Source organism: Argiope bruennichi, chromosome 8 (assembly GCF_947563725.1).
Source record: "Argiope bruennichi chromosome 8, qqArgBrue1.1, whole genome shotgun sequence".
NCBI classification, from domain to species: domain Eukaryota; kingdom Metazoa; phylum Arthropoda; class Arachnida; order Araneae; family Araneidae; genus Argiope; species Argiope bruennichi.
Window position 1 is genome coordinate 11,764,532 of NC_079158.1, and position 144,179 is coordinate 11,908,710.

The 144,179-nt window shown below is 30.1% G+C and overlaps 2 protein-coding genes and 1 long non-coding RNA gene across 4 annotated transcripts; 2 read left to right on the forward strand and 1 right to left on the reverse strand.

Annotated features, from left to right (window-relative positions):
- The first annotated feature begins 7,129 nt into the window (after positions 1–7,129).
- LOC129981720 (uncharacterized) lies at positions 7,130–8,765 on the forward strand. Its single transcript, XR_008785352.1, has 2 exons — positions 7,130–7,186; positions 7,941–8,765. It is a non-coding gene; the product is annotated as an uncharacterized LOC129981720 (long non-coding RNA).
- Positions 8,766–17,033: 8,268 nt separating this feature from the next.
- LOC129981256 (lipoyltransferase 1, mitochondrial-like) lies at positions 17,034–21,712 on the forward strand. The gene is made up of 4 exons (XM_056092024.1): positions 17,034–17,690; positions 19,039–19,150; positions 19,255–19,379; positions 21,277–21,712. The coding sequence occupies exons 1-4, from the start codon at positions 17,175–17,177 to the stop codon at positions 21,670–21,672; spliced, it is 1,149 nt and encodes a 382-aa protein (XP_055947999.1). The 5' UTR covers positions 17,034–17,174; the 3' UTR covers positions 21,673–21,712.
- A 2,327-nt stretch (positions 21,713–24,039) lies between these two features.
- Positions 24,040–114,449, reverse strand: LOC129981541 (uncharacterized). 2 transcript variants are annotated; one of them, XM_056092412.1, is made up of 3 exons: positions 114,351–114,449; positions 89,496–89,578; positions 24,040–31,858 (listed from the first exon to the last, which is right to left on the reverse strand). In XM_056092412.1, the coding sequence occupies exon 3, from the start codon at positions 31,727–31,729 to the stop codon at positions 29,042–29,044; it is 2,688 nt and encodes an 895-aa protein (XP_055948387.1). In that variant the 5' UTR covers positions 31,730–31,858; positions 89,496–89,578; positions 114,351–114,449; the 3' UTR covers positions 24,040–29,041. The 2 variants fall into 2 exon arrangements, with proteins under 2 accessions (XP_055948387.1, XP_055948388.1); XM_056092413.1 differs by lacking the exons at positions 89,496–89,578; positions 114,351–114,449 and adding an exon at positions 61,277–61,405.
- Between the last annotated feature and the right edge of the window lie 29,730 nt (positions 114,450–144,179).

Sequence of the window (144,179 nt, forward strand, 5' to 3'; positions counted from 1 at the left end):
AGTGAAGGGTTTTTTTTAATCAATTAATTTTAATAAACATTATTTTGATATTTTTCTCTTTTTTCTTTAGCATTTTAATCATCAAAATAAAATTGCTTAAATGTAGTTTCTCAAAGAAAGCTTATTTGCAGAAAAGTATTTCTTAGATAGCGCAGTAACCGATGCTTTTATGAGCATAAAAAAAGAAAAATAGATACTTATGACAGTTCTGTAATTGATTTTTCCACTTCCATCTACTTATCTATCTCTGCTGCTTTTGAAAGGCTACCCCAATTTGCTTACGGCAACAAAACCACCGGGTGGTGGTAAGCAGATGCGCTCTTATCTAGTATCATATGTGCTAAAGTTGTAGGATTAACGGAATTTAGTTACATTTTAGAGAAAACTTGGTAAACAGTTAGAAAAGCTGTAGGGAATGCATATTTCTCATTCTTATAATGCGAGTGATTGATGGATAATGATTCTTTTTTATGGGATAATCAACATTTTTCCCACGCGAAACTTGATAATTACACTTTAACCCATGCCTGGAGATGGGAAAATTCAGTGAACTCATGATCTAATTTCCTTCAAACAAATGCCTTCATTTTATAAAGGCAAATGAATAAATTTTTATTGAATTAAAAAAAGACAAATTAAGGAATAATTAAACAGACAGTTATTTGTTTACACAAATGATATAACAAAGTATTTGACATTCGCATTGGTCTGTGAATATCCATTTTGAACGGATGATTTTTAAGTAAAGTTGATTAAACTGAATCTATTTTTCCCTTGTAACATATAAATATTACAAACACTTGATAAAGAATATTGGAATTATTATTACGATTTATTTCTTATTTAATACTTTTTTATCGGTGTATTTTAGTCAGTTTTTGAGTTCGCTGTTTTGAGCTGCATTTTAATATAGTTAATGTTTTGATAGCAATAATGGACAAAACCATTTTTTATACAACCATGTCGAATGAGTTTTATTTCAATATATAGTATGTATAAATATATATATATAGAGAGAGAGAGAGAGATAAATTAAAATGATAGTTGTAAATTTTGATAAATTGCCTAAAAGTACACATTTTTATCCTCTAAATCACGTTTGCTAAATGTTAAGCAGTCTGTCTTGTAACTCATGTTAACATATAGATAAACACATTAATAATTATATTATTCTTCAGTAAGACTGAAATTACGAACGGGTATCAGCATCTTACTCTAACGTTATTCTGTTGATTTAATATTCATTAAAAAGGACCGAGAAGAGCTATTTGGAAGACAGCATATAGCAAAATTTTTATTATTTTTATTAATCTGCTTAATGATGAAGATTTTTAACCAAAAAATTTTTATAGCATGAGTTTTATATTTTCCCCTTTCTTGTTTGGTATTGTATTCATCAAAGAAAGAAATCGCTTAAAAGTAGCTTCTCAAATAAAGGCAATCGTTTGCAAAAATAAATTCAAGTTAAAATATCGATTTTTATTTATTATTTTTTTTATTGGGCTCGATTTTTCATTCGGTTGACATGTCTAATTTTTCTGAAAAGGATGTTGCATTATTTACAAAAATTTTAACATGATTAAATTTATAGAATGGATGTTGTCTCTGAATTAAGTTAGAACATTTATAAGGCAAAAACATATTCCAGATTTCTGAAGGCTAGACCGTTCGACCGAAAGTTGGTTCGTAATTTGAATAATAAATGTTCACTAAGAAAAGTTTTTAAAATTGCAAATAGGTTTTTTTCTTTAAAAATTTATTGACGTTTTAACCCTTCGTCTCAATAACTTCGGAGCGTATTGTTGCATAGAAGTCATTCTTATGCTATTTTAAAATTCAAAATATTAATTATTCAGTGATATCAATTTTATTTCTGTGTAATTTTTTTTCATATTTTAATTAAATATTTGAAAATATTTTAAAGAATATTTTATAATAATACTTTCTAGTACCTTTGTTACAGGGTTGGTCTTAGAAAACGCGAGGCCCAATCTGAAACTATTTTCTATAATACTTATTTCTAGACAATTTTTACCAGTTATATAAAATAACTTTTGTAAAAAAAAAAAAAAAAAAAAAAAAAAAAAAAAAAAAACACTTTTTAAAAGATATTCTAATTAGTAAATTAAAAGTAGATTAAAAAAATTTTAATTGATTTTTTAAAATTTTTTAAACTATTGTTACTATTCCCCTTTGGCAACTAGCTGGTTTGCCTAGAATTAACATTTGCTTTTCAATTAAATATTTTATGTAACTTGCTCTCTTAATAGATTCTTAAGCAAAATGTTTTTAAGCTTCAAATTTTTATAAACATATCACCGATACTATTATAGAAGCCTTTCCTTATTCTGTTCGTTCTTCGATGCCTTTCTCTAATTTTCTATGAGCTCCCGTAAAATGTGAACTTGAAATTGAAGCCGGAATTGATAAAACTTCAATAAATACATTTTTTAAAAACCAAACACGTCTTTAAAAAATATATGAGTTCAGAATTAATATCTAATTTGTATTACAGAATATTTACATATTTTATAAATTAAATAAAAATATAATTCAATAATATTTTCTTTGGCCTCGTCATAAAATTTTATTTTTAATTTTGCTTTCTAAAAGATTTAAATGACGTAATATTTTATTTTATTTCAATTAAAAAAGTACTTCTGTAAACGATTATGAAGTCTAAATTTTATACGATCCTTCAGACCTAGGAATCCTATTCAGTAAAATAATCTTGACCATCTAACGTTTCCATCTTTGCGGCAAATCTGACCGAGTTATAAAGCCTTGAATATCCTTATTTTAGGACAATCAAAAATGTAATTATTTTAGATTGATCAATCTTGGAGAAACTCAGGGCACTGATTTTGTATCTTCGAGGCAGTCAATGGAGTTCCGCGTTTTTATAAAACAGTGACATTCAAATTGTCATAATTCACTCAGTTTTGGTTACAAAAGGGCGAACTTTTTTTTATATAATATAACAAAATATACATAGAAAAATTATTAAAAGCATGCCTTATATTTAAGTCAACTCAACATGGGAAAATAAACCAAACCTTCATATCTTGGTCATATCAGTGGGAAAAGGCTAAGATGAGGTATTAGGAGCAACAATGTAAATGGTTTCAGTTTCTCTTCAGTAATAAAATACAATGTTGTAAAATAAACTTAAAAACTTTTTAAAAAATAAAAAAAAATTATATGGCAAAAAAATTTTTATCATTAAAAAGATAATGTTTTGAATTTTAAGATGCTATACAAATTGTTTTTCTGCTATAATATTTTCAGAAATTATTGCAAAAACACCAAAATTTCACAAATTTTAATTAACTGAAAATTCAAAAAATCCCACCGAAATTTCAAATTTCCGCACTGAATATATGTGCAAAATTTGGTTGTTATAGATCAAATGATTTTCCCTGTACAGTACCAATACAAACACACACAAATTTATCTTTATAATTAGTGCAGATTATATGCATTGTGTAATTTAAAAATAAATTGTTTTTTTTCCTCATATTCAGTACCGGATGACACTACTCATGTGAAATTAAAAATTAAGTATATTGACAAGTTAATTTCTAGCAAAATTATGTATAGTCATAGAGAATACAAACGTGTAGTGCAATTTTGAACTGTGTCACTTGAGAGGGTGAATAAAAATTCCATAACAAAACTTCATCTTTACAAACATGAAATGCATTATCTACTAATAATAAAGCGCATTATTAGTAGAGCGATCTTTACTAATAATAAAGATGAATATGTGTTTGCGCGTCTGTATATCTGGGTGTTGACGCTCTATTAATCAAACCGTAAGACATATAGCTACCAAACTTAGTACGCACTTACTATGTTGGACGGATAAAATGTGCACTTCGGAGCAATTTTTTAAAATTTCATTTAGAATTTTAATTAATTAAAAATTAAGCAAGTTCTTGATATTTTTTCCCCTCGATAACTTTCGAAAATATTACAGTATTAATGTTATTTTTATATATTCAGAAATTTTTTTTTCAATGATTGTAATTTTTTGCAGTATAAATATTTTTTTCATATTTAATCAATTTTCTAAAAATATTTTAGGCACATTTTCCAGCAAAAATCTTAAGAATTTTGAGCAAATATTAAGCGTATCAAGAATAATTATACAAAAGCATAAGAATTCTTGATGAACACCAAAGTTATTATTAAATTTGCGAAAAAATGTTCAGTTTTCGTTTTACTGTGCGAATTATTATTCTGTCCTTTAAAAAAATTATGATTGGCAAAGCTGATCTCAGGAAAGTAAGCAATATAATTATCTAATTCTGCAAAAAAAAAAAAAAAAAAAAAAAAAAAAAAAAAAAAAATCTGAAAAATTTACATTTAAAATATTTTTAATATGAAGAAAAATGCCAATTTTTGTTTTGCCCTAGGTTAGAAATTAGATTGTATTGTTAAAAGACTAAAAATATTAAAGTGCATCCACGATGGTTAGTGGCGTTGGCAGAAAATAAGGTAAATGCATAGTAAAATGAATAGAATCATAGAAGTCTTCTAATACAATATTTATTATAGACTATCTATCAAAATTTGAAGCTTATAAATAGTTTGCTAAAGAAGCTATTAAGACCCAGTTACTTAAAGTATTTAATTGAAAATTTTAGCGGCCATTAACTTTGGCTAGCCAGTTGGTCGGTGATTAGTATTAAATAAAATGTTGCTATAGATATAACTCAGCAATAGAATGGAAATCACAAATAGAAATTAACGCTAAATAGAAAATGATTAAAACGTGTTTTTCACACGGATTAATAAACCAAACATACTCGTAAATTTATATATACTTTAAAGCATATCCTTTAATTTTTAATTCATGAATGCACATAAGCTAGCCAACAAATGGACAAAAATTTGTATACTATTTGTAATAAGTAAATAGGTCACTATACTATTTATTTCAGTGACTTAACAAAGATTTATGAAAATTCTTTATTTGGTACAAAAAGAAAATTGAAATGCAAGAACATTGTCAGAAATAAATAATTTTTAGGACTAATAAATAATTTTTAGGAATAATTGAAAATTCATAGATCATTATTGTCGTTTATTATTAGGGAGCAATTTTTCTTGTTTTTATTTCCTTTTGCGAACTTTTTATATAAATCCGAAATCCAGCTGATTTCAGATCCAATCGATATAACTGCCCAACAATTTAAGCGTCCTTGCTGAATTAATGATCGTAAGTTTGTTTTATAATTCATGATTTAATGATCGTAAGTATGTTTTATAATTAATGATTTAATGATCGTAATTAATTTCAAGTTGGAAAACTTTCTTTCTACAAATGCTAAAGAAACTGAAACTGTCAAGAGAATCCGTAGATGAATATATAAATTTGAAATGCGTCTTATCTGTTATCACAAGCCAGAAATTCAAAATGTTCATGGTTTTTTTTTAAATTTTTAATTTTATTTTATTTCCAAATGCATTCTTCAATTTCCTCACAAAGCATTCAACTATCATATTTTCATTCAAAAAAGAAATCGGAATGGGATTTTTTCCCCTTCTGCAAATTATTTCACGGAAAAAAACTATATTATTCCAAATGTTCCCATTAATGACATATGGATAAATGCGTCTTGTTAAAATGGTGATTAATAAAGAAAAATGTTGATAGAATATCCATAACTACTATAATGAAAAAAAGTTTTAAAAATTTAAAAAAAAATACTTATTTTTGTGAGCATTTGAGCTCACAAAAGTTAAAATAAAATTCTTAAAAATAACCCTTCAGGATTACAAGAGAATTCGAATTAAGAACAAATATCTTGTTTTTGAATAAAGTCAGTGCAGAATTCAGATCAGAATAATAATATCATATCAGAATCAGAATTCAGTGCAGAATAATAATATCATATCAGAATAATAATTTCATAAATTCACATTTCCTAGTTAAAAGGCTTTTATTTAAAAATTCCTTTATTCAAATTTTATAGAAAACACCACTTTTATAATGAACCAGAAATCAATGCATAAAATGCTAATTATTTTTTAAAGAAGAAATGCCTTGAAATTTTTATTTTCTGCTCATGAAAAGTTTCGCCACAGATCCATTAGTAAATAGCATGTTAAGTGGACAAGAAGTTAATTTTCGTTGCTGAAGAGTTTTAACTTTCCGAATTCTTCTAAATTATAAATTCTAAAAAAAGATAGAAATAATGATAGACAAAAAACTGGTAACAATGATGGGGGGGAAAAAAAAAGCTGATACAAAATTAGTAGTAACATTGAAAACGGCTTTGAGCTTTTTTTTTTTTTCAACAGTAAAATATATATTGTTGCAAAATACGTTTAAAATATATTTCAAAAAATTTATTAAATATTGTAAGAAAAATTGTACGATAAACAAATTTGGTATCATTAAAAAGATATTATATATATATATATATAAATTTTATAATGCTATAAAAACTATTTTTCTACTGTAAACTTTTAAAAAGTTATCCTGAATAAAGACCAATATTTCACTTAATTTTTAATTAATTAAAAAATTTTTTAATCACTCTGAAAAACACATTTTTACCCACCGAACTAAATATTTGCCAAATTTGATTGATACATGTCAAAAAGGCTGGTTTGTAAAGTCAGCACATGTACAGACAGTCAGAAGCTTTTTCCTTATGTTTAAGTATCAAAATTTAGTTAAAATACCAATACTTTTTCTCACTAAACATTCTTGCCAGCAGGCTTATGTGGTTTTAGCAAAGACTAATCACTCCCTAGCCCCTTTTTTCAATGAGCTAAGACTGATTTATTGGACGTTTGACTCGTACGGAAATGTCTGGTCCCAACCCAAGCAGCAAGAGAAGTCGCTAAACGATTGGCCAAGCATCGCAGCCATCTGATATACGCCGCCCGTATTTTGCCAATGTCACCTTTGCATTGGCGCGATATCGGATTTTGACCATATTTTTTTCTGTCGCCTCTGAAGATCGCTTTTTCATCGGGGCGAACTCCTACGGCGACTTAGTGAAAAAGACCGGCTCAAAGCAATCGGCCCATAGTCGCCTCGATGTCGGGAAAGTTGCTTTTCCTAGGTGGCGCTATGCGAACATATTTTAGAAATTTCCCATGAATCACCTGGCGTGTATTGGATTTTGAAATTCAACCAGCAACGCATACTGTCATTTCAAGAAACTTGGTAAGTGTAAAGTTTTTATTATTATATATTTGTAAATAATATATTATTTATTCTAAATAGTGAATAAAAAAGATTATTTTTGTTGAAGCCGTTCGAACTCGTTGCTTAACATGGAGTTGCACGTGATATTATTAGCGTTAGGCGTAAGCTACGATTATCATTTCTTTTCTTGTTTGTATTCTTTTCAAGTGATTTTATTTCCTATCTTTTTTTTGTGTGTGTGTCTGTTCTTAAATTATTGCAGATATTTTTCCATTTCATTTACAATGCCTTTCCTTTTGTTAACAACAATTTCAAATGAAAAAAGTTTTAAAAAAAATATTAAATTACGTTCTTATGTTTTGGTTTTGCAATAACATTTGTGTTATTATTTTTATTTCGACATAAAGCTAAAAAAATAGATTAGCAGAATAAATTTATTGTAAATTTCAAAAAAAAAATCTTTAAAACTTGCAATTATGTAGTCATATTTGAATACTCTTATGTGAATAGTTTATAATTATTTCACCTTTCATAAAATAGTAACATAAATTTTACACCCATTAGTTTATATTATTTTTCTCTATTGTCCTAAACATTATTATATTTGCCTATATAGTTTTATCAGATTGAAAACATTATCAAGCTTATGAAGTTCTATATATCTATTTTACTCCTTAATTACATATCTCCAATTGTCAACAAATATTTTATTTGTACTTTTAAAAGAAGTGAAAGCTCAATCATTATTCTAATTAAGGAATATGTTTTTTAGGTTCATCGAATCTGCAAAAAGAAGAGTGAACTTGAAGAAAAGTATCTGTCTAATTCTTTATATGTATTACCAGCAAAATATGAAATCCAGTATTCTATAGAATGCCCAAGCATTGTATATAATGCCTAAAACAAGCCAGTAATGTATGAAACAATTTGTATTTCATACATTTTCAAAGCATTCTATAGAATGCCAAATGACAACCTGGCAAAGTATGAAATACATCTCTCATTCAATGAAATAAAAATGTTGTGCAACCTTTGTTTCAAAACTGAAAATGCAATTAAAGATAAAATAAATTTTAAAATTGATCTATAAATATAAACAAAAAAAAATTTCTCAATATTTTTTTGGAAACTACTGTGCAAGTTTCTATTCCTGACTTCAAGAAAGAGCAAACTATTGGAAGTTATAATTAATGTGACGGAGTATGGTTTCTACCTACTTGGAACATCAGAAGGAAATTTAAAACAATTATATGTCCCAATTCACTTTATATCCTAAGAACTTGTTTAGAATTGAAGATATTCCAAATCAGAAAATTTCTCTCTGGTCAGTTGCAATTACTCAGAGCAGTGGAAGCAATCAAGGATTTATCAGATGTATGTGTTTAAGTGCCAAAATATGTAATGTTTTTTCGTGAAAAATGTAGTAAAACTTCAAAATGTTGCAATGTGATAGGCTTGAATGACAAGTAGGTAAATTTTAATTTCTGATTTTTTTATCTGAAAACTTATTTGCCTTAATTAGAAAGGCATAAATTTTGTTTTGTACAAATTTTATTTTTCTATATAATTTGAATAAATTTTTTTAATGGCAACCTCATTATTTTTTCAGACTGACAATTCAAGTGATTTTAATTCTATTTAGTTTAGTTAATTTTCCTTTTCATTTACAATTTTTCTATGAAAGAAGTTTAATAAAGTATTAAATAACATTTTTATATTTTGGTATTGAAATAACATTTGTGTAATTATTTTTATTTTGACATGAGGCTAAAAAAAAGTTTAGCAGAATGTATTTATTTTAAACTTCAAAAAAAAAAAAAAAAAAAAAACTTTAAAACTTGAGATTATGCAGGCACTTTTGAGTTCTCTTATATGAATAGTTTCAAAGTATTTCGCATTTCATATAACAGTAACATAAATTTTACTCCCATTAGTTTGAGTTTTTTTTTTTTTTTTTTTTTCTTTATTATCCTAAACATTATTATAAAGTTTGCTTACACAGTCCAGTATCAGAACAAAAATATTATGCTTATGAAGTTCTATAAGACTTTTGCTTGTTAATTACTCATGTCCACTTGTCAACAAATATTTTATTTGTACTTTTAAATGAAGCGAAATCTCAATTACTATTATAATTGTTTTCTAGGTTCAGCAAAAAGGAAAAATGAAATGTATAAATAAATGTATAATTTTTTATATGTAGCTGAAGATTCAGTTATACATATATAGAATATTTATATAAATGTGTGTGGATTTTTAGAAATTTCAAACTCTTCAAGTATTACATAATAAATAAAGTTTAAATAAATTTTTTATAAATTACTTTGTGTCAATATTATTTATTCTTCTAAATTATAAGTCATAGTTTCAGGATTTTGCTTGGGTATATAAGTCATTACAGAAAATTCAGTAAAAAATTTCAAGTAAATTATTATTTTACTTTGTATTTCTAAAATATTATTTAATGAAGGTCTTTGTAAATAAATTGTTTTGCATAGTTGTTTTTCTTTTCTCCTAAAAATAAAGAGGGGAAAATAATAATTAAAAAAATATTTGTCTAAAGAAATTTTGTATAATTGAAAGTAGTGTTTACATTTTTAGGTATGGAGTTTTTGTAAAATATTCAGAGTTAATCATAGATCAAATTTGGTTCTTGTGCCATGAAACAAAACCAAACTAATCATAGATTTTTAAAAAAATTAGAAATTTGAAGTAAATTGTTAATTTGTGCTTGTAAAATGTTATCAATTGGACATTAGCTAACACTAACATTTGTAATAAGGTATAAAATTTCTACACCATAAAGTAACTTTGTAAGTTAATAATAATAAAGTAACTTTGTAAGTTAATAATAAGATTTCGTATAAGTAAAAGAAGTGTTGTATTTTTGTGCATAGAATTTTTGTGAAACATATTTTTCAAATATTCAGAGTTAATCATAGATCAAATTTGGTTATTTTGCCACAAATCTAAACCTCACTAAACATAAATTATGAAAATATTAGAAATTTGAAGTAAGTTATTAAATAAGAAGTAAGTTTGTGCTTGTAAATTGTTGTTTATTGAATATTAGCTAACACTAACATTTATAATGAGGTTTAAAATTAATGCAATATGAAGTAACTCTGTAAATTAATAGTAAATAAAATTTCCTATAATGGGAAGAAGTGTTCCATGTTTGGGTATGGAATTTTTGTGAAATATTCAGTGTTAATCATTAATTAAATTTGGTTCTTGTGCTACAAAACCAAACAACTAAATATAGATCAAGAAAATATTAGAAATTTGAAGTAAATTATTAATTTGTGCTTGTAAAATGTTGTATGTTGGACATCAACCGACACTAACATTTATAATGTGTAAAATTTCTACAACTTGAAGAAACTTTACATGTTAATAGTAAATATAAGGAATTTTGTAGAATTGAAAGAAGTGCTGCATTTCTGTGTATGGAATTTTTGAGAAATATTCAGTGTTAATCAAAGATCAAATTTAATTCTTGTGCCATAAAACCAAACTAATCATAGATAATAAAAAAAATATTAGAAATTTGAAGTAAATTATTATTTTGTGCTTGTAAAATGTTATCTATTGGACATTAGCTAACACTAAAATTTATAATGAGGTATAAAATTTCTTCATGAAGTAATTTTGTAAAATCAATAGTAAATAGAATCAGTAAAATTGAAAGAAGCGTTACATTTTTGTATATGGAATTTTTATGAAACATATTTGTGAAATATTCGGGGTTTCACATTGATCAAATTTTGTTATTTTGCTACGAATCTAAACCTCACTAAACATAAATTATGAAAATATTAGAAATTTGAAGTAACTTATTAATTTGTGCTTGTAAAATATTTTCTATTGAAGAAACATATAATAGGAATTATATAATTTAGTGTTTGAAACTATTTTTAACCAATGCATTAAATTTTAGGGTGTTAAAATAGGAATTTGTGTTTTATTCATTATTCTTTAGGAATTATTTGTTTATTGCTCACATTAAGCAATATAAAAGTGTGTATAGTAAAAAAAAATATATATATATTTTTTTTTAATAGGAATTATATATTTTTCTGTTTCAAATTTTTATAAAATAGCTTTTAAAAACAAATGATATAGTCAATATATATAATACATCTACTTTTAAATTTCTAATATCAGTTAAAATCATACTGATTAATTATATAATTGAAACTATGATTATGTTAACATTTCTTCCCATGCATTAAACAATGAAAATAAATAGGAAATATCAATGAAGGAAATAAATCTTATATGTAGATAGATGTTCAGGGGATCAAATTTAAAATTATTTCAGATAATTTTAACATTTATTTTTTTTTTAAAGAACAGTAAAAAAATGTCATTTAAACATTTTATAGGGTAAAATTGTGGTAAAATCTATGCTATAATAATAGTTAAAAAAAAGTTGGAAGAATTGTTAGAATGACATTTTCCATGAATTTTTATCGAAAACAAGTATTTTATGGGATTTTAAATTTATCAAAATAAATAACAAACACTATTATTAATAGGTAAAAAAGAAAAGTAAACTATTCAAAATATCTCGTATTTTCAGGCTTTTGACAAAATTTTGAAAGTATGATAGTTTTAAATATTATGACACTAGTTTCTAAAGTTTGAGAAAATTGAATAACCATTAAACTAATATTTCAATTTGACACCAGCAAGTGTTCAGAAATAAATTGCCTATTGATTGGCATTTGGTTACCCATTGCTAAAATACATGGGGAAATGATTGGTATTGGGTCGCCCATTGCTAAAACACATGGGGAAATGATTGGTATTGGGTCGCCGATTGTTAAAACACATGGGGAAATGATTGGTATTGGGTCGCCGATTGTTAAAACACATCGGGAAATGATTGGTATTGGGTCGCCGATTGTTAAAACACATCGGGAAATGATTGGTATTGGGTCACCGATTGTTAAAACACATCGGGAAATGATTGGTATTGGGTCGCCGATTGTTAAAACACATCGGGAAATGATTGGTATTGGGTCGCCCATTGATAAAACAGGTCGCGAAATGCTTGGTATAACGTCGCCCGTGATAATAACAAGTCGCCAAAGGATCGGCAAATTCGTCGAAAACAAGTCGGGGCGACCATCGCGCGGCGTACCGCCGGGGGACATGACCAATGTCGGGGCGAGATCGCCTCCGATCTCGCCCCAATCTCGCTCGTTCCGTGGGGCGATGCTTGGCCAATGGTTGGCCAACGATCTTTTGCTGCTTGGGAATACCCTTCTCGTGCCCCCCCCCCTTTTTCCCCTACTAAATAGACAAACTAGATGTAAATTTTATGTTATGAACATACAATACCCTTCGTAAAAAGACTACTAGGATTCTTTTATGTTTGTTAAGGTCCATGGCAAGGCGGAAGAAAAATTAACCCTGTATGCAGGAAATAAGAAAGAGACCTTATGAACGTCACCCAATTGGAAGCAATCGACTAAAGACCGATCCTGCTTAATTCTTGGTCTTATACTCAAGAATGTGTTTGATATTGTCGATATTAAACACCATTTTTATTTACTTTATTGCTGTTGTAATTAAGGGAAAAGAATAATATAAAGATAGATTAAAATGAAACCTAAAATACTATTATACTACAATATTTCGAATTAAAGGTTCGGATCACCTTAATATTTATTTTTTGTATAATTTGTGTGATAAATTTGAAAAGAGAATATAAGCAGTCTATAGAAAATATAAGGATCTTTTTGATCTGCCGTCAAAGACATTTTTTTCCTTAATCTGTTCTCTCCTAGCAGATAACAAGTGGTCAAGATCAATTACATGATGTCATTGATACCGGGTAAGATTAATGTATTAATCATTGGAAGGAGTAATAGGATTTAATTGAACAAAATTAAAACACAGTGCCTGAAAATTTGCCATTGTAGGATATCCTCTTTCCGAAAACTAAGAGAACTGCTCCACTTCGGGCTCCTTCATGGTTTTTTTATTTTTTCATTTTTCCTGATGGGTTTTCCAATATCCTTCTATTGATAGCGTTTGAAAAAAGTCATAACAATAGTTTTTGGTGCAAATTTAATTGAATTTTTTATTTCTTAAGATTTGAAGTCTGATTGGAAGAATTTGCTTGATAAAAACAAATATCATAAATCCCATAATGGGTTTGAAGGGGTTTATACATTCCAGCTTATTTTCATCAAATAATCTACAAACAAGTGCATAACATTTTCAGAGAATAAATGTAGATTATTCAAAGAATAGTAGTTGATTAGGAAAGATATGTAAAAATTTATAGAACAATTAAAGGTCCATGCTACACATTTAACATTAATATAACAATATAGGCGCATACCCGGTAGCTGAACATAAATGCTAAATAGAGAATCAGTCAATAAATTAATTTTGGATTTTAAGAGGAGTCGGTGCATAACTAAACAGGTATTCCATGTATGACATGGCTAGAGCCGAAGAAGAAACATGAGCTCTAATGTTAGCTAACTATTTAATAAATGATATAAGTAATGGTATAAGTAGACCCAATGATATAAGTAGACTGTTTTGTTTCACATTGAAAACACATTTACATTATAAGGATGATTATTGTTAGATGTATACTTTGGAAACGAAATCGAAATAATTAGGGATGTACCAGCTGCTTTCGGTGACCAGCTGGTCTGTCCATCATACATTTAGTATTACTTTAATTATGTCAATTAAAGTATTTGCAATAAATTTAATTTTTGTTAAATTAATGTATGAATTGCAAAAAAATAACAAGTTATATATAGTTGTAAATTATAAAATATACTGTTTATGAGAATTTTTTTGAGAATTTTTTTTAATACTTAATTTTAGTTTAATTCTTCTTTAATTCTTAGTTTTTTATGAGAATTACTGTTTAAGCAAACTATAATATATAAATAATTAACATAACCTTCGAAAAGAATTATCTTGCAGTTGATAGAAGACTTATTTAATGATTGAGCTAAGAAGTAAATATATTAAAACTAATAGAAAGTTAATTTTTAAAATTGCTTTTTATTAAATGATAGAAAAAAGCCATAAAAAGCTGGTCAAATAAAAAAATCAACTGTATTTTATTAGGGGAAAAAAATGATGCTCCAGTTATACCTAATTTCTAATTTTATGTTAACCTAAAATAAATGAAATAAAATAAATAAAAAATAAATAATAGAAATGAAAATAATAAAGTAGATTTGAATCTTCATCCAAAATATTATAGAAAGCCAAGATTGTAGATTTTAATTGTTTAGTTTTATATTATCTTTAAAAAATTAAAATGACAATAATATGCGCATAAAATTGTATTGAATATCACTGCAATGTGCTCATGTAGAAGTATAGTTTACTAAACCAATGAAAAATATTTTTGAAAAATATGTTTAAAAGTATTTTGAAAAATACTAAGATCAAAGAAGAAAAATATTAAATGGAATTTAAAAAAAAAAAGATAATTTAAAATCTAATTTTTTAAAAATTTAAAATGTTTTTGGTCAGCGATATATTTCGAATTTATAAAGAAAATGCTGGAATTTTGTTAATTTTTTATTAAAATTTTAATTTAATTTTTGAAACAAGATTTCTTAATATTGTTATCTAAGAAATAACTAATTGCCAACCAAATTTGGAAGCTCAAAGTCCAACAACCTGCCTCGAAAGATGCAATTTATTGATAGCATGCCACCCTTTAAATTTTATTACAGGGTGTTTATAAAGTCCCGGACCCATTTTGATGTTTAATAACTCATAAAATAATAAAGATATAAACACACTTATGACATTTATTGATGGAATAACTCATATATTTTCCTTTTCAGGTTTGAATATTTTTACTTTTGTAAATATCGTCTGCGAGTGTGGTTAATTTCAGATAATTTCATTTTCCAGTATAAATATCTGTACTTTTCTAAATATTGTCTGCTTATTAATTGCATTTTTCTCTCTTTTGTTTTTGTCAACTATTGCAATGTTATGTTTACTTTTGATGTGTTTGTTCTATGTAGTACTTTTGTATGTGATGTTTTATTCGAGCGGATATTAAGGAGAATGCATACACCACAAGAGAAAGCACAGATTTTATGGTGGTTCATAGAAATGAAATCGATAGTGCAAGCACAGAGAAATTTCAGAAGAATTTACCAAAAAGATCCTCCATCCAAAAACAGCACCTTGCGGTGGAAAAAGAATTTTCTAGAAATTGGAAGTATCGAAGATAAGAAACGTTCCAGACGTCCTTGCACAAGTGATTTTGATGTTGAGCGTGTCAGAGAGACATTTTTACACAATCCTAGAATATCTGTGAGATCAGCGGTAACAGAATTGGATATGCCAATTTCGACGGTGTACAAGGTTATTAAGAAAAAATTAAGACTGCATGCATACAAAGTTCAAATTGTTCAAGTTTTGGAACCGAACGATAGACCTAGGAGGATGGCCTTTGCAACAGATATGCTAAGGAGGATAGAAGATGCTGCTGATTTTCTGAAGAGCATAATGTTCTCCGATGAAGCATCCTTTCATGTTTCTGGCATTGTTAATCGCCATAAAGTGCGCAAATGGCTCTGTGGATGCCGACATGCTTGTCGCTACCTGGCGTGAAATTGACTATCGACTTGATATTCACCGTGCGACGAAGGGGGCACACGTGGAAGTTCATTGACAAGGGTCATGAAACTTTTTGAGTCTATTTAACCATTTATGTTATTAATTTAAATCTATCTTTATTATTTTATGAGTTATTAAACATCAAAATGGGTCCGGGACTTTATAAAAACCCTGTATATTAAAAGTATGAATAATTTTATCTCATATTTTTTAACAAAGAAAAATCGTTCAGCTTTGATTGAAAAATGAAAATGATTTGTCTTTCATTTACGATATTGCTGCAAATCCAAATTTAAAAATTTGTTAAAATAAAGAATATCATAAGATTTTATACTTAAAAAGATATATATATAAATATACTTTTATTTTAAAGATGAATTAAAATCTTTTTTTTAATTTGGAAATATTTTCGAAAGTTATTGCAGAAAAACTTCAAACTTTTTCGCTGTTTTTAAATAATAAAAATTAAAAAATTGCTCTACCAAACATTACACTTTCCTACCCTCCAAAACATATTTATTCTTCTCTGCGTACACACACGCACGTTCTCTTTTATTAGAAAAAAAATTTGCATATAGTAAAAAATTTATATATATATATATATATATATATATATATATTATATGGAGAGTCCTTGCAGTCAAATGTTATTTCGAATCGCAATAACATAAAAGCATTTATTTATTCAAATTTCGCATGAAAATATTTCTATTATTTTCGACTGTTGGAGATGTTTTCTTTCAAATGAAAAATAATTATACAATAATAAAATAAATAAAAAATAATAAATAAATACATTTATATTTTCAATAAGTTATTTAATAAATGATAATTTTTAACAAATGACTTAAAAAAATTCTTAATAAATAAATACATTTTAATAATAATAAAGAATTTATTTACATCAAAATCAATTTAAAATAAAAAATAAATATCAGATGAATTTCTGAAAGAGTGTAAAAGAAACGAGTAAAGTTTCAGAAAGAGTAAAAGAAACGAAACAGTTTGACGATTCCAAGTTTTGGCGGAATAAAATAAAAAACAAAATCGCGTAATAGGAAATAAAAAAGATTGGCATAATTCGCCACAAATGCGCTTATTTGCCAAATCTTATAACCCCTATTATAGCTAATCCTGCAATTGGGATAGTTCTTGTTAGCGCCTATAGATGGCTGTAGACTGCTGGCGCCGTCTACAGGCACTAATTGGAACCTAGTTTGATCCTCCAATACGTCCTCCTGTTAACTCTACCCCGCTTATAGTGCATTTCTGTTGCACATTTACTATATAAATATACATAATACAGAAACTCCAAAAAATAAGGAATAGTTAGATATAAGTCGGTATCAAGTTCGAATTAAATATAGCAATCACAATGCAATTTTTTAAGATACCTAAATTTCAAATCATAAGTTTTTTTCGATGCTTTTCCGCAACATCATTAAAAATGGAAATTACAAATTTTAGAAAGAATCCATTGAGCATTGAAGGCCATAATTCTATAATAATATCACAATCTTATGATATTTTTCAAAATCTAGCACTAGAAAACTGGTTGTATACAAGTTGCGATTTTTCTACTTCAAATATTTCTGTCCTTTTAATGTGGTTTAATGAGCCATCTGTTGTAATTGGGCGACATCAGAATCCATGGATTGAATGTGCTGTCAAATTTTGTGAAACTAACGGAATCAACATAGCTCGTAGAAACAGTGGCGGAGGAACTGTATATCATGACTTGGGAAATTTGAATCTTTCGTTTCTAACATCTCGAAAAGATTATAATAGAAAAAGAAATTTAGAACTTGTATGTAATTCTATAAACAAAAGATGGTGTATAAACTTAAATATTTCAAAGCGGCATGATATTTTATATAATGATCAGTACAAAGTATCCTTTTAATAAAAATATATTCACAGTATCAATATGCTTTTTTAATAATATTTGCTTTGCATTAGATAATATTGTTTTTTTTTTTTTTTTTTTTAGTAATGGATTACTTAAATTGTCAGCCACACAAATTGTATACAGTATAAACTCTCTGCTGCTAGAAAGAGACCAATGAGGGAAATAAATTTTAAAAAGCTGTTATAAAGTATTATATATTAACTTTTTATTCTAATTTGCTGAGTTAATTTTTAAAGGTTCTATTTTACATTATTATTCACAACGCAAAGATAAAATGTATCTTTGTGTAATATTTTGCATTTTGAGAGCAATGGCATAGTGATAATAAACAGCATTAGGAGACGAGTACTCTTTTTCCTTTTTGGATTTTTCATCCCAAAAATGAATTTAATTTGCTCTTTTCATATTCCTATACTCAGATATCTATCCCTTTCTATATCACAGTTAGCATATTTTCTAAAATTAAAATATTTAGTCTCTGACTTAAGACTATTAATTATCACTTTTAAATGCAGAATTATAGAAGTAATCTGTTAATAGTTTCGTCTTTTTTTTTCACTTGAGTAATATATATATATGTATTTACATATTTGAGTATTTGGTTACATGCAGATATTTTTTAGTTTAAAAAAAGAACAGGAAATGTGTTCAAACAATTGTCTATGCTTTGTTGTTATGCGTTTCCTTATTTTTATTAAAGCAAAAGTATATAATTGAGAAAAGATATACTCAGATTTAGTTCTGTTATTTTTTATATCTGAGTTAAACTCTAATCAGTGTCATTTAACTTAGAAATTATTCAAAAATGGATTTTTACAGTGTTGTGGGTTGGATTTATAACTGATATCATTACATAAATATTTTGTATACAAAATTATAAAAATATATATTTTTCTAAAACTAACAAAGATTTAATCTTGCCTTTAATAGTCTTATTTTTTGCTTTGTATCTTTTGAGTGCTGATGAAATAAATTACCACTATGATAAATAAAGAACAAAGTGTTTGTGAAAGATATCAATGACCTTCACTTGTCATTGACTATATATAAATAATTATTCCAGTTAGCAGATTAAAATGCTTCAACATTAGTTCTAAGCTTTTAGTTATTATATCTGCATAACTCAGTTTATTTCTCTCCATGTTAAGTTGAGATGCATGTCAGAAGTTTGTTCAGAGGATGATCCATTTGAAATTTAAAATTCTAATAACCATCTTCAATAGTCCATTACTGGTTACAAATTTGATTTATCTGGTCAACTCAAATTAATAGTAATATTTCTAAATATTGGTTATATAGTTGTTTGACTTTTTTCTTAATAATTTTATATGTATCAGGAACTGCATCAAAATTAGGAAGAAAAAATGCCTATCATCACTGCACTGTTCTTGTGGATGTTGATGAAGCTAAACTGCATCAAGCATTACACCGAAAGCTAGAAAGTTATTTCTATTTTACTTTTTCCAATAGTATTATTATTGAAATAAATTTAAACTTCATAACAAAGAATTAATTTTCTAAAGCAACTTTTTAAAATTTTAGGAAGGTATAGAGAGCAAAGCTACTTCCAGTATTCGAGCTGAAGTCATTAATTTGAAATCCTTGTGCTCTGATATTGACACTGCAAAAGTAATAGAAGCTATTACTAGCTACTACAAACAAGTTTATGAGGTACATAATTTACATTTACATTATTACAAAAATATGTATTTTTGTATGAAAAAGAAAAAATGATTTTCATGCAAGTGCCATAAATAATTTTGGCAATGACACCTGCATGAAAATTGCTTATAGCCTTTGACATTGTTTGACTTATCTGTGTGAAAATAGTTGAGAAAAATAGTTAATTTTTCAACAAACAAATTGTGTAATTTTCCAAGAAATTACTACTTTACAATTAAAATTTTCATAGAAAAATACCTTTTAGTAAAGTAATTACGAATGATAAATTTATTTAATATTAATTATGTATTTTCCGTTAAAAAAGTACAAAAGTAAAGTTGTATGTACAGAAAGCATGTCCTTGAAAAGGGCAAAATCTACTATATTAATGAAATAAATTTTGTGCTGTTGTTTTTGAGTTAATACAGTAGTTGAGTATAGAAGCTCAAGGGTATGTGAATTGAGAATACAAATTCAATTGAATTTGTATAAATCTATTTTAAATATTGGTTTTAGTGTAGATTTGAGTGCCCCTTCGATTGGTGACAAATTTCAGCGATGAAGCACTACTTCTAGTTTCCATAATGTTTTGTTTTCATTGATGTTACTGTTGGTTTACTGACCAAAAAACCCCTGGACGTCAATCTTGGCATAATCCTGGACGTCAAGGGGCACCCTATTGTAAACTTTTACTTTTTTTAATGTTTTCTGTTCAACATTATTTTAAACATTTTATAAACTGAGTGCAGAGCATTGTATGTTAGGTGAAATATTCTTGGAAAAAATAATGCCAGGTCAGTAGTAATAGTAATCTAAATGTATGGTTTGTCATTATAGTAAAAGCTTAAGTAGGAAAATATGCTTTGATGTTGTTTTTTTTTAAGTTTTGATTCATCAATTATCATATATATTTTTCCAGATGAAAACTTTAAATTTATTTGTTTTGATATTAAAAAAATTTTGTAAGTTTTATTTCCCATTATTTTTTTATTTAGTTTTGATGTGTTTTTAACACTAAAAGTCATTTTATTATACAATTATATAACAGAAATCAGTTATATTAGATTGAATTAAATGTAAAACTGTTAATATCACTATTTATTTTTTATTGCAGATGATCTGCTCTTTGTGCCTGTTATTTAATAATGAAATTGCATTTATATTTATCTCTACCAGAACCATTATTTTTGTAAATTTTTCAATGCCATTAAAAAATTTGAATAATTTATTTTTATGTGTAATTTCTACTATGCAAGAATACAATATTTTTTATAAGAAATTAATATTAATTAGGTAGAAAAAATTGGAAGTATAAAAATATTATTTTAGCTTTAGATCCAGTATCTGAATACTGTGTTATAAAAGAATTTAAAAGCCAATAATGTTAACCAACTGCATCCATATTTCAGTGTATAAAATAAAATTGGAACTTATTGTGAAGTTCGGGAAATTTTAAACAGCTATGTAGAACAGTTCTGCTTCCATTATTATATTAAATACATATTAGTTGCATTAATCCTACATTATAATTATTTAAAAATAATGAAAATAAGTCATTTTTGCAACAACTTATAAGCTTTTCTTGAAAGTGAGATAGTTGGAGCAAAAAATGCAATTTTGATATAAATTTAAAGATTTATTGGTACAGTATTTTAAAATTAATTATTGCTACAGTTAATAAATCTATTGTGAAATATACTAGAATTAGTAAAATCTTTTTAAAAAAAAAGAAAGAAAGAAAATTGTGCTGATGAGTGCAGTTTTCAAAAGTCTGATGCTAGATGGTTCCAGATTGCATAAATGCACTCATATTAATCTTGCAAAATAATTTATATGAAATACTAACTTAAATTCATATCATTTAAGGATTATAAATTTTATTAACATGGAGATTTTTTTTTCCTAGGTACAAGATGACCATGTCTTTTATATCAACCCAAATGAAAATGTCTTTCCAGGAATAAATCAAATCCAAGAAGAATTGAAGAGTTGGGACTGGTGTTTTGGACACACTCCAAGATTTACTATAACCAAATCATTTCAAATAAAGGCAAAGAATCCTGTTGTCAATGTGGAAATCCTAATGAGCATAAATAAAGGCAAAATTGAGAACATTTCTCTAGATCCACAAATCCTTAAAAGTGAAAGTTATAATACATTAAAACAATGCATTATCAATAATCCTTTTTCAATTCTGATTGATAATTCGCTTACTGCATGGATGCACCATAGTGACGATAAAATGGTTTGCCAAATTGTTAAACACAATATATTACAGATGATTTTAGGTGTGTTAAGGTAACACTCATAAATATCTACTCTATTGAAATAATTGATTGAATTAAAATACTTGTGTAATAAATGTGTTAACTTTAATAAAATTGATTTTATGTTATATTTTGGTTCCATCATCTTATTCCAATACTCAAATCACCAGTTGAGTTAAATGTTTGGAAATTGATTTATTTTTTTTAAATATCATGTTTAAAAAAATCAGTTATTATCACTGTTGTAAATTAAATATATATATTAACCAAATCATTAGGTATGTTTAACTTTTTATACAGTTTTATAAAAAATATTTTATAGGACATAAAATATAGCAATTACTTGTGAAATGCTGATTGAGTTTCCAATAAAGTCTTGATGACCTCCTTTTTCTTTTCCTAGTTTCCAAAACCAAATATTTTAATAATTTTATCTCTGTGTCGAAAGTTTTAAGTAGCAAATTTTTACATACTGAAATAAAAAATTTTTAACTGTGGGGCACATTCTGCAGAGCTTTTTTAAATATCTTACACATATAAAAAAATAATATTTTAATACCATTTAAATTATATTTAATTATAAAAATTGAACATTGTTTAATTATATAGCAATAATTTTAGGTATAATAATATAAAACTTGGAAAAAGTAATTAATTAGAAATATTGTTAGAATAGTGTTCCAAAATTTTAAAGATATTTTATTTTAATTTGTATATGTTCTAACATATAGTTCTTGTGCTTTAAATGAAAATGTCTTAAAAAAAAGATATTGAGCCCTCTACATAGTTGCCTATTTCACCTATTTATTAATGTGTTCCTCCATGCAGCTACTTAAAATTAAACATCGACATAGTACAAAATACAATATTCATAAAATTCAGATACATTTGAAGGAAAAACAAAAAGTCCTTTCACAAATAAAAAAAATTGTATTCTGCTTTATTTCATAATAACCAGTTTTCTTTCAATCAAGCATTAGTTGCAAATAAACATATTTTTTTCCTACATAAAAAAAAATTATCGCATCCTTTTCCATCATTTATTTCACAAAATTGTGAACGCATTTCTTGATCAGAGTTCAATTAAACTTTGGAATCTTGCTTTTGTATTTAAAAATCAATGTACTGACAGCAAGAGGGAAAAAATCCTCTTTATGAATGCATAATAAGCAAGAAAATTTAATTTATACTTTTCTTTTGTGCAAAATGAAAATTTGCTTCATTTGAAAACTAGTAGTATAAATAGCTAAATAATTTAAAAACTGCTGTTGGCTGGAAGATCTAATTTCAAATGCAGTAGAAAGTACAAACCAACTCCAAAAGTGGAATTAGAATCTGCAAAAATATAAGTGCAAAAATAATGAATAAGAAATCAAAGATTAGTGTGAAAGCGATATTTGTGTTTATGAGCTGTCAGATGCTAACATTATCATCTTCTCCACTTTAACAGTGAAAATCATACCATACTAAGTATTTCTCTCACTATTTCGTAGAAATTTTGCTGGTTTATTATATCCTTTACTGATCAAGGAGAAATTCGACCATGTTTAAGTCCACACCAATTATCTATTGAGGATCATGAAATTTTACAGATTGTGTCAAATGTAAAGTGTAGGATATGTAAGCAAATATAGCTTCACACAATTAGCTAATAGTAATATTGAGAGGATAAAAGAAAAAGCAACAATTTATACACCAGCACAAATTCAATCAATTGTGTAGTGGAATATATTTATAATTTGGTCATATTGGATCTCAAAAAATAGAGAAAATCTGTTTTCACATTTGAGACGACCAAACCAAATGTAGTTTGTAATCAGCTAATGAAAAAAAAAAAAATTATAAATTGTTAAATCTCAGGAGGCCACAGCTATAAACTAAATTATAACACATCAGACGAGTTTTTTTTATTACTTTTACATTGGCTGCTGATTTAAACTAGAGCAACTATAGTATATCAAATCATTTTAAAAAATAGTATAATTTAAATGTTTTTAATGCTCTTTGTTGAGAGTATATTCATGATTTCTATGTTTTGAAATCTGCTGCAATCATACACAGAAGAGTATTAATCAGAGACAACTATAATTTTATTGATTTTTGAAGATAAAACGAATCAAATTTAACGAAATTTGCATTGAAAATTTTCCATAAACTTTATGTTGAAAGATATTGCCTTTCTTTCCACATCGATGACTGTATTATACAGTTTTTAAGCATTTATTTTCATTATAAAATATATTTGTATCTTATATTTATTCTATTTATATCTTATATTTCTTCTTATATCTGTATCATATTATAATGTTTTGTAATTTTTGTTTGCAAAATGTTCCATAATGAAGAGTAGAAAAAAGAAAAGAGAACAATCTTCTTGTAGCAAATTTATTGAAACTACATCTTTGATTCTGGGCAATTTCTTTTAAAATTTATCTTACATTATACACATTTAACATCAAAACATTCATAGGAAGCAAATACACTTTCTTCGCATCATTTTTGCCTCTTTTAAGTTGCATTTTGACAAAAATTGAATATTTTTATATAATGTATAAAATCAAAACTTAATTACAAATTTCTTGAATTGTTGCACTTAGGAATCTCTGGATGTAACTTTTTTTTCTGTTTTGTATATGCAGAATAAATGACAAAATATTAAAAATGAAATTACATCAACAAATTGCACGCTCATCACATAACTTCATTTTAAGAATAATGAATGAAAAAAAAAATTACCGGGATTATTATAAACTTTAAAAACTAGAAGACTTTTGTGAGCATTTTTTTTTTTTTTTACTCAGTCATCCACATTTTCTCTCTTGCATTTCTTTTCCCATACTTTTTTTAGACTTCTTTAAAAATATTTTTTCTTATTCTAATATTTTCTTTTTATTTAAAGATTATAATTATTAGATTTCTTATTTAAATATTATTATTATTATTATTATAAATTGATATTTTATTCATACTTTTTTTTCTCTTATTTTTTCTACTTGTTCTTAACTTTTCGTTCTTCAATACTTTTCCTTTCCCTATTACTTTTAACTTTATTTTCAATTTTCTTGCTGTCTTCCAATAAGCAACTGTTAGTGAAATTTGCACTTAAATTATTTTATTTAAATATATCCGATAATTCTATCAGGAATTTGAATAATTTGTAAAAATTGTACTTCAGAAACTGTTGAATGTCAGCATTTACTATTTACAAAAAATGAAGTGAAGCATTTAAATAAAACTTGAGAGAGCATTTGTTTCTTCTCGAATCATTGACATCACTTTGTTACTTTTGAAAGTTATTATTTTATTTTATAAAGAATATAGTTCTTAGACATTGATTTAAAGTATTGTTTGGATTTTTCTTTAAAAAGTATGGCAAAAATGATGCAAAACCATAAGATGTAGCAAATAACCCGTTTTACATATAACATAAATCTTTTATAAATTATTTACAATTTTCTGATTTTACCAAAGCAAATCTAGACTGTTAATATCTCGCAAAGTTTCTTGCTATGAAACACAAACGTATTTCTACATACATGTATAAAAATGAGGCAATTCTTTCATACAACTAATATTTCGGAAATTTTAGATGTGTTCAGAAATCAGCTTTTAGATGACATTCAAATTGTATGCAGTAAATTTACCGGTAAAAAATCCAGATTACTACCTAAATATCTACAGCGTCTACTAATACAGCGTACCTAAATATCTTGTTCTGATTAATAAATAACCCAAAGGATTTGCTTCGTTTTAATTCATTTAATGTCTTTTTATTGCAATCTTAACCCTCTAACGTAGAACCGTTTTTCGTTACGAATAGGTACATATAACAAATACCTATAGGTACATGCCTATCTATTCGCCAGCAAGCACATTCAAATGTTTTTAAGAAGAAAATATTTTTATAATATACTTTTTCAAACGATATTAATTTAGATTTTATTTTTCTTACCTCCATCGTTTTTACTTACCTATTCTGATAGAAAAGGTTTTGTTATATTCTTTCCGACCAAAGATATAAAGTTGCTTTGTTTTATTCTGCAAAGTTTTTGAGATTTGTTTAAAGTCAAGATCAGTCATTTGAAGTGCTCCTGAACCTGGCTTAAATCAATTTGTATCAACGTAGCCTATGGTTACTACTAGCGGAGACATAATTCTAAAGCCGATCGACACCAGAATGTTAATTTTAAAACATGTGTAAAGTAAAACCCGTCCACGAATCCTTTCTTACACAACGATGATCCTTCTCAAACGCCAATTTTTTTTAATGTGGAATTTTCGAACCACAGCCAGAACGGTAAAATTATTTCAATGAATGGTCACTCGAACTCCACCACGCCGCAGGGATTGTCAAGATTTTAATGGCTTATAAAAACAATACATTTTGCAGAAATTTTCTGCCAAGATAAATATTTTAAAATTCTTTCGCTCAATATATGTACAAATTATTTTATTGAGTGCATTTATTTTTTTAAAAATTAATTTTTGTGCCTTTCGAGCGCTTATTTGCACTGAAAGCTCCCGATATGGATTGCAAACATCAGCAGTTGAAACTTTCTGCTCAACAGATATTGGGAAAATTAAAGATATTTTTGCCATTCCTCAAAAATTATGATGAATCAATTAGAAAACTCTATAGGTTTGCTTTTCCAGTTTAAAAAACTCGATTGACAAATATGTCACCGAAGGGGGGAAAAACCCTGAAAGATACATTCAAAGCAAACAAGCAATTATACTGAAATTTCTTTCTCATATATATCCTCGAAATCTGTACATTTTATAATCAAGTCTTAAAATTCGTTAACAAAAGTGCTGAACCTGATCTTGTCCTTTAAAGCGGCTTATTTTTGATTGGGAAGCAAGAGTGGTTTCATTGAATTCGCATTCTGAACAAATGATTGGATCATTTAAAGTGCGACATTAGAATATGTACGTTTGTCAAAGTTAGTTTCGATTTCTGAACACATCCGTTTGGAGAATTTCTTATGGATATGAATATTCAAACACTTGTAGACACAAAAAAAAAAAAATATATATATATACAGTAATATGGTAATGACTAACTTGAAAATAACAGTCAACAAGATGGAAGTTGATCTCCAGGTTGGGTTTAGTTTAAATCTTTTTAGGCACGTCCCTGAGAACCCTACGAGATCAACTCTCTGTTTGGCATTCCATAACACTGCGAACTACAATAAATTTCTTAACTGCGATTTAAAAGAATTCTCATGCTCTGCAAGAAGCTTAATTGCTTGTCTTCATTATATTTACAGATATCATTGTATCTTTTGGGATATTTAAAGAAATTCTATTATATGAAGCATTAATTATAACGGAATATTTAAAGAACCTCCTTAAAAATATTCTGTTCATATCTTTTGTCCAAATATTTTAGAATAAAATATGCAAGAAAAATTTAAAATGATTTTTTGTACACAGTGGAAAAAAGGCTTTTCCTAATTTTAAAAGAAATGCTATCGATCATTTGAATAGCAATTATGCGTACATTGCAGAGCTTTATAACTTCGTATATTACAAAAACCCGTATATTTAGAATAATGTGCACTTTTAAAAACAGGAACTTTATGAAGTTACAGACCATACGATATTATACATATTGCAGGTAAAAACAATTGGCACCAACACAAATTAAAGCTCTTAAGTTGACAGATTTATTTAAGTCACATAAAAAAAAAATGAAAAGTAGGAACTTTGAAAAACATGAAACATTGAAACGACAGTAACAATAAATGTACCTTCAATTTCTCAAAGGTAGTATGTTCTTATTCGGAAATAATTTTCCAAATTTCAACTTACACACATTGATATTTGTTCTTAGGATTTTTATGTAACAATATTCTTTTTCATTGAATATTGTCTATTTAAAATGGATGCAATATTTTATAGCATTGCTCGTTAAATAGAATTTAAATTTCGTAAAATAGTTTTAATTGCATACTTTTTGAAACTTCAACTTCAAAACTGAAGTTTAAAATTATAAAATGAAGCTGCAAATGATTTAAGTCAGTAAAAGTAGGAACTCGTTAATTGGCTGAAATAAAATCATTTGAAAACAGCTTCCTGTAAAATAAATATTGACACTTAAATCAAAAATCGCTGAATTTTTACTTATTTAATTTTATACGAATTTACTGGATCTCACTTTTGAATCGTTGTTGGTTTGATGTTGGACAATGGAATAATTGGCCTGTTAAATTAATGTCATTTGTCATTTTAATATCATTTGTTTTCCTAGAAATTGTGTACTTTTCTGACAATACAAAGCAATTCTCTAATTCATTGATTGAAATTTAAACATGCATATATCAAATATTCCAATTTTTATCAATTTGAAAATATTTTTTCCTTATTCTCATCCGAAATGTTTCTTTGTATTTTGGATTATAACACATATTTATGATAATAAATATAAAATGTTTTAAGCATTAAACAAATATCAGAAAGTCAAAAGAAGCTAAATGAGCATGCTAAACTCCTACAGGATTTATTTTTTAAAAGAAAATATTAAAATTATGTTAAAACAAATATTTCATTTTAGTAAAATTTTTCAAACCAATAAATTTTAGCTAAGCTTTTAATGCACGTTGTAATAAATAATTCATGTCGTTAATGAAATACATTTTATAGATATAATTGATATGCAGTTATCAACTGATGAATTGCAATTTTAAATTATGTTGGTTCAGAAAAATAAGTGACTAGACACCTCGCAATTTTTTTTCTTCAAATTAATAAACTTACTGTACTTACAAATAGTATATTAAAAAATCCAACAAAAAAGTAAATAATAGGTAAAAATAACGGCGGTAAGAATTTTGATTTTTAAACACACAATAATCTTCAATAAAAACTTACATTGCTTAGTCAAAGAAATAATATTCATCGACTAGTATTATTTTTACATTTCTTTGTCTGTAGGAACTTAAATAAGATTTCCCAATCTGTAAATCGATTTTCATTTTTAAAAAAAAGCTACATTTCTCCAATAATGTTTGTGTGAAACACTAATCTTTCAAATAAATAAGATGTTCGATTGAGAGTATTGACAGCATCCATAAGAAAGTCGTTCTTTCTGTCATTGATTGTGAAAGTAGTACAACAGTTTGTAACTAATATCAGTTGATTTTCCTACATCAAGTACCACACACATTTTAAATGAGAAAAGAATTCTTCGGGAGGAGGGAAATGCACATTTTGATATCTAACAAATGAATTTCAGAATCTCCTTGTCCGCAATACTTTCTTCCATGAAAAAATACAGTTTATTTTTTGAGTCCTTATTACACAAGACGAATCTTATCACAACATAGATATGTTTCCGAATAAATTAAGTGTTGAAAAGGGAACATGAGACACGAACAGGAACTTCATTCTTTGATTGTTTTACGATTCACATTCTTCTATGGCGTTGATGCAGTTCCCATTGATACGAGAACCTGAAATAATGTGCGAGTTGAAACGAACTTTATCGTCGCACCTCAATCCGCACTTGGCGCAAGTGAATGGATCGCCCTCCGTGTGATAAGAAGAGTGGAGTTGCAGCAAGAAAGCGTTCCCTGTATCTATGCAACAACTCGAACACCAGGAATCGTTTGATCTCTCCCAGGCTCTTCGCCCGTTCGCTTGCTGTGCAGCCTGTTTCGGTTCTTTATAAACGAGCTCCAATTTGGGTGGAGTAAGAGGAGGTGGTGGCTTTTGTGGCACAAATTCGTATTCTGATTGCCTTGATTCAAGGAAGTTGTGCCCATCCCATTTCGCCGTGCTCAAAGTTGGTTTGAAATTTATCCTCGGTACACTCTTTTTAATTTCAGCTCCAAAAGTTGGCTTCCCTTGTGCTTCATTGGAATAATAGCTTTCATACAAAACACTCATTTTCTCTAATTCATTTTCAATGCCGTCTGAAACCGGATCACTCTCGATCGTGTACTGATTTAATTTGAAGGCTTTTCCTTTTCTGCGATTAGTTTTTTGAGCAATCGCTTTAGATTCTCCATTTCCGAATTGTGGACTGGCTGATGAGGATCGACCCAATGTTGTCATGGCTTTACCTCCCGGAAGCTGAAATCGGTACGATGAAGTTTCATTGCTTTTCGTTTCTGGAGATATCATCTGTTTCACACTAAGGTCTAACGGTATGCTGTCAGTAGGATTATTTGCGAATGGACTCTCACTTCCATTCATTGCTTCAAAAATTTCTTCTTTTACTGTTAATGTTGCGTTTGGTGAAGGAGTATTTGATTTAATTCTATTTTCCCTACGTTTCTGATATCTTCGTTTGGGAAGCTGTTGATCGTTAAAAGGAGAGACAGGCCTACGTATAGCCCTTCGGTTAAGTGATGATTCTTTTGGATTCACAATACTATTCTCAGGCGATTCGAAGCTGTTCACTGTGCTCTTAAAATTCTGGAAATGAGTATCTTTATCTGTAGCATCCTTGTTTCGACTCTCGCCAGCATTTTTCCTGTCAACAACAGTCGATTGGTTCATAATGTTCCTAGAGAACGGTTCGGTATTGAAATGAGTTCCAAAATCTAGAGAATTCAAACTGGGGGGTGGTCCAATAAAAGGAAAATTTTTTAAACCACCATTTCCACTTTGATCTTGATTTACGTGAGAGCACATATGATAATGATACATTTCAAAAGAATCCGCCACGAATTCACAATAAGCGCATCTGAATGGGTATCTTCCAATGTTTGGCGGCGAATGCAACATATAATTAGTAGCTTCTAAGGCTCCTGATCTTATATACAAATTCCCCGTGTAATTATTATAAATATGGGGATTGTACATAATTCGGATATTCTGAGATGGATGTGGGTTAAAGCTAGAAGATGGAGGGCTTGGCGAAGACTTGGATTTTGGCGATTCTCTTCCTTCTGGCACCAGATCAGTGTCACTCTTTCGTTTCTTGCTTTTTGGTCCCCGCCTCTTACCATGCACATCAATGATTGTATTGCTGTTGACGCTTCCATCAGGATTGAGAACACGTCCTGGTTGATGGTTGTACTTTCTTAAATGCATTTTCAAGCTGTGAAGGTACTTGGTCATATATGAGCAATTTTTGCATGAATACTGATAGACATCAGAATGCGACTTATAATGACTGTTTAGCATTGATCTGTTGACACAGGAGTAATCGCATCTGTCACACTTGTATGGCTTTGATCCATAATGATTTCTGAAGTGATATTCCAAGTGATGTTTGTACAGGGCGATGAAAGGACACAAATCGCAATGGAGTAACTTCCCGGTTTCTGAATGCACGTCTCTGAGATGCGCGTAATATTCCATTTTACTGTTACCTGTAAAATTATTGCATATCTTGCAAGGAGTCTTCCTTGGCTTATCAATATTCTCTTCAAATGGCTTTACTTTAGAAGTCTTCTTTGGTGAAGACTCGACAGTAGTTTCGTGGAATAGGATGTGATCATCCCACAGAGAGACAGGAATATCAGAATGATCATCCCTCAAGTGCATTTGAAGACTATCTTGAGAATCAGCCAAAAATCCACAAGAACCACATTCATATGGATCATGCCTAAGAGCATGCTCGTGCAGTTCATCGTCGTTGCGACCAACAAAGTCGCATTTGTGGCAGCGGTAAAACCCGTCAAACACGAGTTTATCGTTGCCATTCACAGATGAATCGGCAAGTTTATTCATGCCATTTATTGTTCTGGCATTCCTCCTTGGAAATTTAATAGAACAAACATAATCCAGTGGAAGCTGAGATAGTGATCTGTGATCATTGCTTAGCGAGCCGTTTACGTTTGGTGAATTATCGTTTAAAGGAAGATTTCTCAGTTTATTAATACTGTCCTCGTCATCTGGATGAACATCAGAATTATTCTCCGATGAATTTGTTTCCGTGGAAGTGTAATGATCATCAGGATGCTCTGCTGCCAGAACATCATTTCCATTATTTTTCTCTTGTTCAACAAGTGGAGCCATTTTCGAATCGTTTAAAGTTTCGCAAGAATGTAAATTAGACAATTGGCTTGGCGTCTTGCATTTGTAATTTATACACGATTTGATTTCAGTTACACACGAAGTGGACATTGTCGCCATTTAATATAATCTGCAGGGATCATCTTGAAAATTTTCCTGTAGATCTCAAGAATAGGTCAATAACTTCAGCACCTTTTGAAATTATAATGCTATCACTTGTGGAAGCAAACAAAAAGGAATGAATCATATCTGAAAAGAAAAAAGAATAAATTAGTTCATTAGCAATCAACAATGCACTGAAAAAATTATTTCAAATAAATAAAATTTAAAGAATTATCCCATGTTTGAAGAACCAGTCATTTTATTTGGCGTCAGTAGGACGTATCTTCAAATTGGGGGATTAAATTTATAAAATAAAGAGTTAAAATGTCATTTGAGACTTGCGTTCAGCAGAACAGACTATTTCACTAAAGCCACCAAATTCAGCACAAATATTCTTAGGAAGATAAAAATGGGTAACTTGGAAAAAAATTTTTTTAAAATTTCAGTCTTTCATTTCATTAAAAACATATATATTAAATATATTTCCATTAAAGTGAGATGTGAGAAATTTTCTGCGATAATACCCAAAAATATAACACATAATTAATTTTTACATCATCTAAAAAATCGTCCTTTTAGTTATACTAATTTAATTGTCGTCCAAATTTTTCTTTTCTGGATTTTAACTTTTTAAATATTTTTTACTTAGTTTTTAACAATGCTTTTCATTGTTGCAATGATATTTAAACCATTTTCACTGTTCCACTACCAGTGAAACAGTTCTCGCTGTGATATTAAACCACTGTTTCATAAATATTTAATCGCATGATTTTCTTACATTGGCTAAAACTAAGGAAGAAATATTCTGCATATTATCGGCACAATTTGCATCACGAATAAGAAAGTCGAATTACAGTACGGGAATGGCAACGTGAAACTTGGGGATTATATACCATGGCTTCCATGGAACCATATGATGCCATGGAATTCGCTTCCATGAATTATAAATAGAAGACCTATAAAAAGAACATGACCTTGACGTCTATCACAAATTGATGTTTAAAAATACTTCGCTGACGGAATCCTGTATGACAAGTTATGCAATTGAGATTTAAGAGAAATTAAATACAAACAACCAATACCCGGTAAACAACCTGGTCACCAAAGATATGTAATAAAAAAAGATGCGATAAATTTTTTTTGCTGACAACCGTTAGTTCATATTTTACATTATGTTTCAAATCTGTCTTTCTATTCAGTATTATTTTTAAAAATTTAAAAAGTCATTTACATCAATTTATGCGGATTCTTAAGTATTTCCCCCCTTTGTTTTCTCTATCATTACTGTGCAAGCTATCAAAATCTTTCAGCGCATCAAATATACAATATATCTCTCTCACTCACTGGATTTGTGTTTCTATAAAATATACTTTTAATTATACTTGATGTTTAAATCGAAAAAACGTTCTTTAAAAATAATATAATTGCAAAAACGTTCTTAAAACTGAGGAATAAACTCCGCATATATTATACGTAAAAGGTTCAGTGTAACTTGAATTTTCTTTAATCTTTTATTTAAAATGCTGTGAAAAAAAATTTAATAACGGAAAGCATTTTTAAAAATTCGGGAATATCATAGAAATAATAACTTAAAAGTAAATCGAGAAGCGATTTCAAAGAATACTATTGAGAAGTGGCATTTCATTATAATTTGTTTAAAATCTGTACTTATTAAATCACATCTGCAAAAAAGGATTGTTAATAGAAAAACGAATTAAAAAAATTTTTTCAAGTAAATAATCTTAAATTTTTTTAATAATAATTTTATTTTGATCAAATATTATGTTTGTATTATTAAATTAGTCAGATATTTTTTAAATAATTATTCTCCAATTATTAAAAAAGGAACTAGTAGCTATTAAGTCTCAACGGAAATTTTCTATGTTAAACGGAACATACAAGAATTTGTTTAATTTCAGTCATACAAGCAACCATATTTCACTCATCATTATAATTTTATGGATCTCATATACGTCTATATGCAAGAAATGAAAACAGTGTGCCTGAATTTCGTTCTCAGAGATAACTTACTCGCGTCTACATCCGACATCAAAAAGTAAAGACGGCTGAAACAGAAGTAACCTAGTACAATCATCGTCAGAAAATGTTGCACTATACTTGGAAGAGACATTAGTAATCAGTCAGTTACCTCGTATGATTTATAAAAGTGCTCCCTCGTACGAAGCAATCCCCTTCAGTTGTTCTTGCTGTTGTGTGGAATCAAGCACCCTTCCACTTAAATAGTAGGAAATGGAGCGGAATTAAGAGAATTATCTTTTCCGAGCCAGTCCAGACACAACGAGATCCTTTGTTATTTCCCGTCACTTCCAATGAGTAAGCAACTACCCGTTAACAAAGGGCGAATTCTATCTGAAGCAGGATTATTTTCAGATTTCCATATTTCGGTAATTGTACATCAACAAGTGAGATGCACAAGGGGTTTAATAAAAGAAGTACTCTGCGGTCTTGAGCACGAGGACATGCTATGCCAAACGTAAGGTTTATAGAATGATTAAAAAAAAGTCAAATATTTAACACGGTCGTTGCTATGAATCACGCCTGTGATTCGGACCACTATCTAATAAGATGCTTATTTATTTGCTCTCTTAATTGTAGTGGAGAATATCTAATTATAGTCTGTATTTTTTGTAGGCGGTTCAAGGTCACATTTTCTACCGCGTTACTGGTACCATACAACCAATAACGAGGTAGAAAATGTAACCTTGAACCACCTACAGGAGATACACAGATATAGTAATTGTGAATCGCAAGTGATTCACACGTTTAACAAGGAGATAAAATATAAAGGAAACATAGGGCGTGTTCTACTCGCATCAAATTCTACACTGAATGAGAATTTTTGCTGACATTCAAATATGGGTGACACGGCTGTGTGTTAAAATGAGGGTCGTACAGAGCCCAAAAATAAAGCTACTTCGATGATATGAAAAATATAAAACACTTCAATTGAAAGCGACTACGGCAGACGGTAAAATTTCAAATGCATATGAACTTCTGTAAAGTTGGATAGCATTTTCCGATTACATGTATTGCTGTATATATCCGCCATACTGGTTTCCGGTGTATTTACCCGATTATTATAACTATACCGATTAATGAACGTGGCGCAGAAGTCGCCCTTATTATTTATTGTCGAATGGCACTAGTCAAATGTAAACAACAACAAAAATAGAGTGCTTATTTACTGAACGTTTTTGCAGCTACACTGAATCCAGCACTTCACTTAGCTAATTAATGAAGCTGCGGGAAATTATTAAAATTGTTCTGGAAAAAGTTCGTCATATCGCAAAAAGTACATTCATGAAATGGGCTTCAAAGAGTAATGCAGCACAAAAATATTCTTAAATGTCGGCAGATAGGTAATCGCTATGGCTTGCTAATGTCGTTGTTGTTGCTTATGGCACTTTACAAGCCATTGTCAGAACTGTCAGCGATTTTAAGCCGAATGTGCAGTAGCTTCTGAAGGAAAAGCCTATGAGCACCCGAGGACAGAAGTTTAACTTCTAGCTCATATGAGGATGATACTCACATAATCGCTTGCACAATCCCTTTTTATAGGGGGGACTCTTTCACACACCTCACAGATAGAACACAAGGTGAAGAACAACCATACCCGACTCGAACCCGGGACGCCCAGATCACGGGGAAGACACGCTACTCCTAGGACAGGTCCCCGGCATGACTTGCTTATGGAAATGTTCAGAGCTACCGAAACAATTATCTTACAAAAATGGTCTTTCTATTATCTTAAAATTCAAAAAAGTATCTGTTTCGATTACATTAGTTTTTATCTCCGTATCATTTCCCCCTTAGTTATAATATTTTTTAAATTGTTTGACATGCAAACTATTTTGAAATATTCCGATGGAAATTCAATCGCATGCTTTTGTCAATCATTATTTCGGTAGTAGAATTTTAGCTTTTATTTTGAATACATACGTTTTTTAATTTGTAGCTTACTGATTCGATCGAATTCATGTTTCCCAGTCATATCAAACAACAAGGAGAATTTTTTAAAAATGCATTCCATATGAATCATCTAACAGCGTAAAAAGTCAATAATTGAGGCTGATCGTCGATAGCGGCTAATAATAATAAAACTTTCTTTTTCTACCTCAAACAGGCTCCAAGGATCAAAATGTCTCATTCAAACATTTAAAAAATACAGGTAATGGGAATCATCAAGGATCATTAGTTTAAAGCCTTTTTAGAAAGTCATATTAATTTCAATCCGAACGTTTAAATCTTTTGCTCACTTATTCAAATACTAATTTTTTAATGCTGTATTTACATTATCTGATCAACAAAATTTTCTTTCCAAGATTATATATATATATATGCCACAAAGTCACAACTTCTGAATTTGTTCAAATATGTATTATAAGTGTTCCTACATAAATCTTCGATAAAAATTCATAGCGTTAGGTATTCACTATTGTTTGTGTATTTTTAAGAAAACAGATCAAATTTCATTCACCACGATGATGTCTTTTTAATTCTTGGCAATTGCGAAACCGATTCATTGGGTTCTCCCTTTCAAAATCGATTCTCTTGTGCAATAATCGGAGCTGCACGTCACTCTTCCCAGCTAGAGGAGCGGTTTTCAAAGGGTCAAACGATAATTTAATTCCATCGGCTGCTGAATTCCCGCTGTGACGAGAAACCACACCACTTAACGCATGCACCATTCACTCCAACCCCCCACCCCCCACCCCGAATGCTGTCTCCCCTTTTAAGTTTGATAAATTTGATCAGTCCGACATTTTCCTTTGAAATTATCTGAATGAATTTTATATTCATTCAAATGTAATATTATGGAATTGCAATAATTTATTTTATTCTGCTCTAAAAATATATATTCCAAAGTTTAAAATTTTAAATTTAAAAAATGCTAAATATTTATTTTAAAATTCCTGTAAACAAAATTTTTGCTATTAAAATAAATGTCTTGCATTTTTTTTTTTTTTTTTTTTTTTGAAAAACAGTATTGCGAGGTATCGCAGAATATTTAAGCTAGAATTATAGTTGAAAACAGAAGTTTTTTTTTTTTTTTTTTTTTTTTTTACTTAAACCATTTACATTTTACTGCAATAACCATTTAAAATCAAATTTTAAACAATTTTTTAATGTCTTATGAATAAATGACTTTGAAATGAAAACCCACTGCTAAAGAATAACTTAGAGATTTGTATTTAAATTCCAATTCAACACTTGATTATCTAAACAGATTAATTTAGAACTGAAATAATTAATTTTTTCGAGCACTTTTTTTTTAGAAAAGCATTATTTTGCTATTTTAATAAAGTTCTAATCAATTTATGTTTGACTCGAAATGACAAATGATACCGATTTTATATGCTCAAACAACGTTATAAAATTTAAAAAGAAAAAGAAAAGGCTAAATTATTTATCTTATACTTTCTAAGCAAATAAAATGCTATCGATGAGTGGAATACAACTGAATAAAATAAAATAATAAAATACAATAATAAAAAAATAAATTTCAATTATCAAATGAAACGTTCACTTTCCACTCACTAGATGGCAGCACAGAGACGAAATTTTGGAATCGGCACATTTTTACAATCTGAGTATCATTTTGCACGATAAAATTTCAAACTTCACAAACAGGATGAGGGAGAATGCAGATAAAATTAAAAAATATAAGTTTAATTATTTTTTAAAAAATCGAAAATGTTTTTTCTCATAACTATGAAAAGAAAAGTTTTAGGGGCGTGCTTTTAAGAAGTACTGAAATAAGAGAAGGTAATTCGGAAATTAGAGACCAATAAAACAGTGATAAAAAAAATACAAAGGCATTTTTTTAAAAACAAATTAGCGCATTCAAAAGGTAAATTTGAGAATCAAAATGCCTTTATTCAATATTTTCTTGATCCTGATTTATGCTAATGCATATATTTATAAATAATATTTGTTTAAAACTTAAAAATTTTTAACTGAAAGATAAGAGTTACTAAAATTAAGTTCCATGATTACTAAAGTAAAATTCGCTTTATTTATCAAAGGAATATTTAGAAGAAAATGTTACCAGTAATAAACTACCTACATATATATACCTATTCGCTTTTACTGAGAAAAAATAATAATTAAACAATCTTGTAGAAAGAAATATGGTTTGGGTGATTCATTAATCAAATGTATGGGAAAAGCGCCGAGCAATCTCAAAATCATGTCGAGTTCATGTCATCGCCCTTTCGACACATGCTTTTGTCCAGCAATTCTTCATTAAGCAGTCCTTTTCATTACAAGAGTCCTCGATGAAGACTTCAACCCGTGGATGTGCTCGGCACAGCTGTGGGTATGAAAGGGGAGGTTGCATTTAGGGTGGGTTAACGGTAAAAGTGGGAAATCAGATTGTGGAAAAAGTAATCAGGATGGAAAACCACAGGGACATAAATTTTCTCTCTGGGCACCATCACCACCAGAAAGGGGCCCTCCAAACCCCCTTCCTCCCGACGCCGCAGGGCTAATTTGTCTCTGGATCCCCCATCTGTCTTGAAGAGTTTTGGTGACCAGCTGCCACGCGACCCAACGGTGAAAGGTCGAACTTTCATCATATCTACCCCTCTCGGTTCCCTTCAAAATTCAAAAACTCTTTTTCGGCAACAATACCGAACGGTCATTAGTTAAACCAGTGTCGAGCAGACTTCGATCGCGTGGCCGATAAATTATGTGTCCGCGGACAAAGTGTAATTCATACCTAAATCCATTCTCGAGTGTGATCCAACAGAGGTTGTTCAACTCTTTGAAGCTAGGGCTTACAGCGTGATCAACCTCAGGGGCTTATAATTCGAGAACACTAACGGTACTTAACAGGGTGTTATCGGTGAACAAAAGTCAGATGTTGGCGAGTTCTAGCATTAAACTCGAGTTACGCCACAAATGCTAATTCAGATCATTCGGGGATATATATGAAAATGATTCTTCTGGAAAAACAGCAAGCCAGGCATTTTATTCTTCATGATAATTAAGTGGCTCAATTTTTTGCATCTTTCCGAAATTTTTTGCTGAAACTATGTTCGTCCAACGACATGTATAGAAAAGCAAGTCAGCAGGAGGAAAAGAAACAGTAGGCACGCATTCGGAATTCATACAGTTTGAAAAAAAAAAAAAATTCTGCTAAAATCTAACTGAGCAAGCATTTACTTTAGCAGAATGTGTTTCATGAGATGATGCAGTTTTATATGGGAGAATTAACGTTACATAAACTAGACTCTGATAAGCCAAATGCCGGCGTAACTTAGAAGTTAAAGCATTTTTGAAAGATGTATTTTAGTGTAAAAAGATTAGAAAATTTTAAGATTTGGATGAATTTAATGCTTATATTTCGGTTCAAACAATCGTTGAATCCAGGCGATTAAGGTTAGACAATTTTTATATTCATATATTTTTTAAAGATTTATTTTCAAAGCTATTAAAACTATATTAACGGCACAAAAATTTTAAATAATACAAGAGATGCTTAGCAGTACACATGCAGAAAACATTACACTTCCTAATCAAACATGTGAAAATTACGAATCGATAAATTCTTTTTAGAAATTTTAGTAATAAGACTATTATTTATTAGAAATCTTACAACGAAATTAAGCTCAGTAATATTTTTTTAAAAGTATAAAAAGCATTTAAAAACATTTGGCTCTTACAATAAGAGTATTTAACACTTTCATCTCAAGGGACGAGATTACTCGTTCTCTGCTCAAGGTTTTTCTATATTATTGCAGCGCATCTTATATATATAATAAGCATATATGTCTTTTAGCGCAAAGGGTGGGACAAGGGTGCGCCATTGCCGCGATGAAAGTTTTAATGATTTTCAAAAAGTCCGTAAAAAGTTCTGACCTAATAATAAACTAGACAATCTTTTTAAAAAATGCCGAAATTGTATTCTCTTTGTTTTCAATTTGATGATAATCATTTCTAGAAGTAGGTGGTAATCCTACGATTTTATAGACTGGAAACTCAACCCCTTGGAAACGATGCGGAAAAGTAAGGACAAAACTGGTAAAGAATTTTAAACTCTTAAGCTCGATTTAAACTTTAAAGCTCAAAATAAAACAAGCAAAAGCGAGATTAACTTTTGAAAGAACACTAGACATGTCAAGATAGCATCACAGAGTAACAAAAAGGCGGTGTGCAGCTGCATACAAAGAGACCCGTCTCTTTTTACCATTTCTTTTAGCAACAATACAATGCCACTGTCCGGCATCCTCTGACACTTTTTTACGCAACAATCGATCTCCCAAGACGGGAAAATCGTAACACTCGAATTATCTGTGGGCATTCCGTGAGATACAGTCTCTTTTGTTGAGAAAATACGTTAACGTGAGAATAGGCTGCAGGTGGTTTACCATGTTGGAGGAAGATGAATTGCCTGGGAACTCTTGGGTGATTTTCGAGTGTTTTGTAATCGTCGGCTGCCAAGATTTCATTTAGAAAGGAGAGGTTTGTTTAATGATTTGCTGTCCTGGGCTACCTGTGCGGTTGCAAATCTCTCTAGAGGTCCAAAAATTTACAGATATGCTTTTTTTATATATTGGCCTGATTTGGTGACCCCTTGGTTCACTAGGATTCATGGTTCCTAAGAAATATTATTTTAAAAATTATTATTTATTTTTAAATATTTTATATAATTTGGTATTAACATTTCCCGTACATCTGAGCAATCAAACGTCGCCAGGGGCAGGTATTATTTTTGAAGAATTAAAAAAAAAAAAAAACTATGTAAATACACGAAATAATTCAATATGTGAGAACATACACATAAAACACAACAGTAGCATCAAACACATGTTTGTGTTAGAGGAATTAATGGTTATTTCGGCTATCACACGCGTGCTGTCTGAGCATGCATGTGATTATTAGCTTCCTCGGCAAGGTGTTTTAAAACTTCGAATTTTGATAGATATACAGCTCATATTATTTCAGAAGTTCTGTTTATAGTGTTATATATTTCACTCATTTTCTATCTGCATTTTTATACATCCAATTATATCGCAGGACAGTAGAGCAGTATGGTTTGAAAAACACATTTTGGAGATTTTCTTGATTCTGAAGCTAAATCTTAATTCCAAGTCCAACAAAATTTCAAAAATTTGTGTGTCTATATATAACGTTTGGTAGTTTTCTAGATAAAAATGTTCCGATTCCCTCCCCTTTCCACGCACATTCATTATTAGTAGAGATATGTATTGGAAGAAAAAAAGAAGGACGCTAGGGTTTTATAAACTTAGGATCTCGATAATTAAATTTTGCTGTTTTAAGGATTTTGAATGAAGCTATCAGCTTTTAAAAACATCTTCAACTTTTCTTCCTTCTCTATTCTTTTTCTCCTCTGAAAAGATCTGACAACTCTATTCTGGGTGCAGAAATTTTCCGGGGTTAGAAAATGCATATTTGAATTTAAAAAATAAGGTATTTGAATGGAGCATTTCTCGATAAAAGGCAATATATTTTTTTTCATTAGTTATTGTTTGATCAATTGAAATTGAATATCATGCCCGAAGTAGTTCAATTATTTTTTGACTTTAAATTTATAAAAACAGTCTTTTTTTTTTTTTTGTAGAGTATTATATAGCGCTGCTCCTCACGGAGTCAATAATTAATAAACCACAAATATTGCATTATATAACCAACCAATTTGCCATAAATTTGCGATTAGTTAATAGCGATTCATGAATAATTAAACGATCTTCTTTTTAAAATGCATAAGCTTATGGACTTTAAATACATGCCTTTATTTTATTTATTTGTTTGTTCGTTTTAACTTAGCACTCGGAATCTAATTCAGTCAATTTTTAAGAATTTGATGACGAAAATGGGTTTTTTTCATGGTGCTTTATTTATGTGTTGATTACAAGCTGGTTTTATCAGTTCATTCGTGAATTAAGATTTTACACTTTCGCGTCATTGGAATGTCGGTGTTTAAGGATTAAAAATCGTTTAGAATAACAATTTGTAACGATTCAAGCTGTAAACAAAGCTTGATATAATCTCTAAATATCTTCTTTGAAATATGTCAAAAAATTCACAAATGTTTACAGACCAAATTTAAAAACATTACACTTTCTTTGTGGGTAAGGGGTTCAATATTTTTTTTTCAGCCCTCTTGATTTGCTTGTAATTTTAACTGATAAACAAATCAAATAATTCAGCTTTGCTCTCCAAAATAATTCAATGATTGGCATTCAATGAATCTGTAAATATTCACTCTATAATTTGTTCACATTTAAGTATAAAAGACATTTTTTTTTTACAGGAAGTATTAAAAATAAATTGGTTCCTCTGACAATCGAATTTTACTCTGCTGTCCTCTTATTTGCTCTCTGGAAGTGCCCGGTGGAAAAGAAAAATCCAAGCTCGAGCTCCGTTCCGTGAAGAATAATAGCATCCACTGTCGATGCCGTCATGCGGGATTTAACGGCGAAAACCAAGAGTACATGAGAGGGGGGGGGGTACAGGAGCAGCCGCATCCCCCGACATACGTGCACACTTTTTACTCCCCCGCCTCCTTTGGATTTTTATTACCCAATAAATCACATCAGCTCAATTCGCAGGCTTGACGCGCTTTCAGAAAAAGATTCTCGGTGTCGCTCTCTTGTTCCCACCCCCACAAGCTCGAAGCGTTGATGCCATCTGCCTCGGAGAACAAAAAAATTATATACATGTATGGGAAAGGAGCTGTGCAACTTTTAACCGTTAAGTAATAGAACTATTACCAACCAAAAAGAAAGCAAGAATGATTCGTCTTCCAGTAACGCTTCCCGAAAATCGTCGCATTAGAGCTCGTCTTCGTAGTACTAATATTAAACAAACCATTAATCGGTCGAATGACAGATTATGAATTTTTGCATCGAAAATGAGCATAGCATCTTATCCCTTTTGCACATTTGACTTCATGACTTTTTCTAAGAATTGTATACAGTTAATATATTATTTTTTTTATTTGTAATTTCGTTTATTTTGAGTAATACTTGTATACCGTTATCTACCGCAACCTGTCATTTGATCGGGGGAACAATTTATTGCTTTATAAGGTTATCAGATCAGAAATTATGATGTAATGCGTATTCAACGTATTGTATTCAGTTAGTTGCACATTGATTTAGCTGGCATACATGCCTGGAATTTATACAAGCAAACGATAGACGAAAATATCTCGAGACAACATTTTTTATTCCAGTTAGCAGTAGAACTTGCAGCCGATTTTCGAGAAGCCCATGAACAACCAAAAGAAAGAACAAATAGAAAACGATCCATACCTAAATCTATCACAAACTCTTAAGAATGTAAAATATGATATTGGAACAAAAATAAAACAATCAAAATTTGTTCTAAATGTGGAAAATATGTTTGCGGAAAATGCATAATGGAAACACCTGTATAGGTAAAAAAAGGCGATATGCAATGAATTAAAAATTCTTATTCTTTGTGTTTGCAATGCATAGTAATATTGTGTTTGTAATACAGGACAATATACAATTTTGTTTAATTATAATGTTAATTTGCTTATTTCCTTTCTAACACTCACATTTCATACATTCAATCGGGAAACAAAGTCCGGTCATTTGACCGGCTATGGTAGAAATAGGTATATATTAAAGGTTGGTATGTTTAGTGTTAAATCCACTCTTACGAAATATAAAAATTTAGAAGCATACTTTCGTATCTGCATTAACTTTTATCTTGTAAAATGTTTTAAAGATTGTTTTGTACAAAATGCAACGATTCTGAGAATTTACAATACTTAAGTATGTCTCATCAGAATTCGTCACTCTTCCCCAGATACACGCACACAAAGTGGGATATGCCTTTTGTTGTTGTTTGATAAAAAAGTGACGTTAAAGCTACGTACTAATAATGAGTTATTCAACAAAATGGCACAATTTCGATTTAGGGGCATTCCTCCAGAGTAGCAAAAATATTTGACGATTAAAAGACTTTTCTGATAGAATTTATTTGCATGCCTGAGAAATGTTCGCTTCATTTGGTATTCTTTATGTTGAATTCTAATGTTAAACAAAAATACTAGATGAAATTTAAAAAAGAAAATTGGAACGAATTTGTCTTTAGTATTAATGAATGGTAAAAATGACAGGTGAAGCCAAACTATCACTATCTAAATGTACAGAATTATGAATAATTTTGAAGGCTGATATGTCATCCATAGTTTTTTAAAAAATTAGATGGATAAATAAAGGAAAAATTATGAAACAAATAAAAACAGCTAATTTATGTAGAAGTTAAACTTTCTGCATATTTTTAACGCATCAAAATCCTGCTTTGGATAGTATAGTAAATAACGGATTAAACTATATACGTGTATCTTAGTTTATTTAAGATTTTTTTAAAGAAATTTTCAACCTGAAATCTGGCACTTATAAATAAAAGGGACTTTTTTAATGAAATTTGTCAACTTAATATTTAAGTCTCTCATAAAATTATAAAAATGAATAGATTTTTTTCTACACCTGTTGTGTATAAAAGTTCTTTGAATAAAAGATGCAAAATTCAACAGGATATACATGATTTTTCATTCGTCAATAAATAAAATTTGAGACACATTCATCTTCCTTAAATACAAAAACAAAAAGAATTATTAAAAAATTTTACCTGGTTAGTAAGTATGCGCATCCAGTGCATTTAGAGTAATTCTCGAATCGCATTATTGAAAGACTTCAGACAATCGGATAGGAACTGTTCAGCATAATACACTCCTATACTTACTAAGAAAAAACTACGATTGATTATTCGTATAAACAGTCGCAAATAGATTGTCCCATATTAAACCATGGATTGAAACTTTAGACCCCTCCGTTGCCCAAACCTCCCCCTACTTGTAAAATGCTGCGTTTCGTTTCCTGTACACGCGACAAGCACATGTGAACCCCTATTTTGGGGCCCCGACCCCCAGACATTTTTTTCCTTCCTTTCACCTTCTTCCGAAAAAGTATTCTTTCCCCCATTCCTTACAGTTTTTACTTCTCTATTTTGAGCATTAACTGAAGCTCCCCTCCACCCAAATAGCCCATAACGTATTCCTCTGCAAGTTAGACGACTGTTTTTTCCTGTTCTCCACGTGCCGGGAAGCCCTCCGCATTCTGCAAAAAATATAGACCTGCGAATGCTTGCGACTAAAAAGGCTTCGTCCTTTTTTCTACGATCTATCTCTTGTCATACGAGAGGGAGGGGAACAACAAAAAAAGAACGTTGCCTCGATTGAATACGAGGAATATAGAAAAAACCCAACTAAATACACAGTCAAATTTTAGTCATAAATTTTTTTTAAAAATTATACAACAGAAAATTCGTATAAAAGAAGGAAAAGAGTAATGAATATTTTGTGTAAAAACATACTGCAGAAATATCTTTCCATGTTAATTAGAAACTGTAGAAAATACTAAAATTTCGATAATCAGATTTAAATTATTAAATTTCTCGTGTAATACGAAGTTTATAAATTCGAACACGAGATTTTTTATAAAAGTCCCAGTTTCAGAGCTCGCTAGATCTGAAAAAACAATTTGTGAAATTACAAGAACTAAAAGAACTCGATAACTCAAAAATGCAGAATTAGATTAATTTTAATACGATACCTAGGCATGAAAATTGTAGATCCATGTCCATTTTTGGATCAAACCAATCAATGGAAAAGTAATGCCAAACATCCATTTTTCTATCAAACCAATCAATGGAAAAGTAATGCCAAACATCCATTTTTCTATCAAACCAATCAATCTCTCCTCTTCGTTTCACTGTACAATGAGGTTAAAAGCAAAACGAGCCATGCTGTGGAAGTCGAACAAAAATTCTGTATAAACGCAAAAGTAAATTATTTTTCATCGCGATGTGCGCTTTTTCTGACCATGTGTGAATTTGTAGTTGAAATTTGTACTATTTATTTAGACATTATTTCGCTCACATAAGGTATGCAATCAACAGAACTTGAAACTGATTAATTTTTTTGCATATAATGACATTTCATACGCGCATCAAACAACTGAATTTTTAATTTTAAATCTGTTATTCAGTTAAAGTATTTATAATGCAAAAATCACTTAGAAACGCTTCAATATCTCAAATGCCCCTTATTGTAGGAATTAAAATAACAAATATCCCAAATAAGATGTGTCATCTAATTAGGAAGTTAAATTCGTAGATCGAGGGGTAAATTTAATAAATTAGTATCTTTTAGTAAAAAAGCATTGAAAATGAAAACTTTCTTGAATAAGAATCAGACTAAATTTTTTTTCATCCACTTTATTTATTCACGAATAAATTTCACCTAGATATTTAAAAAAAGCTATGAAAAATAATATTTTAAGTTCCGTGGGAGCTCTTTTTAATGATCAACTTACCTTTTCAAGACAAATTCACATTCTACAAATTTGAATACTAATTGGGAAAGATAATAAAATAATCTTTTAAAATGAGAACTGTTTCAAAAAGAAGGTTCAATGCTGCTTTAACTTAAATTCAGCAAAGAAACAGAGGGAGAAAAGAGCCATTTCATTCTTTAGTTTATCCCTTTCTTCGGAAGTCAGTTTATCGCCGCATCTCTCGCCACGTCTCTGCTTTGAATTTTTAACCAGTGCCTTCAACAGTGGCCGAAAAACATTTAAAAGATGTTTCTTTCGAAAGAGGAGTTCAATATATCAACGAAAACAAAAGATGCCGTTTCTTTGGGGCGGTCTTCAAGTGCAGCACGTAAAGCGGAGGGCTTTTATAGCCCGATGAACAGGGCGTTTAAAACGGCAGGTGCGTACCCAACTACTTTTTAACGAGCGGTTTTTCCTGGTTAAAAATGTATGGACGGAGAAAATGTGCGTCGAAGCGGGCGGAAATCTTAGCCTTAAATCAGGAATTGTAGTGCAAAAGTTGAGGTTGTTCTTGGAATCAAATTTTAATTGTCAATCCTCTTATAGCACAATGGTACAACTTAGCGAAAAGTTAAAGATCACTAAGATTTTGATTATATCTTTCACAGATCTATCGATTAGATACAAAATATATCTATTTAAAAAGAAGATTAAAAACATGAAGGGGGAAAAAAAATCCATTTTCAGCTATGAGTACCGTTTAACAGTGGGAAATATCTCCACCCACATTCAAAGCCAAATGATCTTACTGTTTTCGTCATAACAGAAGTATAAAAAAGAACTTTAAAATCTTGAACTTCAGTTCAGCCATGCATATTTGCTATAACAGTTGGTTCATTACTTATCACTTTTTTTTTATCCTTTAATGTTTTAAAAATTACTTAAAATAAAAGTATAAAAGAACAGAAAGCAATTAAATAATCACAAAAAATTTCTGTTTGCGAGATAGAATGCATATTCATTTCCCTGTGATATCTTTAGATGACTTTATCCTTACTTCTTGAATATCTTTAAGCTCTCGACTTCCCAGCTTCTGACATTTCATATTTTGTTCAAATAATGAGAAATAATATGATGATTCGATACGTTTAAACAGGAGAAAGAAAAGCAAGGCTTCGGTGTAAGTAAGCAGTTCGGTGCAGTAATTATCATGCCGATTATTATTTAGAATATCAACGGCTATATGAGCAGAATAACCAGCTGAAATGCTCTCTCTCTATAAAACTTTCTAGCATATTCTCTAGTAAAAGTGAATTTATGCTTTTGGACAGTTTTTTCCCAACCGATTAACACAGAACTGCAATTATAGTCAAAAGAATTGGATGACAATTTCGACCTATTTAAGCCATTGCATTTTTGAGTAACGGCATTTACATGCTTCTGAAAGTACAGACTGACTGATGGTTAATATGTTGTATGTGGCTCAAGATCTGATAGATACCCACCCTATATATGCAAAATCTGACCACAGGCTTTTATCCATTTATCCTCTGCTTTGTACTACTGCTAACTTATGTTTGATACTGCTTACTTATATTTGAACAGCTGGATGGACAGATTTCCTCTGAATGGACCTTGGTCAAAATTTGACAGAAATCTGCACATTTTGCGTAAAGACCGTATACTAAATTTTCCCCGTCAGGCTGAAATCGTTTATGAGTTATGTTTGTCAGACAGACGGGTGAACATTTTCCAAAAAATGTGTTTTTCGAAATCAGCGAGGTCTAAAACGTGGATTCGTGAAAATCTCGAATATGCATTTTTTGACGATTACTGTACTTTTTCTACACTAGCTATACTAGAAAGTAAAAAAAAAAAAAAAAAAAAAAATGGAAATTAAGGCGTTTGACAAAGAAATGAGCCAGTATGTACTAAAATTGATGCTTACAGCATTAAGACAAAAATTACTATTACTTACATAAAACATCTGCCATTTCTTAATTTCAAGTACTGTCTTAGTTAAAAGCGTATAATTATTAAAAATTATCCGCTTTTAACTAACAAGCGGAGTGAATATTTTTGTGAATGCAGTATTAAAAGAAGATATAGGGATTGAAAATATTCGAAAGCGTAATAATTGTAATGGCATTATTTGTTTATAGAATATATATGTATATATTTCTTGTTAAACTTTTGAGAGTGGAGAAAGTACAAATTGCATTCCCTTATCAAAATAAAAGAAAAAAAATATTATTTTGTAAATAAACATTTATGTTTTTCATGAAAAACATTGGAACCTTACAATCAAGTCAATATTTAGTTTAACCGATACAGCCTTTTATTTTAACTACTTTTTTTTATGAATTATCATGAACAGTACAAGTCCTGCGCCTATGCCAAGTACAACCTTACAGCCTGAGACCGCAGAATGCATATTTGATCAAGATAGGCCTCGTTGAAATTATTAGGGTACCTCTATGAAAAAAACTACGTTATGCTATAGCAGAGTCACCCCCCCCCAAAAAAAAAACCTTATACAGTAGTACAGTACAAAGAAAGATGTTATTGCCACGCATTATAAAATTCTCGGCCGAACATTAGTATATATATATATATACAGCGCGTGTTCGACAGAACACATTGCGCACTCCCACTGCTGCTTACCCCCCTTCGATACCTGCTCATGTTTGCATCCCCTTCAAAAATAAAATAAGAAAAAATAACCCGTAGAGACATTGCTTAAAGCAATACTCGGTCACAGGAACGGTGGAAAAAAAAAGGAGGAGGGAGGGCGCCCGTCATAAAAGTCAATGCCGGAGCAAGTATTAGTTTATTTACAACCAGCGGGGAAAAGAATTTGAGCCGAGTGATTAATTAAACATGAGGGGGTGCAAAGGTTTCTGTTGTGAAAAGAATTCTGCGGTTTGCCGCCTGACCACGAGATCGTAAGGGGTGGAGTGGAGAATGCCCACTAAAGCAAAAATTATGAGAAAGTTTAATTTTTATATATACAAGTGTGATAGGAAAAAAATTCCGTTTTTCTGCCTTCTCCCCATCCTACTTCTATGGCAACGGCAAGAGGCTGGGACCTTCACTGAATGAGTCGCATCATCTGCAGATTCATATTTCCATTCCATTTACTTTTTAGGCTAAATGCCTTTCATACGAAAGGTCTCACTCCTGCACATACCCGCTTGCTCTATTCCATTAAGTGTATTAGATATATATTTACATACTCTGCTTTTTTCCCCCCATCTCTTTTAATCTCTTTGGAGTCACTAAAACTAAAAATGAATCATTCAGAAGCTTTTCTACCCTTACTTTAGATGATTTGAATATTAGCCGAAACATTTTGCTCGATGGAGATGTACATTGTTAAGCAATCATTTCAAAGTTGTAGTTAAAAAATGCAAGCATAAATACTTTGAATAAAATTACAAACAAACAAAACATTTCAAATTATTACTTTTTAGTTGCTGAAAAAAAAAATCTAGAGATTCCTATGAAGCGAAACGGTTTAGTTGAAAACCAGGGCATTTCCTTCAGCACAGAAACTTTGGCAAACCATTGCGAAATGGCCTTTCACCAGAGAATTGCCATATCAAATATAATCCAGTATTTAATAGTAAACAAGAGAAATGGGGGGGGGAGACAAATCGCTAGCCAAGTATTAGCCACAAGACATGCGGAACTATTTCTACTTTATTGATACAACATTTTTTTTTTCATTAATATAAAAGAAAGTTCAAAAAATTTTCATCAATTTGTAACCAAATTAATATCAATAATTTCCTTCTCCTTTTATAATTACATTAGAATGCGCATTAATAACATTGGAATCGAAACTTTAATACAATGTTCAAGATCATGTTTTGTGCATTTGGGAAACGAAGAATAATATAATTTTAATAGCTTGTTATCATAAATAGCAATCTAATAAAGGTACACATACAGCAATTTATATAAAAAAAATAATATAGCTATATAAATTAGTTGAATCAAAATAATGCCATCCCGTTATGAAACATGGCAGACTCTAATGTTTTATCATAGCATTGCCTTCTTTAATTTAATATATTTAATAATAAAATTATTTTACTATGAGATTCTGACAATCTTTTCAACTTTCCGCAAGGAATTTCATTTGAATACATTAAAATACTGTTAGATTCTGCAATATCTATCGATGATACATTTTTCAAAAGATTATATTCTCCTTAAAAATTGCAAAATCAATTTAATACTTTACTTTAACCAGCGAGCGTGGTGTCCCCGAAACTTTCTTGCATACTTTATAATAAAGGTGAATTTGTGTTTCAGACACGTTTTTCCCAGCATATTCAATCAAAAATTTGACACATAAGTACAATTGCGTATCAAATTTAATATAAAAGCCAATGCGCCTTTGATTCATCGCGTTTACATGTTTCTTCTGTAAGTACAGACCGACAGACGTTCAACCCTTTGTTGGCGTTCTCAAGATTTTATAGGTGTCTATATTATAGTGTTAAATCTTTGTACTGAACGGATCTGTGCATCCATTAGCAATTTTATTCATTATTTTTAAGTCCACATACCAAACTTCATCCGTTTAGCTCAAAGCATTTTTGAGTTACCCTTATCACAAAAAGAGGACAAATGGACGAACATTTCCAAAAATGTGTCTCAGGGATGTCTAAAACGTGGAGATTCTTCGAAATCTCGAGTTTGAATATTTTGAGGTTTATAATATTTCCTGTATTCTTTGTGTAAGTAAAAAGTACTCGAGTGCTCTGCCATACGGCATATTCAACTAAAGCTTACTTCTTTGCTGAAAAATAAAAGAAATGCTCAAAGCTGTATCTTGCACTAGCTTCTTTCTGTGATCAAATTTATTCGAATTATGTTCCTTCCCCCCCCCCCGTTACAAAGCAAATGCAAGTCTTCCACAATGCGTTAATATGTTTGATGCTGCCTTAATAATCGGCAACCAGCATTGATGTCACTGTATTTTAATTAAGAAACGCTTCAATGTTTTATTTTATGCTTTTAAGTTTTTTTTAGGTTTGCGAATGGTTTGTGAGTGAAGAAGTTTACGAAATAGTGAACAGGATAAATGCCATGCTCTGGCGTTTGGGTTCAGTTACGTTTTACAAGGATGCTAATGTCGGAGGATTCTGATCGAAGGCAAGAGAAAGGTAAAACCGCAGGTAGGGTCCCATCAAGAAAAAAGGACTGCCTTATAAAATGTTTGGGCGCCGAAGTCGTAAATGAAAGCCGGGTTGGTGTAAAAGACAATCTAGGGGTTTATAGTTGGCCGTCGATAGCAGTTTTCTGCGATCGTGACGCCACCTACCTCCGTGATTAGTCAGTAGGGCCGATTAATAAAACAGAGGGACAGGCCACTTTCGTTTATTTGGAAGGAACACGCTTTCGCCGATACATCTCAAATGTAATTATATCGAAGCCGGTGGCTCTTAAATATTTTTTTCTTTTCCCTTTTCTTTACAAGATGACTAATTTAGGTAAAAACACGGTGCGCATTTCTGAACAATGCAAGCGAGGGTACTTAAATGGGTGGAGCCCCAGCAAATTTATAAAAATATTTATTTGAAAGATTTATTTCATTGCGAAGTATATCAAAAAAGTAAATAAAAATTGATAAACAGAATTTGGTTTAAAAAATTTCCTCCCTTGCCCCCGAGAATTAAGACAGGAAAATAATTGGTGAAAAAGAAAAAAAGCTGGAGAAAACATGGTATATTATATAACAAATCTAGAAGAATGAATTACACTTTCGTGTCTATTCGATCCAATTTTCAAATTAAATTATTTTCTTAGCACCGTTTAAGACATCAGGAAGTACACCTCATTGAATTTTTCATTCCCTTCAATGCTTCTGTTGTTTCATCTTCCTGGATTGAACTGCTGAGGCTTGGGTACACATCCTGTCTTTCAAATAACCTGGTGGGTGTTGAGAAAAACAATTCCTCTCTAATAAATAAATCAACTCTGTGAAAATGAATTTCACCCACCCGCCAATTCTGAATTCTAAATTACTAGCATTAATGGTAAGAGAAAGGCCCAGTAAAAGGTTAAAATGCGGAATTTGAAACAAACGAAATTTACTTGAAATTGATATTCGAGATTAATAAAGTGGAACGCGATTAAATGTTGCAATGAAGTTTCACGAGGAAACCTATGTAAAACTTTCATGAATGTAACTTTCGGCTCTTTAACCCTCAAAAGGCAAATTCTCCTCCATTTACAATTTATACTATTTCTTTTTATACAATATCTAATTTCGGAATGCAATCATCTTGAATGTTTTGTTAAATCGTTCAAACAGAAGTATAGTAACATGATTTGCCTTGGTAAATTTTGTAAAATTAGAAGAAAATTATGTGTAGTTATTGTGAATCCGCGATGTCTATGATTTTAATCGCCCTTTCAATTAAAATTTTACGCACGCAATGTGTTTTAACGTAAAATGAGGACGCAAGGTCAGAAAGCGGTGAAAAATTCCATCCCCTCATGTCACACTTATCACTGCAAGAGGAATATTGAAATGATTTGATATGCAGAGCTATTCAAAGTTGCTTAAAAATAAAGCTTAAGAATTTTCTGAATGACAGCAAAAAAAAGTTATGAATAATATACTAATAAACAACTCTTTAAAAATTCTATTTCATGCATCGGCTAAAGTTAAATATTTAAAAAGCGGCTCTAGGAAAGAAAAAAAAAAAATATGATATAGCAAATTTATTCTACAAATCGTGCAACTCATATTTATAAACATGAACTAGAATCAAAAAGCTCGAAATAATTTCTACACACACGCTGATTTCTCCACATGTGTTTGCATATTTTGAAATTCGAAAGCAAATGGATAATTTCAATAACATATTCAAAATCGACAATCTCAAAAAGTTATGGCTGTACTCGCATGTTAAAAATAAGCACACATGCGCATGCCAGGTTTTTCCTGCGTGTAGAATTCGCCTGGCAACTTAACGAACTCCTCTGTGTATGGGAAGTATTAGAAATGATTTAGCTGTTCCAAGAATCGTTCAGGGGAGTCGAAAAAGGGGTTTAAAAAGGGAATAATCCGAATTTTACAACTCCTCCGGTCAGTGCGTTCACAAGAGGAAATGATTTTTGTAACTAACTCGAGACCACCCGCATTGTTGACTTTTCACTCCATATGTGTTCCTTGAATTTGACACTGCATTCCATTTATTACAACACGATTTATGATACATTGGCTGGAGAATCGATCATCATTACGTTATCAGGGGTAGTCTTTCAATAGAATGCAAAGGCAATCAATCCTATTCCAGAAAAGTTACTGACGAAGTGACAGAATATTACAATGAATAAATTAAGTAAAAATAGAAAGGAGCAGAGTTTTGAGATTGATCGGATCATCAATCTATTTATAGAAATCAACGTTCTCATCGACTTCTTATAGATGTCGCAAAGTAAACAAAATTCGAAACACCCCGATGTAATAATGGGAACGAGCTTTTCTTTAGAAAAGGAAAATGCCAATTAAAACATTGATTATTGCATGTTTAAAATCTTGTTTCAATTAACTCTACATAAAACATCAACAATTTGTAAATATTAAACGAAATACATTCCATACTTCAGCACCATAATTCCCCCAGAATTTTAATTTGTCCCCTCATTTTTTTAACTCTGTCTAATTAACAATCACACGAATGCAGTTTCGTCAATGAATATATATGAATGAACTTGTTTTAAAGCCTTTTATGCGTTTGTAAAGGAAAAAACTCCGAAATTTTTTTTTTAACTGACTCGTAGTGTAAAGTACAGGTATAAAATAATACATGGGCATTAGTTTACTTGCTTAAAATGAACACAAATGTTTCAGTATAAAACCAAAATATTTTTTCTGTGCGTTTTATATTAACTAACTGTTCATAAAAGCATTTGCGTCCAGACAAAAACTGGTTCTTACAACTTCAATTTAGCGCAATTATAAGAAATATTAATAATATTTTTTAAAGAAAATGCGCAAATCCAATGACTTGGTCATAAATATCACCGAATATTTAACGAAAATCAATCTAAAATTAAAGTGCATGATAAAGGCTTAAAAGTATCTTTTGTTAAAATAAGATATTAAATTTATTGATTTTTTTCCCCTAAAATTAACAAGAATTAAGAATTGTGAAAATAATATTCACATCCCCTCAAAAAATTTTTTTCGTAGTATTCTCATCCCCTTCAGAATAACATTTGAATAGCTTCATTAATAATTGTAAAATAAAATCGTTGGCAGTTAAAAATGGAACTCATTTCCAGTAATAAATGAATTCTTGAAAGAAAATACCAACAGGACAGATAACTCTAAAGATGAATAGTAAAGAATTTTAGAATCTACTCGGTTGGCAGGCGATGATGATGGATAGCATGCTGCACACAAAGGCAGATGGTCTAAGAGCCCTGTTCTTTCAGAAACAACACCTGACGTTGCAAACATACATCTCAAACACCAGCTGTTTTTTACTTACAGTAATAAAAAATAAAGGGTTGCTGAAGAACTTACCATAGCGTCTCGCAGATAAAGAATGGAAGCTCTTTGAAAAGTTCATTTAACGTCCGAATTGTCTCCGCCCACAAGACAGTTCCTTACAGGTAATGATACGCTTGAGATTTGAAATTTCAAAAGCCAGTTTTCTGGACACCCCCAACCGAGAACCCTCAAACAGACCTCCTCCCCGATTCTACTCAACCTTGAGGAATTATTCTAGAATCAAAGAAAAGGGTTAAGAAAGGGGAAACTGACCAACGGTCAGTGGGATGGTGGAGAAAAAAAGTTTTCTATGAAACTGGACGGAAGGGTCCGACATTTGCTCAAAGGAGTGTCCTGAACAAAAAAATGAAAGTGCTTCAAAGGAACGAAAGTATTTTTCAACCCTTTCTGCACTATCCATTTCCTTTCCGAGGGCGCTAAAAATGCCAGCTTCAAGGTTGAATATAAATCGATAAAGTTTATGAAAGCAAAAGACAGTGCTTAAAAACAAAACTTAACACTAGTGTTTCTCTTCGCCTAGTGTTGTTGAATCAAAAATCAGGATTACTTTTTAAAATTTATTAATTTTGAAATGCATATTTAATAAAGAAATAAGTTGGGGTTTTTTTTTCTGGAAGTCGTATTCTGCACTTTTAACTTCATGAGGACAGACTTTAAATTGGTTGAAAGGAGATGCATTATATTTAAAAGCTTAACCAAAGTTGCTTCTATTTTTGTCTAACACACACAAAATGCATTTATCCATCAGTAACTTCAAAAATACACATATTTTTGTAGATCTTTCAATCTTGCACATACTTAGACCATTCAGAGTTAATTATCATTTTCAAATATGTTAATCATTATTTATTTTAGATATTAATGGCATTTGTCTTTCAACATTTATTTTAATTAATCTTAAATAAGATCTTGTCAAGATGATTAGATATCTATTTTATCAATCAAGGAATACTTTTTTTTTTCTAAGTAGCTCGAACATACATCATTAAAAACACACGTTTAGATAAGAAAGTCTTTCAAGAACTTTCTAGAAAAATGTAGACGAATTGAATTAAAAATGATACGGAAAAAGAAAAAACTGCAAACCATTCTTCACATTCCTTTCTTTGTATTGATTAAAACAAAACGTCTGATATTATTCTTTATCAAATTAAGAATTAGATTTATCAAGAACTATTTAGCTCTAATAAATTGATTACTGTGGCATACAAAAATATATTTTCTATAATAACATTTTATTATGATTATTTTTTTATTATTATTTTGCATTTGATAAAGGTCTTTTTTTCCTTCTTTCTTTCAAAAAATAAAATAAAAATTATCTTTTGTAGCTGAAAAGAATAAATTTTAGTTTTCTTTTCCAAAACAAATCTTTGAATTTGAGAGTTTATTTGATTAGCGCATCAGTTTGCAAACAAGTCCAGACACTGACATGATCTACGCTCGCTAAATCAATTTTTATTCATCTGGAGTATACAGAATCTCCTGCGAGGTAATTAACAAGTATTCAAAATGTACGATACCTAACAGCATTTATAAATTAATATATCATTAAGAATCGCTTTTTGCATTTGTCTCTATAATGCTATCTAAATAAGTTCAAATTTAACGAAAACATTCTTCTAAAGTTACAATGCACTTTTTAAAAGTTATTCTTGAAAATTTTAGAAAAGACTTATCCGAAACAAGGTAGCATTACTAATTACAAGGTAAATGAACTACCGTCGCAACAAATGTCATTATAAATACAATAATTAAAAACAATGAAAAGTACATCGTTGTATGTTATGGTATACATAAAAAAACTTAGTTGAAAATTTATTAAATTAGAAAAACCAAATTGGAATCGATCGTTGGAAATAACTTTATGAACTCTAAAATTGTGTAAAAACGGGCTTTCTACGATGATATGCTATGAAATTGAGGAAAAGAATAATTTACATCAATTTTTAATTTTACATCAAATTTACATAATTTTTTTTAAATAAACGTTTACTACAAAAGAAATAAGTACGTGCCAGGTTTGGTATCTACAGTGTCTGCAGAACCTTTTTCTTTCTTTCCCGTGTACGAACAGTGAAAGTATTGTAATCGCCAAAATATTCAAACTCGAAATTTTGACGAATCTTCACATTTTAGACACCTTTGAATTCGAAAAACATTTTTGAAAATGTCCATTCGTCTATCCGTCTTTTTGTGATAAAGGTAACGCAAAAATGCTTTGAGACAGACAGATGAAATTTAGTATATAATTTTTACAAATAACGGATAAAATTGCTTATGTATAAAATTCGGTTCACAGATTTAACACTACAATATAGACACCTATCAAATTTTGAGGTAACTCCAAGAAGGGGCTGGGCGTCTGTCGGTCTGTACTTACAGAAGCTTGTAAATGTGATGACTCAAAAATGCAAAGACTTAAATATATCAAAGTTGGTATTGTGGTTGAAATTGTAGCTCTGTGTCATATACGATTTTAATCAGTTGAGAAAAAGCGTGTAAAAAAATAAATTCGATTTTTAGATACGATTAAAGCGTGCAAGGGATCCATCGCCAAATGAATCGCCAAGGATGACACGATAATTCAATAAAAATACTCAATTCACGCCAAAGATTACTATTTCGTAACTGTACGCGAATACTATGCAAGGCGTTCTCCGGGATAGCAACTTTATTAGAAAGCATTCGGTAATTTCACCCACCCATTCGGCATTCCCACCCTCTATTTTCTTCTCTTTCTTATGCATGTCACAATTTCCAGCATATAAACATTATAATGTTGGAAATAAGTTTTCGAAGTCCAAACTTCAAAGTTCAGCCTGGCCATTTGATGGGCCGAAAACGAATGTATCCGTAAGTAAGCAGTTACCGAACGAAAGGAGAAACAATTATAATAAGATAGCACGCATTTAAGCTGTTTCCTAAAGCTCGCGTCATGACGAACCCAACAAGAGTCTCACAAATGAAATTATTAAACCCACGTAAAATGTCCCGGGACTTTTCTTACAACGACAATATATTTATATTTCATGATTTTTTTTCTTCTAAAAATTTCTTTCAACAATTCGACAACATTAATAAACAAAAATAGTTTAAAAATAATTTGTATATAGAAGATTTTGTTACGATTTTATGAAGAAACAGTTGTAAATACAATTTTCTTTCAGTTATGATAATAATAATTATTATTTTGAAAGCATTGATGAACTAGAATTTTTCCGTCAGAAAAGAATGGAGAATGAGAACAATTCACGTATGTCTGATAAACAAAACACAGCTTTCAATATTTCGGGTTTGCTGGTCATTATTCCAGGATGCTACGGATATGAAATGTGATAAAATAACGACGGATTTGCTTTCATGTTTTCATAAAATCGAATTGTAATACATTCTGTATAAAATACAAATGTTATTTTAGAAGGGTCGACTTGATAACTTAGAATTCATTCGTGGCTACGGTTTAAACAATAACTTTTTTTGATAAATTTTAGCTGGTCCGTATATTAAGGTATGTTACAGTTAATTACTTCAGCAATTCATCTTTCAATAGATAAAATAAATATGTTAAAGCATAAGATGCATGGTCTATTGAAATACTTATGAGTAGGGAATAGTTCTTAGGTTTAACCGGATGTTACAGCCACCATACTGGTACGCAACATCCGGTCAGTCAGAAGTCTCGACAATGGGCAGGCTGCCATTGGGTCACCTCCCCAACCTAGTGACCATACCAGTGGGTCACCTTGGCGGCTAAAAAGACCATTTTTTTATATTCTTTCTTTCTTTCTTTCCCTACTCCTTTTTTAAACAAAATCCCTCAGTTACTGTGTATTTCCCCCCCCCCCTCCTTTCTTCCGACCTTGGTCAGGTCTGTACAGCAGTAGGGGCAGGGGAGGGAATCTCCTGAAAAAATAAACAGGAAGGATAGGGGCAAAAAATGTGTAGGATTGCCGTGCCCTCCCCCCTTTTTTTCTGAGGTTCGTTTTGCAGGAGTAGTTATTTTGGGAAGATGGCCGAATATGGCTCTAAGAAACAGCCAAGGGGGATAAAAAAAATCCCGACATGTTCTTCACTGAGTATGTAACTGTAATGCAAAGAGTAGACGGCCATCTGTGATTCTCCCTCCATTATGGTACAAATTAAAAACAATTTTCCTGATTCTTAAGATCTTACAATAATATTGGCACAGTATTCTTTAAAAATTTGCAAATCTTATTTAAATACACTTGATATGAAATTCATTATTTTAATAATAAAAAATAATTTATCTTTTTAAAAACCCAATCCCAAAAATTTTGTTAATCTCTTATTATATTCGATAGCACATTATTACTATTTAGAACATTTTATTTCCAATCTGAAATTAAAATCGTACACTGTAACACAATAGCACTGACTCCAGCTATACCCACTTCTATCTGCAATCGTGAAGAGGTTAACAGGTCCCCTTTCAAAGAAATTTTTACAAGTGAATTAATAATAATTATCGAAATTTATGCTGAATTTTTCATTAGAGATTTATGTCATTTTCAACTCAAAAATTTTAGCTATTCCTGTAATGCTGTTAATCAGGAATCAGAATTTACATTGTTAATGGTGTATTTTTTTAAGAATTCCTTGTTAGATGTACTTGGAAAAATAACTTAAAAAAGAAAGAAAAAACATGTATAAAGTTAAATATGGTGAAAAGGTAATTATGCGTAGCATTAATGTTATTCAAATAAGGTAAATGTTGATTCATAAAATCGATATAGAAAGTCGATATTGAAAATCGATATTTCGAAACAGCCTCAGGTAAAAGTCATGCTATTTATGTATATACTTTTTCAAGCGAAATTTTACAGTTTCTGAAAAAAAAAAAAAAAATAATAATAATATTGTTCATTTCCTAACATTTCATAATGGTTGTTGCTTCTTATTGAAAAAGAAGTAATAAAATAAATCCCTATTAATTATATTATAATGATTTTTATACAACAGTTCAATTAGGTCGAAAAGAATAAATGACTTTTAAAAGAGAAAATAAAAATCTAAGTTAATAAAAACTAGAAGAAAAAAAAAAGATTTTTTTTCTCTATTTGAAAGTTTAAAAATTTCATTTTTATGGGGGCATTATTTTATTAAATAGAATAAATTATTGCAATGTATTAATTTGAAAGTTATTTCGCATTGTCTTACATTTATTAATTTTTATTTATTTATTTTGCATCTTAAACACAGAAAATTGGAGAAAATACAGTCCCCGCCCCCCCTTTTTTTTTGTCTTTCGAAATTTATCATAATTTGTAATCAAAATTATAACTTTTGAAATAGTTCCCTCTAAATATTAATAAATAAAACTGTATTGTTCAAATAATTAGAATAGTACCAGTCAAATTGAGAATAATCATAAAAAAATAAAGACAGACAGATAACGTTTTATCTATATATATAAATAAAAAATGTAGTTAAGATGTTATTTTCATGCGATTTATTGAATGCTACTAAGTTTATCACAGTTTTTACGTAAGATTCCAAAAATTTAGGCTCATTTTAAATTTTTTTGCGCGAAAATTAGTATTATTTTAATTATTTAAATAAAACATGGACATTTCTAAAAGATTATTATAAATTTCAAAATGTTCATAAAATATGGAAATATTAAAAAAAAAATTAATAAATTTTGTTGAAAAAATTGTCAAGTCATAGTTCAATAATTTAATTTTTACTTCATAATTTAAATTAATAAAACGAAGGATTTAATTTCGTATATACGACGTTCCATAGACTTATAGGTCTAAAAATTAACGTCATAACATATCTCGCATTTCAATTCTTCCTCAGAAACGATTGTTAAAGTAATTAGATGCAAGTACAAAAAAAGAAAAATAAACAATAAATTGTTTGTGTAGAACAATTACTGATCATAAAAACAAAGTGAGCCGCTTATAGCCATTCATTAATACGCCAAAGTGTTTTGGAAATCAGTTTGTAGGACAAATTCTTGAACATAATTACATGGTGGACAGCGGTACAAAAACTAGGTTATAGCAAAATGCTAGTTTTTTTATCCATCTGAAGCCAATAAAATATATATGTTTTATATATTCGAATATAAACAATTTTCTCAAACAACATGTAAATATATCAAAGGCTTTTTCACAATTTATATGAAATGTTTAACAGAAATATGTGCTAATATGGAAAAGGTATTGCCAACACATTTTTAAGGTTTCTAATAAAAAATATAATGGTTATAAAAAAATCAAATGTAAAATCGTTTTTTAATCAGCTTGAAACAAATTATCGAAGAAAAAAAAAAACTAAAATTGTTTTTAATCAGCTTTAACAAAATTTTTAAAAATAATTTTTTTACAGACTAGAGTTTAGTTTATTTTGACCTGGCTTTAATATTTTGATTATTTCTCTAACGCAGTAATACAAGTCAACCTACATTTTGAAAAACAAAGTAAATGATTCAAATCTAAATAACATACAAATATATTTAATTTTGATATTTTTTAAAGAAGTTTTCCTTTAATTGCAAGATTCATTCCAGACTCATGATGCAGCCTACCATAACTTTTGAAGAAAAGATATATTAAGAAAAATAAAGATAGCCATAAAAATTACCAAATTCATTAAACTGAAAAAGTAATAATATATGAAGAGCAAACTCACGTTAATCAGTGAAACGCTATCGAAGCAGTAAACTACTCTGCGAAGTCTTAACCGCTGAATCCGAGTTTTTTTTCACTGCTGGTGTCCAGTCCTGATCACGAACTTTTTAAAGGAACAACTTCTTCTGACAGTGGTCAACTTGTAGAATGAACTATAGGGATGTGGTCTTGGGGGTCATACGAAGGGGGAAAGGAAAGTGGGAGGTGTCGATCTAGTCGGCGAATGGTAGCAAGAGATCTGTGATTGGATGAGTCAGTCGTATTGGTTAAAAAGTTTCTCCCGTCGGGTTTCTTCATCGTGAATGTGTAAAAACTAGTTTTGGCCGAACTCAGACCTGCCCAGATATCCCGGCACTTTGCATTTTTTGCCAATGAGGAGAAAGTTTCATTCATTTATCTTGTGCTCACCCAACCCCTTTGTAAGAAGAATTTGAATGACAGAATACACACATTAAAAAAGAAAAAAAGAAGAAGAAGTTGCTTTTGTTGCTACTTTGAGCGAACCTTAAAATGATAAATCTACAAAATGGCGCTTTTTTTTTACTCTTAAAAATCTAAGAAAGACATGGGCATGAATCCAAATTAGAATTTTTTCATTTACAACCAGAAATTACCTTTGCTACATTAAAAATCTGGATCAAGTAGATATATTTCACAATTAAAAAATTATTTTAAACTAAATATATATATATATATATATATATATATATATATATATATATATATATATATATATATATATATATATATATATATATATAACCCTATTTTAATATCTAAATAGATTCTATGCTATTTGTACTTCAACCCCGACGTATCACGTTTTTGTTGAACATTTGTAATGGATTTATTGAAGTGAAGCAGTTGTTAGAGTGGCAGATAAAAATCAATGAAAATCAAAATTATTGGTAGCTGACCATCTATGTAATTTTAGGTACTGTGATCTTATACCTTAAAACATTCATTGATAGCTGTATCTTGTTACTGATAGCTGTACGAGTTAATAGATTATTTTTATTGATCAATGTTAGCACTTATTTGTACATCTTTATGATAAAATTTATTCATGCATTAAGAATGGGATCGATTGGCTTAGGAAAAAATGCAATCGACATCAAATAATATTAGAATTGCCATAAACGATAAAAAAAAGTTTAGGGGAAAGAAATATTAAAAGCACTTTATTTCGATATTCACATGGATATGTCGTATAATTAACGTTTTATAACGAATTTAATCTGATGACAGGACAAATATGTGAAACAAAAATTTTAATTGGGAAATAATCTGTATTGTTGCGCGATTACAGCAAAGATGTCCATAGCCACTTTATAGTTGAGAAAATAGTAAAACAGTCAATCAAAATAAGGGTATCCAATCATCTTGTAATTTTTAGGTTTTGTCTGTTTATGTCTTAGGACCAAAGAGGGGATGCTTAAAAAATGAAATTTTAAGTAGCCTAACTTATTTAGCATTGAGATCACAGTAGCCTAACTTAGCAAACAGCGTTGAAGTAAAGAAAAAAAAAAGTTTTATTTTTTTTTATTTTAACACTATTTACCATTACAAGATTTATTAATGATTACAAACATGTTCTATGCAAGTATCTGAGAGATTTAAATTCTTATCTTTTTTTTTAAATATTACATTTGATAGGTTCATAGTCATATTTTGAAGATTTCGACTTCACCAATAGTTTGAAAGATCATAGTTTTAAAATAAAGTGCTATTTTCGAGTCTTTTTAAAGCTATATAATTTTGAAGGAATTCCTTCATTTCCGATTTTTTTTCATACGCATAAAGTGAGAGAATAATAAATTATTCCTTTTTTCATCATCTCCATTTAAATAATTTATTCCCACAAATTATAAAAAAGTTAAATAAAATTTTAAAATTGTTCCGCTAAATTTTTAATGATAATTTGTTCATTTGGGTCACGAAAAACAAAAAAAAGTAATTAATAAGACTGCATGACAGAAAATCAGGGTTTTTTTTTCTTTAAAGAAATTTTTTTATTAGTTAACGAACTGTCAACAGAGTTATTGTTTAGTTGCAAATTTTGTTGAATAACTTTTTTCGAAGCTTACGACCGTTTGCTCACATTTCAATAAAAGTTACCTCGAAGCGTTATTGTGGCACGTTCTAGAATGATCCTTGCAATCTTATTGTTATCTTTTAATATATATAAAAAAATGGTCATAAAGTAAATTATCCCTCAAATGCAACTTTACAATATTCTTCAGTTATAACGCAATTGAAATATCAAAATCTGGCAGATAAAATATTACCTTCTAGTTTGAGAGGACAGCATGCTTACTTTGATAATGATGAAGATAAAAAAGCTGTAAAAAAGACTGCAGTGGACTAATTAAAGTGTTACTTAAAAGTGTATTTTTTTTCCCACAATCGATTCAATTTCATTCAATATGGCTTTAATGATGGTTATTAGTATTTTCATAATCTTAATAAATCATTGAAATATTATTAACGGCTTCGTTATTAATGGCGTATTTGATGCGAGCATCGAATTACTGATTTTTTTTTAATATTTAAATCTATAATTAAGTGAAAATATTAGATAACTGGCACGCAAAAATGACTTGGAAACGTTTCATTATTTCAGGTGTCCTTTATGTTCTTGTAGAGATTGAAATAACAATAAATGTCCCAAACAGAATGGGACATCGATTGTTAAATCATTCATTGTCATTTAATGAAGAGATTAAGTAAATTCTTATGTCAAGGAATTGAATAGTGATAAAAATATTTTCCAGTATTTTCAAGCTTTGTCAAAAAAAATTTAAAAATATAGAATTTGTGTTTGGTCTTGCTTAAAGACGTCATTTTCAGTTATATATATATAATTAAAATCTTGTTTCCATAACTGGATTAAGAATAAATCGTTATAAGGGGTTGCAAATTCATCTTCGGACAAAATAAGATCACGCATTCATTGCAAAACCTTCCCCGAAACCCATTTCGTACCAAAACATATCTTTGAGTGCCCGGATATCGCCGCGAATGTATTAAAACTTGGGATGATACCATTTCTCTCGGAACATCCGGATACTGGTGTGAGATAGCGATATGAAAAGAGGAGCCCTATTTATTATTTGACTAATACAAATGGAAATCTCGAAAATTCTGATACTAAAGTGACTGATATTTTTTCTGTAACTGATATGTGATTCAACTGTTTATATGAGCAATCATTTCGAGAATGCCCATTTGTTTCTCCAAGAACAACGAGTAAATATACTTTTAGTCTTTTAAGGAAACTTTAAAATTCGATTTTCGAGAGAGGAAAAAGTAAAAAGCTTGCACAGAATTCACCATTGTTATCTCAATTTTTACAAATAAAGACTAAGAAAGCTTTTCTTGGTTGTGATTGAGTATTAAATGCAAAACTGCAAGCATCCATTAACAGTGCATGATTTACAATATAATAATTATACTTAAAAAGGCATATTTAAATCTACACTGCTTTCTTTAATAGTTTTGAAAGTATTCAGCACAACATTGGATGATTTCAAAATACTTTAAGATGCCTTATTGTTTTAAAACATAATTGCTCTTTGCCTTATGTGAATATCGTTCCCAATGAAAGATAAAAGGAAGAAAGTGAATTTTATTCTGACGCAAAATCCCTTAGTAGGATCTGCGGATTTAAGGTTTTTAAAAAAATGCAAGCATGATACCATGTTCAAACTAAAGTAGATAAAGTAGGCTGGCATTTTTACTGCTTTTAAGACATGACATCTCTTAGATGCATTGAAACTGGAACTGGAAAAAGATGATTTGATCGGAGGCGGGAAACGATTAGTAGTAAATTGTAATCTAACCATCAAACAAACTTAGCTTTTTAATAAACTTTCTTCATTAAGTTTTCATTAGCAAACTGCAACTAAAAACTTTTACCCCTTCTTCATATATATATATTTGAAATAATAAGAAAAACGAAAAAGCCAATCGACCGATCTAAATCACAGAACCAAATTTGCCAGTTTTTATTTCATATAAAAGCTAATGAAATTTATTCATATGTGTTCAAAATTCGCCTGCCTGCATCCTCCCTCCGTCTCTCTTACTCCCCTTTCTCTGTGGGGAAAACCTGCGACAGAATACAGCCACCACCGGGCCAATTTCGACCCTCATTATTTCATATGAATGAATGCTTATGACATGTCATCAATGGCAGTCCATATCTTATCTTACCATTTTGGAAAATATTGCATAAAAAATTGACAGAAACTTCAACTTCGATAACTAGATTGATTTCGTTGATTTTCGTCGCCGACAGAACGATTTCCATACTTGGAAATATCGCAAACCAATCAAAAGGCTCTACTTTTATTATACAAATATAATTTAAACTAATACTTTTGTTTACTTTTATTTCATATTGTAATGATCTTTTTATAATATTTTTGTTATGGTACAATTTAATTCATCAACGTAAAGCAATATAAATCGTATTAATACTGCTATTTTATGGCCCAAGAGCCATTTTTGGCCATACTATATAAAACACAAAATATAGATATTTTCATATTACCATTTCTCATCAACAGAATATCGATAGAAGATTCTGATTAAATGCTTACGTTTGCAAAGTAGAGAAAGGCACTGGCGAAATCAGTCCAATTCAGATGGGGGGGGTATTTTGTAATTTCTCCCAAATGAAGACACAAGAAGCAGATGGTATTAATGGCGTACTAAGGAATCAAGATGTTTTATATGAAATAAAAAAATGTCGAAATCGGTTCATTATATATCTTGTTTTGTGGTTGTGATGGGGAAATTTAGTCCATTTTTTTCCTCGCTGAGAATGAGCCTTGATGTGTTTTTGAGATTTTTCTCTAAAATGGACGATGCATGAGAGTAGTGGACGTATCTAGTAATCATGAAATTTCATATAAAATACAAACGGACGAATTGACTATTCAATAGTTCTTTCTGGGGGTTTGTCTCTTTGATTTTTACAATTCCTTTACTAAAAATAAAGATGAATGCGTGTGTGTTGGTGCTCTACAAACAAGATCATTTGAACTTACAGATACCGAATCCGACACATGTGTATTTTGGAGAATAAAAATGTGTACCTGGGAGCGATTTAAAAAAAATTTAATTAATTAAAAATGAAAGGTAAATTTTGAAATTTCTCCATGATAATTATTGCACAAAAATTAATTCTACACCGCTAAAAAATGTGTAAATTTTTTTTAAGGATATCAATTTAATAGTCATATGAATTTTTTTTCTAAATTTTAGCAACTTTTAATATATATATAATTGCTTCATTTCCAAAAATATATTATATTGTTGCCCTGGAATTCAAATTATTTTCATTGTTTCATCCAATACTTAATCGCATGATTTTCTTCCATTGTTGAAAGATTAAGAAAAAGGATTTTGCTATCTTTACAAGCCAAATAAAAAAGCTTAGTGAAATATAACGAAATTTGGACGATAGATTAACTGGATATTTGCATTTTTGGTAGTTGTACGATTTTATGGAGTTCTCTTCATTAGACAGGTTCATGTACACGACAAACAGAACTTCACTACGACAGTAAAAATAACACGACTCAAGTATCAAACAATTGGACGGAATCATGAACATCGTAAAAAAATGATTTATTATATCGGAAGTCAAATACAATCGGTATTCCCGGCCAACCCACTGGTCTCCTGAAACGATTCGTTTTACAGATTTTGGAGGAATAGTTTGTTGCAGAAGACGGCTAGTTTTATTCAATAAAAAGTTATTAAGCTTGTTATTTAAGTCTAAATAAAATACATCGAATAATACTCCTTAACGTTTAAGGTTTTTACATATCCCGACAGATTTTCTTACGTTACTATCAGAATTACAAATAAAATGGCATCATTTTTTATTAATATTAATCATTATTGACGTTTTGAAAAATGAAATAGTTTTCAAGTTGATCAGGGAAATCAAGTGACCGATTTTTAAAATGTCAACTCTTTCAACTTAGAAATAATTAAAAAAAGCAATGGCATCATGGACGGATGGTATTCATGTCAGCTGATTTCATATCAAATGTTTAAATAGAAATAATTATACAGAACTCCATTTTTAAAAATAAAGCAACTGATCCATACAATTTTGTTCCCTGATAAAAAAAAATGCAGTCTAAAAATTACTTTAATTTTCTTTATAAGTATCGGAAACTGCAAAGTCCAAAAAGTGATTTAAATTATTAAAGTGATTTTATTTATTTATTTTGAGAATCTATGCAGTACTTAACTTTTAGCATCGCTTCTCAAGGAACATTTTAAATTTTCAACCTTAAGCTCAACATTATTTGAAATGTTACTTCTGAAAAGCTACTTTTACATTAAGAATCCCATTTATGGCTTTTAAAACGGAAACGATTTGAATTTAACAAATCTCATTGTATCTTTTATTTATACGCACACGAAAACTTACCTGACCACACGATCTCATTTTAGCATGAGATCGTGTGAATGATAGAATTAAATAAATATTGAACTGTCAATAATTAATAAACAAATAAATTTTTTATCAAATGTACTTACTGAGTTAAATAAAAAGAAATGTTAAAAAAATTATGTTCTTTTTTTTTTCAATTACTTTGACCTAATAGCATTGAAGAATTTCGCAAAACAAATACGTATTTGGGATCTAAATTGGGTCAAAATTTCGGCTCGTAGTGAGAAATTGAAAAATTAAGTTCCATAAGCAATGCAACGTGATATGTTTCAAGCTTGATTTAACTGCCATTTATATTGTTTTAAAAATGTATTCTTGTTTATAACAGCGATATCATACATACACCATACACACGGAAATAAAGTTGGCATCTTTGGAAGTTTCGATTTTGAGTTTTAAAATGGTGTAAAAATGACTTGTCTAATACTACACAACGAAATTAAGAAAGTAAAACTTTAAAATTCTGTTTCATTTTAAGCCTATAATTGAATTAAAATTTCAAAAAATTTCTTCATAGTGAACAAATTTTTTATTGTGTAACAAATTTGATATTTCTAAGTACAACGGTTTGTTCTGTAGAAGGATTTTTGCCTCTCGCAATTTACAAAAAGTGCGCCAGCCTGAAAAAAAGTATATTAAAAAGTGATTACGAATGTAGAAAAGAAAAATGATTTGGTTTTAATATATTCAAAGAAAACAACGCTTAATGAAAATCTATTGAATTATCAAGATTTCTAACAAATTAAATTATTTACTTTTATTACTTTTTCAGCTATATTTTTATTATAAAATGGGTTCTTTTCTACCCATCCTTCCAGAGATTTTTTTTTTCAGTTGGTAACCATCATTTCTAGAACATTTGCTTTTAATTACTTTATCTGGTTTATTTCTATTCATCTTTACATGATTCGGTATTTTCATACTTGTAAACAAATCGATTATATATAGATCAGCATATCCATGTCATTTCATTATGCAGTTTGATTGAATTCCATTCAGAAGCTTTAGTTAACTATCTCCGTAGTTCTACAGTTGCCCTCCCCTATTTTAGTCAAGGAAAACTTTTAATGAGGCGATTTACATCTGCAAAGTTTACAACACATATGTTCAACCCATTTATATCCTGGGCATTGTGTGAAATACCAATTAACACAGCGGGAATCTGTTATCTTCAAAGACTTGACAATTGAAGTAAACAAGTGAAGTAAACTTAACAGGCTAGTAACAGGTTCATAACTTATGCTAAAGTTTGAGGAAAGCTATTGGCTCATTAAAATCTTATCGCCCTATCCATCAGTTCAATGTAACATGTGCGCTTTGACGCGTATCCCGGCTTTTGTATAACAGCAACATGATATTATCAGCTCCACAGCGAAATTGGTATCAGTCTTCATTAATGTTTGATGACCAGATGTTAAGAAGGGTATAGTGTATTCTGGAAGACAAGATGTGGTTTCTTCCTCTTGGCTTTTAAACAAATGTTGTTTTTGCTTCTAATCTGTCGCAGTATGGTCTTGCGTTAATAAGCCATAAGCAAACTAAACCACACCAGCGTTTCACACTCTCATACTCCCCGTCATTTGAGTTTTCCATTGAAGATAATTAACATTAAATCAATAAAGAACAAGCCGATTATTATTTTTTCAGTTTTTAATGAATTTAGTTATAATTAACCGTAAAAATGACATTCCAGCCTAAAAACTTGTGCTTCATATGGTAAATCATTAAACTTTAACTAACAGCTTAGCGATTTTTTTACAGTTATTGATTTAATATTTGACATATTTCGGTGAGTTATTTAAAATGAAAACAATCATCATCAGTACTTTTATGACCTTAGTCTCTTCCAGTAAAATTAACTTCCATCCATCAAAATCTCTAATAAGTTTGAAATGAATTATTGGTAATTTTAAAGTATAAGATATTTTGTAAAGCTCTTCTTACAAATTTGTTTTAAACACATCGACTATACTCTTTATAAGATGTAATTTAGGTTTTTAATGTATTAAATTTAGGAATTTGATGCTAAGAGTAAAGCATTAAAATTTGTTTTTTAAATATTGGATTTCGATCAATTGGAAAAGAAATCGTTCATTTTTTTTAATTATATACTCCTTTATCCACGAATCTATTTAATTGCCGTATTAGATTGCACATCCTATTGAAATATTTATTATTAGTTTCATTCCAATAATAATACAAGGAGTGTTTGAGATATTGAAATATTTCTAAATGATTTTTGCATTTTAAATTATTGAATACTTTTACTTAATTCAAGATTTAAAACTAAGTATAGAAATTTGTTGTGCCTGCCAAACATGTCATTGTATGCGAAGCGGTTAAGAATGTCGGCTCAACAGAAGGAGTTTAAGATGTTGTAACAATTTATTAATCTTGATTTATAGGTTGCAACAAAAAATAATTACCGAGATGTGAGATGAAATGTAATCCGTTTTAAGTTATCTCATACCAATTAAAAATAATCTGCGTTTAAGATATTAAATCAAAGAAACTGTTGCAAACGCACTTATGAACTGAATTCCAGTGTGAATTGTACCAAATTTTTTTAATTTAAAAGAAAGACTTCCCAAAACTGAACAAATACTGCATACATTTTTTTAAAGTTGCTTTTACTACTGCAATTTGACTACTCAGATGCCATTTCATAACCGACAGCACTGCCATCTTGAAGATTTGGATTTCTTCCAGCAATTTGCTCCATTTATATCATGAAAACTCAAAATTATTTAAATCTGTTTGTAGGATGCACTATGCATTAACAAAAGCCGCAAATGATAATTTGCTTTACAAAAATTAAATTATATGACCCTTCATTTTTTTTTTTTTTGAAGATTTAATTTTTAGTACTTCATATAAAACATAGAAATGTAGAGTAAACAGTGTATTGCAGCTACACTAGAATATCTAACAATGCATGAAAGGTAAGAAGTTATAGATCCTTAATCTGTTTTGAAAGCGCAAAAAATATAAATTTTAAAATTTTGTCATTTGTTACCTACAAGAAAATGAAATAGCCCATTGGAAGATTCTTATTAAATAAGCCCTTGAAGCTATACGAGAATTACTTTTAACAGTGCTCAAGACAACACATGTGTCGGTATTTTCACCTCGAAATACTCACTTTCACACAGATACAGTTTGTTTGATCCCTGACGACAGATTTTCATTTCATGACATCTAAATACATGAAGAAACGGTTTCCAGCTAGCAATCCGGCTATCTAAAGACTGCCAAAAAGCGATTATGTGTTTTGAAAGAATGGAGTCTCTTTCCTCTTAAATTCTATAAATTAAAAATGTGTTTGTAGCTTAAATGGTTATCGATTGAATTAAAATTTAACTTCATGCGATATACTAGATAAATGGCAAGTTTTCTTCTCTGAACAACAATTTGAAAAATAAAGAGTGTCATAGAATTAATTATCAATGCGATGTGTCAACAAAAAGAGTAGAAAACAGAAGTGTATCGAATTTTATTTCAGCTTGAATTTTTATCGATTTTGTCAATTTTCAGGAATTCCTCTGATTTGTAGGACATTTCTAAATAAAACATTCATTATTTATCAAAATTTTTAGAAACGTGCAAAATGGAAATTTAAAAGCAAAAAATTTGGGGACTTGGAAGTTAAGACACCTTGCGACTTGCAATCATGCGTTAGGGTATAAGCTGTTACCGAGAATAATTTTTTCTAAGAATACTTTTTTAAAAATCGAATTTTAAGCAACATGTATTTGAAAGGCTTCAAGACACTGTATTGTTTGAAAATGTCGGATATAAAATCTACTAATGTTCACTTTCCATTCATTTTTATCTTCAAACCTTTTACTACGCAAAAAAAAAAAGGGGGGAGGGAGGGATGTAGAAAATAAATCAAATTGGACGATGTTCTAACCAGGTTATTATATTCTCCCTCCTGCACAAGTTTGTTCGAGATCCGATTCCACCGAAGAACCGTCGTGTAAAGCGGTCAGTCGCACGTTAAATCCGTCCTGACCAAACGTCCTCCTGCTGGTGTGGTGTGGTGTGGAGAAGGGGGTGCCAACTCAGGTGTCGTCCACCTCATCTGACCGCGGTTCAAAATGACGAGGTCCGTCCTAAAATAGCCCAAGTGTTGCTTCAAACGAGACGTTAATATAACTAAACCAAAACCAAACCAAATCCTCCTGCACAAAAGAATGATTTTTCTTTGAAGATGGAAGATGTTTAAGGCTACAGAAGACCATAGTCCCTAAGAAGGTTATCCGTCATGGTTTGTAGATATTGTTACGAAATAATAGTAACTTTCTTTCATTGCACAGATAAATTTAAATTGAAAGCAGAGAAAGTGGTCCCTCCAAAACCTTCTCGTAAACTCTCAACCCCCCCCCCCATTCCTGCATAAAATTGTGGATTTGGAGCAGGGCCGTGAATACCATGAGTACTCAGATTTTTTGTATTATTTGAATTATTTGTATTTATTTGTATCGCACAGATACCACAGATAAATGTGCGCTCCGTAGTATAGTAAGGAAAACAAATACTTGTTTATGAATCGTAACTCTTTGCCGAGTTTTGTCACAAATCCGATACAATGTATATTTTTGATGCTAACCTTGTGTACTAAGTTTTATTTACCTGGCTCTTTGCATTTTGTCGCTGCCATGTTCTCTCGTACTCAGATAGTCGTTCGGACAGACTTTCTCTGTTTTTAAATCTATACATCTGATTTAAAAACAGAATTGTAGAAGTGTATTGATACAGAAGTGAATCGAACCAAATTTCTCTCATCTAGCTCAAAACATTTTTGAGTTATCGTGTTCACAAACAAATATAACTTCGATTATTATTATTATTATTATTATTATTATTATTATTGAAAAGGTGGGTTTTGAGAATATTTCTCGTTCGAACTTTTTGATGCTTACAATGCTTTCTTTTTATATATTTCGCATACGAGAAAGTAAAAGTCATGTGGCCGAAAAATCTGAATTTTTCCCAAGTGCTGTGGGTTATTCCTAAAATGAGGAAAGCATGCATATATTTTTTCGCGTTATCTCAGAAACGATGTCTAGAAACGCCAGAAGAGGATATCCGTCCGTTTTCGGCGGATGTCTGTCTTTTTCGTACACCCGAAAAACAATCAGCGCGATAATCCTATTTATGGAGTTTCTTTTCCCCGTCTCTCTCGAAGACCGATTTCCTGCCACTTCCGATCGGAAGTAGAAATTTCGTGAATGAATAATAAACATCCACTTAAAAACAAGTAAGCTAAAATATCGATGATGTAATACTTGTCGTAGGATGCTTTAATCGCAAAAATGACAAGTTTTTGGCGACCTTATGCCATTCGAAATAGAGCTACTGATATATAACCAATTACTATCATATAATTAAAAACAAGTCATTAACATACAAAAGTGCTTCAAACTTCCTTCGGAAATCCGCGCGAGTCCGCATATCCTTTTATCAGAATAGCATTTTCCAGAATAAAAATTATTCATTTTCTTCTCATAAGAAATTCCTCCTCTTTCTTTGGTTGAAGAAATTAAATTGAGATGCTGAATTTTAAAAACGAGGATGACATACTTTAAAGCTTCGGAAATATATTCTTATAAATAATATTTTGATTCAGAATTGTTTAAAGACATTTTCTTGATACTTTCAATAACGAAAACCTTGATTGCCACCCTACTCTTTAACCCTTTGCCCTCGACAGGTGACTCTCACTCACCACATGATTTAAGGCCGCCACTCGATAGGCGACTCTCGCGCACCATTTTGTTTGGTGCGGAAATTCGATGAACAGCGATAATACTGCTTCTTTTAAAAAACTCAGCACACATTTGAACTATTGCGTGTCGTTTTAAAGATTAATAAAGTGTGTGAATATAAAAGTTTTATACGCTAAATTGTGCGTGTCATCATTTTAAGTTAGAGGTAAGAAATTCAAAGCGCTACAAAATGGCTTGAGTTGCTGGCTCGCCTCGAGGGCTAAGGGTTAAACTAGACTGAACTGATACTGACTGAAAAATGTTACTTCCTTTGAATAGCATCGACTTCCGAACAATGAAATTCATTGCATTTTAATTGTTTATATGCTTTATCTTAATTTTTAAACATGACATTCAATTACTTAATAAACATAATTTATCTTTTCTTAATGTGTAAACGTTATTGAGGAGTTTTTTTTTTTTCTTTACAAATAAAGAATCGTTGATTTTAAGAATTCTGATTCAAAGCTACAGTCTTAAGATCCTTTAAAATCGAAATCAAGCGTTTTATTTTCGGCGTTAAAAACAATGAGGCTATCTGAAAAAGGAAGACCCAAAAATGTGCTATGTAAATTTCGAATTTGTTAGTGGAGTGGAGTTTGTGCAGCTTTTATTAATGGTATCAATGAGATGGAGTGATAACATCCATTACATTGATTGATTCGAATAATGATGTCCATTCACTATTACGTGATCACATCAAATGCATTACGACGATTTGTTTTCGGAATTCATTTTACCTTTTGATGAGAATACATGATATACAGTTTTGAACAGAATTTGGAGTATAGTTCTGATGAGAATCTTTTTACTTTTTCGTGTACGAAATACAGAGAAAGTGCAGTAATTTCAAAAATTCACACTCCAAGTTTTGACGAATCTCCACGTTTTAGACCTCTTTGAGTTCCGAAAACACATTTATGGAAAATGTCTGTCTGTCTGTGAACAAAGATAATTTTAAAAAAAAAAGTTTTGAGTTAGATGAATGAAATTTGACATACGATTTTCATATCCATCTTGTGGATTTGTGTAAAATTCTAAGAAAAATCCATTCAAAGGAAGTCTGTCTAGCTGTTGGGATATAAATGATCACGATAACCACAAAACAAAGATCGCTTTTTTCACAGAAAACCTTCCTACTATCCATCACAATGATGCTAAAGATTTGGCGTGGGGATATCAAAACCAGGGAAAGGGGGGGGGAGGTCTCCCAAAATTGACGAGGCATACTCAGCAATAAAGGCGAATGAGTGCTTTAGACATATTTTTATGAACCGATTGAAACCAAAATTTGACACAGAATTTTAAGTGCAGTCAATAAATCAATATCAAATTTGATATATTTAAGTCATTGCGCCTTGGAAGTATCGCGTTTACATGCATCTAAAAATACAGACCGACAGACGCTCCATCCCTTGTTGAATTTCGCTAAAAATGTGATAGGTGTCTGCAAAATATAGATGTAAAATCTATGCAACAGATTTTATTCATTTAGCTCTCTTTGTTTTGTAATTATCGAGTTCACTTGTATTTGAATTCCGTAGAAATATACAAATTTGTAGTAAACATCATACACTATATTTTATCCATCTAGCTCAAAGCTTTTAAAGTTATTTTTATCACAAACAGATAGATATTTTCTAAAAATGTGTTTTTAAAAAATCATGGAGGTCTTAACCGTGGAGATTTGAGAAAATTTCGGGTTCGAATTTTTTGAGATTACAATATTTTCTTTGTACTTCGTATACGAGAAAGTAAAAAACAAAGATCAGTTATGAGCCCGTGCCACGCGTCGAACAGCTTGCCGCGTGTATTTTAAGAAGTCCCCGATAGATTGAGGGGAAATAGACCCTCTTCGACGGGAAGTAAGCGCTCCCTCCCCCTGTTCAACCATATTCATGTGACATAAAAATTCTACAGCGCAGCAGTAACTACATGCTTTCTTTCGAAGTACAGTCCATTATAAGATCCTATGAGCAATTCGTGCCACTGTTTATAAATCCATTCTTCAGTTTTTACGAATGAACACTTTCATTTTTATGAGCGAGAAACGTACTTTAGCTTTTTATTTTCTTACATATAAAGGATTTTTAGAATCGCATGAAGAAGAATGACATGAGTGAAATGAAGTCGATGAATAATTTATGATCTGTGCACCAAAACGATAGTAATCTCTCAAATTTAGACGAAACCTGTATATGAAGTCTATACATCAGTGCGCATTTGGACACATTCAAAATGCCCTGATTTAGATGAACTTAATTAACACCTTCGCCTACAATGATGAGTCTGACTCGCGCATCGAATTCCAGTATTTTTAATGTTAAATCTGCAAATTAAGTAAAAAGTACTAATTAATTTAAAATGCAAAAATCACTTAAATCATTATCTCAAATGCGCTATCTCAATGAGGAGTTAAAATAATAGAAATTGCCCCAAATAGGATCTGTCATTTAATTAAGATGTAAAGAAAATTTGTATGTCAGGTGGTTAAACATATAGTTTTATTCTCAGCATTACAACCTCTATCGAATTTCGAACCAAACAGATTGTCTGCATATCTATTTTTGTGTATGCGAACTTGACAGCTTACAAATTCAATATAGATTAATAAGTTTTAGAGTATTGTCTTCAAACCGAAATTATAGATATGTGTGTTACAATTTACTCTGGCTTCATTAAAGAGTATATCTTCTTCTTTTTTATTTTTTTATGTGGATGTGAATATGAAAACTTCAAAATACAAGGATCTTGATCAGTGGAATTTTGTAATCGATCTTAACATCACCTCTGTAGGTCTGTAACAAGATTTGGACACGATACATCCAATGGAAGAGGTACTATTCCAAAATGCATATTCGCTTCTTCTCTCTATATGACAAAGCCGAACACAAAAAACGTTTTATTATGGAAATACCGAGGGAAAAACATTTAGTTCTGCCAATCAATTGATACTTCTTGTGTGGTCCAGTCCTTGAATGACTGCGATTTCCGGTGGCATTTTTAGCATCGATCACTGCACAATGTCGGTGAGTAATCTTATTTTGGCAAGTTCAAGTAGAAATGGAAAATCATTTTTGATGATATGCCAAATGTTGAATAGCTTCCTACAACGCTACTTGTTATGATTCTATTAAGATGTCAAGTCAGGTTATGGATTTGCCTTTACGCGATGAGTGGGAAAAGATACGGAGATGACAAGAATTCACACTGTAAAAAAGATTATTTTGTAATGAATTATCCATCTTCTTTTCAATAATTATTAAGATTTCATTATAAAAGGAGAAATTTCAGGAAAAACGGGTGACATACTATCTCGAAATAAAATGTGTAGCGTATGATGCAGAGATGGATGCTGATTTCACAAAAAGAAGCGATACATTTAAATTTTCTTTAAAATCTCAACTCTTATTCAAGCCTTTTAAGACTAAGATCTTGTATAATCCTCGAATTCTGTTTTATATACTTTGCTTCAAATAACACTCAATAAAAGTTATGGTCAGATATCCATAGAAGTGGTCATTACGTGCAAAATAATGGGGAAATGAGCAAATCATAATGGAAAGGAGTGTATTTAAATGTTTTTTCCAGTTAATCATTCCATCAGAAAAATAAGATATTTCAAAATATTCTAAAAGCACTCGTTTAAAATTTTTTGTCTTACTTTTTGATCATTTGTAAATTTTTTTAGAATAATAAATAAAAAAAAATTAAGAGATCATCGTAAAAAACAACATTGTATTAAATATATTTCAGTACAACTTTGTAATAAAGAAATGAAAAGGAACAAACGAAAAAAAAAGTGCATTTAATTTATTTTTAAAGTAAAACTTAAAGAAAAGTGAATAAAATTCTTTCATATCAAAATCTTAAAAATTTTCATATCTTCAGTGATAACCGAAAACGTCTCGAAAAGTATATTAAGACTTTATTAAGAAAGATATTTAAAACTTTTGTGTAGCTGGATTTAAAACAAGCGAAAATGGTCTCTCCCAAACCTTCTCGCATATTCTCTAATAAAAGTGTTTTCCTAGAGAATGTCATGCTTGGCATTAGCGAATAGTTATGAAATATCAACCTTTCATGTGAATTTAGGATTTTTGCTGAATCCATTGTGCGATCGCTGGCGACTGCTTTAGCGATTCATCCTTGACACGCGAAGAATAGTATTCGAAAATCGAATTTGCGTTTTAGGTGCGTTTTTCCCCAACCGATTGAAACAGAAATTCGACACAGAACTGCAATGGTAGTCACAAAATTCACACATCAAATAGGATATATATGAGATATGATGTTTTGAATGATCGCCTTTACATGCTTCTGAAAGGACAGGTTTGGTTTGGTTATATTAACGTCCCGTTTGAAGCAACACTAGGGCTATTTTGGGACGGACCTCGTCATTTTGAACCACGGTCAGATAACGAGGACGACACCGGAGCTGGCACCCCCCTCTCCACACCACACCACACCAGCGGGAGGACGTTTGAGCATGACGGATTTAACGTGCAACAGACCCCCTTACACGACGGTTCTTCGGTGGAAGCGGGTCACGAACCTGAAACCCTCCGGTTCCGAAGCCGAGACCTTACCACCAGGCCACCGCGGCCCCTTTATCAATTCATCCTTGACACGCGAAGAATAGTATCCGAAAATCGAATGAGCGTTTTAGGTGCGTTTTTCCCCAACCGATTGAAACAGAAATTCGGCACAGAACTGCAATGGTAGTCACAAAATTCACACATCAAATAGGATATATATGAGATATGATGTTTTGAATGATCGCCTTCACATGTTTCTGAAAGGACAGATCGACAGTCGATCAACGCCTTGTTGGATTAGGCTTAAAATGAGATAAAATACGATATGAAGATTGAATCGTGTTTAACTCTTTATTGTAATTTATTGTGTAGACACTTATCAAGCTGCCTCTCTTCATGTTAACTGATATTCGAACAGCCAGACAGACAGATTTCCTCTGAATGGATCTTGTTCAAAATTTGACAAAAATAGTAACATTTGGAGTAAAGACTGTATACCAAATTTCATTTAGTTAGCTCAAGTGTTCTTTTTCGTCGTCTTTGTCACAGACAGACAGACAACCATTATGCCAAAATAGTGTTTTTCGAACTCAGGGTGATTCATCAAAATCTCGAATTCGAATTTTTTCGACAATTATAACACTTTCTCCGTTTTTCGAATATGAAAAAGTAAAAAAAAAAAAAAAAAAAAAAAAAGCATACTTTATATTAATACAGCAACAACCGCAACCCTGTTGTTCGGTTGAATCAAAATAAAATGTTTGTCAAATATCAACAGAAACCTTTAAAAATGTTGGATGGGTTGGCAAATATGAAATGGGTTAAGCATTCACTCTAAAATATCAGTCTTTTTGTATCTCCATTTCTAACGAACTTCTATAAATGGCTTGCGATTGCTTAAATAGAGGTTAAACGAAGAACTAACTTAACGTAAGGAATAAAATAAATTCAGAAATGTATACATAAAAATGTATAATTTCAATAAGCGTTCTATTTGGACACAACACAACATTTCAATGGTGTAATCGAAAGGGCGGATATGGGTGATATGATTATTGAAAGCAAAGGGGAGTGAAACACAGAGAGAACGAGTCACAGAGAAGATAAACAGGAAACGATTTCACATTTCTTTTGTTTTGTTTTGTTTTAGAATATTATTATTTTTGCATAAATATTGAAATTATGAAGTTAAAGATGTTAACAGTGAAATCGCATCTTTTTGAAGCAATTATTTGATTTTTTTTATCAAACATTAACAAACAAAAACTTTAGCATCAACGTCATGTGCATTGTAGTGAAAATATTAAAGAATGATTCGAGATAAAGTGAAAGTAAATATTTTCAGCGAAAACATGGGCAAGTAATATCATGGTGTTTTTCCGGATCAAAACACAAAATACAAATGTAATTAAATGTTCATTCTAATGGCGAACAGCATTTCCGCTGTCAAAAATGATAGTGAGTACACAAGTTGAGAAATATTTGATGATAACAACTGAATTGACAACTGTTAGACGGCTGTAACTTTTCTTAATCTTTGAGATAATTTTATCGATCCCTAGTCGTCATTTAAAGTCATTAACATCCTAGAAAACTTCGAAAGAAGTCATTAACATCCGAGAAGACACCTGCGAATTCATGATTGATTTATTCACTTCTTTTTAATAGACTTAGCGCGATAACAATGGAGAGGTTAACTAGGATACGTGGACGAAGGGTGATAAGGGACCAGGTTCTATTGGAGCACTTGAAGAGGAGATCTTTCATTTCTCGTTTCTAAATGGAATTGAATGACTAGCTTGAATTAAAATTTTGCATTTTGCAACAAAAACTGGACAAACAGTCTTATGGATTTCTTAAGTATTACACTTTTTCTTGACCAAAGATGTCAAATATCTTTTCGAATTTTTAAATCGAAGATGTGTACCTTATGCCGGAAGCATGCAGACATTAGAAACTATACGAGTTCCATTTATTAAAATAGTCAGAATAAGCGTCATTTGATTGTATAGTTACAATTTGAATTTTCAAAGATATAAAACTGCTAGCATTTTATTACAACCGAACCAAAAAGAATTTCAATATTTCGTATAATTATATCATTTGAATGACTTGTTTTTTATCAGAACCTTTTTAACTATGATGCCTCACCAAAGCACGAGGTATCTACTAAATTTTGTCATCGTGAAAAAATGGATAGCTCACACTTTTCTATCTATTTAATTTTAGTTTGTACAGACAACTGCAAAAAAAATGTTTCAAAGCGAATTTTTGAAGCGCAATCGGGTATTGCTGTGCTTAAGAAACATTATAATGCCTGATAACAAATACTACATTTTTTATTTCATTCTTTCTTTTACTTTTCTAAAGCATTCAGTTTTCCATCGCAAAAAATGTCTTTCGATCAAAGGACGGGTAATAGATTTGCAAATGAAAAAAAATATCCTAAAATAAAGATCCTAGAATCATCCAGAGCTTAAAAATTCGATTTCTAAAGATCGAAGATTTAAAACTTCTTTTGCAGCAATTAATAAAAGGGATATCAAATTAATAACAGATTAATTTGATATTAATAATATATTTTGTCTTTTTAGAGTTATGAATTCATACAGAACAACAACAACAACAAAAAAAAAAAAACAAGAAATGTGTAAGAAGTCTATAAAATTTAAAATTATATAAAAATCATTAATTTTTAAAAAATTTTCAAAGACCCTATAATTTTTTGTAAACTTTTATGGTAAGATCATTTTTACCGAAAAAAGTTAGTAGTAATCAAAAATTTTATTTTGACAATAAATTTGAGATTTGCTAGAAAATTTAATTTCAAACAGAGTGGATAAATTAATGACCTGCGGCAATAAAATAAATAATTTGTCTTCTATATAAAATACATCAAACATCAGAAATGTTTATCAGTGGTAACAGGTTTCTTTTAAAAGTAATTTTTAGTAACTAAATAAATATAAAAACTAATTCATTGCGAAATCGAGTGTCTCAAGACGGTCTGCACGGTTTTTTCACATTCATTTCATAATATTGGCAGAGCATAGAATTTTTAAAAAAAATTGGTTTGGTAGCTGGTCAGCACAAGATAAATACATGAATAAACTGACATGTATTTGAGATAAGAGAGGACGCGATTTTTTATGTTAATGAATTTAGCATTTTTATCTAATCTGGACCTAATAGCTATTCAATAATTCAAGCTTCTATCGCAAACTGCACGTTATTTTTGTATTATTATTTATTTATTTTAAATTTTTCTGTAATATTTTATGGGAACAACCCAATAAGCGATTTGTATTAACTCCTGGATTGACTTACTTAACAGACTTAACACACTGAACTGTATTTTCCGTCAGCGGCAGTGCATAATACACAAAATGAATTCTCGACATATTCAAGACCGAAATCTGCGAATATTTGTTGATGAAATTGAGTTGTTACCTCTCAGAAAAAAAATATTGAATTAAATAGAAACGGAATAAGGAATTTTTAAATATAAGATCAAACAAATAGTGTTAGTTATTTTATCTGTATACAATTTTCTACTATATCAGCTGTACACTACTCAATTTTTTCAGCTAAAGAATAACAGCTTCACGTCAAATCGTCTTGCAAACGATCTTGAACTTTCACTCGCACCCATCCTCAATAGCTGTTATTTTGCGCTTCCCTTCTCAAATAACACAGGGTGTCAATACTGAATGCCGTTACTTATTTCTTCCTTTTTATCCATTGTTGATCGCCTAAGTACATCCGCCCACGCGAACACCCTCGCGCCTACAAAAGCGTGAAATATGTATTTTTACGCCGCTCGCCCAGATGTTTATTATTCGCATGAACGGGTCTTAGTGTAGTTATAATCGTAAGAGTGTGTTTACCAGTGGATTTGTAATTCTAGCATTGAGAGGCGGCTGAAATCTGTTTTTCAGGCAATGGACTTATTTATTTTTAATCTATTCATTGGCATTGGAGATGGTTTTTACGATTGTGAGTCAGGTCATGTGCGGTTAAGGGGAAGAGGAGAGAGGGGAGAATCACTCTCTCCCCGACATTTTTTTTTTTTCATTTTTTTATTCACCCTATATTTATTTATGGATTGTTTAGTTTTGATATACATACACATTAAAAAAAGTAAAATAACGGTAGTGTTCGTCGTTTCTGTGAAGTGATGTCACCTACAGATAATGCTACTACTTTATGGTTTGGTTTCGTTTTTTTGATTAATTAATCTTCGGCCAGACAGAATCTCGAGAATGTCGTTTGGTCTTATTGAAGGTTTTTTTTTTTTTATGTTTAATTGTCGCATTCCTGTAATACGCAACTTATATTTAATCTTTAGCGACTTTTTGCATATTTTATAACCGCTCTTTTACGACTCTGACTGCATTCTTAGGAATTTTAAGTTTTTCTCAAGGAATCTGTAAATATGTCGTAAATATTAGAATATAATTTTAAAATCAAAGATACATTATATTCATTGAATTTTACCACGCATACAACAGCTTCCAGAATACTCCAGTATTAGCGAATTTGTGATCGAATCATTTGACACTACTTGTTTGTTACTTTCAACTAACGCAACGCAACATAAACAGTTTGTTACTTTCAACTAACGGAACCGCAACATAAACAATCGACGGGGAGAAAATCAGGCCTCCTGACACATTTAACATTTTATGATCTCTTTTCAGTTTGAAAAGAATTTTTCTCTTAACTCTAAGAGCGGCAAATTTTTTTCGCTATTGCTGATCAGTAATGAAGAAGCAATTACAAACGGCAACATAAAAAATAATTAAATTAAGTACTCTGTGTTTACAGATACCTAATGCCTTTGCACTTTCATTCGTGGGCCGGTCCGTTTTAGTTTCATCAAAACATAAAGGTAAAATAAAGGATGAAGGGAGATATGTTTATTCTTTAATTTCAGATTAAAACAAAATAGGATTCAAAAGGAAATTCAAAGGATCGTCCTAACGAGGAACTTTGGAAATTATGTAAAATCTTACTTGCTACGTAATATCTTCTGTCTGTGGAATTAAATCTCACAAAAGCGACAGGCGAGGGTTTCTGAAATTAGCAGTATATTTATATCCCAAATTTTAATTAAATGTTCCAATTAGCTGGTTTTGTTTTTGGTCGTGTGCTGGTATTTGTCTGACTTTTGTACATGCTCATTTGTACCTGGTCAGATAAAAATTGCAAAATTTGATACCGACTTACAATGTTAGTGTAAAGCTTACATACAAAATTGCATGTTCCTGCAATCTAACATGTTTCTTGTCGGATTATCGCGTTACCATATCGGTAAAATTCTGAAGAAAAGGAGACTTATAAAGATTTAAAACATAGAAATTCGTCAACATAGACAATTCAATTTTTTTTTTTTTTTTTTTTTTTTTTTTTTTTTGCAAACGAAACGTAAAGGAGAGAGGAGGGGGAGGCGATTTAGGAAATTATTTCCACTTGAAACACTTCATTAAAATTTGGGGAAAAAATATATATACTATTAGTTTCAGAGACCAGCGCTTGTAATTTTGTGTGATTTTACTCCACAGACGGGTGAAAAGCAGCGAGTAAGAATTTGTATTATTTCTGGCGGTCCTCGTTACAACGATCCTGTGAATATCCTGATGCACGGTACACGGTCAATACAGAAATCCAAATCGAATTTGTATTTTCGGCGCCTTATTTTCGAGCAATTGAAATCGGAATTTAACATAGAACTACAATTGTAGCCCTAAGATCACATAACAAATTTCGTTAATTTAATTCATTGCATTTTTGAGGTAGCTTGTTAACATACAAACAAAACTACAGACCGATAGGTGATTAACCATTTGACAGATTTGGTTCAAAATTTAAGATTTGTTTCATTTGGATGCTAAACCAATATATCAAATTTCATAAATCTAGCTGTTAACGTTTTGTAATCATTGTGGTTTCTAATACTCGGAAACCGGACAGACAGATATCTTCTGCATGAAAACATTTTTGAGTAACCCTGTTCATAGACGCGCAGGCATAATGCCAAAAATAATAATAATAATAAATAATAAAATAATAAAAAATAATGGAAATAATGCCAGATTTTTCGAACTCGTTGAGATCAAAATGCGGAGACTCGTCAAAATCTCGAGTTTATTTCGCGCGCGCGAAAGTAAAAGTCCAGAAATAAAACATTCCTTTTAATCACATGCAAATTATTATTACTTTTCCCCCCTTCAAGCATTTCCATTTCTGAACTTTTATGCTAGTAACTACATTGTAAAATTGATTTTTTTAAAGAAAATTTGATTTATTTTAAATTCCATATTCTTAATGTTTGAGCAGCTTTCTTTCTAAAACCGTTTGAATTTTGTTTCTAAGTATATCTTTTTTAGAACTTATCTGATTGTTTTTACTCGCATTTATATAGATTTCAATGCTATTTTCCCAAATTTTACTCTTTGATAGAATCTTTTTGCCAAACTCTTCATAAATTCAGATTTAATATATATTTTTTGCTCACATTTAGTATAATAATTTCTCAATATATAACTTTATATTAGATTACTTATTCTAAATGAACTAGAGAGTAAGTAATCTGAATTCAACTTGAATTATTTTTTTATTTGTTTTAATGTTTCACAATGCGATAAAAAATAGAAAATTTTATGTTATTTATCAGTCGAACCCCAATATTTAAAGAGTGCATAGCAACACTGTTTTTTTTTTTAGCTCAAAAATTAGATATGCCTTAAATTATCTCTAAATTTTGAGCAATTCATTTAATAAAGCTCTGAAAAATATTTTTGCAGTATACTTTTTTTAGCCAAATAAAAGCAATTTTGTCCCCCATTTTTTTAAAGAAACTTTGTCCCATAACTCATATATTTTGGTTTCATAGATATTTTTCAATCCTTTTTGAGGAGAAAAAAAAATGTAACTACAATATTTTAGAGTGTTTTTTCAAAAAAAAAAAAAAAAAAAAAAAAAAAAAAGAAAAAAAAAAAAAATCATACAGAAAGTAGTCGCATATCTTAAAGAAGAATAAATTCTTTTAATAATTTAATTCTAAAACTTTTTAAAATATCTTATTTCATTGTGTGTACGGCCTTCTTATGCCATAAAACACAATACACCAAAAATGCTTAAATGCTTTACAATTCTCACTACTTTCAGAGAAGTCTTGTTGTACTTCCCTTAAAAGGTGGTTTCATAGTGCAGGACTTCACAAATGATGATTGATTATTTCGCACTTAGTTGAGATAAATATAATTTTATATTTTTAAATGAAATCTTTCACATTTGAAATCTTTGCAACAAAATAAGAGATTTTAAATATATTTGTATGGCTCTTTTGATAAATCGGTCCGATGCTTAAAAAATTATTCAGCTGGTTGAAAAGTTTAGTTTATCCTCTTGGTGAAAGATAATCCAGTGACACCTGTTACCAGTATGAGGTTTGCCAGTTCGGGATTTCTGTCTAAAGCTACACAAAAACCCCAAATAGTTAGCTGGACAGGTCGTCAAGAAAGGGTTTGGCAACTTACCCAGGCATTATATTTGAGAAGCGATGTCAATGTGATTGTTCTCACAACAGGAGTCTCCCCTTGCCTACTATATAGGTTCAATAGAAAGGGGGGACGAAAATCTAGTACCTCCAACGTGCCCATTATAATACCATACAGAACTTTAGTAACAACATAGTAATTATATATCTAATCCATCATGAAGAAAGAGTTGAAACTATTCTTAATCTTATTCTATTCAAATGGAATCGTAATGCTTGTTATTTTTTCCCCAATTCCATTTCCTGTATTCGATCATCCTAACGACGCACTAAATGTATGGAAAGGCTAACGGGGGGCTTTTCTGAAAAACTTTTTTTTTTCTCTTTCGGCAAAATAATTTGACCTTGGGTATTTATTTTATTTATTTATTTTAATACACTGTAAATGCGGATGAATATCCATCATGAAGAAAGAGTTAAATCTAACCTGAATTTGGAGTTTATACCTGAATTTGGAAGAGTTTATACCTGAATTTGGTATAAAAATTCCTCACATACGATTCCGAAATGCATAATTGATTAATGAGCAGATGTTTATTTTTGATCCTCGATGTGCCGATTTGAGGCAATACTTGAACTTAGAATTCGTGAAATATTTGAACTCGAGATTCTTAACATTCGACTTTAGTAATATTGAAAGAGAATACCGAACAACAGCAGTTACATGAAAGATTGTAGGGAAAAATAAAAATTTCATATTAATATATTCCGATTAGGATTCCTTACCGTCTTTATTTATCGACACAATTACATTTATAATTAAAAATACTTTAGAGAATCCAATTATAAGTTGATGTCGAGTTCGAAATGGAACCAAGAATTAATACTAATTATTCTAAATGCAACTGAATTGTTGAAACCACAATAATGGAGCTAATTTATGGATCATTCATTTGTTACGGTTTATTGTAAACTCTCTCTTTTCCTTCAGAAACTCTTTTTTCTGATTCTCTCTCTTGAGTGCTAATTGGCTAACACGACAAGAGAAATGATAATGAGAAACAACTGTTGATTAAAAAAGTTTTTGCATCATTGACACTATGATGTGAATCAGGACATCTGGCAATCCACAGTGCGCAAGCTCAGCATTATTGGATGCATATATAAAATTATCACGAAAATCATCTTTTTTTTTGGGGGGGGGAGGAGGGGAGAATAAAGTTGTGTATGTTTTAAATAGATTATTAAATGTAATTATCAGTATTATTTAATTAGTAAGTACCTTAACTTTTTTCTGTATTTTTCAGAAATTTAGTTTATTTTACTTTCAAGGATTTTATGTTTAGATTAAAAAATAATCTTAAATATTTTTAAAGAAAAAAAAAACTATTCTCAAATGAATTATTTTGATATACATATGTGTATATAATGAATGAATAACACTGGACATTCATTAGCGAATTTTCTTACTCATAAGAAGAGAAATCTCTAAATTCGCTCGGTATCAGGGAAAAATGGGTATAATTTTAATATATCGAATAAATTGGTTACTAAAATTTGGAATAAGCTATTAATTAAAATAAAGATGAAATACTAAAACAAATAATACTATTTTAGGTACCAAAATTTTTCTTGGAAAAAAAATCTCACAATAATTAAAAATAAACCCTACACTTAAAAGAAAAAAAAAAAAAAAAAAAAAGACTAAAGCATAGCGCGGAAAATCTTCGATTCGTTTTACCATTCAATTGAAAGAAGAATTGAATCGAAGAAAGAGCCTGAGAAGCTAATTTAAGAACTCAAATACAATGACGTAAAAGCCTTTTTCATCCAGATTTCTAAGAGAAATAATAGTCTGAATGATATTCATTAAATCGAAAAAAAAAGTTTTTAATTCAATAGTTTGAATTTCATAGTAAAATTTGTAGGTTTTATTTTTAGAACATCAAGGAAATGAATAATAAAATTATCTGAAGATGGATTAAATGAGAGAACATTTTTATTCATAAAATGTTCATATGTCGAGCATGACGATTACAATGTCAAGGTAGATCAAATCGATTACTACCGATTTCAATATGGAAATGGATTTTCAAACCAATTAAGTCACGACTATGATAGGGCGACCGTATATAATGACTGTGATATTACCTTCTTCTGAAGAATATAACAGAAAAATTTCCTTTCTTAAAAAGCTATCAACATATAATGAAACTGAATTAATGATTTATTTATTTATTTATTACTCCAAATTTTTCGAAGACCACTCTTTACTTCGTTATGAAATAGAGTAAAAATTAAACATTTACTAACATTATTTCCCGACATTTCGAGAGAGTTTAAATGCGCCTTGAAGTTTATTTTTCCAGTGAATTAATCTAATTGTTAACCCTTCATTGCATGATGATGGAAATTTCCATCATAACATGTAGTGAACAAAAAATTGTACTCAAAACAGGCGTACTATAAATGGGTCGTTGCAAGCAACTTTTTTTCACGACTATTCCGTAACAACAAACGTAGCAGTGTAAAAAAAAAAAAAAAAAAAAAAAAATGTCGTAATCATTATAGCGGGTTTGAACTTGTCATTCCGCTGTTTGTGATTGGTAGAAACATGCGATTTTTGAATTTTTTTTTTATGATTAATCTGAGATTTTTTTGCTAATAAAAACGACAATGAATGGGGAAATTTAGAAGAAAAGGACACTGAAGATTTTGTACTGAATTTAACATGTAAATTCGTATGTTGATGGATTTTTCCATCACACTGTTTTTTAATTATTTTATATTATGTATATTTTACTAGGATTTTTTAAAACATTTTTTCTTTATTTTAGAGCATAAATTATATCACTCTAATTTATTGCAGAAAAAAAATCACGCGAAGAAGAGTTAATATCCCTGTAGCAAACTTTCGCATCCGAGAACCGGAAGATTTCAGTGATGCAGTTTAACAACAAAATATGACTGTCCGTTCCATTTTTGCCCATTATCATGAGATAAAAAAGTTCAACGAACGAAATCGTGCCTGGCACGCTTCCAGCTTGGCATCCTTCCAACTGAAGAGGGAATCCCCGTCGAAGGCCTTCAGACTCAGCTGTCTGGAGTTTCTAAGTCAAGGGCAAGGACGAAAGAACCTTCCTCTTCTCCTTCTCCAAATACCCCCCCTCTACTCCCATATCAAATTATCATTTTTTTTCTTCTCTTCGTTGTCTTTTTTTAACTTGTTCTAAAAAAGGCGATTAAGCGATGCCGCTCAGCGGGTGCAAGAGAAGTAGGTCAAGCTGGAGATTGCTGAACTTCGTTTTAATGCACCAGGAAAGTGTACTCTTTTCTTAAAAAAGTTATAGAATAAGTTATAGAATGAGAAAACATGAAATAAAACAGCAACTGCTATATTATCAAAAAAGTTATAGAAATCGTTATTTTCCCTTATTAAAATATTATCAAAGAGATTTAACATCCTTTACTAAAATATTTGTAAAAATGCATGTTCAAATATTAAACATGCATTTTAATATCTGAACATTTTTAGAAAAAGGAAAATAAATGTTGATATAAATTGCTATTAATTAATGCAATTCTATCGTTGTTATAAGTATTTTTTTTTTTATAAAAAACTTTTGTCTGTAAAATTATACCATCAGATTTCGAATTTTTAATCATTTTAATGATCATAATTATCCATATTTTAAAAATTCTTAATTATTTATCACTTTAATTGTGCTATTATTTTTGAGCTATAACATAGAGGATTTCCTTTTCTTTCTTTTATAGGAGAAAAGCAACCGTTTCTAATAATGTCACGCCGAATTCCGCAATAATTGGAATAAAATAATTCAAATAGAACTGAAGCAGAACTATTTTTTAAAAATTATTATAACGTACTGAAAAGAAAAGTGAAAAATAAATAAATAAATAAATGAACTTACCGGAAGCGTTTTCAAGCGAAATGAATAGTAATTATTCACTCCTTCTTTCATGAAGTCGAAAACAGATCAAAAAGATGTTCCAGCTGCCAAAACAAAAATAAAATCTGTTAATTACAACCGCAAATCACATTGAAAGATAAATATAAGAATTCTGATCATAATTATTAGAATGGAATGTGAACATTTTGACTGCCACTTGTCCATATTCGGGTGACAGTAAAAGTTCTCATTCAGTATAGAATTTGATCCGAGTAGAACATGACTATGTTTAGTTTATTGCTCCTTGTTTTGAGACTTTGTTCACCATGTGAATCGCCTGTGATTCATATATAGTATCTAATTAGATATTCTCTTCTATTGTAATTACAATTATGAGATAGTAAATAAATAAGCATTTAATCAGAGACAGTGGTCCGAATCACAGGCATGAATCATAACAGCGAGTAGGCTAAAATATCATCTTTATCTTATAAAATATTTAAAATTTGATGACTGTTTTTTTCTATTAAGTTTTTTGAATATTTTATTTCCTCTTCCAATAAACGTATATGTGTGTTAGTTGTTTCATAAAATACCATTATTCTTTGAAAACACTGTCTTTATACAATATATTTTCACAGTTAATGGTTATCCGAACGGTTGGTGATAACTTTATATTTAAATAAATAAAAACGAATATTTTTTATTTTGGTTCCTTCTATTCATCTTTTTCGCCTCATCACTGAAGATTGAAAAATGAGTTATTGTGAGAAAAAAATATCAAAATGTATTTGAGGTCGAAGTTAAGTATCTACTATTCACAGAAAAGTGCGAGGCGGGTGAGACAGAAATCCGAACTCGGTGGGTATCGACTGCGGTGGGTGAGACAGAAATCCGAAAACAAATGTTGCACAAGATTCTGTGATTTCAAAGTGGTATGGAAAAAGAACGGTCTACCGTCAACAGATATTGCAGAAGATACGTAAATTTTTGTGTTACCCTCTACATTTCGCAATGATATTAGAGATGAGTGTGGCAATATTCAAGTGAGGAGCTCAATGTATTGAGTGCCACATCAGTCATCGGGGACTGGCGCTGGACTTCGACACTGACCGTGTCAGTCACTGGCGACATGTTCATTTTTCGTGCTGATCGTGACGTATTCGGTGACTGACAGTATAACAAAACATTCTATTAATAAATTAATAAATGTATCTAAATTTTTCTTATCAAATTTTTTAAACGGTTTTCGTAAAAACATGGGAAACATCTTGTGCATAAGATGAATCTAAACTTCGAAAACACAGGTGGGTCAAATGGAAAGGAAGGTAATATCGACGTTATACATGCTAAACATAATTAAGCGTTTAGCGTGTTAAACAGATGTATATCCCACGGATCATTAAGAAACGATGAATGGAAATATTTTGATCGTAAAGATGTAAATGTAATTGCAATGTCTGATAGCATATATTTCATTATCCAATCCCAAATTCTGAAATCTACAATTTTGCGCATGCTTGAACTAATTGCCCGCCTTTCATAAAAAAAATAAACATAAGTGAAAGATTATTTCTCGAAAAGCAAGTTTACGGTATTGAAGACGTCTTAGCAAAGTCCATGCGAACTCCCTTCGAGAATTTGTAGTTGATCTTGGATTAGAAATTACTTTTTGAAAAGAATTGGTTGAAAAAAAGATTAAAAGGAGTGGTCAGACGAAACTGGCTGATACAAATGAAAGACTGAAAGCAGTGATAAGGGCCAACTAATTACCAAATAATAATGTCTGATTTTAAAAAAATTTTCAGAACTAAGTTAAAATCATTTTGTTAAGAATGACATTATCTTAAGAAACTTTATTGGGAAAAACAACAACAACATCGAAACCTCTTTCTTCGTGTTCTAAAAGTATGCACATTAATAAAAAGGAACAAACGCGTTTGAATCCCTTTTTATTAATTTGCGTACTTTTTAATGATAATCTAAAACAAACTTGCTTCCTACAATTTAATTATCTTTTAATTGACGATTGAAGAATGAAAACATTTGATTATCTTGTCTTTGGCACTGCGTGGTCAAATATGGCTCTTGCGCCAAAACTCACAACCCTTATAATCAGTTAATATTAACTGTTCGAACAATTTACAAAATTTCAAGTTTTTTAAAAGAACAAAAAAATTATTATATATATATATATATATATATATATATATATATATATATATATATATATATATATATTAATTTCCATGCTAATTAATTAGTTAATATCATTAATTAATTTAAAGGGTTATATTTTTTCAAGGTTCACATCATTTTGAACAATGGCAAATTCAATTTCAAATATTTTATTTAAAAAATACAAATTGAAGTTCATCTGAAATAAATTTCAGATTCGGTACAAAATTTATCATCTCGCTAAACATAATTTATTTGAAAAACTAACTTGTAAACATGCTTTTACGAACTGAAATATATCTGCAAATGAAATAATCATTGCTAAAAATATTCTGCTCTAATAAATGTAAAAATTTCATTGATACAGCTTAATAAATACATTCTTATAAACAATACAGTATATAGTGAGTTTCACCACAAACAAACAAACAAAAACAAAAACATTTTACTGAAAGCTTGAGTATTAGTTTCTTAGTACAATACCGGTACCGGTACTTAATTCAATACCGGTTTGACTAAGCAAAAATGAATAACTTATTTTCTACTTAATTGAATAATTAAAATAGAAATTTGACTTCCCATAGGGTTTCAAAGTGTATAATTCTTTCCGTAATTTCAGAAAACGTTTTAGTATGAGGAAGTAAGGAAATAAAAAGTATCTAACTCTTATTGCTATGTTTCAACAACTGTTTTTTTTTTTTTGATTGAAATACCACAAACGATACTATTATGTCTATTATCGTTAAACCGGTAGTGATAAACCTGTTCTTGAGGAGTTTTAAAAATTAAAGATAAATGTTTTTTTTTTATTATCGAAAATTATACAAACTGGATTTTAAATGCTTGTATTTTCTACCAATATTAGCAGTTACTCTATTGTTGTATTTTTACTTAGCTTTTTATTATTATCTCTGTATTATATAAAGCATGATTATTCAGTGCTGGCAATCAACATTTCAAATAGTATTAGAATTTTTTAAAATAGATTTTCTTATTAATTACAATATTGTCAAAGACTTGTAGCTGTTTTAAATTGCTTATAATGTATTCCATTATGATTTTTTTAAGCCCATTCATGGCAATTTTCGATGAGAAACTCATTATGAAATTTGAAACAACATAAAATAAAGAATAACGAATTTTTACACGTGTTTCAAAACATGTTAAAAAAAACTGTTGCTCTTCATTTTCCGAACTATCAAGTTGGAAATTATAGTTTAATTTACATTTGGATGTTTTTACTATAGTTTGTTTAAGGCAACACGTTTTTATGAATAAAATTAATCTTTCAAAATAATTACATCCGTGATATCAAAGATTTTGATCTAAGTGCTTAAAGTTTTATTATTTGTGCCATAAAAACAGCATATACACTTGTTAAACGCAACAATACTCAAATATTTTTACACGTATACATAAAAAGATTTCTTCAGGTTCATTCAAACTTCATAGCAACTCAACCCTTGGAATCTGTAGGAACGCCCAAAATTCTATATTCGATGGTAGAAAATATCGATGGCAATCAAAAATCTTTTGAATCGCGTTCAGTGTTTTTGAAATTAAGATTAACAAAATGTGATCCTTTCAACGAGGATAGCTCTGCAGCTTATTGATTCATTTTCTGCTTTACTGAAAGCTTTATGAGATAGGTGTACTTAACCATTTGAAGTGGAAAGACGCTTCATGCTCGTCGAGATGCTTTTATCACAGAATCGGTAAAGACGTGCTACGGACGTCAGGAGGCAATTATCACAGAAGTAAAAATGATGTTCGAAACCCATCGACTGAGATTATTTTCCGGAACACAGTTTACAGGAGCACAGTCTTGGGTCGAAAATTTCATTTAGAAGATACACATTTTTTCCTGATTTTCATAAAGTATCGGATATATTCTGTGGCCTCACTGCGAGTTATAGCGGATTATTTGGGCACACACACCTATACATTTCTTGCCACTCTTCTTGAAGTTTTCTTTAGTCGATTCATTCGACCAAATGAATACTTTTAATTCTTTCTAAAGTGTAGATGATATTTAAGAATATTTTTGGCCAATGCAATTTATTTGGGGCAGTAAATAGAAATTCACAAGATACTTTAATATTCATTTTTAATATAGCGATGTATGTTATTCCTTATATTGATTAACAGTTTGGATCTTACTAAGGTGTACTTAAAACTGCATGTGATGCCATATACAAAACATGCTTAATACGTACACTACCAGGGCTCGAGCCTGATATTCGAACTAGACGATCTTTTCTTTGCCATCTCTTAATTATAGTACAGAAGGAGTTATCTCAATCGATAGATGGGGTACAATTGGAAAAAATACATGAAAAACAAGTGTTAAATACTGCTATGCTGATACATATATTCCAGTTATAATCAGAGCAATGAAATCATTCTTGTCAAATTCGAATTTGAATACCACTAAAATAATTTCAAAATTACAAATGGGCATGGATAGTTAATAGTATATTTGAATATACTCTTTCAGATTCATTTTCATTTCATACTAGTTAGTTGGATGATGCTTTGAAAATGATACAGAATGATTCTTGAATAATATTACATCATCTCAGCGAATCACGGTTTCTTCCAAAATGAGCAGAATGTTTTTAAAAATCTCCCATTACCAAACAATATAAAAGATACTTATTAATGATGATGTTCACTTCTAAAAACTGAATAACTGCAGGAAATATGGTTCGCCAATTACTTTTTTATTCATAAATATATGCATTTATTTTATCGGACAGACATTTTTCAGAAGAAAACCTTTTATACATTAAGCAGCATGCAGTGTTATTCTGAGCGACCGCATCAATTATTAAAAGTAAAATTATTATTAAATTATTAAAAGTTGTTAATGGTGCGTCTTCTATTTTATAGAATTCTTCATAACTAGCAAAAAACTGCTTCTCCGTATTCAAATAATAATAATAATAACAATTTTTTCCTTTCTTCTGAAATATCCTTTTCTCACTTGACAAAGGAAACGTAATGGGGTTCTTTAAAAGTGATAAAGCTTAAACAAAAATTGAAAAACTTGCAAATGTTGAAAGAATTAAAAAATTGTTATTGTGCAAAATAGATAAAGTAGTAAAAATCAAATCATCATCATTCCTTTTTCATAAAATAATGTTCTCGTTTATGGAATTAGACTTAATATATAGTTACGTAATTGTTTTTGATCACTTGTGTAATGTGAAGAAATAGTTCCTGCAATTGAAATTTTTCTCAGTGCAGCGATGCTTTTTTGTAAATACATTGCTGCAAATGCATGAAAAAAAAAAAAACGCCATTCGGCCAAACGCCATTTCCACGTATCTCGGGTAATAATTGTGGACCAGAAAAATGCTCTAGTTGTCTTTAATAGGGATTACACACTTTTCCCTATGAAAAAATCTTTCGAAATAATGATTTCCATGTAATGTTGCATACTATTGGCGAAACAAATTAAAAGAAAAACTACGTATCAGTGGATGACGTCGATGAAAGAAAATAATTGTGAAGGATCACGTTGATTTTTATCGGAAACTATTTTCTAGAGACATTTAAACTCTTTACTCGGTTCTTTTGTCCATTTAAGGACAATCTTTTCTGTTTCAAACAAACAAAGTTGAGTCATGCTAAATAAACAATGAAATAACGCCAAAACTTTTAAGATAACAAATATGTCAAATACACGTATTGTTTCTTTTGAACAAATTTCAAAATGAGTCATAGTAGATTGATAGTATGTACTTAAAAGCTTTTGTTACACCCAATACGCCAATGGCAATAGATGCATATCTTTTGAAAACTGATATCCAAATTCTTAAATGTTTTTCTGTTTCGGTCGAAACTCTAAAAATTCATCATGTAAATTCTAACTTTATCAAAGAATGTTGCGAAGGAATTGCAAAGAAACGAATATTTATTTCTGTGCTACTTTGTTTTCTGAAAGTTTTCTATCTATCGTTCATACCGAGAAAAGAAAGATTAAGGTTTTTTTTTTTATTTTTTAATTTATTTATTTTACTCTGTAGTAAGTTGTGAAAGAATGTATGTTTATCACATGCTTTAAATACAATGAACTGTTAATGTATTATTATAAATTGAATTGATTATTTGTCTTTTATAGATGTAGTGGCACTATAGTTGCTTTATTTCAAATTTTTCTATCAGTATCATCTTGATTTTTTTTTACAATAGTTGTTAGATTATTATTATTTTTTTTTTGAGAAGAAGAAAAAGCAATCTGAAATTATTCATCTTTTGATTCTATAAATTAATGAATTTAAAAAGGGCGATAAGTAAGATACCTTTATTTCGCATTGCAAAAGGAGGAATATTTTTCGAAAAAAATCTACTGAATATCATTAAAAAATATTGCATAAATAAAACAAAGTGCAAGAAAGACAATTTTATAACATGAAAAGAAGAAATATTTGGAAGGGAACTAGAGAAACACAAAGTTCAGAAGATATAATTCAAGAGTATATGCAAGATTGGGAAACTTCTCAACTAGCATAGAATCGACAATTTCCTATTTAATATTGTGAATGTTCAAAGCATAACAGGATTCGGGTCAAAATATAAGAATTATTAAAATAGAATAGCTACATCATGTTTCTGTAAATGAATCATTAAAACATATATATATATATAAATTAATAGGATTACGAGAAAAAAATGTATCATTTTTCAAATAGGATAGGTTTAGCTTAGAGCTTATATAATTAGCCAAATTATATAATCTAAAGATTAAGTAAAAAGATTACTGTAATATGAAAAGAAGATATAAGGAAAAAGGGAACCATTCATATATCTGAAAATTATAAATAAAAAAATTATTAACAACGTATCTTATGATATTCTAATATTTTGATATAAATATTTATTATTGAAAATTATAAATTTTTTTTTTTTATGAAATTAGATTATGGTGAAATAACTATTGCTAAATTTTCTTCAAAACTAATGTCCTTGCTATATTTTACTCCATTATTCAAATGACAAACGTCAAAAAATAATACAATCTTTACTTATAATAAAGATGAATGCGTCTGTGTGTTGGTGCTTTGCAGGTTAGACTGTTTGACCTAAAGGTACCAAACTTGGTACACATATATTTTGGAATGTAGGAGGAAATATGCATTCTGGAAAGATTTTTTTAAAAATTTTTTATTTATAATTTCAATTAATTTCGAAATAAAAAACTTCCAACCGATTGTTAAAAGTTATTATCGTACAAGATTTATTAAGTGGAATATAACTTAACAATTCTGAGTAAATAATTAATATTCTAATGCATCATAAATAAGTATTTAATTATACTTTAATTTATTAATAATGATTTTAATAGTTCATATTAAACACACTTTGTAGTCCTGCTATTTTATGATTAATAGAAATCACATTTTTTTATTTTGTAGATAGTCTAAAAATATTATTTAATCTACCTACTGACGTCACTCCTTTGCTTAATGACTTCAGGCATCTGGTTCATTTGCCTGATCGAAAATTCGGCCGGATTGTTTCTTATGGCACTTGCCACAGACAAGCCCGCTGTTACGAAGACAGCGATTTAAGCCGGAGGGGGAGCGTCTCTTGTTTTTATAGTATCACCAACTAGGGCCAAGAGTACGACTTCGCTACTCACGCATCACTCGTTCGCTTGCACTACCCCTTTTTACAGGAGGGCACATTCACACATAGAACAACGGAAGAACAACCATACCCAAACTGGGACTCGAACCCGGGACGCCCAGATCACGGGGAAGACAAGCTATCCCTATGCCAGGACGCCGGCACGGATTAAACTGAGTTACATAAATATTTAAATGTAAATTTTAACGACCATTAACCTAGTTGATTGATGGTTATTAATTGGAACCGACTGATCATCAAAGGCAGCTAGTACATTAATAAACGAATGATACATACTTCGTTCAATGAGCATTAACGTTCCTAAATCATACTCGAAATGCGAAATATTATTTAAACGATATAATATTTTCCCCAAGAATCTTGTAAAACAAGACAACGCATTTCACTCCGTAAAAAGTACTGAAACAGATTTATAATAATGTAATTTATTATTTATAATTCATGTTTTTTTTACAAGAAAGTTGTCTAAAGACAGATGTCTTTGTCCACGCTTCAAAATGTGACGAAATGAATACACAGCGCTACCTTTAAATTAATTTGTAGTGCACGCAACTATTGCCGTTTTAGGGCGATGCTTCTTATCATACGATGCAATAGTTTTCAGCATGTCCTGGAAGGATGCCGCTCTGTTCTATCTATTATTTATTCCTTTGCTGAAGAAATGTCCACCATGTTTTTTTAGTTGTGACACAGAATGCAGCTATCGACCTTTAGCCCCCATAATCTTGGTCAGAAATAAAATCTCGCTGATTAAGGCTTCACAGAAGCTAAAATCCCTCAGAGTCGCATTCGACAACACTATCTGGTAAAAACTTTCTTCCATGTAGATATAATGGCTCTCTTCAAACAAATGCTCAACATGGATTGATCCAACATATGACGGGGCGGTATCTCTTCGCCACTGGTTCTGCGAAGCATTGATCGTTAAGTGAGTTTGCACATTTGCGAGCACATGCACATATAGTAAATATCAGATTTTGTCTTTAATGTCAGAAATATAACTTGTCTCACTAAACGCCTATCTAAAATCTCGGTATCTGTTTATAATAGTATCGTTTCCGGATTTTATCACACAAATATGTCGCAACAAAATACACTGTTTGTTTAGATAACGCATGTTATTTAAACAAACAGAATAAAGAAATTCCAACAAGCATGTTATATAGATAGTAAATAAGATATTTTAATAAAACATTCGAAGATGATCAAAAAAAGAGAAATGTACTTTTGAAAAATATTTTATTTCTTTTCATCAATCTACTCATCATTGTTAGGAGCAACGAATGATTTACTTAAACAATCTTATTTCAGTCTCCTACCACAATATTGGCTATCAAGATAAATAAATGACACGCTAAATAAATGGGCAATTAGAGGATGTTTTTATTAGAGATTTAATTTTAGTCTAGTTTTTTTTGCAAGTGGGTTACTAATGTCAATCAGATTCCGAACAAAATATCTGCCTTGTAAGATCTAATTCGTCGTATATTTGTTTCCAACGCTCACAAAAGAATATATTTATCATGTAAACACATATTTTTTAAGCAGTTTCATGGCCGAAGAGAGGGAAGACTTTTGAATGTTTAAACTTCGCTTCATTCCATCCCGGGAGACATGATTTATGTACAAGAAGTGATGATGAAACTGAAATTCATTCGTATCGCGATACAAATGCAAAAAGAACGAAAGAGGACGAAATATTTTCCACCGGTGCTTTTACGAGATTCTGATAGGGATTCTTTGACACGTGACGATTTAGGTAAGGGAATTGAGGCATCTTTTAAAAGAGTTTGCTTAGAATGACCGATTTTTATTCCTTCACTTGGAGCGCGTGAAAGTGCTGATGAAAGCAATTTTACAAAGATCGTGTAGCATTAATTAAATAAAAAAGATGGAATTTGAATCAGGAAATAAGAGAACATTTTAGAATGAATTTAGCATGGGCTAAATTAAGATAAAAATTTTGGAAATTAATTAGGATTTAAATTAAATTTAAAAATATCATTACATACATACACATATATATATAGGATGCTGAAATGCATACTTAAAACTTTTCCAAATATAAAAAAAAGATGAAGAATATTCTATGAAGATTTTTAAAAAATATGTAAATGTATATTGTAAAAAAATATTCTCAATTATGAAAATATAAATTATTATTTTATTATTATTATTGGAAGTATTTAAAACTTTATTTTATACAAATATTAGATATGCAACAGAGAGAAAATGAAAGGACTTCAGTCTTGAAAGATTCACATAAAATTGTCCACAGCTAAAAGCATGTTCTTATCCATCTAGGCAAATTTTTCAAAACAGTTACTTAATGCGATTTTTCCTTCTCTTACATAATCTATTTTGAAGCTACTCTGAGCAATTCGAGTCAGTGAAAACTATGTGCTTCATTTCTGATTTATTTCATTCGAATCATTTCCTTCTAATTGTCATTTGTAAACTGTTCTTACCTCCAGATGCTGGAAGAAATATTATGAACTTTACTTGGTAAATTATTATTATTATTATTTTCAGTTACTCGAGAAAAAGAAATGTATCCACCAGAACAAACACAGAAGCAGGCTATATATACCTAAGAAAAAGAATGTTTTGTGTGAAAACAAGCCAATTGTAATAAGCAAAAGAGACACGAATCTCTTTTGCTGCAAGGAAACCTAAATGTTTCACATGCATAGGCGATTTCATTTAGAGACTGTACATTCCCAAAAGATTTATACGTTTATCAAACTAAATGGCTTATTAAGCCCAAGGATTTCATTTTTATTAAATATTATTATTAAGATATTTTGTTATTATGATTTAGTTTTTGCAAAGCCGTGAACAGAATTTTACAAGAATGTGAGTGGGAGGGAGGGGTCGGCTAAAACACTGCGGATCATTTTCAGAGAATCTAGTGCGATTCTCCTTTATGTGTTATTTGAGATGATGCCTCCATAAATCTGGTATTAAAGAGCCCCTGCTTTTAGCTCCGACTTGTGTTAACTCATGTGTGCCTGATTTATAGGCGTCAGATAAACACGGTATTATGTCTCAATCACTTCCTATCCCCTTTAATATAGTGCTCCCCCCTTTTCTCTTCTTGGTGATCGGGGGAGGAGGGAAAAAAACATCTCCAAAAAATAAAGCAAGAGCGATATGAGGGGAAAAAATAGATGGAGGAAAAAATGGCGCCACCCGGCGTGTGTGTTTTATACGAACGATTTCTTCCTATACTGTGACCCCTGCAACTATAGAGTGAGGGATAGAGCCGGAGGTAGGGTTGCCAATCACAATTATGATAGAGGGCTGCTCGTAATTCGGACGCCAATGTTCGATAGGAACAGAATGGACCAACTGCTCAAAGTTTTCGTCTTCTCTCAAAGTATTCTATATATCCGTGAAACAGCAGGTAAGCACAGTAGCTCTCGTGTCAATCGTTTAAGCGGACCCATCATTTGTTTAAATTCTATAATACAAAATAGACTTCTGCCTTTCACAGTTAAAGATTTTTCACTCTATTTCTTTAATTTTCTCTTGTATGAAGTATAGAGAAAATATTTAATTGTAAAAAATATATAAAAAACCCTTTGAACTTGAGATTTTAACGCATCTCCAGGTTTCAGACTTTTTTGAGTTCGGAAGACGCATTTTTGGAAAATGCCTGTTTAAACAATTTGAGTTAGATGGATGGAATTTGGCGTATCACATCGTTACACCAAATTTCTAGATTTCTGTCACATTTTGAGCAAAATCTATTCAGAGGAATTTTGCCTGTTCTGCTGTTCGAATATAATAACTATAAATCGATAAACACAAAACGAAGAGAGCTGGACGGATACATTTCGACACGCAGATTTAACATCCATAGTGCAGACATCCATAAAGTTCTGAGTCAAGTCCAACAAGGTGTTGGCCTTCTGTTGGCCTGTACTTTCAAAGACTCAAAAACGCACTGACTTAAATATATCAAATTTGGTAATGATTTTGTAACTGCAACTGTTGTCAAATTTTGATTTCAATCGATTTGGGAAAAAAATGCTTTTAAAATAGAATTCACGTTTATTAGAGAGTATGTGAGAAAGACCACTCCCATTGTGTTTTTTTCCCTTATAGTTGATGGAAAGCAAGATTCAAATTGAATGAATTACAAATACAAGAAAGAGTTCTTAAAGTTTCTGTATCAACTTTTATATATCATTAATATGCGTCAATATTAATGTCACATCTTATTGACGTTCTCTTCCATTTCCTTTGCATTCGCTACATTTGTGAGAAAATGAACCGTTTCATATAAGGACACTTAAAATTGCATAGATTAATCTATAAAATTCAAATCTGCTAAAGTGCTTATATGAAGTTATCCGTATGAGGGAATATTTAATTTTTTAATACTTTAAACAATATCATAAACATTATTTTACCATATTTTATTATATTTTTGTTACTTTTCATTGTCATTTAAAATGTATTGAAATAAGGCATTCTTTTCGTTTTAACACTTAAAGCACATTAACAATAAAGAAATAACGTTATTTTCGGTTGAAGGTTATATATTACAGATATATTTTAGGTAATGGATTAAGTATGGACAGACGTGTTTTCATCTCTAAGAAAAAAATCAAAGTTTCAATCATTCTACATTTGAAAAAAATGACAATGAAATGTAACAAAAATATAATAAAATATGGTAAAATAATGTTTATTATAATTGAAAAGCAAAGTCGAATTTTATAGATTAATCTTTGTAATTTTTGGCATAAAGCACTATCACAGATAACATGATACCACTTGAATTTCAAGACGATTGGTTATATTATACAAGTGAAAAAGGCTCGCTCATGTTCACATTGGATTGGACTTGTACATCTGTTGGGGGATGGCGATATTTCTGGCAAAACAAAATTCTTCTACTCTGTTTCTTGATGAAAGAACAGACGATTCAACTCCATATTGCCTTTTTTTTTTTGATACACTGATGCCAAGTTCATCATTTTTGTAATACAATATCCAATCCTTTTCTGTTTCCCAGCCGTGTTAAAAATGACGAGGGCCATCTTCCGCAGTTTTGAGTCAAATCGAGACATCGATATAGCTACAATAAGCAATCCATTTTCAAGTCAGAAAAAGAGGAATATACAAAAATATATTATAATTATTATTTTCTGCGGCTTTTATTTGCAAAGGAAATATGTGAATCTCTTTTTTATTTTCTTTCTTTGTTATTATTTCCATAATTTAGAAAAATATTAAAAAGATTTTTTTTTATAAAAACAGCATTTTTTGGAAGTGTTCAAATATTTAACAGCATCATGAAAACGCCATAATAGATAATCTAAGTGCATGATTGAATCTTAAGTGAGGCATCCCCCATTTTTTTCTTTGCAAATTCTATTGAAATACAATTAGAATCACCTTTCGGAAAATACACAGTAAAAAGAGCTAGTTGTAATAACAATCATTAAATTACTGCGTTAAAGAAAGGGACTCGATCATTTTCTTTCATAGATTGAGGCTGGTTTTAAGAGGCGGACGAAGACACAGAACGCGACAGTGCTAAATATAGACGTAGAAGAACCATACTTTTCACCAAAGGAAATGAGAAAATATTTTGGCAGATCAATTTATTTTTTAAATTTCCTTATCAAATTAATCTTCTCTTCAACATTGTGTAAATTAGTTTATTCTCTATACATATATATATATATATTTTACATTTACACAAAGAGCAATATATTTTGTATAAAATATAGCAATCATTAAATGCGCCATATGATTTTTAAAAGGGTTTGCCGTTTCATAGCAACGTTGATACAATCGTTCAGTTCAATAAATTACACGATTTTACTTTTAAACACTAAACTTAAATAAATATCAGCCATTTGATTCTTCGTTTTAATTAAAAACAATTGGGATTCACACATAAGACACTCTCATTCACATGCAAAGTTTCTCTTTAGATTAGGTGACTCCTCCCCCCCTTCCAACTTATGACAAAATTCCCCAATTTGACTTTCGGATGGAAAACAATTTTTCTTAAAATTTCTGAATAAAAAAAATTACCTATATTTGCATTTTAATATACATACTTCAAGGGTAAAAACGTTGCGAACCTTGTGTCAATTCATTTCTACTCATTAAGAAAAATAGCACCAAAAACATGTTTTTCTTCGACACAATCATCAAAGATATTTTCTTGGAAACGCTAACGTGCGTGGCACAGAAATCGCACTTATTACTTATTGTAGAAGGACAACAGTCAAATGTAATCAAACCATCGTGCGAATCTCAAACTGCTTCATTGACCGTTTTTACAGCTGCAACACAGAACCACAACTTTTTTCCATGTATACTTACATAGCATTGAGGAGAATCAAGTATATATTTAGATCTTCTTACGACCAATGCCAATTGACCATCTGCTGATCAATTAAATTTTATGCATATCTGCAATTTTATTGTCATAATAAATTTCATTCATCTTTTATTATTGTCTTGCAGAATTTTTGAATTACGTTTATAAACATACGGAAGAATGAAAAATCAGACCTTCTCTTTAATGGATTTCGTTTGAAATGTGACACATATCGACAGTTTTAATGATAAGACAACATATTCAATTTCATTTGTCAAAGCCTGTTCGGTTGCCGAGATGCACCCAAGACAGAAAGACAGACATATAAGTATAATAGCAAAAACAATCTTATCAACTCCAGGAAGTGTAAAATGTGGATATTAATCGCAATCTCGATTCGAATTTCTTGACCATTATGATGCTTTTCACTTATACTTACCCTACATACTTCAGAAAACTAATGAGAACTATCACGTAATCTTTCTTGGTATATTTATTGAACTGTCCGAAACTTATTATCATTTTCATTCTTTGATTTCCAACGAAGAAATGATCGCATATATCAAATTTTAAGCAAAAGGCTTCACTCGCCCCTTCTTTCCCATGATTCTGGACAAAAGAACGACAAAAGGGGAGTTGAAGAACGCGTCGTACGAGTAACCTACACCAGGAAACACAACACCCACTCCACAACCCTTCAGAACCTTTTAATTCCTCTAACAACCCAATCAGAAACGGAGAAGGATCAATCTTCAGTTCTGATGAGATGAGGCCTAAATCTCCGGATTTTTCTCCTTTCCTTTTTTCCTCTCTTTTTTCCTACTTAGTTTCTTTCTTTCTTTCTTTCTTTTTTGTCTTCCTCTCCTTCCGAAATGGTGACCGAAAAAGGGGTGCTGTCCCCTCCCCTGTCTCGGGGTCCCTGCGAAAGACGCCTTTTTCCGCAAGTTAATCTCTCCCCAAACATAGATTGTTCCCCCATGCCAGAGATTTTCTTGCTCTTCTTGTTTTCTCGTTTAGTCGCTAATCAAAAGACAGCAAAACCAGCATGCGGCATGAAAAAAGGAGAGAAAACATTGATTGCCTGAAATTTTTGTCGTAACGAAGCCTAAGTAACTGAAGCAGCTATTTAATCGCCCATTAAAAATTGCTAAATACGATTATTCACTCAGGTGTAATTATTTTATTTCCTTATCAAAATGGTAGGTTTAGCAAAAGTTTTTTTTGAAAAAAATCATTCTTCGATTAGTTTCAAGTTAGAAAAGTGAGTGGGGAATGAAGGGAAAGCAACAAAATTAGTAGAAAAGTTTTAGAATGTATGAATATGTGCATAAATAAAGCTCTGACTTTCAACGGATTGATTAGATTTAAAAAAAAAAAAAATTGTTTGTATTCATGAAATTTTGTAATTTCTAATATATATGTTTTAAAGAGTTAACTTTCTATTTCGAATAGCAAAATTCTATCTACATCGAAATTCTGACAAATCTTAAATATCAAACTTCTTTAAATCCGAAAAAGAATCATTTTTTTGAAATTATTCCTATAGTGGTCAAGTGGCTACGATTCTCAAAAACATAAAGAGCTATATGCCTGACTTTTGTTAATGATATTTGGAAGAAAATATATTTGATGTTTACATCAAATTGAGTATCCGTCAAATGTCGGAACAAAACAATCAAACGTAAAAACTGAATGTCTGTCATGTTTTTTTCATGTCCACAAACATGTGAACGTAACTCAAAATTGTACTCGATTGGAAGGATTAAATTTGACACATTGTTTTACAAATAAGCATTAAACTCTGAATTAAAACAATCCACGAATAAACAGTTTGTCTATTCGTATATGTGAAAACTTGAATTTAGAAGTTCAACCAGTTTACATTTGATTGCCACGAATTCTCGATATTAGATCTGTATTAAGTTTTGGGGAAAATAAATGGAAGAAGTCCAAATGCATAATTCTATTTCCTTCACTTCATTTGGGAATTTAATATGCATATTGTGCGAGTAGCGAGAAATTCAGGGCAAGAGCAGAGTAGTTTATTTCTTCAGAAAAATAATTTGGAGATTCTTTTGTTACAGTATATTTGGCGGGTGTCAAGTGACCCTATTTGTAAATTCCATTATGATCTTTGCGGTGGTTCTTAAGGGAATTCGTAGAATGAAATCTCATTTTCATCCGCCTGAAATGACAGCGAACTCTCCGTAATCGAGCGTCTTCAGCAGGGGTTGGAACTCGAAAGAGAAATCAAGTCACTACATGTCGATGTCAGTGACCTTGGTGCGACAAAAAAATGAAGTTGCTGCTCAGATTTGCAATTGCATCCTAGAACATTTAATAGAAACGTAATCATATAGTCTTGTATATTTTGCAATTAAAATTTGTTATTTAAATGAACTTCCATTCTTTCGGAAGGGTTAATAAAAAATTCCTTTTCGCTCTAAACTTACGCGTTCATTCATCAGAATTCTTCATTGGACTGCAATTTGTGGTGAAGAAAGTCAGAAGCAAAATGACAAAATATGGTTTAGTGTCAGTAGATAAGTTCCTGAACACTTCAGCTATTACTAAAAAGAAAAAAGAAGTGGTTGCTTTTTTCGTCTATTCGTAGTTTCTTGAATTCAAATGAGGGAGGGATAAAAAAAAAATCCGGTAATGAAGACATTTCGAAGATTTGCACAAATGGAAACAATCAAAGATTTCATTCATTTTTCCAAAATCATTCGCAGTGTCGAAATATTATCTAATCCTAATACAATGCATGCCACCATTTTTCAATATCGGAATCAAAGCAATGTCGTGAATAATTAAACAAATAATAATTTTTATTTTAATCTTTTTTAAACATTTGCCCCATTTTTTTGAACTGTTACTTTTTCTGTGTTTGAAACTGTGTCACAGTTTCTATGCTTATTTAATAATTTTGATACAGAAACAAAATTATTTCATACATTCCTCCATTTCAACAATTAACGATTCGTTACTACTAGATTGTTGTTCAAACAAAATGATTTAAATTTTTAAATGTATAATGTCTAAAATCAGCAGTTAAAGATCAATGGAAGCGGTTGTATTTTACAAATTCAAGACGGAAGTTAGGCAATAATTTGTGAAATTTTAATTAGTGAATTTTCGATGCTTTTTCTTCATTCTCGGAATTTTTCTTTCCTTCGAATTAGATTCGTTTACCGAATCCATTATCCAAAAGCAATGTTCTAAATTATTCAAAGCAATGTTCTAAATTTTTCTTTGAAACATGAATTACTCTAAAAAGAAAAGCTTTACTTTCTAAATGTTTATTTGAAGAATTCTTGCTATATTTAGATGCATTTTATTAATGGATAATTCGTTTGATAATTGAATAACTCATCCTTTAGCAGATTAAATAGAAAACGTGATACATTTGATGAATCAAACATAGTGAGTGCAATTTCAGTTAAACTGACCTCTTTAGATATCAATACTTTTATTTAACGTGATGTGTTTTATGCTAGTTTCTGTTACTGATTTCCAATGACAAAAGAATATTTTAACAACTTTAAGCTGTTAACTAGAAATTCATCCATTCATACAACTAAAAACTGATTTCACAATTTAGTGCCTTATAATAATTAATTTGCGAAATATTAATTTTTAGATTTTACAAATATCTAACTACAAATTATAAAATAGATTAATACCAAAATAGTAAAAAACAAAATTTCTATAAAAAATAAAGCAATAAAATAAAGAATAAAGAGACAATTTAATCGCAATAAATAAATTATTCGATACTTGCTGAAAGCTAAAATAAATTATTAAGGTGATTAAAATTCAAATTGATTTAAAATGCGAATTTCATAGAATTTTCATGGTTTTGTATAGACATGCATATTTTTGATAACACGATGAAAGTAAGAAATGAAAAAAAAATTGTAATAAAATAAGTATTAAAAAAGTTAGAATAGGAATATTTCTAATGTGAACTATATTATTTACGTTTCAGTTATAATATTGAATACACAGATCATGTAAAAATTAGAATATTTATTCTTAGAAATCTAAAATACTAATAGAAAGTAATTTTTTTTCTTTCAATGTAAAATTTTATGAGACCGTTTAGAGCATGAATGTTAACTTAAAGAAACCCAACAAATTTATTATAATGGTTTTACAGTACCAGCATGATTGTGTCCGATTTCCTGAAAAGGCTTATTAGATTTATGAAAATTTTCTAAGCTACAATATTAATGATACAAATAAAGACTAAATACTAGAAAATAAACTTTAGAAAAATGATTTTATTGGTATATTAAAAACGATTTTTTTTTTTAAATTCTAGAATCCCGATCGGAACAAGAAACATAAAAACATTAGACATATATTTACAATATGATTACCTAGAAAACTTCTGTCTATGCCTCACGCTTATACGTTCCATATTTTTGATAAATTATTTATCTCTTTATATCAATGATAAAAACGATTGTAGAAAAAGCTTTTTTAAAAAAAATATTTGTTATTTTTTTAAAGAATTGCATCATGGCAAAAATGGATGTTATAGACGTAATGGACGTTTCATAGAATATCCAACTGATTTATAAATTTGTATACTATAAAGAGGTTAATTCCACTTAAACCTTTTTTCTTTCTTGTCAACGTATTTTAGTAAAGTCTGTAATGTGAAATCTAATAACTAATGTTTATAATATACTATAAAAATGTATCAGCTTTTTTAATACCCATTTTCTTCAAATAAAATCTAAAAAAAAAGAGTTAATACCAATGAATTTTTTCGGCTGAAAAGCAGAAAATTGTATATAAAGTACTTTCCCTTTGGTCAAGAATAAACTCGTTAGTTGGATTTGTCCTTTAAAAGATATAAAAGTATTTGGATTTGCCACTTTTCTGTAATACCACAGATTTTTTTTTTCTTCCCTACTTTGCATTGGTTACGGAATGATACCAAGTAAAGCTACAGACAAACTAGAATAATGAACTGATACTGTTCACATGAAGAAAACTCTAAACATTGTACTTTTTTTCTTATTTTTTGCATTTTATTTAGTTCTATTGAGAATTCGGCACTTTACCATTCCTGTGCTTGTCTTTTAATAAATCTTTTATCTCTTTATTAAAAATAAATTTTGACATTTGACAAGAACGCTTTTATTAAAAAAAAAATGCTTTCTTGATCATGTGTCACAAAAAAAAGAAAAAAAAAAAAAGAAAAAGGAATCGAATCATTTTATCAACGAATTGCCTGATTTGTAACAATTGTGTTCAAGTCATATAAATACATAAATACATATAAATAAAGATGCTAAATATAACTGTGAAGATTCGTCCACTCTAAACATTTTGAAATTATTTATGCAAAGATAAGATAGGACATTTCTTCTTACTTTATTCTTTTGCATATTAAATAATAGTGGGCAAAATATGTATCTGTTGTATAGATTTATTTCTTATTTTACACTTCTTTCTCTCACACATTCTTAACTCGACCCCAGAAACGCAAATGCTGTAAAGAAGTAATGAGAAAAAAATACGCCTGATCTGATGCAATATTCGACGAATAATGAAATAATAAAAGGGTGGATTAATTCATATAACATTAGTTCAAAAGAATGAATAATTTTATGGAGTAGGGAGAAAAATAAAGAAAGAAAGAAGAAAGGTAAATATATTCCAAAAACGCTTCTTTACTGCTCAGTGAAGTGACATTGAAAATGAATAGATCCTAACTTGTAACTAATGATTTTCATTGAAAGAAAATACAGCTTGACTTTAATAGAAGATTCTATCTTACAAGAAAACTTAAACACGAATGGAAGAAAAATAACTCAAACAGTTAAGCTTAGAAAAGTAATTTATCTCGAGCAAATAAATTTTACTTGTATATTATGCGACGGCACAAATTCTCTCGAAACAAACAAACAAAACAAAAACAAAAAATTATCGTCAAGAATTACTACAATTCTTAGTTGGAAAACATTTACATCCTCCACATGCAGCTGAAATGAATGAATATCTTATGCGTTGAAATTCATTATATTATATTGTCATTTATCTTTATCTGCGTGTGAAATAGTAGAAATTCACGAATAGATAACTCATTTCGATCATGTCAATAAATCGGTTTTCAATCTTTTCTTTGCTTTTGGAATCAAATTTTTTCCCTCGAGGTAATCAGCAGAAGAAAAGTTTATAATGCAAGCGTAATCTCTGCATGTCAATAAGAAATGATCGAATGGAAAAATCGAGTCAAAAGGTTTTTCGTGAAATTATTTACTCCGGCATTTTTTCAGCGCTGATAGTAATTCATTTGATTGCGTGTGTACGTTGAGATAACGATTTTCTTTGACGAATAACAGAAGGCCTTTTAAAAACAATTTATGAATGGAAAGGGTGACAAACAAAATTTGCTGCATTGTATAAGTAATCGGATTTTTTGCGTGAGAAGTTGGATACGACAATTATTGCTTAACACGAGATAGATTCTTGATAAAATATCAGCTTCTGCCATCATTCACAGCATACTCCATATGATTTTTTTTATCAGTCAAAGTATTATTTTCTTCTAACATCATTTTCCATTTCTTTAGGACATCTTCATCTCATGCTAAAATGACAAAGCTCTAAATGATCTTTAAATAAAATCGGAAGGAGTGGTCTCACTGAAATTTTCTCGCATAATCTCTAATGAAGGTGAATTTGTGCTTTAGATGCTTTTTTTCCCAATCGACTGACACCAAAATTTCAAGCAGAATTATATTTGCAATCCCAAAATCACGTACCAAATTTGATATATTTAAGTCTTTGCATTTATGATTTCTCGGATTTTCATCCTTCTAAAAGTATAGGCCGACAGACAGTCACCCCCCCCTTCCACCCCTTGTTGGACTTGGCAAATGTCTGCGCTATAGATATGTAAATCTGTGTGCCAAATTTTCATCCACCTAGCTCTCTTCGTGCTCGTGTTGCTTCCACCTAGCTCGTGTTGAAGTTAAAGCGTTAACTTATATTCGAGCAGCCGGATAGACCGATTTCCTTTCAACAGATTTTGCTTAGAACTTCCTCTGAACGGAATTTGCTCAGAATTCGATAGAATTCTGCCAAATTACCAAAATTACCAAGACCGTATACCAAATTTCATTCGTCTAGCTCGAGCCTTTTTGAATTATCTTTGTTCCAGACAAACAGATATTTTATAAAAATACGTTTTTCGAACTCTAGTTAGTCTAAAACGTCGAAATGAGTTAAAATTTCGAGTTCGTATTTCACGACAATCTCGATACTTTATCAATATTTCGTATGTGGGACAGTAAAAAGGGAAAACATGTTTCCATTTCGAATATAAAAAATCTCTTTCTCGCTTTTTTAATTTGAATGTGCGATATTCACTGAATGTTCGTTTCATTCTGTATCTCATTTCCCAAAGCGATGCGCTAATAAATCTTGGTAAAACTTATACTATTAGATTCTGATATCAGTATACAGAACAAGATTACATCAATAATAGTAGTAAAATAAGTGACTATATAATTTCAAGCCAGCCTTTTACTTTTTTTTTAGTAGAAAATGTTTACTGGTAAGTAACTACAATACTATTGCTTTTTTCCATGAGTTGCTTCAGTAAATTTCGACTTCTTGGTATTTTTACCGAGGTTGGAGGCTTATGTATGGGAACTTATGTATTTTGAATAGGAACGTATGTATGGAGGTTTATGTATTTTGCGCAACTGAAGTTCCGATGCATGAGTTAACTTTTTTCAGTGTATACATTTTATTATTGATTAACAAGCTTTGCATCGAATATATGAAACCATCCATGAACAAACTCAATTTTCTTTCGACTCTTTAAAGGAAAAGCAAGAAAAACTGGGTAACCATGGAATTTTCTCTGTCTAAAGACTTTCCCTCGCCGAGTGCTATCATTTTATTTTTCCTTCAAATTTCTTTCATTGAGCATGCGCATCTATGCTCATGAGCATACTCCCCCCCCCCTTTCACAATATAGCATTTAACAGAGAAAAATACAGTCAGCTAGCAGCACACAGCGATTTTAAAACTGCGTTTTGAATTTTTTTCTCATGCGAATTTTTTCTTACGAGATGATATTTGAAAATAAATAGCTAAAGAAAATATAACTAATGATTGATAAATTTCTACAGATAAATGTGGGCGATTTTCTGATTTCAAAATAATGGAATCGACAGTTCTCACATAAAAAAAGTTGAAAAATATGAAAGGAGGGCTTTCAAAATAGATGCAATCCCAATATTGTTCCGAACATTCCTATTTAAGGTCACGAAGAAGGTTCCGATTTTAAATAGCTTTAAATAACACACCTTCTTAAAGTGTCAAATGCAGCGATTCTAGTTCTACTTATTGTGTCATCCACTCAGAATTAAATGAAGGAAGTATGAAAAATATAATTTCTTAAATGCAGTGCATTTTCTTAAGAACAGAAAATGCACTGCAGCACACCTATAAATAGATATAATACTATAGATTAATAATTTTTTCAGCTACAAAATATGCTCATAGAAAATATTGTAATCGTCAAAAAGTACAAGATTTCGTTCCAGTACAAAATTTGGGAAATATCATTCTTTAGAGCTTTCAGAGTTCCTCTTGTACCTCCCCCCCCCTCTCCCCGCCCAAAACGATAGAAATATATTTGATCATTTTGCCCTTGTGTCTGTTTGAATAGGATCATTTAAAGCTGGAGGAATGAAAATCCCCTTGTCTTTATACCGAAACTATGGATATCTCTAAGGTTGAACAAAATTCATTAAAGACATTCTTCCCGCCTGTCGAATATCAAGAACGAAGTTAATGACCTTGATTTAAGTTGAGATTTCATTTAAAACAGTTTTTATTAATAAAATTATCTTTATTCCCATGTATATGTATATTTATTTTAGCATCATACTTTTACATATTTTACATCACAACTTGATTTTTTTTTTTTTTTTAGATATTCATTCGCAGTGTAAATATTTATGAATGTAAGAACTGAGTGCAGCTATATATATATGTTACCGTTAAAGTATGAAATCCGTTATTTTATAGAATACCTAGTTATTCCATGAAATAACTGATCGTGTCCGTTAAAGTGTAAAACTCTCTTATATTTCATGGCTTAACTAGTTATTTCATAGAATAACGATCTGCAGCCCGTTAAAGTGTAAAATAATGGAGCTGTCCATATATCATGTTCGGAAGATTATGTTTCAGAAGATCAAGTTGAGCAGAAAATCTGCAAATTGTGTTTTAATGAACTTAATGTTCAAAGAGAAAGAGAAAAGTCTAAAAAATGTTTAGAAATTCAAGCGAAAAAGAAGAAATTAATGTCGGATAAATCTCATTCTGAAGCCTCTGTGGGGTTTACCGTCCGTATCTCAGTGCCTGAAGTTGACAGAGGAAAAGGTGATGTCAAATCTATTTTAGCTATCATCATAAAAATAACCGAAGAAGGATTTTCCCAATTGGGCACAAGAAACGGCCGCATAAAACAATTATATTCCCGATCCCAGTTTAGTGTCTGCGAACAAAAATTAATTAAAATCGAAGAAGTACCGGATGTAGAAATATCGCTCCGGTCGGTTGCTACAGCTCAAAGTTTAGGTACTGGTCAGGGATTTAAAAAATGTTCGTGTAAAACCCAGTGTGTCAACAAAAAATGTTCGTGTAAAACCCAGTTTGTAATGTTTTTGTTTTAGAAATAATTTGTAATTCCAAGTGTCATTTTAGTAATCCTTGTAGTAACAAATGATTTTATGGTACGTTTCCATAAATACCATTTATACGCTGCATAAATTAGATAAATTGCTTCTTTTTCATTTTAATTGTCTATCATTAGTTTAATTTCATTTTAGATAAATTGTTTGTTTTACACTTTAACTGTCTCTCATTAGTTAATTTATAGAATACCTAGTTATTTCATAGAATAACTAGTTAAAGTGTCAAATTAATAACATATTACACACTTTAACGGACACGATCAGTAATTTCATGGAATAACTAGGTATTCTATGAAATAACTGCATTATATACTTTATATATATAAATATATAATTATCAATTTATGAATGGAAACCTCTTTATTAAATATAACTTCCATCAAGTGAATTTTTTTTATTAATTCATTCTTAAACTATTGAAAATTAATTAAAAGAGATATAATCTATGCTGTAATTATCGCTAAAAGTATCGCACTCTAAGGTGCTATACTCTTACGGTGATAATGCAAGATGTTGCCACTAATACTTTATCTATATAGATAGCTACTGCTAATGATCATTTAGCAAGCAATATTTTAATACTGATTATATACCGAATCAACAAGAAATAAAAGATTTCGATTAAATAAAAAAATTTAAGTAAATTAATTGAAAATGGAGTAAATTTTGATTGAAGTCTTTAGTGAAATATTCATACGAAATTTTTAAAGTCATAAGTGGATTTTTGAACAGTCGAATTGAATGGAAATAGAAACATTCTGAATAATCCAGATTATGTTTATAAACAAATAAATACTCAAATTCAACGATTTTTCACATAGAATAGATTTTTGACTCAAATAGCATAGAAAATACTCAAAAGCATCAGCTTGCAAAACTCCATATACCCTTCCTCAAGGCTCTCCTCCGAGACCCCCCAGTGCCTGTCGCTGATATCAAAACAAAAGAATTCCGACCTACCTGGCGTCATCTGGAGCCGCTCCATGAGTTCCCACCACCACGTGCTTCTAAGATCCGGGGTCTACCCTGAGGGCTTGTTTCTCTGAAGAAGCTGGCACATACGAATGCTCCCCCCTCTCTTCCATCTCTCCTCTCGGAGACCTCATTGGATGTTTAGGGAGTGACGTCATCACATGGCCCTCCACGCATTGGTAGTTAGGTCGTAGGGTAGGGATGGGTCGCGATTCTCACGTGTCGGCAATTATTTCATAATGAGGTGATTCGAATGACAAGAGTCGGTTCCTTTGTTGACGTTCATCAACACTTATGCGAGGAGCAAAAAAAAGTAATGAACGGGGTAAATTTTTGAAGAACAATAATCTTTATTGTGACACCGTGAATGTGATCATGAAAAATCATCATATGCCCACCCTTGGTAAAAGGAGAATGAAACTCGCATCTAATAGTTTGCTAATAACTTGTCGCCATTAAATACAGTTCATACAATCAATTGTCGGGAGAATATCGAAATGATATCCATTTGTAATACAATATCCACATCTCCGCTTGAGAATTTAGATATTGTAACTGTCTCGGTCATAAAGGTACTTTTTCCTGAAAAATTCGAATTTTATTTTATGATCTAAAAATAAAGATCAAATTTTGTTCATTCTAAAACAGCCTTTTTTTAAAAATATATATAAGATGGAAGTACAGATATAGAATTTTCAAAAACACAAACTAGATAAAAATCAAACTAGAAATAATTTTAAACTAGAAATGAATGATATATTTTTATTTTTACTATAAAATTCTCGAAAAATACCATTTGAAATGATTATATTAACTCTTTAACAGGCCAGGCACAATTTGTTTAGGCGAATGTGTTAGAAAAAGCTTCCATTTGTTTTTAATGTGTTTAGATGAGTAAATACAATTTCGAAATGCATTTTCCGAAGAATGAGTATTTCACTGTGATTGATTCTCGGAAAACATGGTATCTCAAAAGGAATACAATGCAATTTCATACGAATATATCAAACATCTTCGAAAATGTAGTAAACCATGGTCTTTAAGACAGCTTTATTTAGTTACATCTTATAATCACTTTTAGTTCAAAACATAGAAAAATTTTGGCAAAAAGTCATTAATGATACAAATGATCATAAAATATTTATTTATTAAAATAATTTTTATTTTGAGGTCTATTACATAGCTTTAAACGTTTATAAAAAATTTATTTATTAAAATGATTTCTGACTCTTGGTCTGAGTAGCTTGAGTAGCTTCTGAGTAGCTTGAGAAATATATTTATGAAATAAAAATAATTGTTTTTTAACTTATTCTATTTTTTCTAACATTGAAAGTTTTGCTAACATTTCATTAATTACATCGTTTCCCTCCCCCCTCCCCCCCAAAAAAACCCGAATAGTAATAGATATTTTTTCTTCTATTTTTTTCTTGTAATTTTTTTACATTTATTTCAATTATTTGATATTATAAAGGCTTTTTTACATACCATTTTTTAAAAAACTCTTCATTGCCGAATCTTGTCGAATACTTTAAGCAAATGAACTTTTCTGGCGTTGGTAAAAAAAGAGCGATTAGATTCAAAAGTTTCCTTATATTTATTCATTTTGTTAGTGTTAGAAAAATCCTTAAGCATATGGCACATTTTTATAATATATATATATATATATATTGAAGAAACTCAAATATCCACACAATACAAAGAAAATTACCTGAAGGTAAAGAATATAGTTACATAATTTCATCAAATATTTAAAAAACAAAAATACAGCCATTTCATTTCTTTTAAACAAAAATTATTAAAGTTATTAAAGCAAATAATGCGCGACATTATCTCAACATCTAAAATGTTTTCGATTCAAAACGAATAATTTTAGCAGATCATAACAGTAAAAAAATTGAGCAAAAGGCATATTATAAATCAAAGAATAATGTGTTTGCTATCATTTTGGGTGATTAAAATTTTTCTGATTATTTGGCACTAATATTGTGCCAAAATTATGACAGAAATTTTTGGAAGCCAAATATTAAACAAGACGAAGTAATAAAGGAAAATAAACGACTATGGAATACATGTGGCAAAAATCTTCCCTAAAAATAAATTTAAATAATTTCAGTGCTAAATATATGAATTAACTATTCACTATTTTATACAATATAAATTTTTTTTGTAACTTGAATAAATCAGTATTTAAAAATACAAATGTTTAAACATACAAATGGCTGACAAATATGAAATATTTAAAAATCTTCCATAAAAATGAATTAAAAAAAAGTATAATAAAGCGTTTCATTAATCAAATAAGTATATTCAAATAATACATTATAAAATAAAATACTTCTTTAAAGAGACTTTTATGATGAAAAAATGTTACATGTTAATAAATTAAATAAAAATAAATGTTAATAAATTAAATAAAAATAAATGTTAATAAATTAAATAAAAATAAATGTTAATAAATTAAATAAAAATAAATGTTAATAAATTAAATAAAAATAAATGTTAATAAATTAAATAAAGAAACATATATGATGAAAAACTAAGTTAGATACAAATGCAATTTGATTAATATCAAAATTTAGATTATAGAATATTGTTCAATTTTTAAAAAAATCATACATGCAAATTTTGCATGAATGAATTTTTAGTTAGAGCAACCATTATCTATCCATTCTTTACATATTAATCAAAATTACACTTTTCTGGTATCACCAAAAAATTTTTCTGTTACAATAAATGCGAAAGGTTTCATAGGAATCTGGTGTTCAATTTTTCGGAAGGGATTTTTTTTTTTGGGGGGGGGGGCGCAATAGCCTTATTTGGCTAAACCGTGCCAAAGATACTCAATATCGTCAGGATATTGCCGAACGGCAACAGTCAAATGTAAATAATTCACAATACGAACGTTTTTATAGCTGGACTTAATTCAACACTTCGCTAATTAATGAAGCGGAAAAAAGTGTTATTGCGTAGGTCAATCAGAAAATTAGTTGTACTACATCGTAAAAATTGTCGGTCAAAGGCTATTTTGAAGAAACTGAGTGGCAACACTTCAGACATTATCTTTATCGTGTGACGTAACGGCTTTCGCGAGGCAATTTTAGTTCTGATAATCTTTCGTAAGCACATCCGACAGCTGCAAGTGGTACCCAAAGTGGAAATACGTGCAATGATTCGTTTTTTGCTGGCGAAAAGGTATAACTACTCTGAAATTTATCAGAAATTGCATGAAGTGTTTGGTGAAAATGCAATGTCACGTCAAGCTACCGCGAAGTGGTGCAATATGTTTGTGAGTGTACTCACAGATATTGATAAAGTTTATTTGATTCTTGCAAATAGACGTATAACAATAGATGAAATCTCAAACTATATTTCTCAAGGATGTGTACATAGAATTATTGCCGATCAGCTTAAACTTCAAAAAGTTTGTGCTCGATGGGTGTCTTGTCTAATTACAAAGGAGCATAAAGGGAATCGTTCTAAAAATTGCATTTGAATTTCAGTAACGTTACCAAAAGGAAGGAAATAAGCTTTTGGACAAAATTATGACCGAAGATGAGACTTGGATTCACCACTTCTCAGCTGAAAACGGAACGCAGCATTTTGAACAGCAATGAGATAATGAGGACGACACCTGAACTGGCACCCTCCTCTCCAAACTTTCGCACCGCATCAATGGAGGACATTTGGGCCCGACAGATTTAACGGGCATCGAGCACATTTACACGTTTGTTTGGGGTGGAATCGGATTTCGAACCTGAAATTCTCTGATCCCAAAAATGACACTTTATCACCAGACCACTGGGGTTTTTTTACACATGAGGGAGTAAATATAATCTATTTTAAACAGACAACCCCAAAACCCAGCCAATAAAATGACTATTATATATTTTTTCCATTGCTAGTTTTCATGACAATTTGATTGCACTAATAAATAGCTTTTTAAAAGCACGGTCACCACTTAAAATTTTTCTTGTAGCAATCCCACAAGTGGTGCAGAGAATATTTGGAGAGGGTTTTAATGTTTAGCTTGATTTTGGCGAGATTCGTAAAAAGTTCGTACGAACACTTCAAGTGTTACCTAATTCCTAAATTGATTTTCCTTTGAATTTTAATTTCATCAACACACCTTTAAAAGGTAAATAATAAAGGTGTGAGAAATGATAAATTCTGAATTTTAAAAGAAGCAAAATAATTGCAGTTGCATAAATCTCTAATTATAATAAAACTGAATGTGTTTGCCCGTGTTAGCGTTCTATAGGTCAGACCGCTTGACTTAGAGCTTCCAAATTTTGCTCAGATGTACTTCGGAGGATGGTAATATGTATCTTGGGGGTCTTTCCAGAAATTTTAATTTTACTTTTGCTTATTTAAAAATAAACTGTAACTTCCAAAATTATTCCCACACAAAAATAATTTTAAACAGTCCAAAAGAATTATATTTTTAAGGATGCCAATTTAGTTGCTGTAAAAAAAAATGTTTAGTCTAGATTTAATTAGCTTTTAAACATATTTTTAAGTAGAATTCACAACAATATTTTCATTTATGTTAATGAAATTGATTTGATCTCTTGATTTTTCTTCCATTGATGAAAACTGAAGGAAGATCCTGTTTAATATCTATGCATACGAATAAAAGGACGAATTAAGTAACGAAACCGTTAAATAGATTTGGAGATGAACTGGACATAATAGCACTATGATGTCATGGAGCTGACCTCCATTAAAAAAAGTCCATATGTACATGAACAGAATATATGCAAGACTTTTAAAAAATAACGCAGCTTTAATGGATTTTAAAATTTGAAATAATTTGAATTTGATGGATAATTAAAATTTGAAATTATGGTTAGATTTAAAAAAAATTTAAATGATTAGATTTAATTGAAATTAAATATAACCAATATCTCCGGTAAACCAGCTGGTCGTCAAAAAAGTAGTAATTAATACGTTGAAGTGAATTTTTTAGAAGATTAATATACAATTAAAAAATTAATTGTAGATTTAAATATGAAATTCGAGCTGAATTATTTTGCAAGGACTATAATCATCCTCAATATTTTTCTACACATAATTATGAAGCATACTGAATATCTTGAAACCAATGATTTATTTTTCTTCTTGAAAGCCTTTTAGTACTTTCTTCGACGGATTTCTTTTCATGTTATAATTTTTTAAAGAATGTTTAATAGCATGCCTGAGATTCATGTTTAAGTCATCGGAAAAAAATCTCAAACCACTTCCACTCGTTTGGTGAATTTAGAAAATAAGATCACGTGGTGCATAAAATGTTGTAGATTCCAAATCCTACAGATTTATTTTTTTTCAGAATCGCACGGAATAGATATTTATATTGATTGTTAAAAATCTTATTTTCCACTTTTAATGCGAACAACTACGTTTCTGACAAGAAGAAGGCACATTTACAACAGAGACTTCTAACATGACCTCAAAAAATAACCGCGATAGATTTTCTCAATCACTAAAAATTTCAATTTTTTGAAAGATCTTAATTTTTTATTTTATTTTATCTATTCATTTATTTTTAAAAAAAAGTAACAAATCATTAGAAGTTGACTTAGAATAAAAGATGAAAATGATACTTAGGTTGAAGTGAGAACGAAAACTTAGGTCCAATTACATTAAAATTATTTCTTGAAGCAAGCCAAGAAGTATTTCATAATGGTCCTTGATTTTTTAACTTTTATACTGATTCAACTACAATATCTTCGGAATATAATAATATTTTAACATTATTTTAAAAGGAAATTCAAAGGACAGAGAAAAAAATTAGAATTGTTCACGAATTTGAATTAAAAACTTTTCAGTTAACTAAGCGTCACTATAAATAGAGTTCATTAAATAAATTTATGGGATTTAAAAAATAGTTGGACAATATATATATATATATATATATATATATATATATCCTGTACAGTTCAAGTTCCTGTACTCTACTTTGCATTCTTCTGTTTATTTTAGGATTAACATTTTCATTATATTCTAACTTGTGTTGATTTTGTTTAGCTTCGTTATTTCTGTTATTTTCGAAATAAAAAATAACTGACATTTTGTCGGGTGTTTCTTATTTTGAAGGAAAAATTCTAACGAAGCATTTACAATTAAGTAAAATTGTTATAATATAAAAAAGGAAAAAAGAGAAACATTTGTTTTGTTTGTAAAAACAAATATCCTTAGAACACAATATCGAAGAAAGGAATTGAAAATTTGATTCCAACTGCGATCCCGCCGAATCCAAAAAGCTAATTGGCATCATTTGTGTCATCTAAAATTTTTATCAGACTTGTGTTCACAAATTAACTACAAAGAAAAATTATATTGGTGATCAAAAATTTAAATGCTCATCATGGTTCAATCATTGAAGAAGGAATAGTGGTTACATACCTCTATGAATAAGTTGCCACTGCCCTGCCAATTGACTCTTGATAAAATGATCATTCCGTAGATTAACTTTATTCCATTCCACCCAATCCTATTTTTCAACTTTATTAGACTCTGTGAAGTATTTCCTTATTTTAATATTTAACCACTGCTACATAAACGATTACAGACTTTTTTTCATTTGGTATAATCTGAGTATTTTGTTTGCAATTGTAAATCACCTGAAGTGTGACAATTTTACAGGGCTTTAGACAGTTAATTCTTCGATATGCCTAACCCATTTAGTGATTGCTAACATATATAGAAGCTTTTTTTTAATCCTCACGGAATATTTTTTAATCAACATAAGGACACAGCACGACTTCACCCATCTTCAAGTATTATTTGTTGTAAAGAAAGAGTAAAATGCTTGCAAAAAACATATTAAGACGCTTAGATAGATAAAATGTTTTCTTAATACGCTAAGCATTACGCCTTCCTTAGGAGGAAGTACGGAAATATTTCCATACTTAATCATTCACGAAATATTGCCTTCCTCTCCGTCTGGTTCGCTTTCTGCATTGATGTTTCAATTAATCTTGTATACAAGATGTTTATCGCGTTTTTATGAAATCTGTTAATATATTTGATAAGGAAAATTTAGGCGCATTTATTAATTTATTAATATAATTTTTTGTTTGTTTTGTATATCGTATTTTATATTGTCAATGACCGCCGACTGTCACGGCCTGCACAGTCAGTCCCCAGTCACTGATACGGCCCGAAAGGGAAGTTCAGTGTCAGTGACCGATGACTGACGTGGCGTTTAATGTGTTGAAGATTTCTTAATTTGTACTACTTTTGGGAGAAATGGATTTAATCTTTGTAAGAACAGTTCATGATATCGGTTCATAATTGGAAATATAAATATAGAGACTGTACTAGTTAAAAAACTCAATATTTTTTTATACCTTTGAGTGGGAAAATTTTTTCGAAGATGTCTATGGTGCAAAAAAAAAGCATGCTCATTACTCATCTTTTTATTCTTTTTTTTTTTTTTTTTTCATATAGAGTGGTGGCCAAAAGTGTGGACATTTTTTGAAAGTTTCATGTTTTTCAACTTTGCGTGCTTCTAGAATATATTAATTTTCACTTAAATACAAATGTTTATATATCAAATTAAAGGTAATTTAATGTAGAATTTAATAACAAAAACAGTATTACAATATCTGTATTACAAAAAAAGTTAAACTCATTTTAGTAAGATCTTAGATTTGCATTTTTTTAAAGTGATACTTACACAATCAGTACTTAGTAGGATAACTGTTATTTTTTAAGACAGTTTCACAGCGTCTTTTCATCGAGTGAACGAGTGTTTGGAGTTCATCTTTCGTAATCACATGGTGCCAAGAATCAATTATAGATTCAATAAGTTGTCTTTTATTGGATGGACGTTTTTTTCGTACAAGAATTTTCAAACGTCGCCACTAATTTTCAATCGGCTTGAGATCAGGGCTGTTTCCTGGCCATGGTAATACATCTATGCCTTTATTTTGAAACCATGCTTTGCATACTTTTGCTGTGTGGCATGGAGCTGAATCCTGCTGAAAAATAAATGGTGATTTGTTGGGGAAGAAATCCCCGATGTAAGGTATCAATTTTGGTTCCAGGACAGTTTCGATGTATTTTTTGGCATTCGGAATGCCATGAATCACTTGAATTCGGCCCACTACCATCTGCAGACATACATGCCCAAATCATGGCATTTGTGTTGTTTTTATAGTTGCTTCAATGCAATCAGGATGAAGCGCTTCACCTACTCTACGTCTCACGTATTTTCTACCATCACTACCAAAGAGCGATATTTTAGTCTCATCGCTCCAGATTACTAGCTTCCATTGATTTTCTGACCATTTAATGTGTTCTTTTGCCCTCTTAACTTGTTTTTCGCGTTGCTTTTAATTTAAATATGGTTTTTTCCTTGGAATTCTAGCTTGTAGTCCAAATCCTGATAACCTTCTGCTTATTGTTCTTGAACTTACTGCAATACCCGCTGCATTCATTTAACATCTAATAGCATCTGATGAAATTTTTCTATCTTGAAGGCATAGCCGTTTAATTTTTCTATCGGCGGTAGCACTTGTGCATTTTTTTCGGCCTGATTTGGCCTTATTTTCCATTGATTTTGTTTTTTCATAGCGAAAACAGAACTTTCGTACACCAGAACAAGTCACTGAACCAGCAACTTGTCTTGCAATTTCAGCATAAGAGAGGCCATTTTCTCTCAATATGACAATTCGGCTTCTTTTTGTAGATGTCCAATCAGTTCTTCTTGTTGGTGACATTGTTTAAAATTAGTTTAATTAAAACAAAAGGACTTAAAATATTCAAAAACAACAATACTCTATTTAATTGTACTAGTATGCATCATTCCGCAAAATATTTCCACAACAATAACTCTTTTACCATCCAAATAACCTAAACTATAGTTAGAGACATTTGATTGATCCTCAGAACAGTGTTTGTGATTAGTTAGTACGCTTTTATTACAAAACACGTCATTATTCAAAACGATCTGTGTTTGTTTGTTCTACTAAAATGAGCGCAACATTTTTTATAATACAGATATTGTAATACTGTTTATGTTATTAAATTTTACATTAAATTACCTTTAATTTGATATATAAACATTTGTATTTAAGTGAAAATTTATATATTCTAGAAGCACGCAAAGTTGAAAAACATGAAACTTTAAAAAAATGTCCACACTTTTGGCCACCACTGTAGATGAGATAACAAATGCTATTTTCGAGAAGGGGGCGCGAAAAAAGGTACACATTAGATCATTGGGTCACCTGATTACTAATAAGAAATGTATTTTTATAAAACATTTTTTAAAGCAAAAGCAAAATAAATTAATAAAATTATAACGAATTTCCTCAGCAATAAAAATATTAATTGCTTTTGTGAAAAAATAATTTAAATAGGTAAACGAAGAATACGTTACAAGTGTACATTCTAAAGGTACTAACTAGTAAGTAACAACATTGTACAAAGTTACTAGGTTTAGTAGGCTATTTTTTTCCCGCTAATATGTATGATGATAAGTGGCTATTTACAAATTTCCACTTATATCCATAAAATGAGGTAGAACGTCATTTTGTTTATAAAAAAAAAACAATTTTAGGTTATTGAAGACATAAATATAAAAACAAATAACCTTAAGGTAAAAATAAAGGTGAAAAATAACAAAGTTATAAAAATATGCAAGAAATACAGGGCTAAAAAAGAAAGCGTAACAACTTATGATTTTCAGAGGGATAAGAAAAATAATAGTTAGAATTTGATTATAGTTTTTTTCCCACGAAACCTCAGTAAGGTATGTGTACGCCCTGACTGTAATACATACATCGACTACCCAGGTTTTTAACGATTACCCCAGAATTTAAGGTAAATTTTGCCACTCCTGTTTCAGTGCCCCAATAAGATCTTTTTTATTGAGTGGCGAGAGACTGCGATTTTCTCTGCGCGTTCCAAATCCATTCCAGGTATATTTTATGGAATTGAGGTTAAGTCATTGGTGAAGTCATTTCATTTAAAGTAACTCTTCCATTTGAAGAGGGTCCTCAACACACTTGGCTCCTTGATATCGGACATTATCTTACTTTAAGGCGAGAAAAATTTCATTATCAACATTGTACAAATTGCGTGCATAAGGAAATATAATACGCTGATGATAAATTTATGTATACCTAATCAAAGTGATACTTTTGGAAAAATAATCTGTTCTCGCTCTGGGAAACATACCATTGTTTTGCAACAGACGATAAACGAAATCTGCTTTCATGTTTAAAGAGTCCATTTTGTCGTTGATGAGCATTCCGGTTGATATGTTCATGATATCATTCATTCCTTCTTTTTGTCAGAAATATTCAATAGAATCCTCTGTATTCAAACAAACTCTGAATCAATGAATCTGTATCCTTTGCGATAACTTGACAACTATCCGACGTTTTCTTTCAGCAATAGTCTCGAAAAAACGATTCTAATTTTTCAAAAAAAAAAAAAAAAAAAATTATCTAGCCAGTAATTACAATATCTAGATTTCATCTCAAACGTTTTTCACAGTAATAAATTTTTGGAAATTCCGAATTCATAAACACCTTCTGTGATCGAACAACCTTTTTCTAATTTATCCACAATATTTTCACTAATAAATTTGTCTAAATGTATTCTTTGATTCGTACAAATTGTCACAGTAAACATAAATATTTATGTTATAGTATAACATAAATAGTTTTCATAATGCATCTCTCTCTATATATAACACGCTAACGTACGTGGCACATGAATCACAAATTGTGTAATGACGAAAGTCAAATGCAAACAAGAAAGTTTCGATTCATTCATCGAATGCTTTTACAGATGCATTCAATTCAACTCTTTGTTTAGCTGTCAAATATTATTAGAAACGAAAAAGGATTAGCTGGTTTTATTGCAGAATCGGTCGAATTATCAATCAGTTGAAAGAAATGTGAACGAATCAAGATTCTAACGTCAAATAGAAAATTTAATGCAGCGCGAAATGACGCCTAACATTCGTCAGACAAATAATCGCTATGGGTATCGCTAAAATATTAAATCAGTTATTTCGAGCAGTGCGATAAATTATTAAATGAAATAACTAAAAATTCTATGAAATAATTGATGAATCGTGATCTTTATGAAATAATTAAAAAATCTATTAAAATTACTAAATTATACACTTTGATAGTGACATAAGCTTATCTTGTTAAGGCTTAAAATTAATGTTCGGTTTTCTCGCAAAGCTCGTCATAATTGTGTCGATCCTCCAAAAACTGATAACAAATTCACAATGTTGGATGATTACCATAACAAACAGTTTCCAGGGCTTCAAGAATAATTCATTTTGATTATATTTGACTTGAAATCACCCCAGAATAATTCAAGTTTGGCGACAGTACATTGACTTTAAATCTAACCTACATTTTAATTTGCCAGAGCAATAATTTGTTACTGATATTACCATTTAATTCACATTATATTTATATTATGTTATTTTATTAAATAACATCATGAAATTTTAATAAGTGTATTTCCCATTAATTGTTGAAAGCCAGAAAAGTGTCACTATTCTTGGCGAAAAGCTGGTCTCCCAAGGTGGTTATTACAATATATATATATATATATATTGCATTGCTAACTTTACCTATTATCCTCTTGTGGGATTTAAATGCTTGTCACATGTTTCAAAACATCTTCATCACTCAATCAATTCATCAATCATATTTCTCGTGCCTCACAATTATATGAGTTTTCTTCTGTAATTTTAATTATAAAATAGTATTCTTTTTTGTTTCAAATGGTATTCTGAAGAATACTATTGGAAAAATAATATTCTGTATTTGTCCCTTTATTTTTGAAAGCAAGAGTTAGAAAGATTAAATATCAATCAAGTTTTTTTTTCCCTAGAATAATCGAATAATTTCTTTTATTTTCAGTTATTCATGCAAACTTTCTAATTAAAAGAAGGGATTAAAAGCATTTTAAAATATTGCAAATATTTTAAGATGATTAATGACAGTGAAAATTCATTTTAGGGGTCTCATTTAAATTCCCTCCCCCCTGAAAATAGAGGAGTCATAGGCGTTTCAGTTAGAACATTACATTTGCAATGGAAGGCCGATATTAAGACAGATGGACACATAAAATGCTCAGAGATTGATGTTATACTTTATTAGAGAAGCTATTAAAAGTGTTATATATGAAAGCACCCTGAGTTAATGAATTGCCACTTAAAATATGAAACCTGGGAAATTTTTTAGAAATATTATTTCTTTTCTTAAAAATTCTTTTAAAATTTTCTAGAACTTCATAAAGAATGTGATTTGTCAATGTTTTATATTAGTTTAAGCTTTATAAATGTATTTTTAACCCTTTACTAAAACGCAAAATGACAAAGTTTATATGCACTACCAATGTGGTAAATATATTGAATAATATTATAAAAATTGATATTTTCAAGATTTCGAATATTTTTAAAATCTGTAACTGAGGGACACTTCTTTTCCGATGTCTCTTAAAATATGAAAATCCCCGCTTATTTAAGGAAGAATTTAAGTCTTGTTTACTAGCCTCAGAGCAACGATAGTTATCTATGTAATATTGTGGAAACGCGCTTGTGGATGAAATAAAGAAAATTATTTCTGTAATGAAATGTCGTAATGAAAAACAGGTGAAAATTTATTAAAATTATAGTAAGAATTGTTTGGAATAAAATTGTACTAATTCTTGAATGGCGTAAAATTTTTTTTATAATAATTATAAATATTAATATATATTTTAAAGTAAAAATATATTTTTTTAAATGGTGTAAAAATATTTTTTTGGGGTGAATGCACAAAATTTCAATTTTTAATTTAAAATCTAATTAAATTTTGTAAAATCGCTTTCAGATAAAAAGAAAAGTAACTATTCGTCCAGTTTGGTAGTTTTAGGTCCAATAAAATGTCCAACGTAAAGTGTCTCGAACTTTGGTTGGATTATGCATGTCGAAAGATTTATCACACAATTTACATATAAGGTATCTGTAATGTTTGTTACTTATAATATTATTCTGTTAAAGACTGATACTACGTTGAGATTATTTTTCTTTTTTGTATTCATAACAAACTAGCTGTCGTTTTAAATAATTTTAAAACGATAAAAAAGGGGGTAAGGGGGCATTTTAAATTTTTATTTAAAGAGTTACAGATCTTTATGGATTTTCAATTTCATAAAATTATATGTTTCAAATGTTATTAAAATGTATCTACGAAGACATTGAGAAAGCAAAATGCTCTTAATATGTATCAATTACTTCTTTTCGTGTGTTGCTAAATTAAGTGTAATCATGCGATTTCCTGAAACTCTAAGTGGAATTTGAGATGTTTTATTTATACATTTAATACGCTTTTAAATATTTACGGTCCTGAAAAGAAGGAGGTAAAAGAGACGAAACATAAAGTGTTGGAGCTACGTTTCTTTGGATTGAATAATAAAGCACAAATGATTTTTTTCCTTCTTTTTCATATTTAAAAATGCAAGCAGAAATAACAAGCGATTTGGAAAATCTATTTAAAGGAATATTTAAAACTTTAAAGAATAATGTGTAGTTTATTTTTTAAATTTCTTTGGGATTTTTTTTTATGTATTTTGAGATCGTCAAATGTACGAAACTGGACATTTCTGACTTCATTTGCTTTTTGTGATAAATCAAAGTGTTACAGACCGCCAAACTTACTCGTGATGTTTGTAGTATTTAGAAAGAAGAAATAATACTTTAAAGTTGACGTCGGTTTTCCAGCGAAAAAAAAATTTATAAAACGGAAAAAGAAATTAAAAAAATAATTGAAATCCAATAAAAAATCCAATCTTAATCCGATAAAAAAGCCTTTAAAAATGCAAAGGCATTGAATCTATTCCTGAGTTTTAATAATTTAAAGAAAATAAATAAATAGTGTCTATTAAAATGAACCCTATAAGGAAACATATGAACTACATTTTGTGGCAGAGGATATCTTTGTGGGTGCATGTCCATAAAATTTTATGGGAGCGTTAACCCTTTAAATAGAGTCAGATAGCTTCCTCAGGGTCCAGTTCTCATTAATCCCGGGCCAGTGGCTCTTTTCGCTTGTTATTTGCTGTGTAATGCGCCTCCTGATATTCCTCTCTTTCGGCGCTCTCATCTCCCCGTGTTTTACCGTTCAAGACGCAAAAAATTATCTACATATTTCGCAAAACAATACGAATTTGGATATTTAATAGGAATTAGTTATAACAATAGGAACATTTTTTACTCATATCTATTCGATTTCTACGCATAACAATAGCAGAAAACACTGCATATAGATAGAATACATACGAAGTCATTTTCATAACGCTTTTATTACAGAGATTTGGAAAGGTTTTATGAGTTTTAATTTATTTATACTTGCCCTTTTGTCATATCAACAATCGGAATTTTTAAAGAAAAAATGTTCTATAAAGATTTAATTATCATTCAATTGAATGTGGTCATTTGTCTTGGTATTCAAATTCTCCTATGGAAGGCAGTAAAAATGCATATTACGTAGGTAATTAAAAGTATGAATGAGTGCGGTATTATTCAATAAAAGTTTTTATATAATCATTTTTTTTTCACTGAATACTGCTATCCTATTCATTCGTTTGAACTTTTATTATAGATTCGAAATCCATCAATACTGCACTCTATTAGTTTATATTTTTCCATTTTTTCTGACTTCAATTTTGTTTGCAGTAATGATAATTATTATAAACAGTACTACAGAATTACGATTAGATTATGAATTTCTGGGTACCTAAGTAACATGTTAAATGCAAGCCATTTATTGCTGATTTTGTTTTTTATTTTGATTGATTCATTCGGATTAATCCAATTGGAAGGAATTTCAATACAAAAAAGAAAAGAAAGTGAGCTTGCCAATTTCCAGATATCAGCAACAATAAATGTATAAACTATCTGGAAGGAAAACTTGATGGCGAAATGAAACTTGAAAATTTGCGATTTCATGTCCATGTATCCTATTTGGACCTGATTTGTCATAAAATTTTCTTCTATTTATTTAAAATGTTGTATAATCGAACATTCTCCAAGCTCTACAATTATTTTGCGTATTGATAGAATTCTTTCATAATACCTTTTCCATCCCTAATTTTTATCTGACTGACAATTACCGATTTGATAAATTTTATACATAAATTCTTTTCCCAGAGTAAATTCCCCCCCCCCACAAAATGCAGGTTCTTTATATACACAAGCAGTTCCAAAGGAAACATATATCCACTTTCATATGTCTACCTTTATTAAGACGTCTGGAGAAAATTATTTTTTTAGTAAATAAGAGTTTTACTAGATCTCACAAAAATAAGAAAAAGATCATTCTAGAAAGTTTTTCTGGAATAGAAACGATATAAACTTAATAATTTTTAAATAAGAATTATCATTTTAATAAAAAGGGCGATTCTTTACTAATTCCAAAACCTTGATCTGGTAATTTATAATGATGCATTAAATTAAAAATGACCTATTTTAACCTGCTAAATTTTTGGAAAAAGAAATCCAATTTGGATGAAAACTTTCTTTGCGAAGTAAATACTTATCAATATAATAATAGATAAATTGTAAGAGTGAAAAATTCGCTTAGATGAGATTCTCAAAGTAATTTTTGTGCATTAAGAATACAAATATTTTGCCATGATTTTAGGTTGCCGAAATAGACAAGGAAGCGAGTCTGCCTTGCACGTCCGTCTAATTGGCTGACAAATTAAGTCCCGCCTTTTTTTTCCTTAAACAATTATCTGAGAATAATGTCCCCTTAATTATGATATCTGAACTAACTTACGTACCACCTTTTTTTTTTTTTTACCTTTTCCTATATGAAATATAGAGAACGTATTGCAATCCTTTAAAAAAATTCAAACACGAGATTTTGAAGAATATTCACGTTTTATATCTTCCCGATTTCGTAAAAGACATTTTTGAAAATGTTTGTCTATCTGTGACAAAGATCATTTTTAAAAAATGGTTTTGTGCTAGATGGACGAAATTTGGTATATGGTCTTAAATGAGTAGATTTCTATCAAATTTTTAGCAATATCCGTTCAGTGATAGTCTGTCTGTCCGGTTGTTCGAATATAAATTAACACGATAACTACAAAACGAAGGCAGCTAGATGTCTAAAATCCGATACGCAGAATTAACAAGTATAGTGTAGACAGCCGTCAAACTTTGAGTGAAATCCAACAGGGGGGGGGGGTAACATTTGTCGGCCTGTATCTACAGAAACATGTAAACGTTATAACTCAAAAATGCAATGACAAGATTTAATGCAATGACAGATTTAGTATGCGATTTTATAACTATAAATATAGTACTGCATCAATCAAAATTAAATGGTAAATTCATGCCTTTTCAATAAAAATTGTAAATTCATGCCAAAGGTCAATATTTCGCAGTTATTATACGCCTGTGCCACGTAAGGCTTACTCTCGGATAATACGCTTATTAAAGAATATGCGACAAAATTTTACGCAGACCATCCAGTAGGTATTTTTTTTAAGTCGGATGAATGGATTTCATGAACTAATAGTGACTGAAAATACATCGAAAAAACTCCACTAAAAAGTCTACGTATCTTTCGTTTCCAGAAATGTTGAAGTCAATTATTCAAAAACAAATTCAGTGTTGGACTTTTCATTGCTTCGAAGAAAAAGAAATAATTTTAGCTCATAAAGACCACTATATCGTATAAATATTTTAAACGTTGAGTAACATGATGGGGGAACCAAAAAAGCAAACAGGAATCTTATCTAATGTTTACGTCAATCCAACGGCTGGAAGACGTCTCTCAAGTGACTGTTGCGTTGGTTTGAAATGCACTGAAATAAATTCGAAGTAAACCTGCTTTTGTCAAAGTATCATGAAGCAGGGTCTTATAATTCTTTGATGGAACGGAGAGATGGATTGATGGGTTGCAAACCTCATATCCTCTCTAATCTAATCTTAATTCGCTCTCAAATTCCGAGGTCTTCAATATCTTTAAAACAACTCCTTCTGGGAACGGAAAATGCACCTGTTTCGCTAAAAGGTCGAGTTTTCTCTGATTTTATTCGATCCTAATTCCAATCCCTGCTCCTTGCATTTGGACAAAAGACGCCAAATTAGCGTTGCAGATCCGTCTTGGATTAAAAGAGCTGCAAACGAAATCACGCTGGGCATCTGGGCCTTAGTTACTCACCAAGGCGCAACCACGTCGGATTAATGTCCAGTTTCCTGCATCATTTTAGGGGGACGTAAAAAGGGATGGATGCCATTGCATCTGTATCTCATTCACCCCCGTCGAAACGAACCCTCGAATATCAAACCCTCTCCCCCTTTCGTTAAAGCTCCCCCCAGCAAGAAATCGATTTTTCCGGTCACGGAGAAAAACAAGCCTCTGCTTTCGGTTCGATAAGCGGGTAAAAGGGAAGGTTGGGTAAAAAGGGGTTCGCCCCCGCGTTAGAATAAAGGATTAAGCCTCACCCCTTCCTCAAACTTTGCTCATAACCCTCCTCTCTCCGATGAGATTTCTCCCCTCTCCGAGTTCTTTGAGATAGGGTTAAGAGATCGAAAATGAGGACACGTGGGGACACCCATCCAATTTTTTTCTGGCATGACAAGAGATTTTATGTTCTTTCTCCCCACAGAGAAATCTCATAAAGAAGGTTTGAGAATTAATTCAGAGACTAAAACATTGATGTTTGATAACTAATGTTGTCATAAAGCTATGCTGAAAAATTTAATATTTAATCGTTGTAAAGATTTCATACAAACGAATGCTGATCTTCCTTTGCCGATTAAAAAGAAACGAACCTGTTTCCCAATATATATATATATATTTTATACCAGATATTTATAAACATTCTGTAGAATCCAGATTTAATTACAATATATTATTTATATTAATAGGGCGCTGAAACATTTAACTTTTACCTTACCTATTATTTCAAACTTAAAGATTATAACTTCTAATTTGTTATTCATACGAATGATTTTTGATTTTTTTTTCAATAAATTGTCCCTCTCTTTAATTTCATTTCCCATTTAGAAAAAGGCTCAATCGTGGCTATATAAAGTTAAGCAATGAACTCCAATTTGGCTAGATTCGAGTAAGACATGCGATGACTTGGCATGCAAATATCAGTTAAAATTCTTTTGCAACATCAGAGCGTTCTAATATTGATTTAAAAGATTGAAATCAATAAGCAATTACAATGTAAGCTCAGAACTGACACATTCATCTTTAAACACCAAAATAAACGAATTTGCAAACCGAGTTCGTTTAGTAATGTAAATCGAAATGTTTACTTTTATTCATTTAGAGAAATATATTATCTCTAAACGGATAAAGTAGAGTAACAGTGCGATTTAATTTTTTTTCGGTTGTAATAATTTCAACCTATCAATTCTTGTGATTACAATTCTCCAGATACCTCCTTTAAATTTTCAACAGCATCTAATATAAGCCGCGATAGCTTGGTGGTCTTTTCTTGGGTCATCACTTCTTTCTTAGTGGTTTCCAGGGTCAATTACATACACACAAATAAACACCTCCGTATGATGATGAGGATGTCGTGTCACCACGGAAAGATGGGTGCAGTAGCTTCGGAGGGTAAAGACCCCTGAGCACCCGAGGGCAGAAGTCTGACTTCCAGCTCATATGAAGATGAAACTCACACATTCGCTTGCACAACCCCTTTTTACAGGGGGGCACATTCACACACCTCACGGATAGAACACAGATGAAGAACAACCATGCCCGAACCGGGATTCGAACCCGGGACGCCCAGATCAAGGGGAAGATGCGCTACCCCTATCCCAGGACGCCGGCCTCCGTATAAATGGATCTATTGCATGATAAATCCTTCAGAGCCAACTGCCTCCTTTGACGTGGCACGGAAGTTTAGAGAATTTGGAAATGTGGACGCCAGTTCAAGTGTGATCTTCTTCATCTGTAAATGGCTCAAAATGTAGAGGTTTGTTTTAAAATAACCGTCATGTTTAGGCCCCGTTTCGAAACAATGTAACTAACTGGCATCTACAAATGATTCATTTGATCCTGCTAGACAGATTAAGAAATCTGTATTGATTTGTTCGCTTAAATTATTAGTAAAAAGGGAGAATATTGCACCTTTGATCACTTGTGTCTGTGCTGGCTACGGACCATAAAATGTTAAAGTTTTTTTTGCTTAGTACAAAAACTAATCACTAATTACTTAGTTAAATTGGTTGCTATTTTAAAACCAGTGGGTCTCACCAAAGCTTTCTCGCATATTCTCTAATAAATTTGTCATGCAAAAAAACGCGTTTCATGGTACTGGCGTACAATATTTACAAAACGCTAATTTTTGGTGTGAATTTAGCATTTTTAGTGAATCTATCGTGTGATGGCAAGTTATTTGGCGAATAATTTCTGCCATACGTAATAATATACAAAAATCGAATGAATGTTTTAAACATGTTTTTCTCAACCGACTGAAACAAAAATGTGACTCAAAAATGCACTTGTAGTCACAAATTCTAATATTAAATTTGATGTATTCAAGTCATTGCATTTTTGATTTATCGCGTTTACTTATTTCTGAAAGTACAGACCGAAAAACAGTCAACCCGTAGTTGGATTTTGCTCAAAATTTGTCAGTTGTCTATAGATGTTAAACCTGTGTATCCGATCTTATCTATTTAGTTCTCTTCGTTTTGCAACTTATTAACTTATGTTCGAATAACCAGATAAACGGACTTCCATTGAATGGATTTTACTCAAGATTTCCCAGAAATCTGCAAATTTGGTGTAAAGACTGTAAACCAAATTTCCACCGTCTAGTTGAAATCTTTTTGAGTTATCTTTGTCACAGACAGACAGATATTTTCCAAAAACTTTATCTTTTGAGCTCAGGGAGTGTTAAATCGTGAAGATTCGTCAAAATCTCGAGTTCGAATGTTTTGACGATTGCTATATTTCCTCTATACTATGTATACAAGAAAGTAAAAACAGATATTTTGATTAATAAAAGTACTAATAAAAAGTAAATATCAAAACATAGCATTTTGCCTCATAGCATTTTTTATTGCGATTAAGAGATTATATTAGTATTTGCATACTACACACAGAATAATAATTTTATTTTGTATAAACTCTTATTTTCCTATTTCTAACCAAAAATGAGTTATGCAGATTTAAATGTGGAGTGCACCATGTTACCATATTACACCTTTGACCATCAGGATGTGTTGTTCTTGTGATCTTATCAGAGGTACAATATTTCTTATTCAGAAGAAACGAGAAACACTTCAACCAAGATCATTTTCTCAGATTGTGAGGATTTAGTTTAGTTTACTTACATTAATGTCCCGTTTAAAGCAACACTAGGGCTATTTTGGGACGGACCTCGTCATTTTGAACCTCGGTCAGATGACGAGGACGACGCCTGAGCTGGCACTCCCCTCTCCACACCACGCCACACCAGCGGAAGGACGTTTGGTCATGACGAATTTAACGTGCAACAGATCCGCTTACACGACGGTTCTTCGGTGGAATCGAGACACGAACCTGAAACCCTCCAGTTCCGAAGCCGAGAACTTACCACCAGGCCACCGCGGCCCCAGACTGTGAGGAAGATGGTGCTTTGCGTAAACCATTTCTATTTGACACTTGATTTTATGGACTATCGCAAGAGACTTTCGTTTTGATTTAAAACACGCTCTCACACACATTTTAATGACGGAAAGGCAAATATATTTTGGGAGCCCCAAATAAATTTTTTCATTTATTAGTGGACTGGAAGTTTATTCCAGACTTTTAGACTACTATTATTTCCTTACAAGATAATTTTTCGACTTTCGGATTCGTTTACAAGACTGATTTTCTTCAATTATTTAAGCTCTTTATCAATCAGATGCGATCAAGTCTTGAAAAATCTGCTCTGTTACTCCTTGACAATCACGAAATTCGTAATTATCCTGTTATTGAGATGAGAGAATAAATAATGTCATTATCGTGACCTTTCATCCTCACAACAATTACCGAATGCATCTATTAGACAGAGATGTATTTGGCCCATTCAAAATTCATTACAACCAGGTAATGAGGAAATGGATACTAACATCAAGTAACAGATGTAAAACTGTTACTATAGATGGTGAAAGTAAGCTGGGTTACTAAATTTATCTCCATGTGCTACCTTGTGTTAAATGTTACTGTTTACAGGTTTTGTTCCCTTTAATATTTTAACAAAATGCGAGTTTCTATTTTCATATGTGACAGGCCAATGATCCATTCATATCTCATGCATGATTCAACCATTGTAGATCCGTCGGCACACATTCTGGGCCAAACTCTTGGCAGTCTAAATATACCATTGATCTCTTCAGTAATATTTATTGAAAATGGGAGGCCTTTTCGTAAGGCTCAGCGAAGAATAAAAACTAAAAAAATGATAAATAATGAAATCAAATAATGATGCCAACACTAAAAACTTAGAAAATGACTGAAAAGAAATTATATTTATTATTATTTTTTCATAATAAAAAAATAAACAAATAAAAAATTCAAGAAAAAAAATAAATTCCGATAAAACTTTTTTTTTTTTTAAATTATAAACTGCAATAAAAAATTTCTTATTCATTAAGGAATATATTCTAAAAGGAACAAATCTTTCAAAAGCTACGAATACGAATAAATTTGTTTTATGCTTTAAAATGTGAGACTTAATCAAAAATAACCGTCTTATTATTTCATGTGAAAAATTCAATTTTCCTTTTATATTTGTCTTTATAATAACTCCGCATCAAAGGAATAACATTTCCGGTCAAAGTTACAATACTAGTTATATCTCTGACTTTAGTCTTTTCGGAGGTAAAAAACACTGATTTTTTGTTTTTCTTTGTTTTTTAAACTAATAAATAATTTTAATTTACAATAAATTTGAAACGAAGCAGAATTAAAATTAGTATTCTCGATAAAATTTTGAACTTACGTACGAAACCAATAAAACATTAATATTGAAAATCGATTAAAGGTACAACAGTCTTTCCTGCTACGATTTAAAAGCAGTTACAAATGGTGCCGATTTAAGTATCAATGAAGGAAAAAAATAAAATAGTACTTTTATATCAAATATACTGAAATGTACTTTTAGTGCTTCGATGTTTGCATTATAAGGAAGAATTTACGGTTAAATGTCTCTGTACTCCAGGTATCAAACAAGATGCAGCAAAACTCACCGATTTGGAGACTTGGACTTCTTTCCTTTCTGAGAAAATATTAATTGGTGATTCAAATAAATCCTTCTTTGGAATGAAGATAACTTAGCCATCTTATGGATTGGAAATGTCTGCTAATATTAAAAATAAAATTTAAGAAACATTGGTAAAGCAAACATTGGTAAAGGGGTCTTCTCTTGACCCTCGGTCAACAGTTAGTTGGTTAATTACGAATTTACAATAGTATTTCTTTAACGTATAACCATATTTCTTTCGCAAAAATGTAAAAGCGAAAAAAATCTCTAATAATAGTAAATGGTTAACTTAAACAAGGTTTTTTTTTTTTTTTTTTTTTTTTTTTTTTTTTTTTTTTTGACGCATTAAATTTTCTGAAATTAATAATATAACTGATACGGTAAAAGATAGAAAACGATTATCATTCATTTTAATAAATGGAAGTAAAATTACATATATAATCCTACTTTTTCAAACATTAATAGTTTATTAAGACGTAATAAATCGAACGAAACTTGCAATATTAAATTCTTTATGAGAAATCGCTTCTTAATTCTTAAAAATAAAAGAGGTTGAACGATATTCATTAAGCGAAGAATCGGAAAACAAGAGGGAGGAGATCGGTAATTTAATTCGTCAGATTCTTGCACGTACGTACAAGTATCACTTACAAAAGATTAAAAAGATCTTAGCATTACAACAACAATTTGTCATCATATCTAATGCATATAAAAAAAAATCTGCGGAACGGTCCTATTTACTCCACACTCGACTACGATTTTCGCATCCGGCGAACATTTTTTTCTTTTCTCTCCCTGAATGGCGCGAGGGAGAAAAACAGTGCGTACGAACGGAAAACATAAATAATGTTTTAAAAAAAATGTGTCGCGACACGCGTATATCTGAAGTCACGTGGCTGTTTGATTCGTCTAGTGTAGAAGTAGGTCAAAAGCACGACCAACGCGTGCCGGAAAAACACCTCGGTATTTTGTTCCATTTTTTTTTTTTTTTTTTTTAATCTAGTTTGAGTTTTTTCTTCCTTGACAGTAAATAAATTCACTCCACTTATTATTATTTTTTCCTTCCCCAACTCAATGTTTTTCAGAGGGACCGTCTAGAAAGTGACGTAATGTTGCGAAAAATGAATATTGCATGTAAGTTATTAAATCTGGGGGTGAGAACTTTTTTTTTTTTTTTTTTGCTAAATATAATTAATCGAAACAAAAAGAAGCAACTACGGTTTTAAATTTTCAAAGTGTGCAGCGACTCATTCATTTTTTGTAATCAGTACTATTGCATCTAAGAATGTTAGGTGAAATGAAGAAAAATTGCATGTTAAATATAAATATATTTTTCAACGATTTTCATTCAGATTACCTTACTTTTAAATGCACGCTTTAAAGCTTTACAGTAAATGATATTTTAAATTTTTTTGATAAAAAAAGAAGTTATGATTAAGGAAGCGTTCCTCCGAATGACTATAACAAAACATTTGCTCATGCCAACATGCGATGCCATTAATTGTTTCAAAAAGTTTGAAAGAAAAGCATGGGTCATTCAAAAAATGTTTGTGCATCTCGGTGCGTTGCATATAAATATTAATAGCATTTATACAGTAATATTCATATGCAACGTTTATAAATATTAGCTAAATAAAACTGAGCTTAGCCAAATGAAGCAAAACTAAATGGGTTTTTCATCTGTCTTAAAAATTATACATGTGATATTTGCATCGAATTTTAAAACCACTTTAGTTATGAACTCATTTAATTCAGCCTGAATTAAATAATCATTATCTAAAACACTCTAATAAGATATTTTAAAAAAATATCTTGTAAATAAATATAACTATTTCTTTTCTTATTCTGCTAACATTTGTGCAGATCAAAAGTTGCATCCGAATGAAATTCGTCGAAATGAACAAAAGTATCCAAAGTTGCTAATTCGCAAACGAAAGCTAAAATTATTTGGAAATAAATATAATAATAATATAAATAATAGATATAATATAATAATAAATATAATAAATTTAATATAATAATAAATTTAATAAATATTTGGAAATATATAACAAATAAAGTTATTTGGATTTATAAAAATGTAAACAAATCCGTACTAGCAGAGAGGCAGAAGCATTGTACGAAACAACATTTCTTTTTCACTGCTGCATATTAATACAAACCGCTTAATATCGTTAGTTAGTGCAAACCGGTATAAATATAAAATATTCTACTACTAGTGCCTTTAGCGATTTGCTGTTTGTTCCTGGAACATTGGATGTTTGTTAAGCTCTTAATATGAAATGTATGATTATTTAAAACGTCTCCTTAATTATTTAACAATGCTAAAAAATATCAATAAAAGAAAAATTGAAATTTATCCTAAAATAACTTTTTTATTGCTTTATATTAAAAGTATTTTAATGTTATTATAGGTCATTTTTATAAGTATCGACACACGGAGAAATTTAACAACGGCAACAAAAAAATCATGCTATGAAGGTTATACAATATTTACTTTTTCGGATAATTTGCGTCTATGTTGCTATGAGGGAAAAAAATAAAAAAAACTCCCGAAGAGTCTGGAAGTGAATCTAAATTTCCAAAAATACAGTGAAGAAAAATATTTAGATCATTAAAGAAGAACTAAACATCAAGATTCCCATATTATAAACATCAAGGAAGCAAATTATTTTCGTCATTTTTTTTTGTGGATAACCCCTTAAGATTAACATAAATGGCTTTTTTTTTCACATATTGGTGAGATACAAAAACGATTGCATGTTGCGTAAGTGAAAGGTTGCATGTGGGAGGGGGGAGACAAACATATAGTTTACAGATGTATTGTATGTTTGTAAGTAAGAAGGGGGGGGGGAGGAAGCGTTTTGCAATGCTCAAAACACAGCAGAATTTTCTTTCAAGAAAACAAAACTGTGTCAAAAGTCTCGGGTCGTTTTATTCCACCTGGATACGCATTTGTTGCATTTCATTTTTTCTCCTCAAATATTTATAATTTATTTCATTTTTATTTACTGCATTTATATCTTTATACTTATTTTATAACTAACCTCCGACTGGTTCACCTCAAACTATTTAAAGTTGCCTCTTTGATAGAACTTATATATTTAATGGAAATTGAAATTTCGATGGAAATTAAGTTTTCTATTCTATGCTTGCTCTTAAAATAAAACAATGTATTAGAATACCATCAGATTTTAACAATAGTTATAACTAATGCAAAATTGGGTGCGTCATATCGTTAAAAAGGTACAAAATAACTAAAATATCATTTAAAACAAAATTAACGTTAAAAATTGAAATAATAAATTTGGTGATGGGTAAAACCATTTTTTCTTTTCTCTTAGTCAAAATTTCTAAATGAAAATAAATACGATTTATAGCAATTGCGATATTATATATCTCAATTTATATTTTTTTAAAGCTTAAATATCCAATACCACATTTAAAAAACATCAATTTGTATATATTCTACAATATATTTCAAATCTAAAACTTCTCAAATGAAATAAAAGTCAGTACACTCAATGTGTTTGAATTGAGGAATAAATTTTAAAATGTATATAACATCAAACAGTGAATAAGTGAAAATATATTTTGAAATTAATATACTAATATCCGCGTTTAGCATCTATATTTTAAAATAACTGGCAAAATCAAAGAATCACTCTCTTTACTCCAGTCACACACACACTGTACCGATTTCACCAGTTTTTATTTCATATTACTAATGATTACATGAATTTCACATTAAGTCAAGGAGACCTTTCTTTCAAATACCGACGATTTCTGAGAAAAGTTTGAAAAGCATTACTTCACTTCTCATTCTCTGATTGGAAAATTCTCGACTTAGTTTGCTACTCCCAAACACTAAATAAAACATGTAATTTACCGATTACGCCACTTTCACTTTCGAACGAAAACTCATATGATATGTCATCAATGAATATTTGTCCTTTTTACATGCATTTTCGCGAAATATTACGAAATAGTCAGAGTTGTCTAACTCAACTGGACCGATTTCGCCAATAAGCGCAGTTTACCCATTTGAATGCTCTACCATTATTATACAGTCATATTTTAAATAATTTTTATTTGGTAAGATGCATTTCATCAAATTCGTCTACATGACTCTATTAATGTCATTAATATGGCAGTCAAAGACGCTCGGTTAATAAGATTAATTGTCAACCAGTCTTAATTGACTTCATCTCATCACAACATCTCGCTCAACATATGTCTAGTAAAAAATAGCTACAATAATGTAAATAAAAGCTACACAATAATGATGGAGCACTTTCATTGGTTAGCTATATTTCAAAGAGACGATATCATCCGCTTCGTGGAAAAAATTGGCAAAACCATTATCTTTTGTTGCCATAATTATTTTCATTACCAGTTTTTGAAATTCAAGACAGTTCCAAGGTTTTATTTCGCAAAATCTTCCGCAATGGAGGGAAAGAGAGTAGCCGACTAACAATGACGTATCGATAGGTCTAGATAATTCATGTGGATCAAACTTTTTGAAATCAGTTCAGTGGTTAAAGGCGGTGAACTCTGTCGCAAGAGTTTTCCTAATTCAAAAATGGAAAGAATAGAAATATAGAAGACCTTTGATAATTAATCTAAAGATCATGAATTTTATATGAAGTGAAAATGATCGAAATCGGGCCATTGATTGGTGTTAAATGGTAGATTATTTTGATTTTTCTTATTATTTTTAATATATATATTGCATTATATGTACAAAAGAAACCATTTTTTTTTTACCTTTTCTGTAGTTCTGTCCAAAAGATATTTACAAAACAAAACATCAAAGACGAAAAAAAAAAAAAAAAAAAGTACGACTTATAATATATTACCTTGTACAACAGTAAATAAATTTCGCTCCATGCGGCTTCAATAATTTGGGAATTTGGAAAGTATTGCTGGAGATCATAAATAAATTATTTATTTTATTTTGATCAATTCTTATTTAGAGTGCATTTGTACTTGAGATAGTGTGAAAAGGAGTCTATGAAAAATACCACGCTGCAAACAGCAATCGAATCTCAAGTGGATGTTTCTCATAGAAGAATTTAAAAAAAAAAAATCTTTTGTTGAAAGACATAAGACATTGAAAAAAAAACACACACACATAAGTTGCTTGCATTGTGAAAGTTGTGAAGACATTAGTTGTTCGTTGCATGCATTTGTGAAACGTACTTGGTTAAAGGCGGCCTTCCTGTTGAAATCAATTTTCAATTTTCTCTCTCTCTCTCTCTTTCTCGTCTTCTTTGTCTTAATGTAAGCTATTTGGAAAAGTGCAAATTCTTCCCACGCCTTGATACCCAAGTCAATTTTCATTTTATTAACTGCGTCAGTTTAACCATAACACGGAATAAGCGAACTGTCTATCTGCTTTTCGATTTTAAAAAAAGAATGCCAACGATAAAAACATTTTATTTTCTACAAAACTATAAATTTCACTAGATTCTTTCTCCGATTCTTTATGATCATTTTTATCTTTTGTTGTATTTTAACAATTTCCTGTCCAAATTATTATTTCCTAATAAATAAATTAAATATTTAAAAATATTTCTAAATATTTTACACTTCACTAGTCATTTGTATCTAAATTATGTTGCAATTAATAAAATATAAAATGAATGCAAATAAGGATATCTGCTCATTATTAAAAACAGATAGTTCAGGCAGCACCCAATGCCCTCGCCCCGGCGGAAAGGGTTCATGATTGCCCGAAAATTAAAGCAATGCTTATGAAATTTTCTAAAGAATTCTTTTTGGTTAAAATTTGTAGCAAACAAGTTTGCTACAAATTATAACCAAACAAACAAGTATTTGTTAACATTAAAAAATGTTTGATGTCTTGCGTTCACATCAATAAAAATAAAATAATATCTTTTTATGATTATAAAAAATTTTAGTTTCAGTTTATTTAAAAAACTTACCAATACGGCATTAAATATCTTTATAACAATCACTTTTTAATCATCGAATATTTACAAATAATTTTAGTAAATTTTACGCAAACTGATTTTTAAAAAAATCATTTTTTTTTTTTTTAGAATTTTAATTATGAATATTGAAATTTTCCATTTAGCCAACGTTTTATATTTAAATCTCTCTTTTTTTATTTTCGGATTTAGGAAATTAGAATATATTTTATCGGAATTTTATATTTTACCATTGAATCATTTTCTTAGTTTCTTTAAATTTTGCTTCAAAAATATGTCATTCAAAGAATAGATGCATGAAGCTTTTACATGATATAAAATGCAAGCGAGAGATAAATACTATAAATAAAACTGTTATCTAAAATTATTGAAAAGAATCCATTGATTATATTTTAGACATAATTTGTGGGATAACTAGAAAAGTTACCAAAACTTTTCCTGTTTGTTGAAAAAAAATCTGTTTTCTTTAAATGGGGATAAAAATTGTTTTCATGCCATAACTTTCGAATATATTGCACGAAAACCATTTTTACAGCATCTTAAAAATAAGAAGAAAAAAAATCTTCTAGTGGTATTAATTTTAATACCGAACAACTAATTCTCTAATTCTTTTAAATTCAGTAAAACGCAATTTGCAGCATTTTTTGTTGTTGTTGAATTATTTAGCCTACTTCACTTTTGAATGAAAACTATCATTCGTGGGCTTTTGTCAAAGCTAAAATTGTTTCCTTCGAACATTTTTGATTTTGGTTTTATTTTTTATCATAAGAACTTTTTAATATACCCGTATAGTAATTTACTTCAAAACAATTTTTTACAAAATATTATTGAAATTTCTTTTACTATTTGACATAATTTTGCATCATATGTTATCATTTCAAAATTTGTAATACATCCTACTGTTTTATTATGTCTTTTAAATGAGAGTTCTTTTTTATCTTTCATTTATAATGGAATCTCTAGTATTTAGCTTATTATAAATATAACTTTAGGTTTTGTTATATTTCTTTTTCTCAATTCGTGTAGTATTTATAAATAAGAAAAATTTTCCTCCCATCCTTAACTTTTATTGCAGCGACATCAAGGTTCAAATTTTACATAGAGAAATATCAAATACAAATTTTGAATATTTGATTAAATATTAAATAAACTTTGCATACCAAAGGCTCCTAAAACAGTATGTACGTGAATATGGATCACAAGATCGGAAATAAACTAAAAGCATCTTAAAAAACTTGCGAAGCCTGTTTTTGGGCCAATACACCAAAATCGTACTTACAGGCAAAAATTTCAGAACGTCCAGGTTAACATATGAAAAAAATCCTTCAAATCAATTTCTATACGTTGCAAAAAAGTTGAAAAAAAAATGTTTAATTTTTGCAAAACAGAATTCGATGTGCCATAATGGATGGTGCTTTGGTCTTACAAGGTTGTGTTTTGACGATCTAGTTGTTACATAATAATATAAAAAAATCAACGTAAAGAGGGTCATTTAAACAAAAACGCCGTTAAATATTTAGATGCGAATTAGAATACAGACAATCAGAAACATTAATAGTTTTGATAAAATAATAAGTGTGTGCTTCTTTAATTATCAAGGCAATTTTATTGGTCAAGAACTATCGAA

Coding starts and splice junctions, on each gene's coding strand:
- LOC129981256 (XM_056092024.1), top strand. CDS start 17,175: ATGCAATTTTTTAAGATACCTAAATTTCAAATCATAAGTTTTTTTCGA. Junction 19,151..19,254: donor ATTACACCGAAAGCTAGAAA/GTTATTTCTATT, acceptor AATTTTAGGAAG/GTATAGAGAGCAAAGCTACT. Junction 19,380..21,276: donor ACTACAAACAAGTTTATGAG/GTACATAATTTA, acceptor TTTTTTTCCTAG/GTACAAGATGACCATGTCTT.
- LOC129981541 (XM_056092412.1), bottom strand. CDS start 31,729: ATGGCGACAATGTCCACTTCGTGTGTAACTGAAATCAAATCGTGTATA.